The sequence below is a fragment of the Urtica dioica genome, chromosome 7 (genome assembly GCF_054948205.1).
Source record: "Urtica dioica subsp. dioica isolate 48M chromosome 7, U.dioica_male_clone48M_v1_H2, whole genome shotgun sequence".
In the NCBI taxonomy this organism is placed as follows: Eukaryota; Viridiplantae; Streptophyta; class Magnoliopsida; order Rosales; family Urticaceae; genus Urtica; species Urtica dioica.
The window spans coordinates 46413125-46535745 of record NC_142762.1 but is presented as its reverse complement, the minus strand read 5'-3'; the positions used below and the strand labels follow the sequence as shown (position 1 = coordinate 46535745).

The following is a 122621-nucleotide window of genomic DNA, read 5'->3' as shown; positions in this document are numbered from 1 at the left end:
CCAGATTACGGTTTCGTAAAGGTATTATATGATAGAAAAAAAAATCCTCATATTTTTCATACATAATTTTGATAAGTAAAATAAGTAAGTAAAGTAAGACTGTCCGAAAAGTCGGGTCGTCACAGTTGGTATCAGAGCAACGAACCTATGACCCCTCTTCGCTATTCGATCGCACGGTTGTCCCTCTACTCAAGTAAGTTTAGTTACAATTTTTTTATTGAATTGAACTTAGTAGTCAAGTTTACAAAAGAGCTAGAGGTTAGGATGTTTTTGTTATACTATTGACAAGTAAAGACTTGTCTATTTTATGGATAATTGGATCGTGGTCCTTACCGATCAAAACTCTACTCCATTTTCCTTGTTTATAAGATGGTATTACTTTCTTTTCGTTTGTATTTATACACCTTTTTTTTATAATTTTTTTTTCTTCAATGGCTCAAAAGATGCCATCTTACGTTATGATTATGTCTTATTTCATGTTCAAAGGAAATCTTTTACGGCAATATGTAAATAATTTTTTTTTCGTGTGAATAGCAATACCAGCAGTGTGATATGAGTTGAGTTAGTACTCCTTTAGGAGTACTAAGAACACTATTTTAGTTTCATGCTCTGACAACTCGACCAAAGCTAGTGGTTCTAGACACCACTTTACTCAATCGGTTTAAAGCTCAAGAAACTAAGATATAGGAATCGAGGAACAAATACACCAAGGGAAGAAGATGCAAAAGGATGAGGGTGTTTTGAGCTGATTCGGATAAATCCATTGTTAAAGGGAAGTAACCCATCTTCCACCATCTTAGATTTTATCATATGTTACGAGTACCGAATATCACATGATCCAAGTGAAGGAGGAACGAGCCCAATTTTATAAGGCTCGGAAAGAAGATAGATGTCAAAACAAGGGTGCTGACGCTAATAAGAAGCCAAACCAACCAAATAACCACCAACTTAACCGCAACAATCAAGGCTTCAGGGCGCAACCCCAAGGAAATAGGAATGGGAAGAAAAGGACTCATCCCGGTAATAGGGGTAACGCCAACAACAAGGTTAAGATAGAAGGCATAAATTTTCCAATATGCAAGACTTGTGGAAAGATGCATCCTGGAGAGTGTCGGAGAGGAACCATGACTTGCTTCAAGTGTGATCAGCATGGTCACTTTCTCAAAGACTGTCCGAAACCAAATTTCGCTCAGAACAGACAGTATCAACAGCAAAATCAGAACGGATGACTCAACTACATGCCGATTGTACTAGAAGGGCAACAAATCTCCTTGGGTCGTCTAGAACCACCTCCAGCCACCCAAATTCCACAACCACAACAAGCTCGCATCTACGCTCACACCAACGCCGATGCTCTAGCAAGCTCTTCGAATGTGGTAGCAGGTCAGCTTCCTATAGCTCATTTGACGCTTTAGTATTGTTTGACTCTGGTGCCACGTATTGCTTTTTTCGTTAGAACTGACTAGGAAATTAGGCGATAGTGTAGTGAAAACTAATAAGGTTTTCAAGACGACATTACTGTCTGATGATGAGTTATTATCGGAGTACTGTCTGGAAGGAGTACCGATATTTATAGGTGGACAAGAGCTAAATAATTATTTCATTGTCTTAGAAATGAAAAAAAAATTTGATGCTATCTTGGGTATAGACTTCTTAGGCGGGAATAATGCAATGATCGATTGTCGCCACAAAATAGTAATCTTCAAACCGGTAACAGGAAGATGGTTCACCTTTGTAGGAAGGTCACTCAAGAAATCAAAGATGATAGTGTCAGTGTTACAAGTTAGAAGATTGATGAGTAAATGGTGTTATGGAATTCCTAGCGTGTTAGTGGACAAGACGAATGAGGTTGAAGCAAATCCACAAGATGTGCTAGTGTGAGGGAATATGTTGATGTTTTTCCTGAAGATCTCCTTGGTTTAGCGCCCGAACGTGAGACTTCTTTCGCAATCGAGTTGCTACCTGGAATAGGTCCAATTTTCAAAGCACCCTGTCGTATGGCCCCAGCCGAACTCAAAGAGTTTACAATCACAACTCCAAGAGTTGTTAGGTAAGGGATTTATCCACCCTAGTCATTCACCTTGGGGAGCACCCGTTCTATTTTTCAAAAAGAAGGATGGGTCTTTCCCCATGCGTATTGACTACTGAAAGCTAAATAAGGTAACGGTCAAGAACAAGTATCCTCTTCCAAGGATTGATGACTTGTTTGACCAACTCAAGGGGGCAAAGGTATTTTCAAAGATAGATTTGCGATCAGGCTACTATCAATTACGCGTCAAGGAGGATGACATTCCAAAGACAGCTTTTCACACCCGCTATGGTCAGTACAAGTTCACTGTCATGCCTTTTGGACTCACTAACGCTCTAGCGACATACATGGACATGATGAATAGGATCTTTAGTGACGTCTTGGATAAGTTTGTTATTGTCTTCATCGATGACATACTGATTTACTCCAAGAGCGCCGAAGACCACGAGGGTCATTTGCAAATCGCACTCCAGACGCTGATACAACATCAGCTGTATGTCAAATTCTCGACGTGTGAATTTTGGTTAGTGTGAATGGTTGGATAAAGTGCACTTTCTCGGACACGTGGTTTCTAAAGATGGAATCTCTGTCGATCCTTCCAAGATAGAATCCGTGAATGGTTGGAAGCCACCTCTAAGTGCGACTAAGATAAAGAGTTTTCTTGGTTTAGCAGGCTACTATAGAAGATTCGTGGAAGGATTTTCTACATTAGCTGCACCACTCACCGCCCTCACGAAGAAAGATAAGAAGTATGAGTGGACCAAGAAGTGTGAAGAGAGCTTTCGCGAGTTGAAGATAAGTCTCACCACCGCTCCAATCCTTATAGTCCCTGAAAGTAGAGAACATTTGGCTATCTACAGCGATGCATCAAAGATAGGTCATGCAAAATGGAAAAGTAGTGGCTTACGCGTCGCGTCAACTCAAGAATCATGAAATGAATTATCGTGCTCATGATATGGAGTTAGCCTTAGTGTATTTTGCCCTCAAGATTTGGAGACATTGTTTGTATGGAGTTTGGTGTGAGATAGTAACTGATCATAAAAGCCTAAAGTCACTCAAAGGAGTTGAACATGAGGCAAATGAGATGGTTGAAATTGGTTAAAGACTATGATTGTGGTATCCATTACCATCCAGGAAAGGCTAATGTGGTACCAGACGCGTTAAGTAGAAAATAGGAGACTAGGCTATCGATGATGCGAGCATTATCTCCTCAATTAGTTGAAAAAGTCAACGATTTGGAAGTTGAAATTGTCTAACGAGGGTTAGCCAATATGACTTTGCAGTCATATCTTTTTCTAAGAATCAAAGAGGTGCAAAGGCGTGATCCTGAGATGTATAGGCTGAAAGATGACACACTAAAAGGTCAGGAGTCAAAATTTTTCATTTTGGAGAACGATGTACTCTTTTTCGATGGCAAGATCCCTGTACCCAACGAAGATGAGTTACAAAGGCAGATTCTGACCGAAGCTCATGAGACACCGTATTCGGTCCACCCATGTTCCACAAAGATGTACCAAGGCCTCTGAGAACACTTATAGTGGAATATAATGAAGGGCTAAGTTGCAAAGTGTCATTAAACGTTTTACATGCTAGAAAGTGCAGGCCGAACATCAACGACTAGCTGGAGAAATACAGCCAATCAAGGTTCCAGAATGGAAGTGGGAACAAATCATAATGAATTTTGTTGTTGGGTTACCTTAGACGGTTGAAGGTTATGATGTTGTGTGAGTAATGGTGAACCGTTTGAGCAAGTCTGCCAAGTTCATCCTGATGAAAGTCACGTACTCCGTGGATAAGTTAGCTGAGTTATACATTAATAACTTGGTGAGACTCCATGATGTTCCTTTGTCCATCATCTCATATCGTGACGGTCGTTTCACGTCTAACTTTTGGAGGTGCGTGCAAAGGTCGATGGGATCGGAATTGAAGTTTAGCACCGTTTTCACCCAAAGACGAATGACCAATCCGGAAGGACTATTTAGACCTCAGAGGATATGCTAAGAGCGTGTGTCATGAATTTTTGTTGGGAGTTGGAATAATAGGCTGCCACTTATTTAATTCTCATACAATAATACCTACTGAGCCTCAATCGATGTTGCACCGCATAAAGCTCTTTATGATATAAAGTAATGATCTCCAATTCATTGGTTCAAATCCGGAGAAACCAATCTCGAGAATATAGTTTTTATACGATATACCACTGAAGCAATCAAGAAAATACGACCAGCATAGAACGTACGATGATAAAAGAAGGCGACCAATGGAATTTCAAGTGGGAGATTTTTTTTAAACTTGAAGGTAGCGCCTCTCAAGGGCGTGATGAGATTCGACAAGAATGGAAAATTGAGCTCGAGGTATATTGGTCATTTCAAAATCACGGAGTAGGTAACGTGTGCCGATTGCTGAAGATGCCTAAGAAGATAGTTTTAGTACAAGTTAGAATACATTTCATAAAGGTATCATGGATTCCTATCATCAACAGTGAAAAAAAAAATCAGATCAGATTATAGATTGTGAAGAAAACACTTAGAAAAATGGTGTTTCCAATAGTAAAAGAACTATAAAGAAGTTCAGAAAACGCGAAAAGGGTATGAAATCACAACTATCCTAAATCTTTCTCTAGACTTTTTTTTTTTTTTTTTTTTTTTTGCAATGTAAGTGTTCTATATGCTTTTCTGTCGGCTTATATAACAATTTTCGGGACGAAAATTCCAATAAGTAGGGGAGATTGTGAAACCCCAAAATATTAGTCATGAAAGAGTTAAAAGTTTTGTGACAAATATTTTTAAAGTTGAATCGTTTGTTATGTGTTACATAATACTTTTCTTCTTTTTGGTGTTTTGAATAATTTTTGTCTCAAGACAAAGATGAAAGAATTAATTCCCAAAATATTGCTCAGGAAAAATAATAATTCTTGAACAAGTTTATGTCATATCTGTATTAAGATGAATTATGGTGTGTGGTATATTGCTCAGGAAAAAAATAATAATTCTTGAACAAGTTTATGTCATATCTGTATTAAGATGAATTATGGTGTGTGGTATATTGCTCAGGAAAAAAATAATAATTCTTGAACAAGTTTATGTCATATCTGTATTAAGATGAATTATGGTGTGTGGTATATATATATATATATATATATATATATATATATATATATATATATATCAAAGCTTTATGTTGTCTAATAATGTGATATATGTATATATTAGTTTTATATATACATATATTGGTTATAGCATACCTTCTTACGTTACAAAATAAGGTCATAAATACGTTTTACTTTCAGTAGTGTAATTTTCCTGATTTATAATTGGTATGTAAAAATATATAGTTTTTGTCTGAGAGTTGACGTTTTGGTTTAATACATTATATTATGGCACAATTAAGATTTCTAAAGAATAAAAAACTATGTATATGCATGCAGTGAGTATATGCATGTATTACGTGTAACTATGTATGTATAGTTTTTATTTGAAGATTAAAGGTATATGTTGAAGTTAAGAAAAGTCAAAGATTTGGTTTCTAATTCTATACTATACGATTATAGAGAATTGGTTTTAAAATTCACTACCTATATATATTCAATACGTGCTATGTAGAAGAGGTATCAATATTACGTCAATAAATATTGATTGAATTCATTCTTAATGGGAGTCATGAAGTGATCCCTAATTTCCCGCAACCGATCAGTCAATCTATTCAAATTTTTTAAACTTTGAATAATATCACAAATGAGAGAATAATCTGAAGTTTTCTCGTCACTTTTTCTCCAACCAAAAACTCTCTCCCTTTCTCTTTGTTTTCATATTTTTCATCTCTGATAAGGAAAACAAGAAAGAAAAAAAATAAAAACCCTACATGCTACTTACCAAATAGCCTTTCTCTTGTTTTTGGTGATCTAACAAAATTAGAGAGCAATCTTTTTACCATTTCGGAGGTTTTGAACCGAGTAGAGCATTTAAGCGGTTCACGATCAAATATCGTAATTTTCAACTTCAGGTGAGAACAATCTCACTACAGCACATATTAGTTTTAAATAAAATTATGATGAGTTTTGCGATTCATGACGTGGTTGTTTGATAGTATTATGTGGTTTTGTTAATAGTTATAAGCCACGTGATACATGTTACGATATGCTTAAGTACGATGATATGATTTATGAGTTGTTATATATATTATGCGATGATTACATGTCGACGTTTATAAATTTTAGCTTATGATATGTTATGATATGATAAATGATGATGATGGAGTAATAATGACATGTTTTTAAACTTATATGGCATTATGTATGTTGATGTTTGCACATGTCTTTATGCTGAGTAAATTTATGTATGATGTATGAGAAGCTAGTTAATGTTTTCTTGTTGACCTATGTTATGTTTCATATGCAATATTGGTAAGCTATGTCATGTTATTTTTTTTTTTAAGTTATGATCATGTCACGTCTGATGTTATGTATGATGGTTATTTATATTACATGTCATATTTGCATATCACCTAAATAACAAAGTGAAAAGATAAGTAAGAGAGTCGTACCGCCTCGAGTTACGGAGGTCTACAAGGAGAATTTCCCGAGCCGACTTACGGGCCCAAATGGGGAAATTTCTCATATGTTATAAGTTTATAAGATGGAGCAAAGTATGGGACCTTGCAACCCCATATCTTTGTTTCCAAAGTGTACACTGAAATTGGTACGACTACTCTAGGGGAGCCCCGAATAAAATATGATAAGATTTACGTTAAGAAAGACCATTTCACCTTTAGAATGAAAATACTAATAACCTGTTCATGCATTGCATCACTCATCTTGTTTTGTGAGTTTTATATTGTTCTCGCTGAGCGATAGCTCATTTCCACGAAAATTTTACGTATGTGCTGTAGGTAAACAATTTACTGCTAAGTGATGAGTATGGACCAGCGGCATCGATAGCAAGAGGATCGGGTTATGGTTGCAACTACGTAAGAAAGACTTCCGCTAAACATAAGATAAATTAGATTTAATATAATTTTCTAAAATAAAGTTTTAATATAGATTAAGTAGTATGTTATAGTATTGTATCATTTTATTCTTAGCTTGATTAACGAATTTATTATAATTTATTTTCTATTAAGTTGGTATTAAAATACCATTTTTCAAGTAAATGTCAAAATATTTTCAAGTCAAATATTTATCATGATCAAAGCTTAAAGTTTAGTTTTTATTCACTTATTTTGTTATACTGTTGACCAAATTATTTTTATAAGGACTAGTATGGTTTTATTGTTTTATGGTATTTTAGAATATATGTATTTGAAGAAAAGAAAAATAGAATCCGCGAATTTCCAGATTACGGTTTCGTAAAGGTATTATATGATAGAAAAAAAAATCCTCATATTTTTCATACATAATTTTGATAAGTAAAATAAGTAAGTAAAGTAAGACTGTCCGAAAAGTCGGGTCGTCACATTAGGGGCCTAAAGCAATTGTCTCACATGCATAATGTTTAGGCCGTCCATGCTCTCGGACCACCGTTTGTGCATGGCTCTGATAGATATCTCGACCTCCGACTCCCTAACGCCGTCAAACATCCCGAGCCTGTGGCTCGAGAGCAACTCTTGCGTGGCGATCTTGCGAAGCTTTCTCCAGTACGGACCGTAAGGGCTGAACCCGAACATGGCGTAGTTGTAGCCCATGTGCTCTACCGCGATGGCCTCTGGACGGTCAGCGAAGACCTTGTCGTTCGCTGTGTAACACTCTTTGGCTATTTCCCAGTCGCTTACGACTAGGGCTTTGTGAACACCCATTTTGATGGTGAAGATCGGTCCGTACTTGTCGGCCAGTTTTCCCAAGGCTATGTGAGGCGGTTGCGAGCCTCCGAGCAGAGGAAGATGGCCGATGATAGGCCACGCGCCGCCGGCTTTTGGTGGTTCTGGATTCCGGGCAGAAGATCTTGGTTTCCATAGGAGTCTGTAGATTATTATCAGTGAAAGACTTAGAGCAAAGAGTGCTGTTGTGGATAGAGAAGGAACCATGTTGGAATAAGGGTTATCGGTGTGAGTGTTCATGGTTTATTGAGTTGTGCAAAGTATTCTTTAAAATATTATCCTCTACTATATACTGATCATCTATAGACAAGTTTCTGTCCCTGTTTTAAAGATATAATTTAATAATGGAGTTTTGTTTGGTCCTTGCGTTGGCTCAAGGACGGTGGAAATAATAGAAAAAATTAAATGTAACGAGATAAAATTATATTATTTAATACTTATCTCGGTATATAAAATAAAATAAAAGAGATAGCTAAAAACAACAACAATAATAATAAAGGTGAACTTAATATTTAGCCCAAATAGACCTCCTTTTAAATTCTAACCAAACTATTAAAAACCTATAATAATTGTGATTCAGCCTTGGGGTTATTTGTCTCATTTCTTTTTTAGAAATGAAACGACAGAACCTTCGTTTTATTTGTTCCACGTACTAGATTAAAATTTAATGATAGTTATTGTTATTTTGTTTGCTGGGATAAAGTGGAATGACCCAATATATGAAGATTTATTGAAGTATAATGGTGGTTTAATGATCTTAGTACAACCGAACATAAGTAAAACATAGTAGTTAGTACTTAATTATCGTTATAGAAAATAAGATTTATTGTTGTTATTGGTGTTGCAAATAAGATTAATTATTGTTATCGTTACCATAAATAATACTTATTGTTACGTTAATAAAATTAATCATTGTTATTGTTACATTAATAAAATTCTAACTGTTATTATTGTTACATTAATAAAATTCTAACTGTTATTATTGTTACGTTAATAAAATTCTAACTGTTATTATTGTTACGGTTAATAAGAGTAACTATTATTTTTGTTACAGTTAATAAGATTAACGATTGTTCTTGTTACTGTTAAAATGATTAACTATTATTGTTCTTATTACGATTAATAAAATTTAAATTTTATTTTTATTACAATTATTAAAACTAATTGTTGTTCTTGTTAAGGTTAATAAGATTAACTGTTGTTCTTTTTACAGTTGATAATATTAAATGATGTTCTTGTTAACGATCAATAATATTAACTATTATTTTTGTTACGATTAATAACAAGATTAAAGATTAACTGTTACTCTTGTTAATAAGATTAACTATTATTATTAATAAGATTAATTGTTGATTTAAAAATTAGTTAGAAAGGTAGTATTGGAACCTATTATAATATTGACTATTCTCTTAAATAAAATGATAATTGGACTATAATTTGCCCCTAAAATATAGCTAATTATTACTTACAAATCTCTAATAATAATAATAATAATAATAATAATAATAATAGTCTACAACAACAATAACTTTAAAAAACGGAAAAAGCCTTGCAAAAAAAATAAAACAACATAAAACAACGTGTGATACACAATAATGTAAATAGCTTTAAAAAAAAAAGTACAATGGAATAGGAATACAATTACAAAACGTCCAAAAGTTTCACATCGAACAAACACTAATATGGAGAAAGATATTTACTATAAATTTCAATAAAAAAAAGATGTATCATAAATAATGTAAAATATATAATTTATTATGTATAAGATACATTTTACGATTGTCCATACAACTCGGTAGGCAAACGAGGGGTGACAAGAACATTAAGCGGAGTGGCTTTGAGATTGGTGAGCCCAAAGCTCTCCGTCATATCAACGCTGTCATTTTGCGGCGTTGAGATGTCAAACCCTTGAAGAACCCTAGCCAGCGTTAAGTTGAGCAATTGGAAAGCAAGCGAGATTCCCGGACAGACTCTTCTTCCGGTTCCGAAGGGAATCATCTCAAAATGTTGACCCCTGATGTCCACGTCACGGTTTGTTGTGAGAAACCTCTCGGGCTTGAACTCAAGAGGCTCGGGCCACGAAATCGGGTCGGTTTGGATCTTCCAGAGGTTTGTGAGGACCTGGGTTCCTCTTGCCACGTGGTAGCCGCCGACAGTGCAGTCTTTCGTGGCGAGGTGTGGCGCGGAGAGTGGGGCCGGGGGGTACAGCCGGAGAGTCTCTTTGACTATTGCTTGAATGTACGGAAGATCGGCGATATCAGATTCGTCAATGACCCTGGTCTTTTCGGATCGGCGGTCGAGTTCATCTTGGGCCTTTTTCAACACGTCGCGGTTGTTGAGTAGTAGTGATAGCGCCCATGTTAGGGTTACCGTGGTCGTGTCTGTACCTCCAGCGATCAGATTCTGTGAAATATTATTGTCTTCAAATGCACTTAATTACCATGTTTGAGGTTAACATATTTGGTAAATATATTATGGGATAAACAACGAATATATTTTAATCTATAATCTTTTCTTTTAATTTGTGTTCTTGAACTTTTTTCTTTTTCTTTATTTTAACCTCTTTAAAATAATTGTGTTGAGACTTTCAATAAAATTTCATTTTATAAGTTTATATCTATTTTAAATATGTAAATCGTACAAAATATATTTTCAAAACCGATTGATTTGTAAAATAGTTAAGTTTTTAACAAAATAGTTAAAATTATAAATTTTTATGACTATTTAGCTAGAACAAATGTCACTGATATTTAATCGTGTACAACTATATATAACTATCTTAAGGAGCTTTATTTGTATTTTCCATAACATAGTTAATAAGGAGCACCTCTCCTTCAACTTTCATCTTGGAGCCGCCACATGACGCTGCCAGGAGGCGGCACGTGACGTTTTTTTTTTTTTTTTTCGCCCCTTGGCCTTTGAATTTTTTTTCTTCTTCCAACACTTGTCCTGGCGATTTTTTTTTTCCAACCCTTGTCCTTTAATTTTTTTTTTTTTTCGACCCTTGGCATTTGATTTTTTTTTTTTCAACCCTTGGCTTTTGATTTTTTTTTTTTCAACCCTTATCCTTTAAATTTTTTTTCCTCCCTTTCTCATCAACATATTTTGTATAATTTTTTTATGTATATTATAATCATAATTACTAATACTATATTAATAACATACATTATGTATATGTTTATATATATATATATATATATATATATATATATATATTATTTGAAAAACTATACATAGATTTTATATTAATATAAATATAAGAAACTTTTTTTACTTTCTATTTCTTTATATCTTTTTTTCTTTATTTTATCAAAATTTAACTTCAACTTTTATTTAACTAAATTTTTTTCCCATTATAATCATAATTACTAATACTATATTATACTATATCAATAACATACATCATTTGGATTATATGTTTATATATATATATATATATATTATTTGAAAAACTATGTCGTATTAATATTATACGTAGATTTTATATTAATATAAATACAAAAAACTTTTTTAATTTCTATTTCTCTATATCTTTTTTTTTTTTATCAAAATTTAACTTCACCTTTTATTTAACTAAATTTTTTTTTTCCCATAATACTTTTAAGAAATCTGATAGGTAGAAAAACATGCAGTATTTTGAAAGACTTTGAATAATAAAAGAGTTTTTTTCCCTACCTTTTGTTATTTTTAAAAAATCATTGACAACAATTTTGCTAAATTTAATTTAATACAATTAAAAATCTTCACCTTACTTTATTTTCCTTATTTTTATTTTCCACTTTTTGTTTAAAAACAATCATAATTTTTCTAACTCAGTTGTTAGAACTAGTGTTTTCAATAAAATAATTAGTTATATTACTAAAACAAGCATTAAATACTTTAGTGTTTTAAAAGTCTCTACAACTTTTTCTTTTAATTAACTTATATACGAATTTTTTCCTGAGGGCGTAAAAGTCTAAAATTATACTCTAAATGGGTATGAATATGATACATAAAAACAGAAGTTCAAAAGCCAAAAAGCAACTATCCGACGACCACAAAAAAAAAAAAAAAAAAAAAAAAAGTAAAAAAGTGAGACTGTAGATAAGATATCTATGTTGCGTACGTACCAAAACTGTTGATTTGATGATTGTATCATTGTCATACTCAGCAAAGGTAGAGCCCTCAAGCTCAGAAAGCATGACATCCATGAAGTCTAGCTCGTTTCTAGCATCAACACCGCTCATGGCTTCTTTCCTCTGCTTGTGCTCTTCAAGCCATTGACTAAAGATAAGATCCAAATCCTTTGCTATTTTCTTCATGGCCTTCTCGTAGCCTCCCAAATCCAACCACCCGAGCCAAGGAATCGCATCTCCGGGCACAAATAGCCCAACGAGACTAAAGAAGTCGTTCATCGCCTTCCGAACCATTCTCGATTCGCTCGAAGCATGGTCGCTACCGCCATCGGTGAAAGTGTAGCGCTTACCCGCAACCATTCTGAGGATCACGTTGAGAGCCAGGTTCCAAAGCCACTGCTTCATATCCACCGAGACGCGGCTCGATGAATCGCTCTTATTTGCCGTCCAGTGTTGGTGGAGCTCCTTCAAGGACACACCCACCTCGGAGGCTCTGACGTGTTTGAGCGTCTCTAGCCGTTGGTTCGAGAACAATTCGACGGATGAGATCTTGCGTATCTCGCGCCAAATCGGGCCATATGGCAACAACCCGAACATGCCTATGACCTTCGCGGCCATCAAGTCCGGCCGCGAGGCCAAAGCCAAGTCGTTGGTTGTGAAACACTCCTTAGCAATCTCGGAGCTGCTTATCACCAGGCCTTTGTGGGACCCGATTCGGATGGAGAAGATCGGGCCGTACTTATCCGCAAGCGCGCCTAGGGTTTTGTGGGAAGGCGTTGGGCCTTTTAGCAAGAAAATATGGCCAAATATTGGCCAACCTCCAGAGGCCTCTGGGGGTGTAGCTTTTCCCTTTTGAACCACCCACTTTCTATTGATACAATAATAATAGGATATTACTAACAGTGCTATAGTAAATGGCAGAATCATCACTGATGATCTTAGATCATAATGAAGCAGTGAAGAAGCCATAATTATAAGATAACTGTAGAGGGGATATATTCGGATTTATTTCGTTACAGGCTGTATTTATAATAGATATAGATACGTCGCAGCCTGCTATCGAACAACCTAGATGAGCTGTTCAAATTGTCTTCTCTGCCTAGCTATGAGCTATCAAACAAAAACCTAGAAGAGACGTTCAATAATGGAGATACAAACTTAGAATAGTAGTTTAAGTGTACTAATATTATTAAGGGGACATAAACGGTATATTAGATTAATACGATATCGACTCTTGAACTAGTATATAACATAGTAGTAGACTTATTACTTAGTATACGCTTATCAAATCAGAAACGGAATCAGTAATAGATGATTAATAAGCTTATATTTATATTAATTGTCAGATTATTCTTGTACTTAAGATAATTAGTAACTCGATCAACTAAAACGGTTTATAAACTATGTGATGTTTATATGAATCAAGAAGATACAGCTCATTGTCATTTGTGAATAAATATAAAATAGAAACTGAAATGAGTTGGAAAAAGCATGAAAAGTGGGACAAAAAAAGTTGCAAGTTAAATCTGGCCGGTGCGGAACTAGGGTTAAGAAATCGTTGAAGATATATTGACATGTGGCTTTGAGCGCTCAGATTTAGATTTTCTTGCTGTGGTTTATTTGATCCTTTAAAGCATATGTCGTCCGTCGTTTTTATGTGGACTGGACGATAAGTAGGGCCATCTGCATTTGTAGCCACACTTCAAGTTAGTAAAACAGTATGTACACATTTGAGAGTTACTCTCAGACTCGGACACATTATAGCATCCAAATTTTGACTTGTAATTAACTTGTTAGTAGTACACATTTGAAAGTTACTTAGACTTCAATCATTAGCTATAGAAATTATAACTTATTTGAAATTGTCTTCTCAACAGCAGCAATACAGATTTGAAAGTTGCTTAGACTTTAATCATTCGCCATAGAAATATTACTAAGACTTTAGGTTTGGAACCTAACAAATGAAAATTTGAGTGAATTATAATGAAAATTTAAGGAAAGATTTGAGAAAAAAAATCATAAATCTATGTTGGGTTAAGGCCGTTTGGTAAAAGGGACATAGGGTGGATAGATTAACATATATTTGTTGTCTCGTATAGAGAGGAGGGAAAATCAAGAGGAAGAGATTAGGAGGGATTGATTTTCTAAGGCCCATCAAAATTAACCCCATCTTATTTGGATGGGTTAGGAATGATGGAAATCTAAAACTCCCTAATTTTCAAATATAGCAGTTATTAAAATATTACTACTATGTAACAATAATGATGATAAAGTAATTTTAATACAATAGGTATTTATCATTCCTCTCTCTACTTTTTGTTTATCAAACAACATATGATGGAGTATAATCTCTCATATTATACCAATCAATTTTTTAAATTTCTCTTTTATTTCTCTTCCATCATATTTAATTCATCCACTCATTTTTTCCTCACTCCAAACCATGCTAGGGAAATAGAATGAAATGGCGAGAGAAGAACGTAGATTGCACATGTAGAACTTTGAATTAATTTAATTTTATCCATAGAATAGAAAATTTTGAACTAGCCCATATAACTATATATATCATAGCTCAACTATATATATTTTTAATTGACAACGTCACTACCATTAAATTTAAAATTTCAATCCAGCAAATCACACAACATTTGTATAATTTAAGGTATAAAATATTTATCTATTTTTATGCCAAAAAATTTGCATGGCCAAATTTACTAATATATATATATAGTTATATATTTATAGTCTTATAAACATAATAAAATTTTCATGCATTTTGTAAACATAATAAAATTTTATGTACTCAATTTTTAGTTTACTGTAAGTAAATAGTCATGCATTTTTATTAACATTATCAAATTTACGTAATACATAAATGGATTATTTATGAAATTCTGATTAGTCACAAAGGTAAGATGTCGCACACAATGTGTCCGACAACTTGCTTGAACACAGATAATGGATAATCAACAAACAGTGCGACAAATAAACGACACACAATATGATTACCCAGTTCGGTGCAACATCACCTACGTCTGGGGGCACTCTGTCAGTGAAAATGATTTCACTATATAGTTGTCAATAGTACAAGCAAGGTCTTATATGATTACAACACAAAATCTTTCTGGAATAGTATTTGGTGAATGACACCGCTCTTATCAAAACACAAAGCCTCCCAATCCGCCGGTCTTGCACGTCTAGGAGCTCTAAGTATTTTGATAAAGCGTCAAGACTGCTAAGGGGGTAGCAGGGCTTTTATAGCAGCTGTACAATTACCTGGAAGTGTATCTAGGGTTTCCTTACCCATTCTCGCAAGAATATCACGCAGTAAAGTCACCAGCGAGGCAATCTGGCAAAACCGGAAACTTGCCAGAAATATTGTCTGCGCACAGGAGGAATGATGTCTTACCAGGTAAAGCATGAAGACCGACATCTTTCCATACGACTTACACTAAAAAATAAAGCCAACATATAACGTAACAACAATTTAGAACTCGAATTGTTCACACGACACATCATCCGAATGTTTTTTTTTAAGAAAAAATATTCAAAAAACTGGTCAAAGTTACCCAGCTAAAACGTGGCAAAAAACACAGAGGAAGCAGGTATGACCAGTTACTCTGTGTGACACAGCAAAAAAAAACAAAAAGCAAAACTAAGTGGGACCCGCTACTTTGTCTTATTATTTAATCCTTTTTCTTGTTTTGACTGTCTCTGCATCAAGTCGCACACACAAACAAATTACGCAGCATGTTGACATGTGGATTGTGGGTCCCAAGCTCTTCAGCGAGTTTTCAAGTGGATATATAGTATATAGTATATACACACAGTGGAGTGTCCATGTGGTAGGAGCTTCGGTTGAGATGGCTCTACCTTATAGGCTCATAGCAAATTGTGGGAACCGCTTATCCTTGTCACTAAAAAAAAATAATAATAATAAAAAAAACTAACCACATTATCATTTTTATAATTAATATTTAGAATTTATAACTAAAGTTTATAATTCTCTTAGCTCATCTCAAACTCAAGTCAAATTAGCATGAGAAGTGACACATTTAATATGAAGATCATTCCAACCCACATTAAATTACATCAAATTAATGTAAAATTTGATGTAATAAATAATTTCACACCAAATTTAATGTGAAACTATTCATCAACACCAAATTGGTGTAACACAATTCTTATTTGCAAATACATCCTTTTTTATTTTGACCGTAATTTAAATAATTTATAAAAATAAATTACATATCATTAATTAAAAAAGGGTAAATAATATAACATTAAAAAAGTACATAAACATTAATGAAACACAATACACACTAAATACAATACCACACAAATTACACTAATAAACATACAAATATATTCCGAATAAAAATTAAACTTAACACACACGATATTATAGACAAAAAAAAATAAAAGTGCATGCATAATCATATAAAACACAAATTTAAATTACTTGAACAAAAGTATTATTCTTTATTTTTTTGCTTTAATTTATTTTTAGCATTTAAGTTTACTCATGAAAAATAATGTTAATGTAAAACCTATGAATAAGACATGTTTGTTTTTTCAAGGTGATTTTTATTTATTTATTACTTTTGTGATATTAACATAATATTTAATATTATTATAAATTAATTTGATATTGTTGATATAGAAAAAAATAATATAATATTTATAAGATTACTATTTATATATATAAAAAAGTCCAATATTATAAGATATATTAACAATGCAAGCGCATGTGCCACTATTGACCAATATTGCATAATTTATGATAAATTCTAAAGGGCATGTATTTCTGCAGTCTATGAGACTTGAACTCAGGACCATCAAACGAGGTATGCGTGAGATTCTCATATTAAATTGATTTCGACATATATATAAAACATGTAAAATTTATTAAATATATATATATATATATATATATATATATTTATTGCTAACATATTTTATTTTTTAGATATTGTTAACATATTTTTATTCTGTGAGACCAAGTTATTGTTAAGACTTTACAGCTTAATAATAATAGTGATGATCTTTTTTTTTATATATATAAATATAAAAGTTACCCGGGCTTTTAATAGATAATGGGTATGAAATTCAAGAGTAAAAATATTTTACATCTCTTAACAAGATAAAATGATATCTCAAAACAACAATGATTCGATTATAGAATTGGAGTGTTTGCACTGCCAAAAGTTCAACAAAACCTCGAACTAAGAACCCAATAAATGACTAAGTCATCAACAAGGCTTAGAAACTTAAATGCAAAAGATAAACTAAAGTAAAATTATCATCTTCTCTAAAAAAAAAACACACCACAAATCCTCTAATCGCAGTGGAACTTTAATAGTAGTAATGATCTTAATTCTTATTTTAAACAAAAATCATTTTAATTGCTTATAATTAATAAGTGTTAATGAATTTATGGGTTTCTAACTTTTCTTCTTAAACCATGTAGTTAATAACCGTTAATATTTATCAATAAATTATTTAGGGTTATTAATTGCAATTAAAAATTATAAACAAATACGTGGAGAGAGAAAACGAGAAAAATACGACAAATATGAAAAAAATAGAAGAGTAAAATATTTGATAGGGGTAATTTAGTATTTTGATTAAAATCATTTGTCATAAAAATCGAGAAAAAAAAACATAAGATTAGGTAACGGGAAAACAATACAACCTAGTCATACTACTAGAATAATCCCAAAAACTTACGTACTATGCTCGCATCAACAATGTGAGCTTTGGAATGCTCGATGACAAAATTAGCCAACTGATCCCAATCCTTGACATATGTAATGATTGGAGCTGAATGTCGCTTTGGACGAGATCTTGAGACCGGAATGTCGACAAAATTTCGTTGACTTTTGAATTTTGAGAAATCTAAGATTCGTTCATACTTTTTGTTTAAAATACTCTTAATAATTGTTGAACATTTGGTTGATAAATATAACTTATTACGAATCTAGTAACAAAATAGCGAATTGGAAAAAATCTATTAGCAAAATAGTAACTTATTCTCGGTTGAAAACAATGGCCGGCGATTTAGGGTTTCGACAGACACCGCTGTCTAAATCTGGGTTGAAGAAGATCGTTGATAAATAATGGATTGCGTGAATCCGAGGCCATTTGATTACCTGTGAGTTATTTTATTGTTTGAGATGAATATGGTCCGGACTGAAGTATCGAAGCAATTGTCGTCTGTACGAATATGTACTCTCTTTTTTTTTTTCAAAGTTCATGGTACAAGTCGATTCTCCACCATGATTGTGATAAATGTAAGGGGTGTTTTGAGATTATAGGCTTCCTCGATGTACCGCTTTTCCATGGAAACAGAACTTTACGAGGAGGTACTTTGTCATTTGTCATTCCTTCATTGTTGATTAATATGTGATTTGTGTCGGGTCAGCTTGAAGATTTGGGATAGGATTATGCCACTGCTGATGCACTATCTCTCGCTAACTAAAATACACTGTATATTTGTGATAATGGCTTTCTTTGTTGTGACTGTTTTGAGATTGAGGCTGGTTTTACTCAACTCTCGTTTCTGAAACGAAAGTGGCATCTCAATTAGACCATGATGACCTAATAGGTGTTACAACCAAGGAGATACATATAAATTCCTAAAAAAATCGGAGTAGAAGATGATAACGAGAGATGGTGTGGTTTCGATATCCAGATTCTCAAGGAGATTGAGAAGATGACTGCAATTAAGAAGATGATGGAAGCTACTCTGTGCTACAGTGTACTGGTAAGACATGTCGATTTTCTTTTACTCCAATTTCGAAAAACTATCTGATAAAAAATTATTAAGATTAGGAGTATTAAGTTGTTGTCGTTTATCTTGAAACGACTTGTAGTTTTTTATGTCTCTCAGTCTGATTGCCTACGTGGATGTAAAATCAGCTGAGAAGGTTTATATACTGTTTTGTTCGTTCTTTCTTTCAGCTCAATCAAATCATTTTTTCAGTTTTTCAAATCTTCTTCCTGTTGTTCTTCGCTTTCTCTTCCAAGAACTCAGGAATGCGATATGATATCAGAGCGATCTATTTCCGCTGATTGATCACTCTTTTCTCTTGACTCTTCGATCCAGATCGTTTTTCTTTCGATAAGCGACCATGGAATCGAACCAAGAACATTCAGGGATTGTTGCGAAAACAGAGCAAATCGCCGATCCGGTGGAAAATCCTTTTTACCTACATCACGGCGATAATCCAGGTGCTGTTCTCGTTCCACAATTACTCACCGGCGACAACTATCCTGGTTGGATTCGATCGATGCTAATCGCTCTCAGCGTCAAGAACAAGTTGGGATTTGTTGACGGAACGCATCGGAAACCTCCGCCAGAAGATGCAAGATTCAACTCGTGGAATAGGTGTAACAATATCGTCGTCTCATGGATCCTTAACTCTGTGACTAAAGAAATCGTTTCGAGCATCCAATTTGGGGATTCCGCGGCCGCCATTTGGAAGGATCTTCAAGAACGCTTCGAACCTCGCAACGGACCAAGGATCTTCAAGACGCTTCGCGAATTGGTCAACACCGTGCATGATTCGAGATCGGTCACGGCTCACTTCACTCACATCAAAGCACTATGGGAGGAATTTCAAAGTTTCAAGCCTAGCTGCTCTTGCGGAAAATGTACGTGTGGAGCGATCAAGAACCTTGATGCCTTCAATGAAAATGTCTACGTCATGATCTTTCTCATGGGATTGAACGACACTCTCGCCAACACTAGGAGCCAAGTGCTCCTCATGGATCCTATTCCGCCAATTAACAAGGTGTTTTCACTTATCACCCAAGAGGAAAACCATCGAGAGGTTGGCATAAATTCACAGCACACAGATCAATCCAACATGATGGCCATGGCTGTGAAAGATGACTCCAACGCCAAGAAAGCCAACAAGAAAGTTCGGCCCTACTGCACGCACTGTAAGATTCTTGGACACACCGTGGATAAGTGTTTTAGGATTCATGGATATCCGCCAGGATACACACCGAAGTCCAAGAATCAATCAAGCGCGGGAGAAGGCAAATCAGAAAATCGAAGTGGCTCCATCAATGCCCTGACAGATGATCAGTGTCACCAGCTCATTGAGCTGCTCTCAAACAAGCTCACCAGTTCCAACAATTCGTCTCCACATGAAAGATCCGAGTCTGAATTCTCTTCTGGGCAAGATGGCTCTTCGCAATATCTACGCGCCGTCTTGAGGGGGAGTATTAAGATTAGGAGTATTAAGTTGTTGTCGTTTATCTTGAAATGACTTGTAGTTTTTTATGTCTCTCAGTCTGATTGCCTACGTGGATGTAAAATCAGCTGAGAAGGTTTATATACTGTTTTGTTCGTTCTTTCTTTCAGCTCAATCAAATCATTTTTTCAGTTTTTCAAATCTTCTTCCAGTTGTTCTTCGCTTTCTCTTCCAAGAACTCAGGAATGCGATAAAAATGGTTCATTTCTAAAGCATCAGAGGAACTTTACTGTTCTTGCCAAATTGGTGGGCTGATTTCCGCTAATCCAAGTATATACCACCAGGTGATTGCTCAACGGTCAACAGATATAATCCAAAATCTACTATTAGAGTACATCATTCTTCAAGGGAAGGTAGCGCCAATGATCGAGAACACAAATACGTTGAAGAGTCATGTATCAAGTTACGAAATTCTGTAAATGTGGTAGTGTTACTCGGTTCCCTTCTCAAGAATTCTCACAAGGGTCTGCTTCTTCTTTCCCTGGGTTATATACATTTTTGGTCTGATTTAAATTTCATTGATTATTGCTCTCTTATTTTCGATCTATATTTTTGTAGGCTTGAAGCAAACTGCTATTTACTTGCAAAGTTTTTGCTACAAAGAGGTCTATGGAATGCTTTCTATTCCCCGTCAAGGGTCTTGTGTACGCAACATCAAGTGGATGTACCTTTCGGTCGAGTAGGTTGGAATTCACGAAGTAATGATTTTCATAAAAACATATGATCTACATGGCCTCTGCTATGTAGAGGTGTATAGCTCAGTCATTTCTTCCTCATCCAAGGAAATTTTTTAAATCCAATTATACAACTTACAATTGCAGACATCTGATCCCTCGGGGCTCTGCTCTAGATGGTGAAATTGATTTAAAGACGAGGGCTGTCCCCTCTGCTTGCTGGGTATTGATCTTGAACTCTTGCACAAAATCAAGGCAAGGTCTCTCTTGTGGTATATTTGTATTATTTCTCAGTCTTATTAGACCGATGACCATTTCTATTTCTTTTTAACCTATACAGGGTGTGGTGTGATTGAGTGTCCTGTTTCTGAGAAGGACATTAGAATTTTAAATGCAAATTCGCAGCTGCTTCCTTCATATATTGATAATGATGTGTGACAGTTAAGCATTAAAAATGCAATTCTTCAGTCATGTTACTTGCGAAATACATAGTGGCGTGTGGTGTTTCTGGTTATACAGGTATGTTTCTTTATTTGATTTCAACACCAGTGTCAGTTTGAAGCCTAAAGAACTCCCTTATCGCATTCTTTACCGTTCTCGATTCTTTCACCTCGTGATCGTCACACGTAGAGTACGTAGCGCTTACCGCAACCTTTCTGAGGACAACGTTGAGAGTCAGGTCCGAAAGCCACTGCTTCATCTCCACCGCTCGTGGCTTGATTCATTAGTGCATATTGTTTGTGCAGGTCCTTCAAGAAACTCTCCACCTCGGAGACCCTAACGTGTTTGAGCATCTCGAGCCGGTGGTTCAAGAGCAATTCGACGGTGGAGATCTTTCGAATCTCCCGCCAAAAAGGGCCGTAGGGCGCGAAACCGAACATGGCGGTGTCGTAGGCGAAATGCTTCCCGGAGATCAAGTCAGGCCGTGAAGCATTGTTTGGCCATCTCTGAGCTGCTTATCACGAGGCCTCGGAGGGACCCGATTCGGATTGAGAATATCGGGCCGTACTTATCCGCAAGCGCGCCTAGGGTTTTATGGGAAGGTGTTGGGCCTTTGAGCAAGAAAAGATGGCCAGATTTAGGCCATCCTCCAGAGGCCTCAGGGGGTGTAACTTTATCCTCGGAAAAACCAGCCACTTCCTACTAAAACATTAACAATAATAGGATATCACAAAGAATACTGCTCTACAAGGTAGGAATACCATTAAAAAGCTTATAATACTGCACTACAAGGTAGCTTATTGCAGCTAATGTTTGTTTAATTCTTTAGATATGATCTGCTCTGATGTTTCACTTTAGTTGCGTGTTTTAATATGTTTATGTATATGAAAAAGACTCGGATAGTTACGCTAGATTACAAGAAACACAAACAAAGGCAACCGCCTTTAATTTTTATTTCTCAAAAAAAAAATGATACAAGACTTTTTATAGAGTCCTTATCTCAAAGTACAATTGAATTAAATAATAAAGTAATAAAAAGGCTAAGGAAATTTTTAAAAGGATTAACTAGAAATGTAGTGTTATAAATATAATAAAATTATTATAGAGCAAATTTTTGTTATTTATAATTATTAATATTGCTAAATTTACGTAAATACATAAAAGAATATATATAAAATATTCAAATTGTCTATATTATTCAAATATTTATTTATTTGTAATTCATGAAAGATTCACTATTTAACAAGTTAGCTTAATTACTTAAAAAGATATTCAGAGCAAAATCCGAATACACGTAATATATTTAAAAAGAAAAGGAAAAGAAAAGAAAAAAAAAAGCAAAGGCGGTCAGAAAAAGTTTTGTCTGGCTAGTTGGATCAAATCTACTAGAAATTCACAAAGTCACGTCATTTTTCAATACGGTGATCACAAACATCTATAAATTCTACGTCCTTTTATAATGCGATAGAGAATGGTAAAGCTAAGCGGCAACCATTCTGAGGACAACGGTGGTCACAAACATCTACAACCAAAAAGTGTAAGTTTGAAGAGTAAATTGGATATAAATAGAAAAGCTAACCTTAAAGACATTCCAATAATTAAAACATCTCCTTTTTTTTCGTAAGTTCTGTGGTTGAAATTGGCCCAACAGTAAGCGTCTCACCTGCAGCGGATGCAGCAAGATAATTCTTTATGATGAACTAAGAATCAATTAGTTGTTTCTAAACTAGTCGCTTTTTGAACTCAATTATATAATGGTAAAAGTTCTCCAAAACAAGAACAAGAAAACAACACCTACAACGAGTTAACAACACAATTCTTTTCCATAACTATTTATTACAGACAACGATATGTTCCACTCCTACCAACAAGGAAATCAAAACTTACGATACGCTTTTACTAGTGCAAAATCATACAGCCAAATGCATACGATACATTATTATTATTATTATTATTATTATTATTATTATTATTATTATTATTATTATTATTATTATTATTATTATTATGCATAAAGCTCAGCAGGCAAGCGAGGCTTGACGAGAACATCAAGCGGAGTCACTTTGAGATTGGTGAGCCCAAAACCCTCCGTCATATCAACGCTGTAGTTTTGCGGGGTTGAGATGTCAAACCCTTGGAGAAGCCTAGCCAGCGTGAAGCTCACAAACTGGAGTGCAAAGGAAATGCCCGGACAAGATCTTCTTCCGCTGCCGAACGGAATCAGCTCGAAACTGTGACCCCGAACGTCGACGTCTCTGTGGGTGGCTGTGAGAAACCTCTCGGGCTTGAATTCGAGAGGCTGATCGGGCCACTGAGCCGGGTCTGTTTGGATCTTCCAGAGGTTGGTGATGACCCGAGTGCCTTTAGGGGCATGGTAGCCGCCGATGGTGCAGTCTTTTGTGACCATGTGGGGCCCCGAAAGTGGGGCCGCGGGGTATAGTCGTAGAGTCTCTTTGACTATTGCTTGGATGTACGGAAGCTCGGTAACATCTGAGACATCAACGACTCTGTTCTTGCCGACACAGCGATCGAGTTCGTCTTGAGCCTTTTTCAGTGCGTCGCGGTTGTTTAGCAAGAGTGATATGGCCCATGTTAGGGTTACTGTTGTTGTGTCTGTACCCCCAGCTATCAAATTCTGTGAAATACATGGAAAAAACCCTAATTTATTGCCTGGGCTTAATGGTTTTATTTTTTAAACTAGTTAAAATTAACTTCTATCAATTTTTTACTTGACAGATAATTTCGACCAAAACCGTGTTTGACTCTAGATCATAATCATCTGTATTTTATTCCTCCGACATTTCCACCCTAGGTACCAATAGGGTTAAGGTATGAGAAATACAATATATGCTTATACTATTTGACGTATGTGTCATATATCATATTCTTATGAGAAAATATCAAGAGTATTCCTCGTGTTTAATCGAAATACGAGATTTATCCTTTCAATTTATAGAAATATCAGACATATCCCTTCAATTTAATATAAATGACATATACGTCTCCTAAAAAATGCTATATTACAAATATCACCATTTTCGTTTATTTTTTACAAAAAAAAAAAATTTGAACTCCCCAAAATACCCTTAATGAAATAATGTTTTATTTTCTATTCTATATACAAAAAAATTAAATTAAAAAAATTTCTTCATAAAAAGTTAAGGATTTTTTTTTATAAAGAGGGATTTTGATTTTTTTAATAACATGGTAAATAAATATTTAATCTATTAAGGGTATTTTGGAGACTTCAAATTATTTGTTACATGTTCAAATAAATATGATCTTGCGTTACATTTGTTACATGTTGTGATATATTTATAAGGGAAAAAAAAGACTCTGGGAGTCTCACGTTTCTTGGTTAGCAAGCAAACAAAAACACTTGAGTACCGAGTTAAGTATCCATATACAATTGATTATTTATTACGTATGAATGAAATTAAAAAAAAATGTTCAAAATATTGACTTATACGAGGCGTATAAGACAAAACTAGCTACCTAATCGATAAACATATATATGCACCGCTAGTATTTCAAAGTTGGTCAAACACATTATAAAACATCAATACATCTAGCACTTCCACCGCTGAAATATGTTGTTTTTCATCAATTATTTACTCATGCACTGTCAAATCAGGAGTAAAATCTGCTGTAAGCTTAGGCATACAAACTTATCCTTATTTTTTTATCGAGCAGGTAAGTCCATCTCCATGACGTACCTAGTCCATGGTCATATAAGTCGATCTTCATGACGTCTCCTAATTACGTCTTCTAACTTGTAAGGATAAGGAAAACAAAAAAGGAGAAGAAAACCTCGTTATCTATAACGCTATTTAAGAATTATTCATTTTAAAATATGCAAAAATCATCTGCACATAATTCAAAAGGATTCTAGAATATACCAACAGTCAATTAGGACTGCATAATAATTTAATTGTAACCAATAAAATGAACTTCGACTATTGACTGTAAAAACTTTCATTTCTTGGAGCAGACGCTTGACGCTCGCAAAAACTTGTGCGATATCGACTGTAAAATTATCAACGGAGCTTGCATGCATCAATTTCTTGACACACAAGACGAAAAAATTTCATAATATGGTAGAACGACACGTTCATAATATGGGACTGTACAACTTCAATTACCCCTCCATAGTAATTTGGTTATAAATTCATATTGAGCTTTTCGAATTCCTTTAAATTAAAAAATATAAAATGAGCGGCTAAGTGTAGATCGTGAAAGAGAAGAGAGAGAGAGAGAGAAGAAGACGAGAGAATAATATCTTCAGAGAATGTTATTATTATTCTCTTGATTTGACCATAACAGAGTATTATGGTTTTATAGTCCATACACGTCAGCAGCAGAATTACACGTAAGCAATACTAATTCATTACAAACACACCTCCTCAAGCTTGGCCTCACATCAGATGGAGGTAAGCTTGTCACACAGTTCTTGGAAACGTGGAACTGGAAGCGCTTTCGTGAATATGTCTGCTGTTTGTTGAGCTGATGGAACATATCTGATTTCAACTTCTTTGGCCATGACTTTCTCTCGAACAAAATGCACGTCTACTTCAACATGCTTAGTCCTAGCATGATGAACAGGATTTGTTGCTAGTTGAGCAGCTCCCACATTGTCACACCAGAGAATGGCCTGGCCATTAACTCCAATCCTCAATTCTTTGAGCAGATGTTTCAGCCAAGTTAACTCAGACACTGCTTCTGCCACAGCTCTGTACTCAGCTTCACAGCTAGACCTGGACACCACCTTTTGCTTCTTTGAACACCAATTGATCAGGCACCCTGCTAAGAACACGCAGTACCCAGTTGTTGAGCGTCTGTCATCCACAGAGCCAGCATAGTCTGCATCTGAAAAACAGACCAAGTCCATTGCACTCTCACGACTGAACTGAATACCACGATCAAGAGTTCCTTTCAAGTATCTCAGCAGTCTCTTGCAGGCACACCAGTGTTCATTCGTCGGAGCTTGCATAAATTGACTCAATTTATTTACTGAGAAGGCTATGTCTGGCCTGGTCAGTGTGAGATACTGCAGAGCTCCCACAGTGGACCTGTACAGCTGAGGATTTTCAAAAACCACTCCACTCTCCTTTGTCAAGTTCTTGTTCTGACACATTGGAGAAGAACTTGGGTTTGCATTCAGCATGTTTGTCTTGGTGAGGAGATCCACTGTGTATTTGCGTTGTGTCAGATGATAGCCATCCTTTCTTTTGGTTGCTTCAAACCCAAGAAAGAAGTTCACCGGGCCTAGATCCTTAAGAGCAAATTGGCTGTTCAACGAGTTGACAAGCATTCTGATCGCTGCACTATCACCCCCCGTGATCAGGATGTCATCAACATAGACAAGAATCAAGATGATGTCACAACCAGTGCCCTTGAAGAAAAGTGACTTGTCAGAGGCAGATGAGGCAAAACCAAACCCAGTGAGAGCTGAACTGAGTTGGTCAAACCAGGCTCTTGGAGCCTGTTTCAAGCCATAAAGAGCCTTCTTGAGACGACAAACATGGTTGGGAAAGGCCGCGTTGACAAATCCCTGTGGCTGCTCAGTGAACACTTTTTCATGAAGAACACCATTTAGGAAAGCATTGTTAATGTCCACTTGTTGAATGCTCCAGCCAAAAACCGTGGCAAGAGTGAAGATAACTCTAATTGTAGAGTGCTTAGCCACTGGATTGAAAGTATCAAAATAGTCAATGCCAGCTGTTTGTTGGAAGCCGCGAGCAACCAGGCGTGCCTTATGTTTGTCAAGAGCTCCATCTGCTTTAAACTTGTTTCTGAACACCCACTTTGTGGTTATGACATTCATATCTGGTTCTAGAGGCACCAGTTCCCAAGTGTCATTCTTGAGAAGGGCCTCAAACTCATATTGCATTGCCTTTTTCCACTCAGGGATGGTTAGGGCTTCAGTGGTTGTTTGTGGTTCAAGTGGTGTATCTGGTGTGAAATAGTCAGCAAGGAACAGTTTTGGCTTGAAAATTCCATGTTTTGATCTGGTAAGCATTTGGTGAGCTGACTGAATGGGTTGATTTGGTGGAATGACAGGTGTAGGAAGAATGGGCTGTTGGTGTTGACTCTGAGAGGATTGACAGTCAGGTGTATGAGGACTAGGCTGAGCTGGATAGTTGTAGATAGGAGTAGGTGTACGAGACAGGCTTAGTGATGTGCTTTGAGATGTACTAGAGGACTGATTTGGAGCATTTAGTTGAGACTTAATGGACAGAGGTGTTGGAATGATCCAATTTGACTGAGGCACTGTGAAAGAAACAGGAGTACTTGACTTAGAGAACAAGGTATCATATGGGAATTCAGATTCATCAAACACAATATCACGAACAACATAAAGACGACCAGTTGGATGTAGACACCTATAACCCTTATGAAGAGGACTTGGACCTAGGTACACACATTTAGAAGAGTGATAATCAAATTTGTGAGGATTGTATGGTCTGAGAAAAGGATAACAGGCACAACCGAAGGTTTTGACACTTGACAGATCTGGCTGTTTGTTATAGAGCATTTGAAAGGGTGACTTGTTGTGAAGAACATGAGTAGGCAGGATGTTGATCAAGGAGACAGCCGTGCTAAACGAATCCCACCAAAAATGAAGAGGAAGTTTTGACTGATCAAGTAATGACAGGCCTGTTTCAACTACATGCTGGTGTTTTCGTTCAGAAATTCCATTTTGTTGATGGATGTATGGACAGGATATAATGTGTTTTATGCCAAGGCTGTCTAAGATAGGCTTTAGAGGACGATATTCGCCACCCCAATCTGTGTGAAGAACCTTGATTTTGTGTGTAAATTGTCTTTCTATGAAGGTATTGAAGTGTTGAAAAGTCTGTGTGGTTTCAGATTTTAATTTCAAGGGAAAAAGCCAAGTAAACCTGGTAAAGTCATCTAAAAACACAACATAGTATCTATAGCCATCACGAGATATTTTTGGTGAAGGTCCCCAAAGATCAGAGTGCACAATCTCAAAAGGAGCAGATGACTTAGACATGGATTTTGGAAACGGTTTTTGATGTAATTTTCCTCTAACACAGGCTGAACATAGAGGTAACTTTGCAATTTCATTATGACTGAAAGACATTACAAGTTTTAGAACAGAACTAGAAGGATGGCCAAGCCTTCTATGCCAAAGAATTACATCAGATGACTTTAAACCAGTCTTATTACACACAGAAACAGAGTTTGTGGATAGGTTTGAAACTGACTGAGTACATAGGTTTTTACATTGAGCAGAACTTCTAAAATTTTGTTGACTACTAAGATTGCAGACTTTCTGAGCTTTGAGACTTGTTTTGACTTGCACAACTTTACTAGGAGACAGACACAACTGATAGAGACCATTCCTCAGATATCCTCTTGCTAAGACACGTCCATTGCGTTCATCCTTGATTAGACACGATTCACTATTGAATTCAATAACGACACGGTTATCACGAGTGAACTTGGATATGCTAAGCAGATTTTTGGAAATGTCAGGGACATGAAGGATGTTTTTTAGTTTGAGTTTGGATTGTGTGGCAGGAAAATGCAATAATGAGTCACCAATATGAGAAATGTCAAGTAGAGAACCATTACCTACAGCTAGCTTTCCATTTCCTCTGCAGTCTGACTGAACTGAGAGGTTGTCAAGCTGAGCAGTGACATGATTGGTAGCTCCACTGTCTAAGTACCATGCTGGTTCAGGTTTGCCAGGAAGATAGCATGAAGAGCTAGCTGTGTGTGCCTATGGCTGAACTGAATTGTTCGAGTGTGGATCATGTGTGCAAGGACTGTACCATGCTTCATCATTGCTTGATTGTGACTGATCAAAGCTTGACTGATTGTCTGACTGCAGTTGACTCTGATGAGCTTGAGTCTGGTGTTCATCACTTGCACCATGGAAGTTTTGATCAAATCTGTGCCAGCATTTTACTGCTGTGTGTCCAACACGACCACATAGTTGACAGTAAGGACGTCCTCTGCCACCAGATCCAGATCCACGACCTCCTCTACCGCCTCTTCCACGATTAGCTCCTCCACCACGATATAAGCCTCGATTTGCACCTCCACGACCTCGATTACTTCCAGCATAAGCATAGTTTGCAGTCATGTTGCTCGTTAGGCCTTGAGCGACATTGTTGGCTTCAATTCGCATCTCATGAGACTGAAGCATGTACTGAACTTCTTGAAGATTCAGATCTCCTTGCCTGGACGTTAGATTCACAACCACTGACTCATACTCTTGGCCAACACCTCCGAGGATGTAGAGTATGAGCTCATCATCAGAAATTATTGATCCTGATGTGTTATGAACATCTACAACATTTTTCATCTTCAAAATGTATTCCTCAATTGTAGCAGATCCTTTCTTCATTGTCTGTAGCTGAAGGCGCAATTAAAGAAGACGAGCTTTGGACTGAGTTGAGTTGATTCTTCCAATCACACTCCAGATCTCTGCAGATGTCTGACAATGACTCACATGTCCAAGCTGAGTCTCAGAAATTGAAGCGAGAAGCCAGCTCATCAGAAATTGGTCGTATCGACGCCAGTTCTGGAATTCTGGATTTGGCTGTGGAGCTGAGCGAGTTGAATCTGTGCTGGTTTCAACGAATTGAGAAGGAATCACAGCAGTTCCGAGTAGGATTTCTTCAAATCCATGAGCACGAACTGCAGGCAGAACTTGAGACCTCCATAGCACGAAGTTGTTGCGATCCAAGCGCAGAGATAGTGGATTCAGGTGAGGCGAGAAGATTGGTGTGGATTGAAACATTGAGGAAGAGACGCCATTTGTGTTGACGTTGATTGATGAATTTGAGTTCGCCATTGAGATAGGTATGAACCCTAGAATGGCTCTGATACCATGAAAGAGAAGAGAGAGAGAGAGAAGACGAGAGAATAATATCTTTAGAGAATGTTATTATTATTCTCTTGATTTGACCATAACAGAGTATTATGGTTTTATAGTCCATACATGTCAGCAGCAGAATTACACGTAAGCAATACTAATTCATTACAAACAGATCGGCGTCTTGATACCCAAAAGACTAAGCCCTTATTTAGTAAGAAGGATTGACTGAGAATGGATGGATTTTTTTATAAGAGGAAAAAAAAAAGAGTAAGGATCAATTTTTTATTTTTATTTTTTTATTTTGGGTATGCTGGTAGAAAGAAAAGAACGATGGAAACATAGATTGTTTAAAAGATATATTTATAAAAAATAAAAAAAATATTCTAAAATTGGAAGGATTAAAAATGGTGAATCCGGTGCATTCACAATCCTCTAAATCTTTCTTATTTTCCTCTTTATCAAACAATTACAAGTGTCTATCAATAGAAAAATTCCCGCCTCTCCTTTCTTCTCTACCAAACAAGACCTAACGCGTTGAAAATTCAATAACTCCAAAGTTTCCTGTTTTTTTTTTTTTTTTTTTTGGGAAAGAGCAGCAGTGCTCGTAAGTTTCTCTTATCATATATATATATATATATATATATATATATATATATATATATATATTATATAACAAATTTCTAAATAACTAAACTATTAAAAGTTTGGGATTTTTTAAATAATCAATCTTTCGTTAATTATAGATAAATAGTGATGTGTAATTATGTAGATAATTTGCGTATTTCATATATATACTCCTTTGTGTATTACTCCAAATTTACGTAAATTTGATCATTATAATAAAAAAAATGACTATTTATTTAAAAATTAATTATATAATAATTTTATTATGTTTATAAGACTATTTATCTAACAATCAATAATATAATTCAAGGTTTATAATACAGTCGGTTGCTCTTAGGTATTAGCTCAATGATCAACAATAATATAATTTATTTGATTTTTTTCAATAGAATTATACCAAAACTATAATCAGTGAGAAAGGTTTTTTCTACCCCCCGCTCAATTTTAATTAAAAAATAAAATAAAACCCATCGATCATAAATAATAATAATAAAAAAAACATACACACATAGGAGAGGTGAAACGCAGTCATAATTTTGACACCAACACCCATGGGCAACACACCATAGCGGCGATCACCTCAAACAGTTCAACACCTCAGTGTGCGACATATCATATGAGGAATAGTATAAGAGAAATTGCCTCATCTACTACCAAAACAATAACTTTTTCCAATTTCCCACCAAAACCATAATTTGGCCAAAAATGCCACTAACTCATTTGTACAACTACCATTTTACCATCAACTACATTTTTCCTTACAATCTCAAACCAACCCACACTAACTCGTTTTAATGAGCAAATATTTAAGTCTGAAACATTTTCTCTTCCTCTCTCTCTCTCTCTCTCTCTCTCTCTCTCTCTCTCTCCTGTAAATCTCGTCCAAGGTCGGTCACCCATGAAACCCCCACTTAAGCATTGAAACCCTCTGCTTCTAAAAACCCACACCTAAGCATTGAAACCCTTGGGTGTGGGTTTTTAGAAGCAGAGGATTTCAATGCTTGAGTGGGGCTTTCATGGGTGACCGACCTTGGACGAGATTTACAGGAGAGAGAGAGAGAGAGAGAGAGAGAGAGAGAGAGAAAATGTTTCAGACTTAAATATTTGCTCATTAAAACGAGTTGGTGTGAGTTGGTTAGTGATTGTAAGAGAAAATGTAGTTGATGGTAAAATGGTAATTGTACAAATGAGTTAGTGGCATTTTTGGCCAAATTATGGTTTTGATGAGAAATTGAAAAAAATTATTGTTTTGGTAGTAGATGAGGCAATTTCTCATAGTATAATTCTTGTTGTTGCGGTTTTCTTTTTTTCTTCTTTTGAAGGAAGAGTAGTACAAGTTATTGAGCTTAAGTTTACGTTTATATATAAGTCAATGCTCTGCTAATTAATCACTGTCGATTTATTATTGTACGAAAGATAAGTAACTAAGCAAAGGGTTGGCTTATACCATGTAATGTTGATATGAATCTGGATCCACCGTCTATTGTTTGGAAAGTTGAACATGAATAATATCCTCTTGGGTGATTTCACCAAAATAAAAAAAATTGTTTATTTGACGTATGTATTATTTGAGATTTGTTACGAAATTATTCCAAAAAAAAAGGGAAAAAAAAAACTTATCCAAGTTTTTTTTTTATGTTTTTCATAATTAGTTATGGATGATAATTTATACAAATGATTTAGGCCTAGTTTTGAAGTTTTGATAAATTAGAGTTTTATAAAATATGGGTTACTTGACGATTTTGTGACAAGTTTCTTAGACTTGTTGATGATTTTATGACAAATTCTATGTTTATACTTGTCACAAAAATAATATTATGTGATAAAATTGTCATAAAATACAATACTTTAGAAAAACTTGTCATAAAATATAGTATTTATTGCTATCAGAATCTAAATAAAAATATAGATAAGATTAGTTTAGATTTTTTTATTTTACTATGAGCGGATTAATTTGATTATGTAGAGTAAATCTTATGTAAAAAAAAAACTAATACTAACAATTAAAAGTGATATGAATTGTAAAAGAAAATTGAATTTTATACCCAAAACAAAAATTGAATACGAAAACTATAGACCACAGATTTAACCTGGAAAACCTAAGGCAAAAAATAACAGAGAAAGTGACAAAACTCTTGGTGAAATTTCAAAAATTGGAAAGGTTTATACCGCAAAGTCGAAGCCTCCTCATCCTCTTTTTTATTTAGTCCGGAAAAATCAGATTGTCGAACCATAAATTTCTATGCATACCAAATTACAGCCTCTAGTCGGTAAATTTGCACACAACATGTAAAAATAGATTAGTGTAGGATATTACTAAGAGTGCTATACTAAATGGTAGAATCATCACTAATGATCTTAAATCACAATGAAGTAGTGAAGAAGCCATTATTATTATAATTATAGTGATCGTATGATCAGACATATTTCGTCACAGGCTGTATTTATAGTAGATTAGTGTCAGATTTCTAGCCGTAGCTATCGAACAAACCGCCTAGAAGAGTTGTTCAAATTGTTTTCTTAACCTAAAGTATCGACAAAAACCTGGCTATAAGAGTCGTTGATTGTTTACGTGGTCAACAACAATATGATCACCGCACAGATATGACCATCGTTGTTGAAGTTTTAAGTTAAAACACGCCATCATATTGCGGTGGAATAATTATGTTTTTTCAACATCATTACGGTGGCATTTTTCTAAAGCTAAACCCGTAAGGGACATCGCTTCTTACATTTTGTCTATTTCAATATATTTGCTGCAAGGAAACAATGGTTTAGTGTGGACGTCGCAAAAATCAGGAATGGAATAAGTTAGTAAGTAAAACGTTTTATAGATGTCACATTCAACAACAACTCATCTCCTATCCAACTTTATTTTAACTTTTAATAGATTTTTTTTATCTTCTGTTTATGCTAAAATCCTCATATTTATTTTCTATTTAAATTACATCACTCATAGTTATTTTATTAGTGGTCAATCAGATTCTTACCTATTTTGTGACATCATTAGTTATGGTCCATATTTATTAATTACTGCTTATTCTGATTTTTTTTTTTTGAAGGATAAGAGTAAATTTGAAATTACACATTCACATTAAATGTTCGGTGGGTATTATTTAAAATCTTAACTAATATATTTTTCTATTTACCAGACACAGACAGTATGGCTATTCTTTTATTCTTATGTTATTAGAATCTCAATATTCAATCCGGAGTTTCTCTACAGGTGCTATGTTGCCTCGGTTGATGTAGAAAATATATAGTGTGTGGGTGAAGTAAAGGAAAAGATAGGTAAGAGTAATATTTTCTGTTTATTTCATAATAGATTGATATGAACATTATATAGAGATTTAAACAAATTATACTACTGCAGTGTACAAAAACTAATAATAATACTAACAATAGAATAAACCTTATGTTAATATATTAACAATAATTTGAAAAAATATTAAAAAGTGTTAAGGCATAGTCTACGTGGCACTCTATTTCTTTCTACTTTCCTATTGGTCTATTACTAGTCTAATCATGTCCCACGTGGACTATCTCTTTCCCTTTATTACTGGGTTATATACATTTTTGGTCTGATTTAAATTTCATTGATTATTGCTCTCTCTCTTATTTTCGATCTATATTTTTGTAGGCTTGAAGCAAACTGCTATTTACTTGCAAAGTTTTTGCTACAAAGAGGTCTATGGAATGCTTTCTATTCCCCGTCAAGGGTCTTGTGTACGCAACATCAAGTGGATGTACCTTTCGGTCGAGTAGGTTGGAATTCACGAAGTAATGATTTTCATAAAAACATATGATCTACATGGCCTCTGCTATGTAGAGGTGTATAGCTCAGTCATTTCTTCCTCATCCAAGGAAATTTTTTAAATCCAATTATATAACTTATAATTGCAGACATCTGATCCCTCGGGGCTCTGCTCTAGATTGTGAAATTGATTTAAAGACGAGGGCTGTCCCCTCTGCTTGCTGGGTATTGATCTTGAACTCTTGCACAAAATCAAGGCAAGGTCTCTCCTGTGGTATATTTGTATTATTTCGCAGTCTTATTAGACCGATGACCATTTCTATTTCTTTTTAACCTATACAGGGTGTGGTGTGATTGAGTGTCCTGTTTCTGAGAAGGACATTAGAATTTTAAATGCAAATTCGCAGCTGCTTCCTTCATATATTGATAATGATGTGTGACAGTTAAGCATTAAAAATGCAATTCTTCAGTCATGTTACTTGCGAAATACATAGTGGCGTGTGGTGTTTCTGGTTATACAGGTATGTTTCTTTATTTGATTTCAACACCAGTGTCAGTTTGAAGCCTAAAGAACTCCCTTATCGCATTCTTTACCGTTCTCGATTCTTTCACCTCGTGATCGTCACACGTAGAGTAGCGCTTACCGGCAACCTTTCTGAGGACAACGCTGAGAGTCAGGTCCGAAAGCCACTGCTTCATCTCCACCGCGCGTGGCTTGATTCATTAGTGCATATTGTTTGTGCAGGTCCTTCAAGAAACTCTCCACCTCGGAGACCCTAACGTGTTTGAGCATCTCAAGCCGGTGGTTCAAGAGCAATTCGACGGTGGAGATCTTTCGAATCTCCCGCCAAAAAGGGCCGTAGGGCGCGAAACCGAACATGGCGGTGTCGTAGGCGAAATGCTTCCCGGAGATCAAGTCAGGCCGTGAAGCATTGTTTGGCCATCTCGGAGCTGCTTATCACGAGGCCTCGGAGGGACCCGATTCGGATTGAGAATATCGGGCCGTACTTATCCGCAAGCGCGCCTAGGGTTTTATGGGAAGGTGTTGGGCCTTTGAGCAAGTAAAGATGGCCAGATTTAGGCCATCCTCCAGAGGCCTCAGGGGGTGTAACTTTATCTTCGGAAAAACCAGCCACTTCCTACTAAAACATTAACAATAATAGGATATCACGAAGAATACTGCTCTACAAGGTAGGAATACCATTAAAAAGCTTATAATACTGCACTACAAGGTAGCTTATTGCAGCTAATGTTTGTTTAATTCTTTAGATATGATCTGCTTTGATGTTTCACTTTAGTTGCGTGTTTTAATATGTTTATGTATATGAAAAAGACTCGGATAGTTACGCTAGATTACAAGAAACACAAACAAAGGCAACCGCCTTTAAATTTTATTTCTAAAAATAAAAAAAATGATTCAAGACTTTTATAGAGTCCTTATCTCAAAGTACAATTGAATTAAATAATAAAGTAATAAAAAGGCTAAGGAAATTTTTAAAAGGATTAGCTAGAAATGTAGTGTTATAAATATAATAAAATTATTATAGAGCAAATTTTTGTTATTTATAATTATTAATATTGCTAAATTTACGTAAATACATAAAAGAATATATATAAAATATTCAAATTGTCTATATTATTCAAATATTTATTTATTTGTAATTCATGAAAGATTCACTATTTAACAAGTTAGCTTAATTACTTAAAAAGATATTCAGAGCAAAATCCGAATACACGTAATATATTTAAAAAATAAAGGAAAAAAAAGCAAAGGCGGTCAGAAAAAGTTTTGTCTGGCTAGTTGGATCAAATCTACTAGAAATTCACAAAGTCATGTCATTTTTTATTACGGTACGATAGAGAATGGTAAAGCTAAGCGGCAACCATTCTAGGACAACGGTGGTCACAAACATCTACAACCAAAAGGTGTAAGTTTGAAGAGTAAATTGGATATAAATAGAAAAGCTAACCTTAAAGACATTCCAATAATTAAAACATCTCCTTTTTTTTCGTAAGTTCTGTGGTTGAAATTGGCCCAACAGTAAGCGTCTCACCTGCAGCGGATGCAGCAAGATAATTCTTTATGATGAACTAAGAATCAATTAGTTGTTTCTAAACTAGTCGCTTTTAGAACTCAATTATATAATGGTAAAAGTTCTCCAAAACAAGAACAAGAAAACAACACCTACAACGAGTTAACAACACAATTCTTTTCCATAACTATTTATTACAGACAACGATATGTTCCACTCCTACCAACAAGGAAATCAAAACTTACGATACGCTTTTACTAGTGCAAAATCATACAGCCAAATGCATACGATACATTATTATTATTATTATTATTATTATTATTATTATATATTATGCATAAAGCTCAGCAGGCAAGCGAGGCTTGACGAGAACATCAAGCGGAGTCACTTTGAGATTGGTGAGCCCAAAACCCTCCGTCATATCAACGCTGTAGTTTTGCGGGGTTGAGATGTCAAACCCTTGGAGAAGCCTAGCCAGCGTGAAGCTCACAAACTGGAGTGCAAAGGAAATGCCCGGACAAGATCTTCTTCCGCTGCCGAACGGAATCAGCTCGAAACTGTGACCCCGAACGTCGACGTCTCTGTGGGTGGCTGTGAGAAACCTGTCGGGCTTGAATTCGAGAGGCTGATCGGGCCACTGAGCCGGGTCTGTTTGGATCTTCCAGAGGTTGGTGATGACCCGAGTGCCTTTGGGGGCATGGTAGCCGCCGATGGTGCAGTCTTTTGTGACCATGTGGGGCCCCGAAAGTGGGGCCGCGGGGTATAGTCGTAGAGTCTCTTTGACTATTGCTTGGATGTACGGAAGCTCGGTAACATCTGAGACATCAACGACTCTGTTCTTGCCGACACAGCGATCGAGTTCGTCTTGAGCCTTTTTCAGTGCGTCGCGGTTGTTTAGCAAGAGTGATATGGCCCATGTTAGGGTTACTGTTGTTGTGTCTGTACCCCCAGCTATCAAATTCTGTGAAATACATGGAAAAAACCCTAATTTATTGCCTGGGCTTAATGGTTTTATTTTTTAAACTAGTTAAAATTAACTTCTATCAATTTTTTACTTGACAGATAATTTCGACCAAAACCGTGTTTGACTCTAGATCATAATCATCTCTTTAAGTATTTTATTCCTCCCACATTTTCACCCTAGGTACCAATAGGGTTAAGGTATGAGAAATACAATATATGCTTATACTATTTGACGTATGTGTCATATATCATATTCTTATGAGAAAATATCAAGAGTATTCCACGTGTTTAATCGAAATGCGAGATTTATCCCTTCAATTTCTAGAAATATCAGACATATCCATTCAATTTAATATAAATGACATATACGTCTCCTAACAAATATTATATTACAAATATCACCCTTTTCGTTTATTTTTTACAAAAAAAAAATTTGAACTCCCCAAAATACCCTTAATGAAATAATTTTTTTATTTTCTATTCTATATACAAAAAAATTAAATTAAGAAAATTTCTTCATAAAAAGTTAAGGATTTCTTTTTATAAAGAGGGATTTTGATTTTTTTAATAACATGGTAAATAAATATTTAATCTGTTAAGGGTATTTTGGAGAGTTCAAATTATTTTTTGTAAAAAAATAAACGAAAAAGTGATATTTGTAATATAACATTTTTTAGGGGAGATATATGTCATTTATATTAAAGTACTGAAGGGATATGTCTGATATTTCTAGAAATCGAAGGGATAAATCTCGCATTTCGATTAAACACGAAGAATACTCATGATATTTTCCATATTCTTATTTCCTTTTAGTCCTTCTCTTTTTTTATTTATCTAATAAATTTTCCTCCGTCCCTTGTTATTTCATTAATTAAGGGTTCCTAAATTTCTCTATATTTGTAAATTTTAGCTTAGCGTATAAAAAAAAATATATTAACACTTCTTAGATTGAAATTTAACCATTTGATATTATTTTATTATAATTTAACCTTTATAATATTTTTTTGACATTTTCCCTTTCCCCCTAAATATATATGTTAGAAAACTGATAAAAAAAAAAAAAAAAAAAATCCATATTTCCTCAAAAAAATACCCTGAATTTAAACACAATAACTAACTTTATTTTGATTTATATATAACTTTCTCTATCACAATTTTGTTTTAATTTTCTGTCAAATTTTCAATTACCTTAATGATCTAATGATCTTTAAGTTGCAAAAGCATGTTAGGTAAGATATAATAAACATGCACGTACCATGATTGTGGCTTTGATGATTGTATCATTCTCATGGCCCGCAAAGGTAGAGCCGTCAAGCTCAGAAAGCATCACATCCATGAAGTCTCGCTCGTTTCTATCCCCAACTCCGCTCTTGAGCTTGTGCTCGTTCAGCCACTTGCTGAGAATTCCATCCAAATCCCTTGACGCTTTCTTCATGGCCTTCTCGTAGCCTCCTAAATCCAACCACCCAAGCCAAGGAACCGCATCTCCGGGCACAAATAGCCCTACAAGCCTAAAGAACTCCGTTATCGCACTCTTAACCAAATTCAACTCTTTCTCGTCGTGATTGTTAATGGTGGCCGAAGAAGAGTAGCGCTTACTGGCAACCATTCTGAGGACAACGTTGAGAGTCAGGTCCCAAAGCCACTGCTTCATCTCCACCGTGACGTGGCTTGATTCACCAGTGCACTGTTTGTGCAGGTCCTTCAAGAAACTCGCCACCTCGGAGACCCTAACGTGTTTGAGCTTGTCGAGCCGGTGGTTCGAGAGCAATTCGACGGTTGAGATTTTTCTAATCTCCCGCCAAAATGGGCCGTAGGGCGTGAAGCCGAACATGGCATTATTGTAGCCCAAATGCTTGGCGGCAATCAAGTCCGGCCGCGATGCCATGGCTAAGTCGTTGGTTGTGAAGCATTGTTTGGCCATCTCGGAACTGCTTATGACCAGGCCTCTGTGGGACCCGAGTCGGATGGAGAATATCGGGCCATACTTATCCGCTAGCTTGCCTAGTGTTTTATGGGAAGGTGTTGGGCCTTTTAGCAGGGAAAGATGGCCAAATATAGGCCATCCTCCAGAGACCTCAGGGGCTGTGACTTTGTCCTTGGAAACCAGCCACTTTCCAGATAAACAATAATAATAGTAGAGTATAACAAGGAGTACTATACTACATGGTAGAAATATCATTGAAAAGCTTATAGTATCGTATAGATGAAGTGAAAAGGTCATTATTCCTTTTTTTTTAGATATGATCTTGTGTTACATTTGTGATATATTTATAAGAAAAAAAAAGACTCTGGGAGTCTCACGTTTCTTGGTTAGCAAGCAAACAAAAACACTTGACTACCTAATTAAGTATCCAATACAATTGATTATTTATTACGTATGAATGAAATTAAAAAAAAAAAGAATTGATCAAAATATTGACTTATACGTGGCGTATAAGACAAAACTTGCTAGCTAATCGATAAACATATATGCACCGCTAGTATTTCAAAGTTGGTCAAACACATTATCAAATATCAATACATCTAGCACTTCCACCGCTGAAATATGTTGTTTTTCATCAATTATTTACTCATGCACTATATTGCTCACTGTCAAATCAGGAGTAAAATCTGCTGTAAGCTTAGGCATACAAACTTATCCTTATTTTTTTATCGAGCAGGTAAGTCCATCTCCATGACGTACCTAGTCCATGGTCATATAAGTCGATCTTCATGACGTCTCCTAATTACGTCTTCTAACTTGTAAGGATAAGGAAAACAAAAAAGGAGAAGAAAACCTCGTTATGTATAACGCTATTTAAGAATTATTCATTTTAAAATATGCAAAAATCATCTGCACATAATTCAAAAGGATTCTAGAATATCTACCAACAGTCAATTAGGACTGCATATTTAATTGTAACCAATAAAATGAACTTCGACTATTGACAGTAAAAACTTTCATTTCTTGTAGCAGACGCTTGACGCTCAATTATCAACGGAGCTTGCATCAATTTCTTGACATACAGGACAAAAAATATTACATAATATGGTAGAACGACACGTTCAAAATATGGGACTGTTCAACTTCAATTACCCCTCCATAGTAATTTGGTTATAAATTCATATTGTGCTTTTAGAATTCCTTTGAATTAAAAAATATAAAATCTAAGATCGGCTAAGTGTAGATCCGCGTCTTGATACCCAAAAGACTAAGCCCTTATTTGGTAAGAAGGATTGACTGAGAATGGATGGATTTTTTTTTATAAGAGAAAAAAATAGAAACAAGAGTAAGGATCAATTTTTTTTTATTTTTTTATTTTGGGTATGCTAATAGAAAGAAAAGAACAATGGAAACATAGATTGTTTAAAAGATATTTATAAAAAATAAAAAAAATTCTAAAATTGAAAGGATTAAAAATGATGAATCGTTGCGTTCACAATCCCTCAAAATCTTTCTTATTTTCCTTTTAACCAAACAATTACAAGTGTCTATCAACAGAAAAATTCTCACCTCTCCGTTGAAAATTCAATAACTCCAAAGTTTCCTTTTTTGTTTTTGTTTTTTTTTTTTTTTTTTTTGGAAAGAGCAGCCATGTTCGTAAGTTTCTCTTAACATATATATATATATATATATATATATATATATATATTATATCAAATTTCTAAATAACTAAACTATTAAAAGTTTGTGATTTTTTAAATAATCAATATTTCGTTAATTATAGATCAATAGTGATGTGTAATTATGTAGATAATTTGAGTATTTCATATATATACTCTTTTGTGTATTACGTAAATTTGGATATTTACGTAAATTTGATCATTCTAATAAAAAATGACTATTTACTTAAAAATTAATTATATAATAATTTTATTATGTTTATAAGACTATTTATCTAACAATCAATAATATAATTCAAGGTTTAGAATACAGTCCCCAATTTTAATTGAAAATAAAATAAAACCCATCGATCATAAATATAAAAAAAAAAAAAATAAACATACACACATGGGAGCAGTGAAACGCAGTCATAATTTTGACACCAACACCCACATCAGGCAACACACCATAGCGGCGATCACCTCAAACAGTTCAACACCTCAGTGTGCGACATATCATATGAGGAATAGTATAATTCTTGCTGTTGCGTTTTTCTTTTTTTCTTTTTTTCTTCTTTTAAAGGAAGAGTAGTACAAGTTATTGAGCTTAAGTTTACGTTATATAAAGTCAATATGCTAATTAATAACTGTCAATTTATTACTGTACGAAAGATAAGCAACTAAGCAAAAGGTGGGCTTATATCATGTAATGTTGATATGAATCTGGATCCACCGTCTATTGTTTGGAAAGTTGAACATGAATAATATCCTCTTGGATGATTTTACCAAAATAAAAAAATTGTTTATTTGACATATGTATTATTTGAGATTTGTAACGAAAGTATTCCCAAAAAAACTTATCCAAGTTTTTTTTTTTTTTTTTTAATGTTTTTTATAAGTAGTTATGGATGATATATAATCTATACAAATGATTTAGGCCTATTAGAATTTTATAAAAAAAATGGGTTACTTGACGATTTTGTGACAAGTTTCTTAGACTTGTTGATGATTTTATGACAAATTCTATGTTTATACTTGTCACAAAAATAATATTATGTGATAAAATTGTCATAAAATACAATACTTTAGAAAAACTTGTCATAAAATATAGTATTTATTGCTATCAGAATCTAAATATGCAATCCAAATTATCTACTTATTTGTGTTCTATTTATCGATCATGTATCAATTGATATAAATATTAGAGCGTCGTAAAAATATAGATAAGATTAGTTTAGATTTTTTTTATTTTACTATGAACGGATTAATTTGATTATGTAGAGTAAATCTTATGTAAAAAAAAAAAACTAATACTAACAATTAAAAGTGATATGAATTGTAAAAGAAAATTGAATTTTATGCCCAAAACAAAAATTGAAGACGAAAACTATAGGACACAGATTTAACCTGGAAAACCTAAGGCAAAAATAACAGAGAAAGTGACAAAACTCTTGGTGAAATTTCAAAAATTGGAAAGGTTTATACCGTAAAGTCCAAGCCTCCTCATCCTCTTTTTTATTTAGTCCGGAAAAATCAGATTGTCGAACCATAAATTTCTATGCATACCAAATTACAGCCTCTAGTCGGTAAATTTGCACACAACATGTAAAAATAGACTAAGAGAATACATTCACAATTTTGAAGCTATATGAAAGTGCAATCGATGAATTTACTAATGCAATTACATAGATTTATGCATGCGTCTTTTGGCTAGAGGGACATCTAGCAGAGACAGAGACTGATTATTCAGACCATTATTATGGTACAATATTATATTCTTTATTATCAATTATCAATAAACTGGAAATAGATCGACAATAAAGTCCACTCATTCACTTAAAGACAAATCTTTTCTCATACCCAAATCGTAATGTATAATACATTCTCATACGTATTGTAAGTACGACACACTTAAGAGTTATCAATAGAGCTCCGAAGGCAAGCGAGGCTTGACGAGAACATCAAGCGGAGTGGCTTTGAGATTGGTGAGCCCAAAGCTCTCTGTCATATCAATGTCGTCGTTTAGCGGGGTAGAGATGTCAAACCCTTGAAGAAACCTAGCCAGCGTCAAGTTCAGCAATTGGAGGGCAAAGGAAATGCCCGGACAAGCTCTTCTTCCGCTTCCGAACGGAATCATCTCAAAATGTTGACCCCTAACGTCAACATAACTGTTTGTCGTGAGAAACCTCTCGGGCCTAAACTCAAGAGGCTCGGGCCACAAAACCGGGTCGGTTTGGATCTTCCAGAGGTTAGTAAGGACTTGGGTTCCTCTTGCCACGTGGTAGCCGCCGACAGTGCAATCTTTGGTGGCAAGGTGCGGTGCAGATAGTGGGGCCGCAGGATATAGCCGAAGAGTCTCTTTGATGATTGCTTGAATATATGGAAGCTCATGGATGTCTGACACGTCAACAACTCTGGTCTTGCCGACACTGCGGTCAAGTTCATCTTGGGCCTTTTTCAGCGCCCCGCGGTTGTTCAGCACTAGTGATATCGCCCATGTCAACGTTACTGTGGTCGTGTCTGTACCTCCGGCAATTAGATTCTGTAAAAGTATTGATTTTTTAACCACATTTGAGTTTGACATAAAAACATATTTTAGGAAAAATTAAAACAAAAAATTAGGTAATTAGTTAACTAAAACGTTTGAGATTGCTATATATAGCCAACGTTTCGTAAATCTCGGATAAATAGCCATAAAGATGACGTGATATTCTTGGTTTTCCCTTTAATTAAAATAAAAATGTGAGATATTTACGTCAATTTACACGTGTAAATTCACGTTGAAACATTGACTATATAATAAGTGAAATTATAAATATGACTAATATAGACTCAATTTTAAAATACTACCGACGGTAATCTCTATAAGCTCAATAGTAATATTAGGCTTATAGATATGCAAAACTAATAGTATTGTATTCCTGTAAATAATGTTTTGCTCTTATAAAATTGATGATATGTAATCTACTTATGGGACAGTTTTGTTTCTTCACTTTCTCTTGCCTTCATATTAGTAACAATATACTAATATTAAATATATAAATTCGTAAAAAAGACATTTCATTTAAAAGTCATATATTCTGAGTTTTTAAAGCACCATAATAGAGAATTTGAAAAGCATTAAAATATTAAAACTTTGATTGATTTTTTCGAGTATGATTTGTTAACAGCATAATATATTACTTAATCAACAGTTTTTGGAACAAATACTGGCACTTATTTACCTTGTTATAAAATAAAATTCCACGCGCAAACGCGCGATTCTCAGTTATATATATATATATATATATATATATATATATATATATATATATATAGGGTACGTACCATAATTGTAGATTTGATGATTGTATCATTGTCATAATCCGCAAAGCTAGAGCCGTCAAGCTCAGAGAGCATGACATCCATGAAGTCTCGCTCTTTTCTATTATCAACACCGCTCATCGCTTCTCTCTTAAGCTTGTGCTCTTCGAGCCATTGACTAAAGATAAGATCCAAATCCTTCGATACTTTCTTCATAGCCTTCTCGTAGCCTCCCAAATCCAACCACCCGAGACAAGGAATCGCATCTCCGGGCACGAATAGCCCAATGAGACTAAAGACGTCGTTTATCGTCTTCTGAACCAATCTCGATTCGCTCGAGTCACGGTCGCTACCTCCGGTGAAAGAGTAACGCTTACCAGCAATCATTCTGAGGATCACGTTGAGAGTCAGGTTCGAAAACCACTGCTTCATATCCACCGAGACGCGGCTCGACAAATCGCTCTTATTATCCATCCAGTGTTGGTGAAGCTCCTTCATGGATACGCTCACCTCGGAGGCTCGGACATGTTTGAGCATCTCGAGCCGGTGGTTCGAGAGCAATTCGATGGTCGAGATCTTGCAGATCTCACGCCAAAACGGGCCATGTGGTGACAAGCCGAACATGGCGTAGTTGTATCCCATGACCCTCGCAGCTAGCAAACTCGGCCGCGAGGCCAAAGCCAAGTCGTTGGTTGTGAAACACTCCTTGGCAATCTCGGAGCTGCTTATCACCAGGCCTTTGTGGGTATTGGAGATCATGTGTGACGTGGCAGGTTTCATGTGTATAGTTGTGGTTTTGGTTTAGCTGATTGTAATCTCGTTTATTGTAGTTCATCAACACAAGGTATAAATACCTTTGTGCTTCCGTGTATTCAATCAGATCAGATAATAAACTCTTTCTCATCATTCTCTTTTCTCCCTCATTCTCTAAACTCAATATGGTATCAGAGCCATCTCCGGTATCGGAATTTTCTGTGTAGATCTGATCGATTTTTTTTTTCCGATCATTCTTTCCTCTGATCTATGGCAAGCTCAACGACAGAGTTCGGTGACGTCTCCGATCATGGAGTCTCTTCTCAGCGATCTAATCCAGTTATCTTCAACAACAACATTTCAATCAAGCTTGATCTGAACAACTTTCTTGTGTGGAGGAAGCAGATTCTCTCCACTGTTTGCGGTCATGACCTGGAGGAATTTCTTCTAGGAAGCTCTACGATTCCAGAGAAGTATCTTCACCAAGGCGATGAAGATCCAGAACAAGTGAATCCAGAGTACAGACTTTGGATAAGGCAAGATCAGTTACTTGTCTCATGGCTCCTTGCGTCGATGACGGCGAATGTGCTTGTTCGAGTTGTGAGCTGTGAGTCTTCATCTCAAGTATGGAAAACTCTTGAGACCTACTTTGCTGCTCAGATCAAGGCAAAAATTGCGCAATTCAAGCTTCAGTTGCAACGAACAAAGAAGAATGATTCCACGATGAACGAATATTTGCTTCGAGTTCGGAAATTAGTAGATCTACTTGTTCTGGTTGGCTTGAAGTTTTCTGTTCAGGAGCATGTGGATGCTATTTGCGAAGGATTACCTGATGAATATGAGACTTTTGTGCTCACGACGATCGCTCGAAATGATATTCACTCTGTTGATGAGATAGAAGCACTTCTTCTGTCACAAGAAGCCAGAATTGAACGCAAGAATGATAACCTCGATGTTCACAACTCCAAATTGCCTGGAATGAGTGTCAATTACTCGTCTGTGCCTTATTCCTCTGACTGGCGTCGTGGCGGTGGAGGATATCGTGGATCTGGAGGCTATTTTGGAGGAGGTTATCATTCTGGTCCACAATCCTTCTCTAGAGGTGGTTATTCTCAGTTTCAACCTCATTTTCGAGGAGGCTCTCAGAATCGAGGTACTTATTCTAGAGGAGGAGGTTCTAGAGGTCGCGGAGGATCTGGCAGAGGTTTCACCAATAATTCTCGACCGCAGTGTCAAGTTTGTGGCAAGCTCGGTCATCTTGCGCTTCAGTGCTTCTATAGGTTCTATGAGACCTTCAAAGGACCAGCTCAGCTTCAGCTTGCTGCTTCATCCAACCAAGGCCAGTCTAGTGGAGCTCTACAAGGCCATGTTGCAGCTCTCACTATCTCTGCTGAAGATGCACAGGATTCGAGCTGGTACAGCGCAGGTCCTTACGAAGGACAGTGGTACAATCCTGATGGTGAGTGGTATCCTGATTCTGGAGCCACGAATCATGTGACAACTGATGCACAGAACTTGGAGAACAAGATGGAGTACTTTGGACCGGAGCAAGTTCACATTGGAGATGGTAAGGGTTTGCATATTACACATGTTGGACAAAGTTCATTTCAGTCTCCTTTTACATCCCAAACTCTCAGTCTAAAGTCTCTTCTTCATGTTCCTGAAATCACAAAGAACCTTCTTAGTGTGTCTAAGTTTTGTGTTGATAATGGTGTTTTCTTTGAGTTTCACTCCTTCAATTGTTTTGTCAAACATCAGATTTCCAAGAAGGTTCTATTGGAAGGCAGGCTTAAGGACGGACTTTATGTGTTTGACAAGACGCAAATTAGGCTAGGAGAGCTACCAAATTCGTCTAGAGTCACTGAGTCTTCCACAGTACAGCAGTCAACTTTGTCTGGTACAACAAAACAGTCATTAATAAATTCTGTTCAGTCTTGTAATGCTTTGATTTCTGCTAAGTTGCCAAATTCTGCCTCTTACAAGTTATGGCATTATCGTCTAGGACATCCTTCCTGTAAAGTAGTTCAAAAGGTCTTAAATCAGTGTCATATTCCATGTTCAATAAATAAAGAAGATGTTGATATCTGTCGTGCTTGCTGTTATGGTAAAATACACAAATTTCCTTTCTTATCCTCTGAAACCAAATACACTGAACCACTGCAACTCATACACACAGATCTTTGGGGTCCATCACCAACACTGTCTACGAATGGCTATAAATATTACATCTCCTTTGTTGATGCATTCTCTAGATACACCTGGATATACCTTCTCAAGGCCAAGTCTGAGGCTCTAGAAACCTTCAAAATGTTTAAGTCACAAGTTGAACTTCAAACTCCCTATAAGATCAAGTGTGTGCAATCTGATTGGGGAGGTGAGTTCAGACCTTTCACTCAGTTTCTAGAGTCATCTGGTGTGCAACATAGGTGTCATTGTCCTCACACACATGAGCAAAATGGTCTAGTTGAACGTAAACATAGGCATATTGTGGAGAATGGTCTCACTCTTCTCGCTCATTCTGGCTTACCCTTTAGATATTGGGATGAGGCATTCCGAACAGCTGTATATCTTCACAATAGACTTCATACCCCTGTTCTTTCTAACAGCACTCCCTTGGAGACTTTATTTCATCAAAAACCAAACTATAGTCTGCTCCGAGTCTTTGGTTGTGCTTGTTATCCAAACACTAGACCTTATAATCACCATAAACTATCTTTCAGGTCCACTAAATGTGTCTTTCTTGGTTTTAGCTTGAATCATAAAGGCTATAAGTGTCTAGATGGGAAGGGTAGGATCTATGTCTCTCGTGATGTTATTTTTAATGAAAATATTTTCCCTTATACAAAGTTGTTTCCCTCTGTCAATGTTGTTCCTGATTCAGTCCTACATAATGGTCCTCCAATATCCATTCCTTGTGTCTCTCAGCCAAAAGAATCTTCTATCCTTTCTCAGTGTCAGCCAAATGAGTCTTCTGCTCCTCATCTTCTTCCTTCTAAGTCCAGTCCACATGTGCATGTGCAAAACCATTCCACTCCATCTGTAGTTTCTAACTCTGCAGGTCCATCTCCTGTTGGTGCTGTCTCTGATATGGTCGCTCAGCAGGATCTACAATTGCATTCTGCACCGGTTGTGCCTATCAATGATCACCCCATGATCACTAGAGCCAAGTCTGGGATTAGTGTACCTAAAGTCTACTCTGCTACTACTATCCCTGGCTCTGTGGGTGAGGCTATCAACAACAGTCACTGGCTCTCTGCTATGAACTCTGAGTATCTAGCATTGATGAGAAACGAGACTTGGTACTTGACAGACTTACCTGCTGATCGAAAGGCTATTGGTAGTAAATGGGTATTTACTATCAAGCAGAATCCTGATGGTTCTCTAAATAAGTACAAGGCTCGTCTAGTGGCTAAGAGCTATACTCAAGTGCCTGGCTTTGACTATAATGAGACGTTTAATCCTGTGGCCAAGCCGACTACGATCAGAGTTATCCTCTCTGTTGCTTTGACAAAGGGTTGGACTGTGCGGCAGATCGATGTGAATAATGCATTTTTGAATGCTGAACTCATTGAGGAAGTTTACATGACTCAGCCACAAGGGTTTGAGGATCCTAATTACCCTCAACGAGTCTGCAAATTGTTGAAGTCGATCTATGGCCTTAAACAGGCTCCGAGGGCGTGGTTTGGAAGATTACAGGGTGCCTTGACTCAGCTAAATTTCAAGGCCTCTCGGACTGATCCTTCACTGTTTATGAGAGGAACTTCTCAGTCACAAGTCCTGGTGGTTGTTTATGTTGATGATATCCTTGTTACGGGATGTTCTAGTGCTGAGGTTGAGATGGTGATTAAGCAATTGAGTGCTACTTTCTCCCTTAAAGATCTTGGTGTCTTGAACTTCTTTCTTGGGATTGAAGTCATTTCATCGCCTGATGGTTTGCTTCTGTGTCAAACCAAATACATCAAGGATCTTCTTTGCAAGGCCAAGATGCAAAATGCTCGCTTTTGTTCCACTCCAATGACCAGTGGTTTGAAGTTGACTGGCTATGGTAGTGATGTGGTTCACGATGCACAATTGTATATGAGCATTGTTGGTGGTTTGCAATACGTGACTATTACCCGTCCTGAGCTCGCTTATTCTGTCAATCGTGTGTGCCAGTTTATGCACTCACCTCTTCAAGCTCATTGGGTTGCAGTTAAGCGCATACTTCGATACCTCTCTGGCACGCTGGATTATGGGTTACAGATCTCTCGTTCAGATCACTTCAATGTCACAGGCTTTAGTGATGCTGATTGGGGAAATGATCAAGATGATCGTCGTTCCACGTCTGGTCATTGTGTTTTTCTGGGCTGTAATCTAGTCTCGTGGAGTTCTAAGAAGCAACATACTCTTTCTTGCTCAACTGCTGAGGCTGAGTTTCGCAGTCTTGCTGGTGTTGTTTCTGAGATCACTTGGCTTCAGTCCTTGGTTCATGAGCTTGGTCTTCCGCAGTCTCGTGTCCCGGATGTTTGGTGTGACAATGTGAGTGCTGTGATGTTAGCTGCAAATCCAGTACTTCATGCTCGTACAAAGCATGTTGAAATGGATCTATACTTTGTTCGTGAAAAGGTGTCTCAAGGCCTTGTTCAAGTCAAGCATGTTCCAGCAGTTGACCAGCTCGCTGATGTGTTGACCAAACCTATCTCCAGTAAGGCTTTCTCTTCCTTGCGTTCCAAGCTCAAAGTTGCCTCTAAGGCCACTGTGAGCTTGAGGGGGGCTATTGGAGATCATGTGTAACGTGGCAGGTTTCATGTGTATAGTTGTGGTTTTGGTTTAGCTGATTATAATCTCGTTTATTGTAGTTCATCAACACAAGGTATAAATACCTTTGTGTTTCCGTGTATTCAATCAGATCAGAGAATAAACTCTTTCTCATCATTCTCTTTTCTCCCTCATTCTCTAAACTCAATAGTGGGACCCGATTCGGATGGAGAAGATCGGGCCGTACTTATCTGCAAGCGCGCCTAGGGTTTTGTGGGAAGGCGTTGGGCCTTTTAGCAAGAAAATATGGCCAAATATAGGCCAACCTCCAGAGGCCTCAGGCGGTGCAACTTTGCCTTTTTTAACCACCCACTTTCTATGGATACAATAATTGTAGGATATTACTAAGAGTGCTATACTAAATGGTAGAATCATCACTAATGATCTTAAATCACAATGAAGTAGTGAAGAAGCCATTATTATTATAATTATAGTGATCGTATGATCAGACATATTTCGTCACAGGCAGTATTTATAGTAGATTAGTGTCAGATTTCTAGCCGTAGCTATCGAACAAACCACCTAGAAGAGTTGTTCAAATTGTTTTCTTAACCTAAAGTATCGACAAAAACCTGGCTATAACAGTCGTTGATTATTTACGTGGTCAACAACGATATGATCACCGCACAGATATGACCATCGTTGTTGAAGTTTTAAGTTAAAACACGCCATCATATTACGGTGGAATAATTATGTTTTTTCAACATCATTACGGTGGCATTTTTCTAAAGCTAAAAACGTAAGGGACATCGCTTCTTACATTTTGTCTATTTCAATATATTTGCTGCAAGGAAACAATGGTTTAGTGTGGACGTCGCAAAAATCAGGAATGGAATAAGTTAGTAAGTAAAACGTTTATAGATGTCAAAGCCGTGTCTAACTAATTGTCACATTATTCTTTCTTTTATTTTTTAAGTAAATTTGTATATAACTTTATTCTTGTATGAAAGATACATTGTTAATGAATAAATAAATAAAAAAACACTGCGAATTGTTTTAATTAAATTGGATAAACATGAAGAAAAAAATATAAGAAGATATATTTTCTCCTCTATTCTTATATATGCACAAAAATATATACATATATATACATATATATATATATATATATATATATAAGAACATGTATGACTTGTTGTAACTTGTAATTTGATCTTTTACCAATGATCACTTTATTCAAATGGTGTAATACTATTGCATGAATTTAAATAGTGTTCTCCAATTGAAAATTCCATTTTTTTTACCTTGTTTTACTATAAATATCACATTCAACAACAACTCATCTCCTATCCAACTTTACTTTTAACTTTTATAAAAAAAATTATCTTCTATTTATGCTAAAATCCTCATATTTATTTTCTTTTTAAATTACATCACTCATAGTTATTTTATTAGTGGTCAATCAGATTCTTACCTATTTTGTGACATCATTAGTTATGGTCCATTTTTTTTAATTACTGCCTGATTAAATAAGAGTAAATTTGAAATTACACATTCACATTAAATGTTGGGCAGTGTAGCAAAATAGCCAAAATGAAACTATGTAATTTGTTTTTAGCCCATGTTTGACAATTTTTAGGAATATAGCCAAATAGCTTATGTGATAATAATTAAGGTCTGATTTGCCATTATTTATTAACAAATTCGTCACTTTATCTCTCCTATTTTTTTCAAATAATTTTTTTTGTATCAAAACTTCAAAAATTCGTATCTTTCTCATACGAACTCGAAATTGAGTGATTCCAAATCCTACGGATTCGTGACGCCGAGATCTTCAAAAATAGATCCATTGTGTTTGATGAAAAATCATGTTTAATGTCATAGATGTAGAAAAATCATGTTGCTATCTTAGATATGGAAATAACTGAAATTTGTCAAAAAAATAAATGGAAACATAAATATGATGCATTAAACATAATTTTTTATCAAACAAAATTGGTCTATTTTTGAAGATCTCGACGCCACGAATTTGTAGGATCTGAAATCACTCAGTTTCGAGTTCGTATGAGAAAGATACGAATTTTTGAAATTTTGATGAAAAAAAATTATTTGAAAAAAAATAGGAAAAAGAGGTGACGAATTTGTTAATAAATAAGGGCAAATCAGATATTAATTATTACCACATAAGTCATTTGGCTATATCCCTAAAATTGTCAAACATAGGCTAGATCCAAAATCACATGTTTAAAGTGGCCTAGTTAGTTACAAATCTCTTAAATGTGTTCGGTGGGTATTATTTAAAATCTTAACTAATATATTTTTCTATTTACCAGACACAGACAGTATGGCTATTATTTTATTCTTATGTTATTAAAATCTCAATATTCAATCCGGAGTTTCTCTACAGGTGCTATGTTGCCTCGGTTGATGTAGAAAATATATAGTGTAGGGGTGAAGTAAAGGAAAAGATAGGTAAGAGTAATATTTTCTTTTTATTTCATAATAGATTGATATGAACATTATGTAGAGATTTAAACAAATTATACTACTGCAGTGTACAAAAACTAATAATAATACTAACAATAGAATAAACCTTATGTTAATATATTAACAATAATTTGAAAAAATATTAAAAAGTGTTAAGGCATAGTCTACGTGGCACTCTATTTCTTTCTACTTTCCTATTGGTCGTCTATTACTAGTCTAGTCATGTCCCACGTGGACTATCTCTTTCCCTTTATTACTGCCTAGTATAAAACGCACACTTAGTACTTTTGTGACTCTCGCAGCTAGCAAACTCGGCCGCGAGGCCAAAGCCAAGTCGTTGGTTGTGAAACACTCCTTGGCAATCTCGGAGCTGCTTATCACCAGACCTTTGTGGGACCCGATTCGGATGGAGAAGATCGGGCCGTACTTATCCGCAAGCGCGCCTAGGGTTTTGTGGGAAGGCATTGGGCCTTTTAGCAAGAAAATATGGCCAAATATAGGCCAACCTCCAGAGGCCTCTGGGGGTGTAGCTTTCCCCTTTTGAACCACCCACTTTCTATTGATACAATAATAATAGGATATTACTAACAGTGCTATAGTAAATGGCAGAATCATCACTAATGATCTTAAATCACAATGAAGTAGTGAAGAAGCCATTATTATTATATTTGTAGTGAATGTATGATCAGACATATTTCGTCACAGGCTGTATTTATAGTAGATTAGCGTCAGTTTTCTAGCCGTAGCTATCGAACAAACCACCTAGAAGAGTTGTTCAAATTTTTTTTCTTAACCTAAAGTAACGACAAAAACCTATAACAGACGTTGATTATTTACGTGGTCAACAACGATATGATAACCGCACAGATATGTCCATCGTTGTTGAAGTTAAAAGTTAAAAGTTAAAAGTTAAAAGTTAAAACACGCCATCAACACTATTACCGTGGAATAGTTTTTTAAACAAGATGCCGTGTCTAATCACATAATTCTTTCTTTTATTTTTTAAGTAAATTTGTATAACTTTATTCTTGTACGAAAGATACATTGTTAATAAATAAATAAAAATAAAAACAAGATGAATTGTTTTAATTAAATTGGATAAACATGAAGAAAAAAAATATAAGATATAAGTTCTCCTCTATTCTTATATACGCACAATATATATATATATATATATATATATATATATATATATATATATATGTATACGAACATATATGACTTGTTGTAACTTGTAATACATTGATCTTTTACCAATGATCACTTTATTCAAATAATGTAATACTATTGCATGAATTTAAATAAAGTGTTCTCCAATTGACAATTCCATTTTTTACTTTATTTTACTATAAATATCACATTCAACAACAACTCATCTCCTATCCAACTTTACTTTTAACTTTTAATAGCTTTTTTTTATTTTTTATTTTATGCGAAAATCCTCATACTTATCTTCTTTTATTGGGCATTGTAGCAAAATAGCCACTTTGAAACTATAGATTTTGTTTTTAGCCTATGTTTCATAACTTTTAGGGAAATAGCCAACGTGCTTAGGTGTCAATAATTAATAGACTAATTTGCCCTTTTACTTAATCAAATGGAAATAATGAATATATTTATATTAAATAATAGGCAATAATAATATAAAATAACAGAAAATTTCAAAATAGTTATACGTGGCACGCTAATCTAGAACGGCTCACCAAGATTAGCGTTACTATTGAGAACCTGTCAACACAGATAATAAACGTAAATTACTGGAAATTATCTCATTCTTGAATGGAAATAAATGGAAATAACTGTAAATAAATCATCTGTAACAACACAGTCTGTACTATTTTTTTAAAAACCAGATCTGAGATCTGGGTTAAAAAAAACCCAGATCTGGTTTCGAAATAAATGGAAATAATTGTAAATAATATACTACAGAAGCTTAATTGTAAGGTGCGCCTCCCCTCGGGGAAGGCCGGGCCCAGGCTGCCCGGGCCTCCATCGCCGCCGCTCGCCTGCCAAACAGTCCCGGCGTCGCCGCCCAGGGCCGACACGACCATCTCAGCACCCGGCTCGACCTGCGCGACTCCACCCAGGCCACGTGCGCCCCCATCCCAGCGCCCGGCCCGACCTGCGCGACTCCACCCAGGCCGCGCGCGCCCCCAGAGCCGCCTGGGTCTCCTCTGGCGATGCTTCCGGCGCAGACAGCGCCGACGAGGGCCGGCACACCTTCGCCCGGGCCCGCCTCGCCGAGCACGCCTCCACGCCGGTCGACTCGGCTCTCCCCGGCGCTCCTAGGCCGACGCCACCCGGTGCCGATCTCGCCGGGCGCAGCCACGCTCGGGTTGAAAAGAGAGAGATAGAGAGAGAGAGAGAGAGAGAGAGAGAGAGAGAGAGAGAGAGAACGCCCAGAGTTTTTTTGTGGAGTGGCTGGAGAGAGAGAGAGTGAGAGAGAGAGAGAGATATTGAACATGGATACTAATTCAAAAGCAAAATAACTGCCTAACAATTAACGCACAAAAAAAGGAAAAAAAAAATATGCTAATTAAAAAACTGAGGACAAAAATGTAAAACATAATTTGCCACCTATTAGGTTTGGCTATTTCCCTAAAAAACTCCAAACATAGGCTAGATCTCAAACCTAACGTTTTAGGTGGCCTAGTTGCTTATAAAACTCTTTAAATTACGTCACTCATAGTTATTTTATTAGTGGTCAATCAGCCTATCCAAATTATGCTACTGTAGTGTACAAAAACTAATGATAATACTAACAATAGAATAAACCTTATGTTATTTATTTAAAAATTTTGTATGTTAATTTGCTAGAGCTTCAACTAAATTAACGACTACATGGAGAAGTTCCCGCGACATCCAAATTAAATTGTTCATGCATGCGTACAATTTTTCTTAAAAATTACATAGTAAGGTACATTTTTCCGTATTAATCCTTTTTGGACTAAAAGTAGCTTTATTTTGGTAATATATATATATATATATATATATATATATATATGTATATATATATATATAATAATAATAATAAGGAAAAGTTGACTACTCGTAGAGAGAAGGAGACAAACGAGGCTTGAGAAGAACTTGAAGCGGAGTGGCTTTCGAGTTCGTGAGCCCGAAAGTGGCGGTCATGTCCACCGCTCCGTCGCTCGAAACCTCAAAGGCTTGTAAAAGAGAAGCCAGAACCAAATGAGTCACTTGAAGCCCGTAAGCAATCCCAGGGCAAGACCTTCTTCCAGCACCAAATGGGATCATATCAAAACTCTTTCCCTTAATATTATGACTCTCCGAGAACCGCTCGGGCTTGAACTCCAATGGGTCGGGCCAAACCCTCGGGTCGGTTTGGATCTTCCAGAGATTGGTGATCAATCCGGTGCCTTTGGGTACATGGTAGCCTCCTATGGTACAGTCCTCTGTGAATTCCCGTGGACCAGAAAGCGGTGCAGCTGGGTACAGCCTTAGGGTTTCTTTGACCGCGGCTTGAAGGTATGTCAAGTTGCTGACGTCAGACTCGTTGACTAGTCTTTCCTTTCCGACGTGGAGGTCCAATTCTTCTTGTACATTCTTCAGCACATTTGGGTTGCGTAGCATTAAACATAGAGTCCAAACTATTGTTACCGTGGTGGTGTCCGTGCCGGATACTATAATATTCTGCAAATGTAGTACTGCATTATATTTCAATTCAATATAATGTGAATGATCTTTTCTAATTGTCGACATGTTAGATGTGAACAACCAATCCATCGAAAGGGCTTTCTTTTCTTTCTTGTTGGTGATGAATTAAATAAAACTCAAGAATCAAAGTACTTTTTTTAGTTTGAAGTTTCTTAATAGACATAATTATAAATTCTAGGCTATGTTGCTTTGAAAAATGCTCCCGAAAATCTCAAGTTGACTTCCCGTGTACACTACATAAATTACTGGCTTCAGCCGGGAAATTTTCCGCGGCTAAGTCGAGACTAATGTCACGGCTATATAGCCGCGACTACGCATTCAAATGCATATTCTAAATTTAATAGTCGATTCATACTTTTCTAGTTTAGGTTATTAATACTTTTATGAGTTCTTAGTTGGAGCTATCTAACGGCCAAGGGCTTCTAATAATCAACAAATTAAAGAGAACTTTGCATACCATGGATATAGCTTTGTTGACGTGATCGGAATCAAATCCAGCAAGGTCAGCGGACTGAAGAACGTTCATCATCACGTCCATGAAGTCCCTTTCACGCCCATGATCTTGTCTCTTATTCCTCCTCCGGCGATGCTCGTCCATACACTCCTCCGCGATATCCTCCAAATCCTTCCGAGTCCTCTTCATGTCCTTCTCGTGACCTCCCAAATCCAGCCACCTCAGCCACGGCACGGCGTCTCCGACCAAATACAACCCAGTCAACCGGAAAAACTCCCTCATCGCCTCTCGCCTCAGCTTACCGGAAAATTCTTGGGTCGCCGGAATCTTCATCTCTTGGGTCGCCGGAATCTTCTTGCTCGCCGAGTGTAAGTTTCTTAAACCCATTTTTCAATAATGTTAAACCCATCTAAAACCATTTTGCAATCCAAGGTTGTTCATCAAAACTTCAAGATTCAAGTTTGTTTTCTGCAAATTGTTCATAAAAACTTCAAAATCCAAGCTTCTTCTTCCTGCAAATCCTAGATCCAAAATTTCTTCAAACATATTTTGGTAAGTTCTTCCTATCCTTAACATACAAGAACATGTTTAATTGTTTTGATTAATGTTGAAATAGGTTCCATTGTGTTTGGGTGTGATTTGTTTGTCAAAAATGGTTTTTTTGTTGAATTCCCGATTTTTCCAGGGTGTCACGAAGTGAATCCAGTTCGTGTCACTAGTGTCACGAACCGGATTCACTTCGTGACACATATGTCACGAACTGGAAATAACAATTTTACCCTGTTGTTGATGATTTTTATTCTATTCTTTCATAATTAAATAACAATTAATGTTAATACAATCACGATGGAGTCGAGTGATTGCAGTTCGTCAACACGTCGGAAGCCGCGCGTTTCTGAAAATATAGGAGGGGGTACCGAGCGTCGACGACCTCCTCCTTCATGTGTGTGGTCTAAATGGAGTTGAACGAACTTTCTGAACTGTTGATAACCCTGGAAGACGATTCTATAGATGCCCCGAGTATAAGGTTTGAATATGTTTCTCGTTATCCTAGAAACCGAATCTTATAAATAAGGAAAATCGTTAGGTATTCAATTATGACGGCCGATCGATCGGGATGCCCCGAGTATAAGGTTCGCATATGTTTCTATTCCTTTTAAGATTTTGTAAATAAATATTCTTTGGTTTATACTTGTGACAGATAAAGAAATTCAATGGATGCGGGTTTTTGGAATGGATTGACCCACCTATGTGCCCAAGATCGATTCAAATCATTCCAGGACTGCTAAGGAAGATAAATTCATTGGAAAACCAGATACCATCTTTTGTCGATGAAGACTTCAAACACAATCCTTGACATATGTAAGGACCTTTTTTTCAATCGCAATCTTGAGGCGTCACTTGTCGATGGCTAACCCATTGGAGCTGAATGTCGCTTTCGACGAGATCTTGAGATTGGAATGTCAACAAAATTTCGTTGACTTTTGAATTTTGAGAAATCTAAGATTCGTTCATATTTTTTGTTTAAAATACTCTTAATAATTGTTGAACATTTGGTTGATAAATATAACTTATTACGAATCTAGTAACAAAATAGCGAATTGGAAAAAATCTATTAGCAAAATAGTCAACTTTTTTGGTTTCCTCTATAATATATAAGCCTGAAATAAAATATTGTTTTATTTATACCAATACTTTATTCTTTTGGACATGAAAGTATCGAGTATATTTTAAAACAACAATTTAATCGCACTAGTTTTTGTGTTTTATAAAATAATTTATAAATTTGCTTTTGTTATTTTTTTTAACTTTCTTTCCCTCAATAGATTTGCTTGTTATACTCCAATTTCAGATTCCGCAACTCCGCATTCTAGTTTAGCTGTAAGGACTTCGTAATGATCACAGTAGAAAAACATAAATGAGAACTCGGATACTCTATGTGGTACCTAGGATAGCCTAGTGATAATTCCACATCATCTCCTGTGTGGAGGTCGTGGGTTCAATCCCCACTGCAGCAAAGCTGCCTTCAAAAAAAAAAAAAACTCGGATACTCTATTCTCTCTTGGTATCTCTTTTAGAGTCCCTCGACTTAAAATAAGAAATGTCTTCATTTTATTTATTCTACTAATTAATAGTCTAGATCTACTGAATAAGCTAACTTGTTAAGTGTTGTTAAGAGGTGTAAAAACAACTGCAAAGAAAACAAAGCAACAAACAACAAGTAAACAATGACAAGTAAAAGACATCAAGAATGATAACTCAGTTCGGTCTCAACTGCCTACTTTAGGGGGGATATGAATCCCGGTGAAAAGAGTAACTTCACTAGACGATAGTTTGAGTACCATAACGGAATACAAATGTATGATAACCTTTATTCCACTATTAATAACTCCAAATTAATTATTCTACGTAATCACCAATCTAGGCTCCCCCTATACTTGAGCTCCTCTCACTTTTCACTCTAACACTCTCTCAATGTATAGTATATTAATCAAAACACTGTAAATGCTAGGTTTGTACTCGCCCGGAAAGACACAAACACTAGATAACAAAAGACACACTTTTTTCTTTAAAAACGTTTTGGCGACGTAAATGTGTAACCCCACCCAAGGATGAGACATTCTTTTATATGAAACAAACAACATGAATGTCATTTGATCCGAAACAGAGACAAATGGGGCACATCCACCATGACCAGTTAAAAAACTGTCAGTGAAGCTACGTCGTATCCTGACATAAAGAAATGAATAATGTTCTGTGTGATGCAAGGAGGAACAAGAGAATTGCATGAACTAAAACGCCAAACTCCATGTAGCAACAATAATTTATATTTATTTAAAAAAATTAAAATAAATAAATTGACTTATTTTGTTTGATTTTACAAACGAGCATTGCGTCTGTGAATATATATCAATAGGCCTCGGAAGGGAGACGTGGAGTGAGAAGAACATTGAGCGGAGATGCTTTGAGGTTAGTCCATCCAGCTGACTCGGTCATGTCCACCGCCTCGTCCCGCAGAGTCGTGATTTCGAAGCCATGAAGCAAGGCAGCGAGGGAGAGCTGAGTCACCTGAAGTGCGAACGAGATGCCTGGACACATCCTTCTTCCGCTGCCAAATGGAATGAGCTCGAAGTTCTGGCCCCGCACGTCGAAGCTCTTCCCTTCTCCAGTGAGGAATCGCTCGGGCCTGAACTCGCCGGGCTCGGCCCACACGTTCGGATCTCGTTGGAACCTTGAGACGTTGACGAGGAGGCGAGTTCGTGCCGGTATGTGGTGACCAGCGACAGTGCAGTCCTCGCTGGACTCGTGCGGGACTAAGAGTGGGGCAGCCGGGTATAAGCGTAGGGTTTCTTTGACCACGGCTTGGAGGTAGACCAGGTTCTTTAAGTCCGACTCTCTCACTTGTCTTTCTCTGCCCACTTGACCGTCCAATTCTTGTTGGACCTTTACTAGGGTTTTGCGGTTGTTGAGGAGTAGAGCCAGCATCCACGTCATTGTAACCGTTGTCGTGTCAGTGGCAGCCAAAATTATTTGCTACAAAGTTTGCATAAAATAATTATTAGACATGGGGTTCTTATTAAATAAGTAAATTAGTTATTACTATACGATCACTATTTAATCGGAAATCCTCTTTGGCACGGGTCACGATCACTCACGATCCACTCACATTTTGACACGTGGCAGCACAGTGCCACGTGTCAAAATGTGAGTGGATCGTGAGATGGTCGTGACCCGTTCCCAATAGCAATGCTCCTATTTAATACATAGAGTCACAAATCAGTACTATATATTTTACACTGTCTCGTCTCGAAAAGGAAAAAAAAAATACTTTTTATTATATTTGGTTGACTCGCTGACTAGATCTAACTGAGCTCGGGTGAAGTTTATGACAAAGGTTGGAGGAGATTGAGTATCTGGGATTTGGACACACACACACACACACACACACACATATATATATATATATATATATATATATTCTCCGAAAAACTGAAAGTTAGACTGATTAGTAACTGTATTTTAAATCCTTAGATGATATGCCTTAATATAATAATTTACAAGTAGTTTTTGCTGGTTGATGATTCTCCAATAGAACCGACTTTTAACTTGTGGATTAATATGCTTCATCTATAATTTTTTTTTTATAATACTCTTTTTTGTTTTTGGCTAAAAGGTCGATGGAAAGAGTATATATCCACAATCCACATAATATATGACGATCTATAAGCGTACCAGGGATGTAGCTTTGATGATTGTATTGGCATCATATCTGGAGTCTCCAAACTCTGCACCATCCAGAATCGAAAGCATGACATCCATGAAATCACGATTAAATATTGTATCCACTTCTTTTTTCTTATTCTTGTGCTTGTCGAGCAATCTTTGAGTCAACCCGTCGAGCGTTTTCATTGTCGCCTTCATGGCCTTTTCGTGACCCCCCAAATCCAGCCACCTCAGCCACGGAACCGCATCGGACAAAATGAAACTCCCCAAGAAGTCGAAGAAGTCCGTCAAAGCCTTCCGGCACCGATCGCCGTCACCATCCTCGGTCGCCGTGGCATCGAGATATCGCTCCCCGACCACCATCCGAAACATTAAGTTCAGAGTTATGTCCCCGAACCACTTCTTCATCTCGGTTTCGATTTTGTTGTGGCTGTACAGCTCTCTCATCGCGGTTTGGACTTCCGACTCCCTGACGTGGCGGAGATTCTCGAGCCGGTGGTTCGAGAGCAGCTCCAGCGTGGCGACCTTGCGGGTCTGACGCCAGTACGAACCGTACGAACTAATCCCGAACAATGCAAAGTTGTACGACAGAGTCTCGGAGGCAACGAATCTTGGCCGGTCCGCGAAGACCTTGTCGTTTGTGGTCAAGCACTCTTTGGCGATCTCCCAGCTGCTCACAACCACGGTTTGGTGGACTCCAATTCTGATGGTGAAGATTGGGCCGTGTTTGTCGGCCATGAGGCCCAACGTCTTGTGGGCCGGTTGTGGGCCCCACAAGTGGTGGAGATGGCCGATGATGGGCAGTGCGCCACTGGCCTCCGGGGGTGGCGGCAGTGTTGACTTTTGGGATTTTAGTTTCCGAAAGAGGTGGTGATAGAGAAACAGCAATAAAGGTAATAAGATAATGATCGCTGTTGTGAGAGGATGAAGTTTAGGGTTAAGAAGTTGCTGAGGATATTCCATGGCTTTAATTATTTGAGCTCCGATACGGCTGAGATTTTCTTTATGTGGTTTATGCTTCAAAGAAAAAAATGTGGATGATCGCCGTGAATCATATCATTACGTTTGATCGTATATATATATATACACTCTGTATGAATCACACTAATTTATAACTAAGCTACGTACTTACATACCCTAGACCCTAAAAGAGCCACAAACTCATGTAACACATGTCCAATGCTTTTTAGTTTTTCTCTTTTTCCCCTTGCTGCGCACATGTTGGATCCACCGTCCACCGTACAAACACACACAAACACACTGATACATGCATATTTCATGTCAATAGCAGGCGAAATACGTTTTATTCCCATTGTATTTCTTTGTAAATTGGAACATTTATTTTTATCAACTCCTCTAAATTTTAATATGACTCTATTGTTACATGCAATTAGAATCTAACACAATATATGCTTTTATTTTTCTTCAATTGAAACTTCAAAATGCTGTGTGTACGTATGCATATATTTTGGATATAAATTACATAGAGTTGCAATGTCTAACTTAAAAATACGAAGGTTATTAGTTTTCAGTACTTTTAAGTTAAAGTAGTCGTTACAAATAAATTGAAAGATTAATGTTAAATGGTTTGAAATAAGTTAAATAAATTAATTGAAAATAAAATAATAAATTCGAAAACACACATAAAATAATTTTAATGTGTAAATACTTTCACTATGCATAGGTATACCAAAAATAGAAAGTATCAAAGAAATGGAGAATATTTTAGATACGTTAATACTAATAGTTAACTGTTTGGCTAGTTTTCATATTAAGGCATAGTTATGACGTGGCCTTTTCGATTGTTTTCATTGGTAGTTAGCTTTAGTTATCGTGCTCTGCGTAGCACTTGATTTCCTTTCTCTGTTCAGGTTAAGTATATAAACCTGATAATGCTGTTTGGCTCATTCAACATTCATTCAATACAATTGATCTCCAGAGCTTTGCTTCTCTCAAATCCTGATATGGTATCAGAGCCCTAAATCCGGCTTCGGAAAGGGAGTTCGATCATGGCGACAGCAACGTCTACAACAATGGAGGACACGGCAGGATCTACACCTGGAAGAGCGAATCCAATTGTTTTCAACAATTCGATTGGAATGAAGCTTGATCTTAACAATTTCCTCGTTTGGAGAAAACAGGTTCTCTCGACCGTCAGAGGTCACGATTTACAGGATTTTCTTCTTGGCACCGGCGAAGTTCCGGCGAAGTTTGCAGAGCTTGGAGATGAGGAATTGATGAAAATCAATCCAGAATTTCGCTTTTGGGAGAGGCAAGACCAATTGCTGGTGTCGTGGCTTCTATCGTCCATGACTGAAGGAGTTTTATCTCGAATGGTGAATTGTGACTCATCAGCGCAGATCTGGAAGACGCTTGAGGTATATTTCGCACAACAAATTAGAGCCAAGGTCTCTCAGTTCAAAACTCAACTGAGAAAAACGAAAAAGATTGATATGACGATGAATGAGTACCTCCTGAAGATTAGGAACCTAGTGGATCTTCTTCTTCTGGTTGGAGAAAATTTCTCAGCAAAAGAGCATGTTGATGTGATTTGTGAGGGATTACCAGATGAATACGAGACATTCATAGTCTCTACTCTGATAAGGACTGAAGATTTTTCTGTTGATCAAATTGAGGCTCTTCTTCTCTCTCAAGAGGCACGAATTGAGAGGAAGAATGCTGAACTAGATCTGCCTCAACAAAAAAATTCGCCGATGTCTGTGAACTACACAGCGATGAACTCCTTCAACGATCGAAGAGGAGGAGGTTCAGGAAGCTATCAAGGTCAGAGACAGCACTTTAATGGAGGAGGTCAATTCCATGGAAATCAACAGAACAGTGGAAGAGGATATGGATTCAATCGTGGTGGTTATCGAGGTGGTCGTGGTCGTAATTCTGCACCTCGAGGATTCCAATCCAACAGACCTCAATGTCAAGTGTGTGGAAAGCTAGGTCATCTGGCTCTTAGTTGTTTCTACAGATTTGATGAGTCGTTCAAAGGTCCTCAGCAATTGCACAATTCTGGACATCAGGCTCAGTCATCTGGTACTGCTCAAGGTCATGTAGCTCACTCTGCAGTCATGCCTCAGGACGTTCAGAATCAGAACTGGTACAATCAAGACATGTCATGGTACTCGCCTGATGCTGATTGGTATCCAGATTCAGGAGCTACGAATCATGTGACGTCCGAGCTGCAGAATTTGGATCTCAAGACTGAATATCATGGCTCAGAACAGCTCCACATTGGTGATGGTAAGGGTTTACTGATTAAGCACATTGGTCAATCATCGTTTCAGTCTCCTTTTTCCAGTCACAAATTAGATCTTAAGACCTTACTTCACGTTCCTGAAATTACAAAAAATCTGATGAGTGTTTCCAAATTCTGTTCTGATAATGACGTCTTCTTTGAATTCCATTCTGCTTGTTGTTTTGTCAAGGATCAGAATACCAGGACTACTCTTTTGGAGGGGGTGCTTAGGAATGGATTGTACGTCTTTGACAAAGATCAAGTGTGTCTAAGTTCAAGGTCTAAGCCTAGTGAGTCTGAGTCTAAATCTTCTTCATGTACAAAGTCAATGTCAAACTGTAAGGCTTTCATTTCTGCGTGTGTTCCAAATTCTGAATTGTTTCAACTGTGGCATAATAGATTAGGTCATCCATCGTGTAAGATCGTTCAAAATGTTATGTCTCAGTGTAAAATTCCTTTCACATTTAATAAAACTGATATGGATACATGTGCAGCTTGTTGTTATGGAAAAATTCACAAGTTTCCTTTTCCAGCTTCTGAAACAGTCTATACAAATCCTTTTGATCTTGTTGTCACGGATCTATGGGGTCCTTCTCCTATTCAGTCACGCAATGGTTTCAGATATTACATCACCTTTGTAGATGCTTGCACTAGATATACCTGGATATATATGCTGAAAAATAAATCAGAGGCCTTCCCTATCTTTAAAAATTTTCAGGCCCTGATTGAACTGCAATTCTCTCACAAAATTAAATGTGTCCAATCTGACTGGGGAGGGGAATTCAGACCTTTCACAAAATTCTTAGAGAGCTTAGGTATTGTTCATCGGAAACCTTGTCCTCATTCTCATCAACAAAATGGTTTAGTTGAACGCAAACATAGGCAAATTGTAGAAAATGGCCTCACACTCCTTGCTCAAGCTCAGTTGCCATTTAAATACTGGGATGAAGCTTTCCGTTCTGCTGTTTTTCTTTATAATTGTCTCCCTACTCCAGTTCTTCAAAACTCCACTCCTTTCACAAAACTTTTTCATAAATCACCAAAATATGATCACATTCGTGTCTTTGGCTGTGCATGTTATCCTAATATCAGACCCTACAATGCTCATAAGTTGGCTTTCAGATCCACTCTTTGTGTTTTTCTTGGTCTTAGTCCAGATCATAAAGGATATAAATGTCTAGATGGGACTGGTAGAGTGTATATTTCTCGTGATGTTATATTCAATGAAAAACTCTTTCCTTATCCATCCTTGTTTCAAACAAAGTCCTCTAGTTGTGTGTCCTGTCCTCAGAAAGAGCCTTTTCCATGTCTAGCCATTCCTCTTGTTCAGACTCAGCCAGTGTCTAATGTTCTTAATGACCAATGTGTGCAATCTGGTTCCCTTTCGTTATCATCAACTAATGTGGCAGGTCAGGAATTAGCTGATCAAAGCATGGATTCTCACAGTGCTCAGACTTTACCTGTTCAGTCTGTTCAGTTTAACTCAGGCACTGTATTCATTGGACTTCCAGTTGAACATAGACCTGGTTCTCATACTGCTGGCCAAACTGAGAATGCTCATTCCATGATCACTCGTGCTAAAGATGGGATTTTCAAGCCAAAAGTTTTCAGTGCTGCAGTTGAGCCGGCCTCAGTTGCTCAGGCTCTTCAGTCTAGTGAGTGGACATCTGCCATGGAAGATGAATACCTTGCCTTGATGAGAAATGAAACTTGGTACCTGACTGAACTACCAAGTAACAGAAAAGCCATTGGCAGTAAGTGGATTTACAAGCTAAAACAGAATGCTGATGGCTCCCTGAATAGACACAAAGCAAGGTTGGTGGCTCAAGGATATAGTCAAACAGCTGGGTTTGACTATAATGAGACTTTTTCTCCAGTGGCTAAACCTGTTACAATTCGCATTCTTCTCTCCTTAGCCTTGTCTCATTCCTGGTCCATTCGTCAATTGGATGTCAATAATGCCTTTTTGAATGGTGAGCTCAAAGAGGAGGTTTATATGGTGCAACCGAAGGGGTTTATTGATCCAAACTACCCTTCTCATGTGTGTCGTTTGAAAAAGGCTTTGTATGGCCTAAAACAGGCACCTAGGGCCTGGTTTGGAAAACTGTCTACTGCCTTGGCCTCGCTGGGATTTGTTGCTTCGAAGAATGATACCTCCTTGTTTATCAAAGCCTCTGCGGGTTCCATGATGATTGTCCTGGTTTATGTGGACGAAATTTTGGTCACTGGTAGTGACAGTACAGCAGTTGAGGCTATGATTGACAAATTCAGTGCCATGTTCTCAATGAAGGATCTGGGTACTCTGGATTTTTTTCTGGGAATCCAGGTGCTCAAAACTGATGATGGTCTACTTCTTTGTCAATCAAAGTATATTAAAGAGCTACTTGGAAAGGCTAAAATGCAATTTGCTCGGGCGTGCAACACTCCAATGACCAGTGGACTTCGTCTAATTGCTGATGGCAGTGATAGAGTTGAGGATGCTCAGCTTTATAGGAGCATTGTGGGTGGTCTTCAGTACGTCACAGTAACAAGACCTGAGCTTGCTTTTTCAGTGAATCGGGTGTGCCAATTTATGCATAATCCTTTGCAGTCTCACTGGGCTGCAGTGAAAAGGATTCTTCGATATTTGGCTGGGACTGTGGATCATGGTCTTCATCTCACCAAATCTCCCAACTTCAATATCTCTGCGTTCTGTGATGCAGATTGGGGTGGTGACACTGACAATCGCCGGTCTACTTCTGGATTTTGTGTGTTTATGGGAGGGAACCTGATTGCGTGGCGATCGAAGAAACAGCATACTATATCATGTTCTACTGCTGAGGCAGAGTTTCGAAGCATTGCTGGAGTTGTCTCAGAGGTTTCATGGATATGCTCGTTACTCTCTGAACTTGGTATGTCCCAGACTCGCGTTCCAAATGTCTGGTGTGACAACATTGGTGCTGTCCTGTTATCAGCTAATCCAGTTCTCCATGCTCGTACCAAGCATGTTGAGATGGACCTATACTTTGTTCGTGAAAAAGTGGCGCAAGGCTTAATTCAAGTCAAGCATGTTCCGGCGTGTGATCAGCTGGCTGATGTCTTAACTAAAGCTATTTCGAGTTCTTCTTTTCCAAGTCTCCGGTCCAAACTCAAAGTCGTCTCTCTTTCCGACTTGAGTTTGAGGGGGGCTATTAAGGCATAGTTATGACGTGGCCTTTTCGATTGTTTTCATTGGTAGTTAGCTTTAGTTATCGTGCTCTGCGTAGCACTTGATTTCCTTTCTCTGTTCAGGTTAAGTATATAAACCTGATAATGCTGTTTGGCTCATTCAACATTCATTCAATACAATTGATCTCCAGAGCTTTGCTTCTCTCAAATCCTGATATTTCAAGTATGCGTCAAATATCAACTTCAACTTACGATCGTCTTCTTGATGTGTACCAAAATTAGAAAGAAAAAAAAAGAAGTAAATTGAGAACATTATAGATACATTAATAGTTGTTTGGCCGGTTTTCAAGTATATGTCAAAGTTATCTACTTCAAAATATGATTGTCTTGCTGATGCATAGTATGACGTATATATACATATACATATACATATACATCTACATATACACACACATATATATAGATATGTATGTGTCTATGTATACAATATTTCCTTCCTAATTCTTCTACAGCATTATGTAAATGGTAGTTAATATGGCTCTTTAGCATCGAAAAATATAACAACGAGAGGATATATACTTCAAACGTGTGTATTTCATTTTAACCAAATTTTTGATAACTTAAACTAAATAGTCACATATCGACGAGGTGGCAAGGGAATCAACGTGAATGAATACTTATTGTGTCTTATTTCTGCAACGTTTAATCAAACAAATTCAAATAATATATTTAATTAGTTTTCATTAATAAACTAATATAATTGATTTCTTTCTGGCTAAACAGAAGTTAGTCATTGCTTAAAGCTCTCTCTCTCTCTCTCTCTCTCACGTTTTTTGGTTTTGTAAGTAAAATTCATTTTTGCAGAGACAAAGAACAAAACACCGACGAACACTCTCTTCACTCCATGGCTTGGTCATATGTTTTTTTTTTTATTTGTTTCTTTGCAATTCATATTTGTTTCTTCGCTAGGAGAGGTAATCGAATTTATTTTCTTTTTCTTAAAAAATAGATTTTCTGATTTTTATTACTAAATTATTGTTAGGTAATAATTGGTGTTAATATGTTGAGTTTGTATGATTCTGGTTTTTTCTCTTTCAAAATGCGTAATTAATAATTAGTAATAGCTGTAAATAATTTATTGGGTTTCCATGATCTAGTTTTCTGCACAACACAATAATCATGTTTAATATGGGCCGTCTTTCTCTTTGCATTCACGATTTTTTTCATGATTTTTGTAGTTAATAATCGTTAATTATTGTTATAAGTAGCCGTCTTCATCTTTTGTTTAGGATTTTTTTTCTGGGATTTTTTCTCATTTTGATGGAAGTTTTTATTTAAACTGCAAGATTCTAATTATTACGCTCTTTTTTTAATTTATGAAAATAAATAAAATAATTTAGGCGACAACAATGGAAGGGTATTTGGGTAAAAAATTAGTGGTTAATAATATACCAGGACTATTTAGCTAAAACTTTCAAATTGTTGGTCAAATTGTTAATAAAACATTTCAATATGACTACATTGTTGATTAATGATGAAGGGTATTTTGGTACTAAAAAATTTCTCTCTTACACTCTTGTGTTATGCTCATAATTTTGGAATAAAAGAATTAATGATTTTGATAAAAAAAAAAAAAAAAAAGTTCTAAATAGGTGACGGGGAGAAAGGTGAGGTGTGACTAAAATGCCAGCCGAACAAGTGATGGGGTTGGATAGTCCAACACTGTGTACGGCTCTGAATGGAGTAAGCTCATGTTAGAAATCTCACATGGAAAAGAGAATGAGAACTAATAAGGTTTATAAGGGTCATGAGTTACTCTTCTCAATGTCAATTGATTTTGAGATGAAACCACGTGATATTTTCACATGGAGGTATCAGAGTCCACTAAGCCCAAACGGATAACGACGGCACAAGATGATGAGAAAATTGGTAAAAAGCCATCAGGGGACTGTTAAAAATCTCACATAAAAAAAAGAATGAGAACTAATAAGGTTTATAATGGTCATGAGTTATTCATCTCATTGTCAATAATTGGTTTGAGATGAGACGCCATGATACTTTCACAGTTCAAAACTTCGACCTTTCACGTCAATGCTCTCGTAAATCGCAAGAAACCTCTCGGTCCTGAACTCCTCCTGGTGATTGACCAAGTCGTTGGGGTCTTGGTCGAGCTATGAGGCATTGACGAAGAGACGCATTCCTGCATAAATGTGGAAGCCATCGAGAATACAATCATCGAAGGACTCGCGGGGACCAAAATTTGTGCGGTTGGGTATAGTCGTAGCGTCTATTTCATTGTGGCTTGGAGCTGGTAGTGGGGAGGTTCGTTATGTCATTTTCGTTCACTTGCCTTTTTCAGCCCATGTGTTCGTCTAGTTCTTGTTGGACACTTCTCGTACTGTCTCTATTTTTAAGTAGCAAAGCGATTCCCCTATTTATCATCAATGATTAAAAAAAACTTAAACAAGATTCTAATAGAAATATTGAAAATTTATAATACAAAAAAAATTAGACTGGAAATTACGTATGATTTGTTGCATAAGTTGAAATAAAAAAACTGCTATATACAGCTTAGATTCTTTTTATTTTATTTTACTGATAAGTGAATTTCAGCTGGCACCAAGAGATATATGGACAATATATATTCTAAATCTTTTTAGCAGATTAAAAATGAGTAGTGTGTATTAACTAGAAAAATGCGTACAAAGTTATATATTTAAAGGTTCCATGGATAATTAGCCTAATTAAACATATAATATAGTCAATACGTAGTTAATATTTAACAAATTCCCACAAACCTCTAAAGGCAGTAATTTTTTTTTACCTATTAAATACAGAGTATTGAAACACAATAATCCCTTTATTAATTCAACGGTTACCAAAAAAAGAAGGAATAAATATAAAACTCCTAAAAAAAACCCCATAAGCTATTACCAATTCTACCGTCTGACCATTTAGGCCACACAAGACAAAGCACTTAACCGAGATTTAAAATTATTTTAAAAAAAAAACACTGTTTAACCGTTCTACTATGCGTTACGTAAAAGATTCCATTGCAAACTTTTTTTTTAGACCACTGATGTGGGACCCTCTTACGTAGCGCGTTGTTGCGCTGACTCATAGAGTGGCCTCAGTAATAAAGTTTAGCAGCGAGGCGTGGTGTGACGAGGACTTCGAGCGGAGACGCTTTCAAGTTCAACAGCCCAGTGGTCTCGCCCATATCCACCGCTTCATCAGAAACCGTCGTGATTTCAAACCCATGAAGCAAAGAAGCGAGAACTAGCTGCGTGACTTGGATAGCAAACGATATCCCCGGGCAGATTCTCCGGCCAGCCCCGAACGGAATAAACTCGAAGCTCTGTCCCACGAAGTCGACGTCGCGGCCGCTCTCGAGGAATCGCTCCGGCGCAAACTCGTTGGGGTCCGACCAGACTTTCGGGTCTCGTTGGAGCTTCGAAGCGTTGACCAGGAGACGAGTCCCGCTGGGGACGTGGTAGCCGGCGATCGTGGTGTCTTGGGAAGAAAGACGAGGGACTAAGAGCGGTCCCGAAGGGTATAAACGTAATGTCTCTTTTACGATGGCTTGGAGATAGGCAAGGCTTTTCAAGTCGGATTCCTTGACTCGCCTCTCTCGACCCACTTGCTGGTCCAGTTCTTGCTGGACTTTTCTTAGGGCGTTTCGATTGTTTAGAAGCAAAGCCAAACCCCATATCAAGGTCACCGTAATCGTGTCGGTCCCTCCTAAAATCAGACCCTTTGTCACGTAGTTCAGGAAAAAAAAATTAGCTAATATATATATGTAGAATCATTTGCACGGTGGAAATTAATGATACTCTAGAGGATAAACGATAAATTATTAACACGTATTATATTTATTTAATATATAATATTTTTAATACATAGCATATATTCGTCCATATTGATTCCCTGACAATGGAAAGTAACGTGCCTGTACTTTTCATTGGCTTTATCCTATAATTGCTCTAGATTCATTGAAGATAGGAATATATAATGGATCCATCAAGTGGTACTGTGGTAGGGCCATGGGGTGGAAGAAAATTACAAATTAAATGTGAGAGAAATAGGACCTTAAAAAGTCTGGCGGAAAAATTAAAAAAAAAATAAATATCAAATAATTAGCAAATTAATCAACTAAAACTAAAATAATTTTTAATTAGTAAATTTTAGATAAATAATCAATATTTTGTAATTTTAAATTTTAGGTAAATAACAAACATTCTGATTGAACATTTCAATCAATTTACGCGTGTAAATATTTAGTGACTATTTACCAAAAATTTATCAAATGTTGGTTAAATAGAAAATCAAAACCGTAAATAAAACTATATATCTAATAGACCTTTTAAATATTTTGGTTCTGTAAAGAAAAATAAAAATAAAATTATGGTGCTATTTTTTTTTTCTCTTGGACTATAGGAATAGAACAAATTAAAATTTCTTTAGTTTCAACACTATTGACAGAATAATAATAAAAAAAAATTCTATTATGGTTATTCATGAAGTGAAAATTCTAGTATCTTTCCAACATTGTTCATCTAATTTTTTTTTTCTTTTAGGATAATAACATATATTTTAAATTTAAATTTCCTTAATTTCGTGAATAATGTCGTAAGAACCAAAAGAAAAGTTTCACTTCCATTAAACTTCTTATAAATGACCGGAAGTCTTCCTTCCGTTAGAAAACGGAACTTCTACTTAATAAAAGTGGAATTCCTTTCTTTGAATTCAACTTTTAGTAGCGATGCTAATTTGGAACTAGGACTAGAACCTGTTCCAAATCAGCATCAATGTTAGAAGTTGAATTCAACAAAGAATGAGGATTATTTAGGATCAAGAGTACATACCAAGCATGTTGACTTGTTAACTATATCATTATCAAAATTGGAAATCTCTTGGGAGCCATCGTCATCGTCGTCAAGAAACGAAAGCATGACTCCCATGAAGTCGTTCTCAATTCTACTTCTCTTATGCTCGTCCAACCATCCCTGAGCCAGTTCGTCCAACTCTTTCCCCGTCCTTTTCATGTCTCTCTCGAACCCCCCAAAATCCAACCATCTTAGCCACGGAATCGCATCTCCGAGGACGTACGTTCCTGCCAGCCTAAAAAAATCCCTGATTGCCTCCCTGAACCGCTCATCTCCATCGTCTCTCTTCCCCACGACCATCCTCATCGAAATGTTTAGAGCCAATTCACTTAACCAGTCCTTCATGTCCACCAAAACCCCAGGGATCTCGGACATGTCCAGCCTAATGTTTTTTGTGACCTAAGGAAATTTTTTGGAATAAGACATAGTAGAATCAGTTCTTTAGCTAAATAGTCAATTAAAATTAATGAATTTATAGAATAGTCAATATTTGTTCAACATCGGTTAAATAACTATAAGAAAAAAAAGTGCAAGTGAAAAGTGTTGTTAATTTTTTTTTAACTCTGTCGATACATTTTTTTTTAAAGTGAGTAAATTATTAAAAGTTTTAGACTAACGTACAATAATCAGTAATGAAAAAATGAAGAAAAGAACATAGTTAAAAAACATTCTGCTTGTATTTTTTTTTTATGTTCATTTAGAGAATATCAATTTCTAAAATTTCTATAATTATACATATATTTAAATTGAAACTATAAACAAAACCCTTATATTCCAAATGTAACTGTAAACAAATAAATAAAAAACTAAATAAAATGTTAAATAGAAAAATATAAATAGTATTGAAAAATAACTGTTTTAACAGTCCGATTTACGAGATTAAAATTCAGAAAATTAGAAAAATAGCTAATTTAAACGTTTGACATTGCTAAATAGCCAACATTTGGTATTAATTAGGTAAATAACCGTAAATAATGACTGACCTAATATATAGAAGTGACTATTGATCTAAGATCTACGTCTGTAAATACATAAAAATGGTTATTTATCTAAGATTTACCAAACGTTAGCTATTTAGTAATATCAAACGTTTAAGTTGCTATTTTCCTAATCGACCCTTAAATTTTTTTTATCAGTATTTGTGAAATAAAGTTTCAATATGAACTTTTTTTCTTTTTTAGTTTTTTTATATATAAAAAGTAACATAAAAAAGAAAAGAGCCTCCCAAATTAGGGGCCTAAAGCAATTGTCTCACATGCATAATGTTTAGGCCGTCCTTGCTCTCGGACCACCGTTTGTGCATGGCTCTGATAGATATCTCGACCTCCGACTCCCTAACGCCGTCAAACATCCCGAGCCTGTGGCTCGAGAGCAACTCTTGCGTGGCGATCTTGCGAAGCTTTCTCCAGTACGGACCGTAAGCGCTGAACCCGAACATGGCGTAGTTGTAGCCCATGTGCTCTACCGCGATCGCCTCTGGACGGTCAGCGAAGACCTTGTCGTTGGCTGTGTAACACTCTTTGGCTATTTCCCAGTCGCTCACGACTAGGGCTTTGTGAACACCCATTTTGATGGTGAAGATCGGTCCGTACTTGTCGGCCAGTTTTCCCAAGGCTATGTGAGGCGGTTGCGAGCCTCCGAGCAGAGGAAGATGGCCGATGATAGGCCACGCGCCGCCGGCTTTTGGTGGTTCTGGATTCCGGGCAGAAGATCTTGGTTTCCATAGGAGTCTGTAGATTATTATCAGTGAAAGACTTAGAGCAAAGAGTGCTGTTGTGGATAGAGAAGGAACCATGTTAGAATAAGGGTTATCGGTGCGAGTGTTCATGGTTTATTGAGTTGTGCAAAGTATACTTTAAAATATTATCCTCTACTATATACTGATCATCTATAGACAAGTTTCTGTCCCTGTTTTAAAGATATAATTTAATAATGGAGTTTTGTTTGGTCCTTGCGTTGGCTCAAGGACGGTGGAAATAATAGAAAAAATTAAATGTAACGAGATAAAATTATATTATTTAATACTTATCTCGGTATATAAAATAAAATAAAAGAGATAGCTAAAAACAACAACAATAAATATAAAGGTGAACTTAATATTTAGCCCAAATAGACCCCCTTTTAAATTCTAACCAAACTATTAAAAATCTATAATAATTGTGATTCAGCCTTGGGGTTATTTGTCTCATTTCTTTTTTAGAAATGAAACGACAGAACCTTCGTTTTATTTGTTCCACGTACTAGATTAAAATTTAATGATAGTTATTGTTATTTTGTTTGCTGGGATAAAGTCGAATGACCCAATATATGAAGATTTATTGAAGTATAATGGTGGTTTAATGATCTTAGTACAACCGAACATAAGTAAAACATAGTTAGTACTTAATTATCGTTATAGAAAATAAGATTTATTGTTGTTATTGGTGTTGCAAATAAGATTAATTATTGTTATCGTTACCATAAATAATACTTATTGTTACGTTAGTAAAATTAATCATTGTTATTGTTACATTAATAAAATTCTAACTGTTATTATTGTTACATTAATAAAATTCTAACTGTTATTATTGTTACGTTAATAAAATTCTAACTGTTATTATTGTTACGGTTAATAAGAGTAACTATTATTTTTGTTACAGTTAATAAGATTAACGATTGTTCTTGTTACTGTTAAAATGATTAACTATTATTGTTCTTATTACGATTAATAAAATTTAAATTTTATTCTTGTTACAATTATTAAAACTAATTGTTGTTCTTGTTAAGGTTAATAAGATTAACTGTTGTTCTTTTTACAGTTGATAATATTAAATGATGTTCTTGTTAACGGTCAATAATATTAACTATTATTTTTGTTACGATTAATAACAAGATTAAAGATTAACTGTTACTCTTGTTAATAAGATTAACTATTATTATTAATAAGATTTATTGTTGATTTAAAAATTAGTTAGAAAGGTAGTATTGGAACCTATTATAATATTGACTATTCTCTATATTAAAATGATAATTGGACTATAATTTGCCCCTAAAATATAGCTAATTATTACTTACAAATCTCTAATAATAATAATAATAATAATAGTCTACAACAACAATAACTTTAAAAAACGGAAAAAGCCTTGCAAAAAAAAAATAAAACAACATAAAACAACGTGTGATACACAATAATGTAAATAGCTTTAAAAAAAAAGAAGTACAATGGAATAGGAATACAATTACAAAACGTCCAAAAGTTTCACATCGAACAAACACTAATATGGAGAAAGATATTTACTATAAATTTCAATAAAAAAAGATGTATTATAAATAATGTAAAATATATAATTTATTATGTATAAGATACATTTTACGATTGTCCATACAGCTCGGTAGGCAAACGAGGGGTGACAAGAACATTAAGCGGAGTGGCTTTGAGATTGGTGAGCCCAAAGCTCTCCGTCATATCAACGCTGTCATTTTGCGGCGTTGAGATGTCAAACCCTTGAAGAACCCTAGCCAGCGTTAAGTTGAGCAATTGGAAAGCAAGCGAGATTCCCGGACAGACTCTTCTTCCGGTTCCGAAGGGAATCATCTCAAAATGTTGACCCCTGATGTCCACGTCACGGTTTGTTGTGAGAAACCTCTCGGGCTTGAACTCAAGAGGCTCGGGCCACGAAATCGGGTCGGTTTGGATCTTCCAGAGGTTTGTGAGGACCTGGGTTCCTCTTGCCACGTGGTAGCCGCCGACAGTGCAGTCTTTCGTGGCGAGGTGTGGCGCGGAGAGTGGGGCCGGGGGGTACAGCCGGAGAGTCTCTTTGACTATTGCTTGAATGTACGGAAGATCGGCGATATCAGATTCGTCAATGACCCTGGTCTTTTCGGATCGGCGGTCGAGTTCATCTTGGGCCTTTTTCAACACGTCGCGGTTGTTGAGTAGTAGTGATAGCGCCCATGTTAGGGTTACCGTGGTCGTGTCTGTACCTCCAGCGATCAGATTCTGTGAAATATTATTGTCTTCAAATGCACTTAATTACCATGTTTGAGGTTAACATATTTGGTAAATATATATATTATGGGATAAACAACGAATATATTTTAATCTATAATCTTTTCTTTTAATTTGTGTTCTTGAATTTTTTTTCTTTTTCTTTATTTTAACCTCTTTAAATAATTGTGTTGAGAGTTTCAATCAAATTTCATTTTATAAGTTTATATCTATTTTAAATATGTAAATCGTACAAAATATATTTTCAAAACCGATTGATTTGTAAAATAGTTAAGTTTTTAACAAAATAGTTAAATTTATAAATTTTTATGACTATGTAGCTAGAACAAATGTCACTGATATTTAATCGTGTACAACTATATATAACTATCTTAAGGAGCTTTATTTGTATTTTCCATAACATAGTTAATAAGGAGCACCTCTCCTTCAACTTTCATCCTGGAGCCGCCACATGGCGCTGCCAAGAGACGACACGTGGCGTTTTTTTTTTTTCACCCCTTGGCCTTTGATTTTTTTTTTCTTCCAACACTTGTCCTGGCGATTTTTTTTTTTTCAAACCCTTGTCCTTTAATTTTTTTTTTTTCGACCCTTGGCATTTGATTTTTTTTTTCAACCCTTGGCTTTTGATTTTTTTTTTCAACCCTTATCCTTTAAATTTTTTTTCCTCCATTTCTCATCAACATATTTTGTATAATTTTTTTATGTATATTATAATCATAATTACTAATACTATATTATACTATATTAATAACATACATTATGTATATGTTTATATATATATTATTTGAAAAACTATACATAGATTTTATATTAATATAAATATAAGAAACTTTTTTTACTTTCTATTTCTCTATATCTTTTTTTCTTTATTTTATCAAAATTTAACTTCAACTTTTATTTAACTAAATTTTTTTCCCATTATAATCATAATTACTAATACTATATTATATTATATCAATAACATACATCATTTGGATTATATGTTTATATATATATATATATATATATATATATATTTGAAAAACTATGTCGTATTAATATTATACGTAGATTTTATATTAATATAAATACAAAAAACTTTTTTAATTTCTATTTCTCTATATCTTTTTTTTTATTTTATCAAAATTTAACTTCACCTTTTATTTAACTAATTTTTTTTTTCCCATAATACTTTTAAGAAATCTGACAGGTAGAAAAACATGCTGTATTTTGAAAAACTTTGAATAATAAAAGAGTTTTTTTCCCTACCTTTTGTTATTTTTAAAAAATCATTGACAACAATTTTGCTAAATTTAATTTAATACAATTAAAAATCTTCACCTTATTTTATTTTCCTTATTTTTATTTTTCACCTTTTGTTTAAAAACAATCATAATTTTTCTAACTCGTTGTTAGAACTAGTGTTTTCAATAAAATAATTAGTTATATTACTAAAACAAGCATTAAATACTTTAGTGTTTTAAAAGTCTCTACCTTTTTCTTTTAATTAACTTATATACGAATTTTTTCCTGAGGGCCTAAAAGTCTAAAATTATACTCTAAATGGGTATGAATATGATACATAAAAACAGAAGTTCAAAAGCCAAAAAGCAACTATCCGACGACCACAAAAAAAAAAAAAAGTGAGACTGTAGATAAGATGTCTATGTTGCGTACGTACCAAAACTGTTGATTTGATGATTGTATCATTGTCATACTCAGCAAAGGTAGAGCCCTCAAGCTCAGAAAGCATGACATCCATGAAGTCTAGCTCGTTTCTAGCATCAACACCGCTCATGGCTTCTTTCCTCTGCTTGTGCTCTTCAAGCCATTGACTAAAGATAAGATCCAAATCCTTTGCTATTTTCTTCATGGCCTTCTCGTAGCCTCCCAAATCCAACCACCCGAGCCAAGGAATCGCATCTCCGGGCACAAATAGCCCAACGAGACTAAAGAAGTCGTTCATCGCCTTCCGAACCATTCTCGATTCGCTCGAAGCATGGTCGCTACCGCCATCGGTGAATGTGTAGCGCTTACCCGCAACCATTCTGAGGATCAAGTTGAGAGCCAGGTTCCAAAGCCACTGCTTCATATCCACCGAGACGCGGCTCGATGAATCGCTCTTATTTGCCGTCCAGTGTTGGTGGAGCTCCTTCAAGGACACACCCACCTCGGAGGCTCTGACGTGTTTGAGCGTCTCTAGCCGTTGGTTCGAGAACAATTCGACGGATGAGATCTTGCGTATCTCGCGCCAAATCGGGCCATATGGCAACAACCCGAACATGCCTATGACCTTCGCGGCCATCAAGTCCGGCCGCGAGGCCAAAGCCAAGTCGTTGGTTGTGAAACACTCCTTAGCAATCTCGGAGCTGCTTATCACCAGGCCTTTGTGGGACCCGATTCGGATGGAGAAGATCGGGCCGTACTTATCCGCAAGCGCGCCTAGGGTTTTGTGGGAAGGCGTTGGGCCTTTTAGCAAGAAAATATGGCCAAATATTGGCCAACCTCCAGAGGCCTCTGGGGGTGTAGCTTTTCCCTTTTGAACCACCCACTTTCTATTGATACAATAATAATAGGATATTACTAACAGTGCTATAGTAAATGGCAGAATCATCACTAATGATCTTAGATCATAATGAAGCAGTGAAGAAGCCATAATTATAAGATAACTGTAGAGGGGATATATTCGGATTTATTTCGTTACAGGCTGTATTTATAATAGATATAAAAATAGATACGTCGCAGCCTTCCATCGAACAACCTAGATGAGCTGTTCAAATTGTCTTCTCTGCCTAGCTATGAGCTATCAAACAAAAACCTAGAAGAGACGTTCAATAATGGAGATACAAACTTAGAATAGTAGTTTAAGTGTACTAATATTATTAAGGGGACATAAACGGTATATTAGATTAATATGATATCGACTCTTGAACTAGTATATAACATAGTAGTAGACTTATTACTTAGTATACGCTTATCAAATCAGAAACGGAATCAGTAATAGATGATTAATAAGCTTATATTTATATTAATTGTCAGATTATTCTTGTACTTAAGATAATTAGTAACTCGATCAACAAAAACGGTTTATAAACTATGTGGTGTTTATATGAATCAAGAAGATACAGCTCATTGTCATTTGTGAATAAATATAAAATAGAAACTGAAATGAGTTGGAAAAAGCATGAAAAGTGGGAGAAAAAAAGTTGCAAGTTAAATCTGGCCGGTGCGGAACTAGGGTTAAGAAATCGTTGAAGATATATTGACATGTGGCTTTGAGCGCTCAGATTTAGATTTTCTTGCTGTGGTTTATTTGATCCTTTAAAGCATATGTCGTCCGTCTTTTTTATGTGGACTGGACGATAAGTAGGGCCATCTGCATTTGTAGCCACACTTCAAGTTAGTAAAACAGTATGTACACATTTGAGAGTTACTCTCAGACTCGGACACATTATAGCATCCAAATTTTGACTTGTAATTAACTTGTTAGTAGTACACATTTGAAAGTTACTTAGACTTCAATCATTAGCTATAGAAATTATAACTTATTTGAAATTGTCTTCTCAACAGCAGCAATACAGATTTGAAAGTTGCTTAGACTTTAATCATTCGCCATAGAAATATTACTAAGACTTTAAGTTTGGAACCTAACAAATGAAAATTTGAGTGAATTATAATGAAAATTTAAGGAAAGATTTGAGAAAAAAAAATCATAAATCTATGTTGGGTTAAGGCCGTTTGGTAAAAGGGACATAGGGTGGATAGATTAACATATATTTGTTGTCTCGTATAGAGAGGAGGGAAAATCAAGAGGAAGAGATTAGGAGGGATTGATTTTCTAAGGCCCATCAAAATTAACCCCATCTTATTTGGATGGGTTAGGAATGATGGAAATCTAAAACTCCGTAATTTTCAAATATAGCAGTTATTAAAATATTACTACTATATGTAACAATAATGATGATAAAGTAATTTTAATACAATAGGTATTTATCATTCCTCTCTCTATTTTTTGTTTATCAAACAACATATGATGGAGAATAATCTCTCATATTATACCAATCAATTTTTTAAATTTCTCTTTTATTTCTCTTCCATCATATTTAATTCATCCGCTCATTTTTTCCTCACTCCAAACCATGCTAAGGAAATAGAATGAAATGGCGGGAGAAGAACGTAGATTGCACATGTAGAACTTTGAATTAATTTAATTTTATCCATAGAATAGAAAATTTTGAACTAGCCCATATAACTATATATATTATAGCTCAACTATATATATTTGTAATTGACAACGTCACTACCATTAAATTTAAAATTTCAATCTAGCAAATCGCACAACATTTGTATAATTTAAGGTATAAAATATTTATCTATTTTTATGCCAAAAAAAATTGCATGGCCAAATTTACTAATATATATAGTTATATATTTATAGTCTTATAAACATAATAAAATCTTCATGCATTTTGTAAACATAATAAAATTTTATGTACTCAATTTTTAGTTTACTGTAAGTAAATAGTCATGCATTTTTATTAACATTATCAAATTTACGTAATACAGAAAGGGATTATTTATGAAATTCTGATTAGTCACAAAGGTAAGATGTCGCACACAATGTGTTGACAATGTGTCCGACAACTTGCTTGAACACAGATAATGGATAATCAACAAACAGTGCGACAAATAATTAAACGACACACAATATGGTTACCCAGTTTGGTGCAACATCACCTACGTCTGGGGGCACTCTGCCAGTGAAAATGATTTCACTATATAGTAGTCAATAGTACAAGCAATGTCTTATATGATTACAACACAAAATCAACGCCCTAGAGACTATTACCACGAGTGAATACCTAGACCAGGAACTCCCCCTGAATTTGAGATCCTCCTCAATTCCACTCTTCGAGCAAACGCCTATGTTCGGATGACTTTAGTCTTCAAACGCACGTGAGTCTTCAATCACGTAAACACAGAACCCAAATCATTCAAACACTCGATCTTTTTGGAATAGTATTTGGTGAATGACACAGCTCTTATCAAAACACAAAGCCTCCCAATCCGCCGGTCTTGCACGTCTAGGAGCTCTAAGTATTTTGATAAAGTGTCAGACTGCTAAGGGGGTAGCGCAAGGCTTTTATAGCAGCTGTACAATTACCTGGAAGTGTATCTAGGGTTTTCTTACCCATTCTAGCAAGAATATCACGCAGTAAAGTCACCAGCGAGGCAATCTGACAAAACCGGAAATTTGTCAGAAATACTGTCTGCGCACAGGAGGAATGATGTCTTACCAGAAGGTAAAGCATGAATATCGACATCTTTCCATACAACTTATACTAAAAAATAAAGCCAACATATAACGTAACAACAATTTAGAACTCGAATTGTTCACACGACACATCATCCGAATGTTTTTTTTAAGAAAAAATATTCAAAAAACTGGTCAAAGTTACCCAGCTAAAATGTGGCAAAAAACACAGAGGAAGCAGGTATGACCAGTTGCTCTGTGTGACACAGCAAAAAAAAAACAAAAAACAAAACTAAGTGGGACCCGCTACTTTGTCTTATTATTTAATCCTTTTTCTTGTTTTGACTGTCTCTGCATCAAGTCGCACACACAAACAAATTACGCAGCATGTTGACATGTGGATTGTGGGTCCCAAGCTCTTCAGCGAGTTTTCAAGTGGACATATAGTATATAGTATATACACACAGTGGAGTGTCCATGTGGTAGGAGCTTCGGTTGAGATGGCTCTACCTTATAGGCTCATAGCAAATTGTGGGAACCGCCTTATCCTTGTCACTAAAAAAAAAAAATAATAAAAAAAACTAACCACATTATCATTTTTATAATTAATATTTAGAATTTATAACTAAAGTTTATAATTCTCTTAGCTCATCTCAAACTCAAGTCAAATTAGCATGAGAAGTGACACATTTAATATGAAGATCATTCCAACCCACATTAAATTACATCAAATTAATGTAAAATTTGATGTAATAAATAATTTCACACCAAATTTAATGTGAAACTATTCATCAACACCAAATTGGTGTAACACAATTCTTATTTGCAAATACATCCTTTTTTTATTTTGACCGTAATTTAAATCATTTATAAAAATAAATTACATATCATTAATTAAAAAAGGGTAAATAATATAACATTAAAAAAGTACATAAACATTAATGAAACACAATACACACTAAATACAATACCACACAAATTACACTAATAAACATACAAATATATTCTGAATAAAAATTAAACTTAACACACACGACATTATAGACAAAACAAAATAAAAGTGCATGCATAATCATATAAAACACAAATTTAAATTACTTGAACAAAAGTATTATTCTTTATTTTTTTGCTTTAATTTATTTTGAGCATTTAAGTTTACTCATGAAAAATAATGTTAATGTAAAACCTATGAATAAGACATGTTTGTTTTTTCAAGGTGATTTTTATTTATTTATCACTTTTGTGATATTAACATAATATTTAATATTATTATAAATTAATTTGATATTGTTGATATAGAAAAAAATAATATAATATTTATAAGATTACTATTTATATATAAAAAAAAAAGTAATCGAGGAGTTGATACGCAATTACTATGAAGTAATGTCGTGGGTTGGAATGAAAATACTGTTTGATGTGATAGTTGCATTAATTTAGTATAAAAGTTGCAGCAATTTGATGTTATTAGTTGGTTATGGTCTTTAAAAAAAAAGTGACAGTATTGGCCAATATTATAAGATATATTAGCAATGCAAGCGCATGTGCCACTATTGACCAATATTGCATAATTTAGGATAAATTCTAAATGGCATGTATTTCTGCAGTCTATGAGACTTGAACTCAGGACCATCAAACGATGTATGTGTGAGATTCTCATATTAAATTGATTTCGACATATATATAAAACATGTAAAATTTATTAAATATATATATATATATATATATATATACATATATATATATTTATTGCTAACATATTTTATTTTTTAGATATTGTTAACATATTTTTATTCTGTGAGACCAAGTTATTGTTAAGACTTTACAACTTAATAATAATAGTGATGATTTTTTTTTTATATATAAATATAAAAGTTACCTGGGCTTTTAATAGATAATGGGTATGAAATTCAAGAGTAAAAATATTTTACATCTCTTAACAAGATAAAATGATATTTCAAAACAACAATGATTCGATTATAGAATTGGAGTGTTTGCACTGCCAAAAGTTCAACAAAACCTCGAACTAAGAACCCAATAAATGACTAAGTCATCAACAAGGCTTAGAAACTTAAATGCAAAAGATAAATTAAAGTAAAATTATCATCTTCTCTAAAAAAAAAACACACCACAAATCCTCTAATCGCAGTGGAACTTTAATAGTAGTAATGATCTTAATTCTTATTTTAAACAAAAATCATTTTAATTGCTTATAATTAATAAGTGTTAATGAATTTATGGGTTTCTAACTTTTCTTCTTAAACCATGTAGTTAATAACCGTTAATATTTATCAATAAATTATTTAGGGTTATTAATTGCAATTAAAAATTATAAACAAATACGTGGAGAGAGAAAACGAGAAAAATACGACAAATATGAAAAAAATAGAAGAGTAAAATATTTGATAGGGGTAATTTAGTATTTTGATTAAAATCATTTGTCATAAAAATCGAGAAAAAAAAAACATAAGATTGGGTAACGGGAAAACAATACAACCTAGTCATACTATTAGAATAATCCCAAAAACTTACGTACTATGCTCGCATCAACAATGTGAGCTTTGGAATGCTCGATGACAAAATTAGCCAACTGATCCCAATCCTTGACATATGTAATGCCTTTTTTTTTTCTTTTTTTTTTTCCAATCGCAATCGTGAGGCGTCACTTGTCGATGGCTAACCCATTGGAGCTGAATGTCGCTTTGGACGAGATCTTGAGACCGGAATGTCGACAAAATTTCGTTGACTTTTGAATTTTGAGAAATCTAAGATTCGTTCATACTTTTTGTTTAAAATACTCTTAATAATTGTTGAACATTTGGTTGATAAATATAACTTATTACGAATCTAGTAACAAAATAGCGAATTGGAAAAAATCTATTAGCAAAATAGTAACTTATTCTCGGTTGAAAACAATGGCCGGCGATTTAGGGTTTCGACAGACACCGCCGTCTAAATCTGGGTTGAAGAAGATCGTTGATAAATAATGGATTGCGTGAATCCGAGGCCATTTGATTACCTGTGAGTTATTTTATTGTTTGAGATGAATATGGTCCGGACTGAAGTATCGAAGCAATTGTCGTCTGTACGAATATGTACTCTCTTTTTTTTTTTTCTTTTTTTTTCAAAGTTCATGGTACAAGTCGATTCTCCACCATGATTGTGATAAATGTAAGGGGTGTTTTGAGATTATGGGCTTCCTCGATGTACCGCTTTTCCATGGAAACAGAACTTTACGAGGGGGTACTTTGTCATTTGTCATTCCTTCATTGTTGATTAATATGTGATTTGTGTCGGGTCAGCTTGAAGATTTGGGATAGGATTATGCCACTGCTGATGCACTATCTCTCGCTAACTAAAACACACTGTATATTTGTGATAATGGCTTTCTTTGTTGTGACTGTTTTGAGATTGAGGCTGGTTTTACTCAACTCTCGTTTCTGAAACGAAAGTGGCATCTCAATTAGGCCATGATGACCTAATAGGTGTTACACCAAGGAGATACATATAAATTCCTAAAAAATCGGAGAAGAAGATGATAACGAGAGATGGTGTGGTTTCGATATCCAGATTCTCAAGGAGATTGAGAAGATGACTGCAATTAAAAAGATGATGGAAGCTACTCTGTGCTACAGTGTACTGGTAAGACATGTCGATTTTCTTTTACTCCAATTTCGAAAAACTATCTGATAAAAAATGGTTCATTTCTAAAGCATCAGAGGAACTTTACTGTTCTTGCCAAATTGGTGGGCTGATTTCCGCTAATCCAAGTATATACCACCAGGTGATTGCTCAACGGTCAACAGATATAATCCAAAATCTACTATTAGAGTACATCATTCTCCAAGGGAAGGTAGCGCCAATGATCGAGAACACAAATACGTTGAAGAGTCATGTATCAAGTTACAAAATTCTGTAAATGTGGTAGTGTTACTCGGTTCCCTTCTCAAGAATTCTCAAAAGGGTCTGCTTCTTCTTTCCCTGGGTTATATACATTTTTGGTCTGATTTAAATTTCATTGATTATTGCTCTCTTATTTTCGATCTATATTTTTGTAGGCTTGAAGCAAACTGCTATTTACTTACAAAGTTTTTGCTACAAAGAGGTCTATGGAATGCTTTCTATTCCCCGTCAAGGGTCTTGTGTACGCAACATCAAGTGGATGTACCTTTTGGTCGAGTAGGTTGGAATTCACGAAGTAATGATTTTCATAAAAACATATGATCTACATGGCCTCTGCTATGTAGAGGTGTATAGCTCAGTCATTTCTTCCTCATCCAAGGAAATTTTTTAAATCCAATTATATAACTTATAATTGCAGACATCTGATCCCTCGGGGCTCTGCTCTAGATGGTGAAATTGATTTAAAGACGAGGGCTGTCCCCTCTGCTTGCTGGGTATTGATCTTGAACTCTTGCACAAAATCAAGGCAAGGTCTCTCCTGTGGTATATTTGTATTATTTCGCAGTCTTATTAGACCAATGACCATTTCTTTTTAACTGATACAGGGTGTGGTGTGATTGAGTGTCCTGTTTCTGAGAAGGACATTAGAATTTTAAATGCAAATTCGCAGCTGCTTCCTTCATATCACTACTACAAATTAACATATTGGGTGCGGAAAGGTATTAGGTGCGACATGTCGCACCTAATAGTCGCACCTAAGCCCATATTAGGTGCGACATGTCGCACCGGATACTCGTCCGGATGACTAAAAATTTCGCTAATATTTAGTCTTATTCGGTGCGACAATGTCGCACCTAATATGAAATTGTCGCACCTAAAGGTATACCTTTAGGTGCGACAAATGTCGCACCCAATGAGTTTTGAAATTAAATTTGTCAGCGAATCCCGCCGAATTTTTTTTTTGGATCTGGGATTTCATATTGGGTGCGACATTGTCGCACCCAATATGATTATTAGGGTTTTAAACCCGACTTTTCTCATTTTTTCACACATTCACTCACTCTCTCTCTCACCGTCTCACAAGGTCTCTCTCTCTCAGCCAGCCCCCGCCGCCGTCCTTCCCCGCTCCGCCGCTGCCGGCCCATCCTGGTACGTCCCCATCTCTCTCTCTATATCTCACCGGCCGTCTCTCACCGTCTCACTCTGTCTCTCTCTCTCAGCCAGTCTCCGCCGCCGTCCCTCTCCGCTCCGCCGCTGCCGGCCCTCCCTGGTACGTCCCCCTCTATTTCTCTCTCTCTCTCTGTCTCACCGGCCATCTCTCACTCTGTCTCTCTCTCCCAGCCTACCCCGCCGTCGCCTGGACCAGCCCCGCCCCGCCGCCTGGACCAGCCCCATTCCCGCCCGCCCCACCGCCGCCTGGACCAGCCCCCCACCCCGCCCCACCGCCGCCTGAACCAGCCCCCTGCCCGCCCGCCCCACCGCCGGTTGGACCAGCCCCCCGCCCCGCCGCCTGGATCGATCAGCATCCCCCCCCCCCTCTATTTCTGATTTTGTAATTTTTTTTAATTTAAAAAACATATTAGGTGGGACATTGTCGCACCTGATATGTCGCACCTAGAGGTATGACTATTAGGTGCGACATGTCGCACCTAATGCCTTTTGCTACGGGTTATCCGGTGCGACGCCGTCGCACCTAATGTCGCACCTAATAAACTTTTAGGTGCGGCATTTGAAGTATTCGGTGCGACATTCGTCGCACCGGATAACATTTTTTGTCCTAGTGTATATTGATAATGATGTGTGCCCGTTAGGCATTAAAAACGCAGTTCTTCAGTCATGTTACTGGCGAAATAGATAGCGGCGTGTGGTGTTTCTGGTTATACAGGTATGTTTCTTTATTTGATTTCAACACCAGTGTCAGTTTGAAGCCTAAAGAACTACCTTATCGCATTCTTTACCGTTCTCGATTCTTTCACGTCGTGATCGTCACACGTAGAGTAGCGCTTACCGGCAACCTTTCTGAGGACAACGTCGAGAGTCAGGTCCGAAAGCCACTGCTTCATCTCCACCGCGCGTGGCTTGATTCGTTAGTGCATATTGTTTGTGCAGGTCCTTCAAGAAACTCTCCACCTCGGAGACCCTAACGTGTTTGAGCATCTCGAGCCGGTGGTTCAAGAGCAATTCGACGGTGGAGATCTTTCGAATCTCACGCCAAAAAGGGCCGTAGGGCACGAAACCGAACATGGCGGTGTCGTAGGCGAAATGCTTCCCGTAGATCAAGTCAGGCCGTGAAGCATTGTTTGGCCATCTCGGAGCTGCTTATCACGAGGCCTCGGAGGGACCCGATTCGGATTGAGAATATCGGGCCGTACTTATCCGCAAGCGCGCCTAGGGTTTTATGGGAAGGTGTTGGGCCTTTGAGCAAGTAAAGATATGGCCAGATTTAGGCCATCCTCCAGAGGCCTCAGGGGGTGTAACTTTATCCTCGGAAAAACCAGCCACTTCCTACTAAAACATTAACAATAATAGGATATCACAAAGAATACTGCACTACAAGGTAGGAATACCATTAAAAAGCTTATAATACTGCACTACAAGGTAGCTTATTGCAGCTAATGTTTGTTTAATTCTTTAGATATGATCTGCTCTGATGTTTCACTTTAGTTGCGTGTTTTAATATGTTTATGTATATGAAAAAGACTCGGATAGTTACGCTAGATTACAAGAAACACAAACAAAGGCAACCGCCTTTAATTTTTATTTCTCAAAAAAAAAATGATACAAGACTTTTTATAGAGTCCTTATCTCTAAGTACAATTGAATTAAATAATAAAGTAATAAAAAGGCTAAGGAAATTTTTAAAAGGATTAGCTAGAAATGTAGTGTTATAAATATAATAAAATTATTATAGAGCAAATTTTTGTTATTTATAATTATTAATATTGCTAAATTTACGTAAATACATAAAAGAATATATATAAAATATTCAAATTGTCTATATTATTCAAATATTTATTTATTTGTAATTCATGAAAGATTCACTATTTAACAAGTTAGCTTAATTACTTAAAAAGATATTCAGAGCAAAATCCGAATACACGTAATATATTTAAAAAGAAAAGGAACTATTTATTACAGACAACGATATGTTCCACTCCTACCAACAAGGAAATCAAAACTTACGATACGCTTTTACTAGTGCAAAATCATACAGCCAAATGCATACGATACATTATTATTATTATTATTATTATTATTATTATTATTATTATTATTATATATTATGCATAAAGCTCAGCAGGCAAGCGAGGCTTGACGAGAACATCAAGCGGAGTCACTTTGAGATTGGTGAGCCCAAAACCCTCCGTCATATCAACGCTGTAGTTTTGCGGGGTTGAGATGTCAAACCCTTGGAGAAGCCTAGCCAGCGTGAAGCTCACAAACTGGAGTGCAAAGGAAATGCCCGGACAAGATCTTCTTCCGCTGCCGAACGGAATCAGCTCGAAACTGTGACCCCGAACATCGACGTCTCTGTGGGTGGCTGTGAGAAACCTGTCGGGCTTGAATTCGAGAGGCTGATCGGGCCACTGAGCCGGGTCTGTTTGGATCTTCCAGAGGTTGGTGATGACCCGAGTGCCTTTGGGGGCATGGTAGCCGCCGATGGTGCAGTCTTTTGTGACCATGTGGGGCCCCGAAAGTGGGGCCGCGGGGTATAGTCGTAGAGTCTCTTTGACTATTGCTTGGATGTACGGAAGCTCGGTAACATCTGAGACATCAACGACTCTGTTCTTGCCGACACAGCGATCGAGTTCGTCTTGAGCCTTTTTCAGTGCGTCGCGGTTGTTTAGCAAGAGTGATATGGCCCATGTTAGGGTTACTGTTGTTGTGTCTGTACCCCCAGCTATCAAATTCTGTGAAATACATGGAAAAAACCCTAATTTATTGCCTGGGCTTAATGGTTTTATTTTTTAAACTAGTTAAAATTAACTTCTATCAATTTTTTACTTGACAGATAATTTCGACCAAAACCGTGTTTGACTCTAGATCATAATCATCTGTATTTTATTCCTCCGACATTTCCACCCTAGGTACCAATAGGGTTAAGGTATGAGAAATACAATATATGCTTATACTATTTGACGTATGTGTCATATATCATATTCTTATGAGAAAATATCAAGAGTATTCCTCGTGTTTAATCGAAATGCGAGATTTATCCTTTCAATTTATAGAAATATCAGACATATCCCTTCAATTTAATATAAATGACATATACGTCTCCTAAAAAATGCTATATTACAAATATCACCATTTTCGTTTATTTTTTACAAAAAAAAAAAAATTTGAACTCCCCAAAATACCCTTAATGAAATAATGTTTTATTTTCTATTCTATATACAAAAAAATTAAATTAAAAAAATTTCTTCATAAAAAGTTAAGGATTTTTTTTTATAAAGAGGGATTTTGATTTTTTTAATAACATGGTAAATAAATATTTAATCTATTAAGGGTATTTTGGAGAATTCAAATTATTTGTTACATGTTCAAATAAATATGATCTTGCGTTACATTTGTTACATGTTGTGATATATTTATAAGGGAAAAAAAAGACTCTGGGAGTCTCACGTTTCTTGGTTAGCAAGCAAACAAAAACACTTGAGTACCGAGTTAAGTATCCATATACAATTGATTATTTATTACGTATGAATGAAATTAAAAAAAAATGTTCAAAATATTGACTTATACGAGGCGTATAAGACAAAACTAGCTACCTAATCGATAAACATATATATGCACCGCTAGTATTTCAAAGTTGGTCAAACACATTATAAAACATCAATACATCTAGCACTTCCACCGCTGAAATATGTTGTTTTTCATCAATTATTTACTCATGCACTGTCAAATCAGGAGTAAAATCTGCTGTAAGCTTAGGCATACAAACTTATCCTTATTTTTTTATCGAGCAGGTAAGTCCATCTCCATGACGTACCTAGTCCATGGTCATATAAGTCGATCTTCATGACGTCTCCTAATTACGTCTTCTAACTTGTAAGGATAAGGAAAACAAAAAAGGAGAAGAAAACCTCGTTATCTATAACGCTATTTAAGAATTATTCATTTTAAAATATGCAAAAATCATCTGCACATAATTCAAAAGGATTCTAGAATATACCAACAGTCAATTAGGACTGCATAATAATTTAATTGTAACCAATAAAATGAACTTCGACTATTGACTGTAAAAACTTTCATTTCTTGGAGCAGACGCTTGACGCTCGCAAAAACTTGTGCGATATCGACTGTAAAATTATCAACGGAGCTTGCATGCATCAATTTCTTGACACACAAGACGAAAAAATTTCATAATATGGTAGAACGACACGTTCATAATATGGGACTGTACAACTTCAATTACCCCTCCATAGTAATTTGGTTATAAATTCATATTGAGCTTTTCGAATTCCTTTAAATTAAAAAATATAAAATGAGCGGCTAAGTGTAGATCGTGAAAGAGAAGAGAGAGAGAGAGAAGAAGACGAGAGAATAATATCTTCAGAGAATGTTATTATTATTCTCTTGATTTGACCATAACAGAGTATTATGGTTTTATAGTCCATACACGTCAGCAGCAGAATTACACGTAAGCAATACTAATTCATTACAAACACACCTCCTCAAGCTTGGCCTCACATCAGATGGAGGTAAGCTTGTCACACAGTTCTTGGAAACGTGGAACTGGAAGCGCTTTCGTGAATATGTCTGCTGTTTGTTGAGCTGATGGAACATATCTGATTTCAACTTCTTTGGCCATGACTTTCTCTCGAACAAAATGCACGTCTACTTCAACATGCTTAGTCCTAGCATGATGAACAGGATTTGTTGCTAGTTGAGCAGCTCCCACATTGTCACACCAGAGAATGGCCTGGCCATTAACTCCAATCCTCAATTCTTTGAGCAGATGTTTCAGCCAAGTTAACTCAGACACTGCTTCTGCCACAGCTCTGTACTCAGCTTCACAGCTAGACCTGGACACCACCTTTTGCTTCTTTGAACACCAATTGATCAGGCACCCTGCTAAGAACACGCAGTACCCAGTTGTTGAGCGTCTGTCATCCACAGAGCCAGCATAGTCTGCATCTGAAAAACAGACCAAGTCCATTGCACTCTCACGACTGAACTGAATACCACGATCAAGAGTTCCTTTCAAGTATCTCAACAGTCTCTTGCAGGCACACCAGTGTTCATTCGTCGGAGCTTGCATAAATTGACTCAATTTATTTACTGAGAAGGCTATGTCTGGCCTGGTCAGTGTGAGATACTGCAGAGCTCCCACAGTGGACCTGTACAGCTGAGGATTTTCAAAAACCACTCCACTCTCCTTTGTCAAGTTCTTGTTCTGACACATTGGAGAAGGACTTGGGTTTGCATTCAGCATGTTTGTCTTGGTGAGGAGATCCACTGTGTATTTGCGTTGTGTCAGATGATAGCCATCCTTTCTTTTGGTTGCTTCAAACCCAAGAAAGAAGTTCACCGGGCCTAGATCCTTAAGAGCAAATTGGCTGTTCAACGAGTTGACAAGCATTCTGATCGCTGCACTATCACCCCCCGTGATCAGGATGTCATCAACATAGACAAGAATCAAGATGATGTCACAACCAGTGCCCTTGAAGAAAAGTGACTTGTCAGAGGCAGATGAGGCAAAACCAAACCCAGTGAGAGCTGAACTGAGTTGGTCAAACCAGGCTCTTGGAGCCTGTTTCAAGCCATAAAGAGCCTTCTTGAGACGACAAACATGGTTGGGAAAGGCCGCGTTGACAAATCCATGTGGCTGCTCAGTGAACACTTTTTCATGAAGAACACCATTTAGGAAAGCATTGTTAATGTCCACTTGTTGAATGCTCCAGCCAAAAACCGTGGCAAGAGTGAAGATAACTCTAATTGTAGAGTGCTTAGCCACTGGATTGAAAGTATCAAAATAGTCAATGCCAGCTGTTTGTTGGAAGCCGCGAGCAACCAGGCGTGCCTTATGTTTGTCAAGAGCTCCATCTGCTTTAAACTTGTTTCTGAACACCCACTTTGTGGTTATGACATTCATATCTGGTTCTAGAGGCACCAGTTCCCAAGTGTCATTCTTGAGAAGGGCCTCAAACTCATATTGCATTGCCTTTTTCCACTCAGGGATGGTTAGGGCTTCAGTGGTTGTTTGTGGTTCAAGTGGTGTATCTGGTGTGAAATAGTCAGCAAGGAACAGTTTTGGCTTGAAAATTCCATGTTTTGATCTGGTAAGCATTTGGTGAGCTGACTGAATGGGTTGATTTGGTGGAATGACAGGTGTAGGAAGAATGGGCTGTTGGTGTTGACTCTGAGAGGATTGACAGTCAGGTGTATGAGGACTAGGCTGAGCTGGATAGTTGTAGATAGGAGTAGGTGTACGAGACAGGCTTAGTGATGTGCTTTGAGATGTACTAGAGGACTGATTTGGAGCATTTAGTTGAGACTTAATGGACAGAGGTGTTGGAATGATCCAATTTGACTGAGGCACTGTGAAAGAAACAGGAGTACTTGACTTAGAGAACAAGGTATCATATGGGAATTCAGATTCATCAAACACAATATCACGAACAACATAAAGACGACCAGTTGGATGTAGACACCTATAACCCTTATGAAGAGGACTTGGACCTAGGTACACACATTTAGAAGAGTGATAATCAAATTTGTGAGGATTGTATGGTCTGAGAAAAGGATAACAGGCACAACCGAAGGTTTTGACACTTGACAGATCTGGCTGTTTGTTATAGAGCATTTGAAAGGGTGACTTGTTGTGAAGAACATGAGTAGGCAGGATGTTGATCAAGGAGACAGCCGTGCTAAACGAATCCCACCAAAAATGAAGAGGAAGTTTTGACTGATCAAGTAATGACAGGCCTGTTTCAACTACATGCTGGTGTTTTCGTTCAGAAATTCCATTTTGTTGATGGATGTATGGACAGGATATAATGTGTTTTATGCCAAGGCTGTCTAAGATAGGCTTTAGAGGACGATATTCGCCACCCCAATCTGTGTGAAGAACCTTGATTTTGTGTGTAAATTGTCTTTCTATGAAGGTATTGAAGTGTTGAAAAGTCTGTGTGGTTTCAGATTTTAATTTCAAGGGAAAAAGCCAAGTAAACCTGGTAAAGTCATCTAAAAACACAACATAGTATCTATAGCCATCACGAGATATTTTTGGTGAAGGTCCCCAAAGATCAGAGTGCACAATCTCAAAAGGAGCAGATGACTTAGACATGGATTTTGGAAACGGTTTTTGATGTAATTTTCCTCTAACACAGGCTGAACATAGAGGTAACTTTGCAATTTCATTATGACTGAAAGACATTACAAGTTTTAGAACAGAACTAGAAGGATGGCCAAGCCTTCTATGCCAAAGAATTACATCAGATGACTTTAAACCAGTCTTATTACACACAGAAACAGAGTTTGTGGATAGGTTTGAAACTGACTGAGTACATAGGTTTTTACATTGAGCAGAACTTCTAAAATTTTGTTGACTACTAAGATTGCAGACTTTCTGAGCTTTGAGACTTGTTTTGACTTGCACAACTTTACTAGGAGACAGACACAACTGATAGAGACCATTCCTCAGATATCCTCTTGCTAAGACACGTCCATTGCGTTCATCCTTGATTAGACACGATTCACTATTGAATTCAATAACGACACGGTTATCACGAGTGAACTTGGATATGCTAAGCAGATTTTTGGAAATGTCAGGGACATGAAGGATGTTTTTTAGTTTGAGTTTGGATTGTGTGGCAGGAAAATGCAATAATGAGTCACCAATATGAGAAATGTCAAGTAGAGAACCATTACCTACAGCTAGCTTTCCATTTCCTCTGCAGTCTGACTGAACTGAGAGGTTGTCAAGCTGAGCAGTGACATGATTGGTAGCTCCACTGTCTAAGTACCATGCTGGTTCAGGTTTGCCAGGAAGATAGCATGAAGAGCTAGCTGTGTGTGCCTATGGCTGAACTGAATTGTTCGAGTGTGGATCATGTGTGCAAGGACTGTACCATGCTTCATCATTGCTTGATTGTGACTGATCAAAGCTTGACTGATTGTCTGACTGCAGTTGACTCTGATGAGCTTGAGTCTGGTGTTCATCACTTGCACCATGGAAGTTTTGATCAAATCTGTGCCAGCATTTTACTGCTGTGTGTCCAACACGACCACATAGTTGACAGTAAGGACGTCCTCTGCCACCAGATCCAGATCCACGACCTCCTCTACCGCCTCTTCCACGATTAGCTCCTCCACCACGATATAAGCCTCGATTTGCACCTCCACGACCTCGATTACTTCCAGCATAAGCATAGTTTGCAGTCATGTTGCTCGTTAGGCCTTGAGCGACATTGTTGGCTTCAATTCGCATCTCATGAGACTGAAGCATGTACTGAACTTCTTGAAGATTCAGATCTCCTTGCCTGGACGTTAGATTCACAACCACTGACTCATACTCTTGGCCAACACCTCCGAGGATGTAGAGTATGAGCTCATCATCAGAAATTATTGATCCTGATGTGTTATGAACATCTACAACATTTTTCATCTTCAAAATGTATTCCTCAATTGTAGCAGATCCTTTCTTCATTGTCTGTAGCTGAAGGCGCAATTAAAGAAGACGAGCTTTGGACTGAGTTGAGTTGATTCTTCCAATCACACTCCAGATCTCTGCAGATGTCTGACAATGACTCACATGTCCAAGCTGAGTCTCAGAAATTGAAGCGAGAAGCCAGCTCATCAGAAATTGGTCGTATCGACGCCAGTTCTGGAATTCTGGATTTGGCTGTGGAGCTGAGCGAGTTGAATCTGTGCTGGTTTCAACGAATTGAGAAGGAATCACAGCAGTTCCGAGTAGGATTTCTTCAAATCCATGAGCACGAACTGCAGGCAGAACTTGAGACCTCCATAGCACGAAGTTGTTGCGATCCAAGCGCAGAGATAGTGGATTCAGGTGAGGCGAGAAGATTGGTGTGGATTGAAACATTGAGGAAGAGACGCCATTTGTGTTGACGTTGATTGATGAATTTGAGTTCGCCATTGAGATAGGTATGAACCCTAGAATGGCTCTGATACCATGAAAGAGAAGAGAGAGAGAGAGAAGACGAGAGAATAATATCTTTAGAGAATGTTATTATTATTCTCTTGATTTGACCATAACAGAGTATTATGGTTTTATAGTCCATACATGTCAGCAGCAGAATTACACGTAAGCAATACTAATTCATTACAAACAGATCGGCGTCTTGATACCCAAAAGACTAAGCCCTTATTTAGTAAGAAGGATTGACTGAGAATGGATGGATTTTTTTATAAGAGGAAAAAAAAAAGAGTAAGGATCAATTTTTTATTTTTATTTTTTTATTTTGGGTATGCTGGTAGAAAGAAAAGAACGATGGAAACATAGATTGTTTAAAAGATATATTTATAAAAAATAAAAAAAATATTCTAAAATTGGAAGGATTAAAAATGGTGAATCCGGTGCATTCACAATCCTCTAAATCTTTCTTATTTTCCTCTTTATCAAACAATTACAAGTGTCTATCAATAGAAAAATTCCCGCCTCTCCTTTCTTCTCTACCAAACAAGACCTAACGCGTTGAAAATTCAATAACTCCAAAGTTTCCTGTTTTTTTTTTTTTTTTTTTTGGGAAAGAGCAGCAGTGCTCGTAAGTTTCTCTTATCATATATATATATATATATATATATATATATATATATATATATATATTATATAACAAATTTCTAAATAACTAAACTATTAAAAGTTTGGGATTTTTTAAATAATCAATCTTTCGTTAATTATAGATAAATAGTGATGTGTAATTATGTAGATAATTTGCGTATTTCATATATATACTCCTTTGTGTATTACTCCAAATTTACGTAAATTTGATCATTATAATAAAAAAAATGACTATTTATTTAAAAATTAATTATATAATAATTTTATTATGTTTATAAGACTATTTATCTAACAATCAATAATATAATTCAAGGTTTATAATACAGTCGGTTGCTCTTAGGTATTAGCTCAATGATCAACAATAATATAATTTATTTGATTTTTTTCAATAGAATTATACCAAAACTATAATCAGTGAGAAAGGTTTTTTCTACCCCCCGCTCAATTTTAATTAAAAAATAAAATAAAACCCATCGATCATAAATAATAATAATAAAAAAAACATACACACATAGGAGAGGTGAAACGCAGTCATAATTTTGACACCAACACCCATGGGCAACACACCATAGCGGCGATCACCTCAAACAGTTCAACACCTCAGTGTGCGACATATCATATGAGGAATAGTATAAGAGAAATTGCCTCATCTACTACCAAAACAATAACTTTTTCCAATTTCCCACCAAAACCATAATTTGGCCAAAAATGCCACTAACTCATTTGTACAACTACCATTTTACCATCAACTACATTTTTCCTTACAATCTCAAACCAACCCACACTAACTCGTTTTAATGAGCAAATATTTAAGTCTGAAACATTTTCTCTTCCTCTCTCTCTCTCTCTCTCTCTCTCTCTCTCTCTCTCCTGTAAATCTCGTCCAAGGTCGGTCACCCATGAAACCCCCACTTAAGCATTGAAACCCTCTGCTTCTAAAAACCCACACCTAAGCATTGAAACCCTTGGGTGTGGGTTTTTAGAAGCAGAGGATTTCAATGCTTGAGTGGGGCTTTCATGGGTGACCGACCTTGGACGAGATTTACAGGAGAGAGAGAGAGAGAGAGAGAGAGAGAGAGAGAAAATGTTTCAGACTTAAATATTTGCTCATTAAAACGAGTTGGTGTGAGTTGGTTAGTGATTGTAAGAGAAAATGTAGTTGATGGTAAAATGGTAATTGTACAAATGAGTTAGTGGCATTTTTGGCCAAATTATGGTTTTGATGAGAAATTGAAAAAAATTATTGTTTTGGTAGTAGATGAGGCAATTTCTCATAGTATAATTCTTGTTGTTGCGGTTTTCTTTTTTTCTTCTTTTGAAGGAAGAGTAGTACAAGTTATTGAGCTTAAGTTTACGTTTATATATAAGTCAATGCTCTGCTAATTAATCACTGTCGATTTATTATTGTACGAAAGATAAGTAACTAAGCAAAGGGTTGGCTTATACCATGTAATGTTGATATGAATCTGGATCCACCGTCTATTGTTTGGAAAGTTGAACATGAATAATATCCTCTTGGGTGATTTCACCAAAATAAAAAAAATTGTTTATTTGACGTATGTATTATTTGAGATTTGTTACGAAATTATTCCAAAAAAAAAGGGAAAAAAAAAACTTATCCAAGTTTTTTTTTTATGTTTTTCATAATTAGTTATGGATGATAATTTATACAAATGATTTAGGCCTAGTTTTGAAGTTTTGATAAATTAGAGTTTTATAAAATATGGGTTACTTGACGATTTTGTGACAAGTTTCTTAGACTTGTTGATGATTTTATGACAAATTCTATGTTTATACTTGTCACAAAAATAATATTATGTGATAAAATTGTCATAAAATACAATACTTTAGAAAAACTTGTCATAAAATATAGTATTTATTGCTATCAGAATCTAAATAAAAATATAGATAAGATTAGTTTAGATTTTTTTATTTTACTATGAGCGGATTAATTTGATTATGTAGAGTAAATCTTATGTAAAAAAAAAACTAATACTAACAATTAAAAGTGATATGAATTGTAAAAGAAAATTGAATTTTATACCCAAAACAAAAATTGAATACGAAAACTATAGACCACAGATTTAACCTGGAAAACCTAAGGCAAAAAATAACAGAGAAAGTGACAAAACTCTTGGTGAAATTTCAAAAATTGGAAAGGTTTATACCGCAAAGTCGAAGCCTCCTCATCCTCTTTTTTATTTAGTCCGGAAAAATCAGATTGTCGAACCATAAATTTCTATGCATACCAAATTACAGCCTCTAGTCGGTAAATTTGCACACAACATGTAAAAATAGATTAGTGTAGGATATTACTAAGAGTGCTATACTAAATGGTAGAATCATCACTAATGATCTTAAATCACAATGAAGTAGTGAAGAAGCCATTATTATTATAATTATAGTGATCGTATGATCAGACATATTTCGTCACAGGCTGTATTTATAGTAGATTAGTGTCAGATTTCTAGCCGTAGCTATCGAACAAACCGCCTAGAAGAGTTGTTCAAATTGTTTTCTTAACCTAAAGTATCGACAAAAACCTGGCTATAAGAGTCGTTGATTGTTTACGTGGTCAACAACAATATGATCACCGCACAGATATGACCATCGTTGTTGAAGTTTTAAGTTAAAACACGCCATCATATTGCGGTGGAATAATTATGTTTTTTCAACATCATTACGGTGGCATTTTTCTAAAGCTAAACCCGTAAGGGACATCGCTTCTTACATTTTGTCTATTTCAATATATTTGCTGCAAGGAAACAATGGTTTAGTGTGGACGTCGCAAAAATCAGGAATGGAATAAGTTAGTAAGTAAAACGTTTTATAGATGTCACATTCAACAACAACTCATCTCCTATCCAACTTTATTTTAACTTTTAATAGATTTTTTTTATCTTCTGTTTATGCTAAAATCCTCATATTTATTTTCTATTTAAATTACATCACTCATAGTTATTTTATTAGTGGTCAATCAGATTCTTACCTATTTTGTGACATCATTAGTTATGGTCCATATTTATTAATTACTGCTTATTCTGATTTTTTTTTTTTGAAGGATAAGAGTAAATTTGAAATTACACATTCACATTAAATGTTCGGTGGGTATTATTTAAAATCTTAACTAATATATTTTTCTATTTACCAGACACAGACAGTATGGCTATTCTTTTATTCTTATGTTATTAGAATCTCAATATTCAATCCGGAGTTTCTCTACAGGTGCTATGTTGCCTCGGTTGATGTAGAAAATATATAGTGTGTGGGTGAAGTAAAGGAAAAGATAGGTAAGAGTAATATTTTCTGTTTATTTCATAATAGATTGATATGAACATTATATAGAGATTTAAACAAATTATACTACTGCAGTGTACAAAAACTAATAATAATACTAACAATAGAATAAACCTTATGTTAATATATTAACAATAATTTGAAAAAATATTAAAAAGTGTTAAGGCATAGTCTACGTGGCACTCTATTTCTTTCTACTTTCCTATTGGTCTATTACTAGTCTAATCATGTCCCACGTGGACTATCTCTTTCCCTTTATTACTGGGTTATATACATTTTTGGTCTGATTTAAATTTCATTGATTATTGCTCTCTCTCTTATTTTCGATCTATATTTTTGTAGGCTTGAAGCAAACTGCTATTTACTTGCAAAGTTTTTGCTACAAAGAGGTCTATGGAATGCTTTCTATTCCCCGTCAAGGGTCTTGTGTACGCAACATCAAGTGGATGTACCTTTCGGTCGAGTAGGTTGGAATTCACGAAGTAATGATTTTCATAAAAACATATGATCTACATGGCCTCTGCTATGTAGAGGTGTATAGCTCAGTCATTTCTTCCTCATCCAAGGAAATTTTTTAAATCCAATTATATAACTTATAATTGCAGACATCTGATCCCTCGGGGCTCTGCTCTAGATTGTGAAATTGATTTAAAGACGAGGGCTGTCCCCTCTGCTTGCTGGGTATTGATCTTGAACTCTTGCACAAAATCAAGGCAAGGTCTCTCCTGTGGTATATTTGTATTATTTCGCAGTCTTATTAGACCGATGACCATTTCTATTTCTTTTTAACCTATACAGGGTGTGGTGTGATTGAGTGTCCTGTTTCTGAGAAGGACATTAGAATTTTAAATGCAAATTCGCAGCTGCTTCCTTCATATATTGATAATGATGTGTGACAGTTAAGCATTAAAAATGCAATTCTTCAGTCATGTTACTTGCGAAATACATAGTGGCGTGTGGTGTTTCTGGTTATACAGGTATGTTTCTTTATTTGATTTCAACACCAGTGTCAGTTTGAAGCCTAAAGAACTCCCTTATCGCATTCTTTACCGTTCTCGATTCTTTCACCTCGTGATCGTCACACGTAGAGTAGCGCTTACCGGCAACCTTTCTGAGGACAACGCTGAGAGTCAGGTCCGAAAGCCACTGCTTCATCTCCACCGCGCGTGGCTTGATTCATTAGTGCATATTGTTTGTGCAGGTCCTTCAAGAAACTCTCCACCTCGGAGACCCTAACGTGTTTGAGCATCTCAAGCCGGTGGTTCAAGAGCAATTCGACGGTGGAGATCTTTCGAATCTCCCGCCAAAAAGGGCCGTAGGGCGCGAAACCGAACATGGCGGTGTCGTAGGCGAAATGCTTCCCGGAGATCAAGTCAGGCCGTGAAGCATTGTTTGGCCATCTCGGAGCTGCTTATCACGAGGCCTCGGAGGGACCCGATTCGGATTGAGAATATCGGGCCGTACTTATCCGCAAGCGCGCCTAGGGTTTTATGGGAAGGTGTTGGGCCTTTGAGCAAGTAAAGATGGCCAGATTTAGGCCATCCTCCAGAGGCCTCAGGGGGTGTAACTTTATCTTCGGAAAAACCAGCCACTTCCTACTAAAACATTAACAATAATAGGATATCACGAAGAATACTGCTCTACAAGGTAGGAATACCATTAAAAAGCTTATAATACTGCACTACAAGGTAGCTTATTGCAGCTAATGTTTGTTTAATTCTTTAGATATGATCTGCTTTGATGTTTCACTTTAGTTGCGTGTTTTAATATGTTTATGTATATGAAAAAGACTCGGATAGTTACGCTAGATTACAAGAAACACAAACAAAGGCAACCGCCTTTAAATTTTATTTCTAAAAATAAAAAAAATGATTCAAGACTTTTATAGAGTCCTTATCTCAAAGTACAATTGAATTAAATAATAAAGTAATAAAAAGGCTAAGGAAATTTTTAAAAGGATTAGCTAGAAATGTAGTGTTATAAATATAATAAAATTATTATAGAGCAAATTTTTGTTATTTATAATTATTAATATTGCTAAATTTACGTAAATACATAAAAGAATATATATAAAATATTCAAATTGTCTATATTATTCAAATATTTATTTATTTGTAATTCATGAAAGATTCACTATTTAACAAGTTAGCTTAATTACTTAAAAAGATATTCAGAGCAAAATCCGAATACACGTAATATATTTAAAAAATAAAGGAAAAAAAAGCAAAGGCGGTCAGAAAAAGTTTTGTCTGGCTAGTTGGATCAAATCTACTAGAAATTCACAAAGTCATGTCATTTTTTATTACGGTACGATAGAGAATGGTAAAGCTAAGCGGCAACCATTCTAGGACAACGGTGGTCACAAACATCTACAACCAAAAGGTGTAAGTTTGAAGAGTAAATTGGATATAAATAGAAAAGCTAACCTTAAAGACATTCCAATAATTAAAACATCTCCTTTTTTTTCGTAAGTTCTGTGGTTGAAATTGGCCCAACAGTAAGCGTCTCACCTGCAGCGGATGCAGCAAGATAATTCTTTATGATGAACTAAGAATCAATTAGTTGTTTCTAAACTAGTCGCTTTTAGAACTCAATTATATAATGGTAAAAGTTCTCCAAAACAAGAACAAGAAAACAACACCTACAACGAGTTAACAACACAATTCTTTTCCATAACTATTTATTACAGACAACGATATGTTCCACTCCTACCAACAAGGAAATCAAAACTTACGATACGCTTTTACTAGTGCAAAATCATACAGCCAAATGCATACGATACATTATTATTATTATTATTATTATTATTATTATATATTATGCATAAAGCTCAGCAGGCAAGCGAGGCTTGACGAGAACATCAAGCGGAGTCACTTTGAGATTGGTGAGCCCAAAACCCTCCGTCATATCAACGCTGTAGTTTTGCGGGGTTGAGATGTCAAACCCTTGGAGAAGCCTAGCCAGCGTGAAGCTCACAAACTGGAGTGCAAAGGAAATGCCCGGACAAGATCTTCTTCCGCTGCCGAACGGAATCAGCTCGAAACTGTGACCCCGAACGTCGACGTCTCTGTGGGTGGCTGTGAGAAACCTGTCGGGCTTGAATTCGAGAGGCTGATCGGGCCACTGAGCCGGGTCTGTTTGGATCTTCCAGAGGTTGGTGATGACCCGAGTGCCTTTGGGGGCATGGTAGCCGCCGATGGTGCAGTCTTTTGTGACCATGTGGGGCCCCGAAAGTGGGGCCGCGGGGTATAGTCGTAGAGTCTCTTTGACTATTGCTTGGATGTACGGAAGCTCGGTAACATCTGAGACATCAACGACTCTGTTCTTGCCGACACAGCGATCGAGTTCGTCTTGAGCCTTTTTCAGTGCGTCGCGGTTGTTTAGCAAGAGTGATATGGCCCATGTTAGGGTTACTGTTGTTGTGTCTGTACCCCCAGCTATCAAATTCTGTGAAATACATGGAAAAAACCCTAATTTATTGCCTGGGCTTAATGGTTTTATTTTTTAAACTAGTTAAAATTAACTTCTATCAATTTTTTACTTGACAGATAATTTCGACCAAAACCGTGTTTGACTCTAGATCATAATCATCTCTTTAAGTATTTTATTCCTCCCACATTTTCACCCTAGGTACCAATAGGGTTAAGGTATGAGAAATACAATATATGCTTATACTATTTGACGTATGTGTCATATATCATATTCTTATGAGAAAATATCAAGAGTATTCCACGTGTTTAATCGAAATGCGAGATTTATCCCTTCAATTTCTAGAAATATCAGACATATCCATTCAATTTAATATAAATGACATATACGTCTCCTAACAAATATTATATTACAAATATCACCCTTTTCGTTTATTTTTTACAAAAAAAAAATTTGAACTCCCCAAAATACCCTTAATGAAATAATTTTTTTATTTTCTATTCTATATACAAAAAAATTAAATTAAGAAAATTTCTTCATAAAAAGTTAAGGATTTCTTTTTATAAAGAGGGATTTTGATTTTTTTAATAACATGGTAAATAAATATTTAATCTGTTAAGGGTATTTTGGAGAGTTCAAATTATTTTTTGTAAAAAAATAAACGAAAAAGTGATATTTGTAATATAACATTTTTTAGGGGAGATATATGTCATTTATATTAAAGTACTGAAGGGATATGTCTGATATTTCTAGAAATCGAAGGGATAAATCTCGCATTTCGATTAAACACGAAGAATACTCATGATATTTTCCATATTCTTATTTCCTTTTAGTCCTTCTCTTTTTTTATTTATCTAATAAATTTTCCTCCGTCCCTTGTTATTTCATTAATTAAGGGTTCCTAAATTTCTCTATATTTGTAAATTTTAGCTTAGCGTATAAAAAAAAATATATTAACACTTCTTAGATTGAAATTTAACCATTTGATATTATTTTATTATAATTTAACCTTTATAATATTTTTTTGACATTTTCCCTTTCCCCCTAAATATATATGTTAGAAAACTGATAAAAAAAAAAAAAAAAAAAATCCATATTTCCTCAAAAAAATACCCTGAATTTAAACACAATAACTAACTTTATTTTGATTTATATATAACTTTCTCTATCACAATTTTGTTTTAATTTTCTGTCAAATTTTCAATTACCTTAATGATCTAATGATCTTTAAGTTGCAAAAGCATGTTAGGTAAGATATAATAAACATGCACGTACCATGATTGTGGCTTTGATGATTGTATCATTCTCATGGCCCGCAAAGGTAGAGCCGTCAAGCTCAGAAAGCATCACATCCATGAAGTCTCGCTCGTTTCTATCCCCAACTCCGCTCTTGAGCTTGTGCTCGTTCAGCCACTTGCTGAGAATTCCATCCAAATCCCTTGACGCTTTCTTCATGGCCTTCTCGTAGCCTCCTAAATCCAACCACCCAAGCCAAGGAACCGCATCTCCGGGCACAAATAGCCCTACAAGCCTAAAGAACTCCGTTATCGCACTCTTAACCAAATTCAACTCTTTCTCGTCGTGATTGTTAATGGTGGCCGAAGAAGAGTAGCGCTTACTGGCAACCATTCTGAGGACAACGTTGAGAGTCAGGTCCCAAAGCCACTGCTTCATCTCCACCGTGACGTGGCTTGATTCACCAGTGCACTGTTTGTGCAGGTCCTTCAAGAAACTCGCCACCTCGGAGACCCTAACGTGTTTGAGCTTGTCGAGCCGGTGGTTCGAGAGCAATTCGACGGTTGAGATTTTTCTAATCTCCCGCCAAAATGGGCCGTAGGGCGTGAAGCCGAACATGGCATTATTGTAGCCCAAATGCTTGGCGGCAATCAAGTCCGGCCGCGATGCCATGGCTAAGTCGTTGGTTGTGAAGCATTGTTTGGCCATCTCGGAACTGCTTATGACCAGGCCTCTGTGGGACCCGAGTCGGATGGAGAATATCGGGCCATACTTATCCGCTAGCTTGCCTAGTGTTTTATGGGAAGGTGTTGGGCCTTTTAGCAGGGAAAGATGGCCAAATATAGGCCATCCTCCAGAGACCTCAGGGGCTGTGACTTTGTCCTTGGAAACCAGCCACTTTCCAGATAAACAATAATAATAGTAGAGTATAACAAGGAGTACTATACTACATGGTAGAAATATCATTGAAAAGCTTATAGTATCGTATAGATGAAGTGAAAAGGTCATTATTCCTTTTTTTTTAGATATGATCTTGTGTTACATTTGTGATATATTTATAAGAAAAAAAAAGACTCTGGGAGTCTCACGTTTCTTGGTTAGCAAGCAAACAAAAACACTTGACTACCTAATTAAGTATCCAATACAATTGATTATTTATTACGTATGAATGAAATTAAAAAAAAAAAGAATTGATCAAAATATTGACTTATACGTGGCGTATAAGACAAAACTTGCTAGCTAATCGATAAACATATATGCACCGCTAGTATTTCAAAGTTGGTCAAACACATTATCAAATATCAATACATCTAGCACTTCCACCGCTGAAATATGTTGTTTTTCATCAATTATTTACTCATGCACTATATTGCTCACTGTCAAATCAGGAGTAAAATCTGCTGTAAGCTTAGGCATACAAACTTATCCTTATTTTTTTATCGAGCAGGTAAGTCCATCTCCATGACGTACCTAGTCCATGGTCATATAAGTCGATCTTCATGACGTCTCCTAATTACGTCTTCTAACTTGTAAGGATAAGGAAAACAAAAAAGGAGAAGAAAACCTCGTTATGTATAACGCTATTTAAGAATTATTCATTTTAAAATATGCAAAAATCATCTGCACATAATTCAAAAGGATTCTAGAATATCTACCAACAGTCAATTAGGACTGCATATTTAATTGTAACCAATAAAATGAACTTCGACTATTGACAGTAAAAACTTTCATTTCTTGTAGCAGACGCTTGACGCTCAATTATCAACGGAGCTTGCATCAATTTCTTGACATACAGGACAAAAAATATTACATAATATGGTAGAACGACACGTTCAAAATATGGGACTGTTCAACTTCAATTACCCCTCCATAGTAATTTGGTTATAAATTCATATTGTGCTTTTAGAATTCCTTTGAATTAAAAAATATAAAATCTAAGATCGGCTAAGTGTAGATCCGCGTCTTGATACCCAAAAGACTAAGCCCTTATTTGGTAAGAAGGATTGACTGAGAATGGATGGATTTTTTTTTATAAGAGAAAAAAATAGAAACAAGAGTAAGGATCAATTTTTTTTTATTTTTTTATTTTGGGTATGCTAATAGAAAGAAAAGAACAATGGAAACATAGATTGTTTAAAAGATATTTATAAAAAATAAAAAAAATTCTAAAATTGAAAGGATTAAAAATGATGAATCGTTGCGTTCACAATCCCTCAAAATCTTTCTTATTTTCCTTTTAACCAAACAATTACAAGTGTCTATCAACAGAAAAATTCTCACCTCTCCGTTGAAAATTCAATAACTCCAAAGTTTCCTTTTTTGTTTTTGTTTTTTTTTTTTTTTTTTTTGGAAAGAGCAGCCATGTTCGTAAGTTTCTCTTAACATATATATATATATATATATATATATATATATATATTATATCAAATTTCTAAATAACTAAACTATTAAAAGTTTGTGATTTTTTAAATAATCAATATTTCGTTAATTATAGATCAATAGTGATGTGTAATTATGTAGATAATTTGAGTATTTCATATATATACTCTTTTGTGTATTACGTAAATTTGGATATTTACGTAAATTTGATCATTCTAATAAAAAATGACTATTTACTTAAAAATTAATTATATAATAATTTTATTATGTTTATAAGACTATTTATCTAACAATCAATAATATAATTCAAGGTTTAGAATACAGTCCCCAATTTTAATTGAAAATAAAATAAAACCCATCGATCATAAATATAAAAAAAAAAAAAATAAACATACACACATGGGAGCAGTGAAACGCAGTCATAATTTTGACACCAACACCCACATCAGGCAACACACCATAGCGGCGATCACCTCAAACAGTTCAACACCTCAGTGTGCGACATATCATATGAGGAATAGTATAATTCTTGCTGTTGCGTTTTTCTTTTTTTCTTTTTTTCTTCTTTTAAAGGAAGAGTAGTACAAGTTATTGAGCTTAAGTTTACGTTATATAAAGTCAATATGCTAATTAATAACTGTCAATTTATTACTGTACGAAAGATAAGCAACTAAGCAAAAGGTGGGCTTATATCATGTAATGTTGATATGAATCTGGATCCACCGTCTATTGTTTGGAAAGTTGAACATGAATAATATCCTCTTGGATGATTTTACCAAAATAAAAAAATTGTTTATTTGACATATGTATTATTTGAGATTTGTAACGAAAGTATTCCCAAAAAAACTTATCCAAGTTTTTTTTTTTTTTTTTTAATGTTTTTTATAAGTAGTTATGGATGATATATAATCTATACAAATGATTTAGGCCTATTAGAATTTTATAAAAAAAATGGGTTACTTGACGATTTTGTGACAAGTTTCTTAGACTTGTTGATGATTTTATGACAAATTCTATGTTTATACTTGTCACAAAAATAATATTATGTGATAAAATTGTCATAAAATACAATACTTTAGAAAAACTTGTCATAAAATATAGTATTTATTGCTATCAGAATCTAAATATGCAATCCAAATTATCTACTTATTTGTGTTCTATTTATCGATCATGTATCAATTGATATAAATATTAGAGCGTCGTAAAAATATAGATAAGATTAGTTTAGATTTTTTTTATTTTACTATGAACGGATTAATTTGATTATGTAGAGTAAATCTTATGTAAAAAAAAAAAACTAATACTAACAATTAAAAGTGATATGAATTGTAAAAGAAAATTGAATTTTATGCCCAAAACAAAAATTGAAGACGAAAACTATAGGACACAGATTTAACCTGGAAAACCTAAGGCAAAAATAACAGAGAAAGTGACAAAACTCTTGGTGAAATTTCAAAAATTGGAAAGGTTTATACCGTAAAGTCCAAGCCTCCTCATCCTCTTTTTTATTTAGTCCGGAAAAATCAGATTGTCGAACCATAAATTTCTATGCATACCAAATTACAGCCTCTAGTCGGTAAATTTGCACACAACATGTAAAAATAGACTAAGAGAATACATTCACAATTTTGAAGCTATATGAAAGTGCAATCGATGAATTTACTAATGCAATTACATAGATTTATGCATGCGTCTTTTGGCTAGAGGGACATCTAGCAGAGACAGAGACTGATTATTCAGACCATTATTATGGTACAATATTATATTCTTTATTATCAATTATCAATAAACTGGAAATAGATCGACAATAAAGTCCACTCATTCACTTAAAGACAAATCTTTTCTCATACCCAAATCGTAATGTATAATACATTCTCATACGTATTGTAAGTACGACACACTTAAGAGTTATCAATAGAGCTCCGAAGGCAAGCGAGGCTTGACGAGAACATCAAGCGGAGTGGCTTTGAGATTGGTGAGCCCAAAGCTCTCTGTCATATCAATGTCGTCGTTTAGCGGGGTAGAGATGTCAAACCCTTGAAGAAACCTAGCCAGCGTCAAGTTCAGCAATTGGAGGGCAAAGGAAATGCCCGGACAAGCTCTTCTTCCGCTTCCGAACGGAATCATCTCAAAATGTTGACCCCTAACGTCAACATAACTGTTTGTCGTGAGAAACCTCTCGGGCCTAAACTCAAGAGGCTCGGGCCACAAAACCGGGTCGGTTTGGATCTTCCAGAGGTTAGTAAGGACTTGGGTTCCTCTTGCCACGTGGTAGCCGCCGACAGTGCAATCTTTGGTGGCAAGGTGCGGTGCAGATAGTGGGGCCGCAGGATATAGCCGAAGAGTCTCTTTGATGATTGCTTGAATATATGGAAGCTCATGGATGTCTGACACGTCAACAACTCTGGTCTTGCCGACACTGCGGTCAAGTTCATCTTGGGCCTTTTTCAGCGCCCCGCGGTTGTTCAGCACTAGTGATATCGCCCATGTCAACGTTACTGTGGTCGTGTCTGTACCTCCGGCAATTAGATTCTGTAAAAGTATTGATTTTTTAACCACATTTGAGTTTGACATAAAAACATATTTTAGGAAAAATTAAAACAAAAAATTAGGTAATTAGTTAACTAAAACGTTTGAGATTGCTATATATAGCCAACGTTTCGTAAATCTCGGATAAATAGCCATAAAGATGACGTGATATTCTTGGTTTTCCCTTTAATTAAAATAAAAATGTGAGATATTTACGTCAATTTACACGTGTAAATTCACGTTGAAACATTGACTATATAATAAGTGAAATTATAAATATGACTAATATAGACTCAATTTTAAAATACTACCGACGGTAATCTCTATAAGCTCAATAGTAATATTAGGCTTATAGATATGCAAAACTAATAGTATTGTATTCCTGTAAATAATGTTTTGCTCTTATAAAATTGATGATATGTAATCTACTTATGGGACAGTTTTGTTTCTTCACTTTCTCTTGCCTTCATATTAGTAACAATATACTAATATTAAATATATAAATTCGTAAAAAAGACATTTCATTTAAAAGTCATATATTCTGAGTTTTTAAAGCACCATAATAGAGAATTTGAAAAGCATTAAAATATTAAAACTTTGATTGATTTTTTCGAGTATGATTTGTTAACAGCATAATATATTACTTAATCAACAGTTTTTGGAACAAATACTGGCACTTATTTACCTTGTTATAAAATAAAATTCCACGCGCAAACGCGCGATTCTCAGTTATATATATATATATATATATATATATATATATATATATATATATATAGGGTACGTACCATAATTGTAGATTTGATGATTGTATCATTGTCATAATCCGCAAAGCTAGAGCCGTCAAGCTCAGAGAGCATGACATCCATGAAGTCTCGCTCTTTTCTATTATCAACACCGCTCATCGCTTCTCTCTTAAGCTTGTGCTCTTCGAGCCATTGACTAAAGATAAGATCCAAATCCTTCGATACTTTCTTCATAGCCTTCTCGTAGCCTCCCAAATCCAACCACCCGAGACAAGGAATCGCATCTCCGGGCACGAATAGCCCAATGAGACTAAAGACGTCGTTTATCGTCTTCTGAACCAATCTCGATTCGCTCGAGTCACGGTCGCTACCTCCGGTGAAAGAGTAACGCTTACCAGCAATCATTCTGAGGATCACGTTGAGAGTCAGGTTCGAAAACCACTGCTTCATATCCACCGAGACGCGGCTCGACAAATCGCTCTTATTATCCATCCAGTGTTGGTGAAGCTCCTTCATGGATACGCTCACCTCGGAGGCTCGGACATGTTTGAGCATCTCGAGCCGGTGGTTCGAGAGCAATTCGATGGTCGAGATCTTGCAGATCTCACGCCAAAACGGGCCATGTGGTGACAAGCCGAACATGGCGTAGTTGTATCCCATGACCCTCGCAGCTAGCAAACTCGGCCGCGAGGCCAAAGCCAAGTCGTTGGTTGTGAAACACTCCTTGGCAATCTCGGAGCTGCTTATCACCAGGCCTTTGTGGGTATTGGAGATCATGTGTGACGTGGCAGGTTTCATGTGTATAGTTGTGGTTTTGGTTTAGCTGATTGTAATCTCGTTTATTGTAGTTCATCAACACAAGGTATAAATACCTTTGTGCTTCCGTGTATTCAATCAGATCAGATAATAAACTCTTTCTCATCATTCTCTTTTCTCCCTCATTCTCTAAACTCAATATGGTATCAGAGCCATCTCCGGTATCGGAATTTTCTGTGTAGATCTGATCGATTTTTTTTTTCCGATCATTCTTTCCTCTGATCTATGGCAAGCTCAACGACAGAGTTCGGTGACGTCTCCGATCATGGAGTCTCTTCTCAGCGATCTAATCCAGTTATCTTCAACAACAACATTTCAATCAAGCTTGATCTGAACAACTTTCTTGTGTGGAGGAAGCAGATTCTCTCCACTGTTTGCGGTCATGACCTGGAGGAATTTCTTCTAGGAAGCTCTACGATTCCAGAGAAGTATCTTCACCAAGGCGATGAAGATCCAGAACAAGTGAATCCAGAGTACAGACTTTGGATAAGGCAAGATCAGTTACTTGTCTCATGGCTCCTTGCGTCGATGACGGCGAATGTGCTTGTTCGAGTTGTGAGCTGTGAGTCTTCATCTCAAGTATGGAAAACTCTTGAGACCTACTTTGCTGCTCAGATCAAGGCAAAAATTGCGCAATTCAAGCTTCAGTTGCAACGAACAAAGAAGAATGATTCCACGATGAACGAATATTTGCTTCGAGTTCGGAAATTAGTAGATCTACTTGTTCTGGTTGGCTTGAAGTTTTCTGTTCAGGAGCATGTGGATGCTATTTGCGAAGGATTACCTGATGAATATGAGACTTTTGTGCTCACGACGATCGCTCGAAATGATATTCACTCTGTTGATGAGATAGAAGCACTTCTTCTGTCACAAGAAGCCAGAATTGAACGCAAGAATGATAACCTCGATGTTCACAACTCCAAATTGCCTGGAATGAGTGTCAATTACTCGTCTGTGCCTTATTCCTCTGACTGGCGTCGTGGCGGTGGAGGATATCGTGGATCTGGAGGCTATTTTGGAGGAGGTTATCATTCTGGTCCACAATCCTTCTCTAGAGGTGGTTATTCTCAGTTTCAACCTCATTTTCGAGGAGGCTCTCAGAATCGAGGTACTTATTCTAGAGGAGGAGGTTCTAGAGGTCGCGGAGGATCTGGCAGAGGTTTCACCAATAATTCTCGACCGCAGTGTCAAGTTTGTGGCAAGCTCGGTCATCTTGCGCTTCAGTGCTTCTATAGGTTCTATGAGACCTTCAAAGGACCAGCTCAGCTTCAGCTTGCTGCTTCATCCAACCAAGGCCAGTCTAGTGGAGCTCTACAAGGCCATGTTGCAGCTCTCACTATCTCTGCTGAAGATGCACAGGATTCGAGCTGGTACAGCGCAGGTCCTTACGAAGGACAGTGGTACAATCCTGATGGTGAGTGGTATCCTGATTCTGGAGCCACGAATCATGTGACAACTGATGCACAGAACTTGGAGAACAAGATGGAGTACTTTGGACCGGAGCAAGTTCACATTGGAGATGGTAAGGGTTTGCATATTACACATGTTGGACAAAGTTCATTTCAGTCTCCTTTTACATCCCAAACTCTCAGTCTAAAGTCTCTTCTTCATGTTCCTGAAATCACAAAGAACCTTCTTAGTGTGTCTAAGTTTTGTGTTGATAATGGTGTTTTCTTTGAGTTTCACTCCTTCAATTGTTTTGTCAAACATCAGATTTCCAAGAAGGTTCTATTGGAAGGCAGGCTTAAGGACGGACTTTATGTGTTTGACAAGACGCAAATTAGGCTAGGAGAGCTACCAAATTCGTCTAGAGTCACTGAGTCTTCCACAGTACAGCAGTCAACTTTGTCTGGTACAACAAAACAGTCATTAATAAATTCTGTTCAGTCTTGTAATGCTTTGATTTCTGCTAAGTTGCCAAATTCTGCCTCTTACAAGTTATGGCATTATCGTCTAGGACATCCTTCCTGTAAAGTAGTTCAAAAGGTCTTAAATCAGTGTCATATTCCATGTTCAATAAATAAAGAAGATGTTGATATCTGTCGTGCTTGCTGTTATGGTAAAATACACAAATTTCCTTTCTTATCCTCTGAAACCAAATACACTGAACCACTGCAACTCATACACACAGATCTTTGGGGTCCATCACCAACACTGTCTACGAATGGCTATAAATATTACATCTCCTTTGTTGATGCATTCTCTAGATACACCTGGATATACCTTCTCAAGGCCAAGTCTGAGGCTCTAGAAACCTTCAAAATGTTTAAGTCACAAGTTGAACTTCAAACTCCCTATAAGATCAAGTGTGTGCAATCTGATTGGGGAGGTGAGTTCAGACCTTTCACTCAGTTTCTAGAGTCATCTGGTGTGCAACATAGGTGTCATTGTCCTCACACACATGAGCAAAATGGTCTAGTTGAACGTAAACATAGGCATATTGTGGAGAATGGTCTCACTCTTCTCGCTCATTCTGGCTTACCCTTTAGATATTGGGATGAGGCATTCCGAACAGCTGTATATCTTCACAATAGACTTCATACCCCTGTTCTTTCTAACAGCACTCCCTTGGAGACTTTATTTCATCAAAAACCAAACTATAGTCTGCTCCGAGTCTTTGGTTGTGCTTGTTATCCAAACACTAGACCTTATAATCACCATAAACTATCTTTCAGGTCCACTAAATGTGTCTTTCTTGGTTTTAGCTTGAATCATAAAGGCTATAAGTGTCTAGATGGGAAGGGTAGGATCTATGTCTCTCGTGATGTTATTTTTAATGAAAATATTTTCCCTTATACAAAGTTGTTTCCCTCTGTCAATGTTGTTCCTGATTCAGTCCTACATAATGGTCCTCCAATATCCATTCCTTGTGTCTCTCAGCCAAAAGAATCTTCTATCCTTTCTCAGTGTCAGCCAAATGAGTCTTCTGCTCCTCATCTTCTTCCTTCTAAGTCCAGTCCACATGTGCATGTGCAAAACCATTCCACTCCATCTGTAGTTTCTAACTCTGCAGGTCCATCTCCTGTTGGTGCTGTCTCTGATATGGTCGCTCAGCAGGATCTACAATTGCATTCTGCACCGGTTGTGCCTATCAATGATCACCCCATGATCACTAGAGCCAAGTCTGGGATTAGTGTACCTAAAGTCTACTCTGCTACTACTATCCCTGGCTCTGTGGGTGAGGCTATCAACAACAGTCACTGGCTCTCTGCTATGAACTCTGAGTATCTAGCATTGATGAGAAACGAGACTTGGTACTTGACAGACTTACCTGCTGATCGAAAGGCTATTGGTAGTAAATGGGTATTTACTATCAAGCAGAATCCTGATGGTTCTCTAAATAAGTACAAGGCTCGTCTAGTGGCTAAGAGCTATACTCAAGTGCCTGGCTTTGACTATAATGAGACGTTTAATCCTGTGGCCAAGCCGACTACGATCAGAGTTATCCTCTCTGTTGCTTTGACAAAGGGTTGGACTGTGCGGCAGATCGATGTGAATAATGCATTTTTGAATGCTGAACTCATTGAGGAAGTTTACATGACTCAGCCACAAGGGTTTGAGGATCCTAATTACCCTCAACGAGTCTGCAAATTGTTGAAGTCGATCTATGGCCTTAAACAGGCTCCGAGGGCGTGGTTTGGAAGATTACAGGGTGCCTTGACTCAGCTAAATTTCAAGGCCTCTCGGACTGATCCTTCACTGTTTATGAGAGGAACTTCTCAGTCACAAGTCCTGGTGGTTGTTTATGTTGATGATATCCTTGTTACGGGATGTTCTAGTGCTGAGGTTGAGATGGTGATTAAGCAATTGAGTGCTACTTTCTCCCTTAAAGATCTTGGTGTCTTGAACTTCTTTCTTGGGATTGAAGTCATTTCATCGCCTGATGGTTTGCTTCTGTGTCAAACCAAATACATCAAGGATCTTCTTTGCAAGGCCAAGATGCAAAATGCTCGCTTTTGTTCCACTCCAATGACCAGTGGTTTGAAGTTGACTGGCTATGGTAGTGATGTGGTTCACGATGCACAATTGTATATGAGCATTGTTGGTGGTTTGCAATACGTGACTATTACCCGTCCTGAGCTCGCTTATTCTGTCAATCGTGTGTGCCAGTTTATGCACTCACCTCTTCAAGCTCATTGGGTTGCAGTTAAGCGCATACTTCGATACCTCTCTGGCACGCTGGATTATGGGTTACAGATCTCTCGTTCAGATCACTTCAATGTCACAGGCTTTAGTGATGCTGATTGGGGAAATGATCAAGATGATCGTCGTTCCACGTCTGGTCATTGTGTTTTTCTGGGCTGTAATCTAGTCTCGTGGAGTTCTAAGAAGCAACATACTCTTTCTTGCTCAACTGCTGAGGCTGAGTTTCGCAGTCTTGCTGGTGTTGTTTCTGAGATCACTTGGCTTCAGTCCTTGGTTCATGAGCTTGGTCTTCCGCAGTCTCGTGTCCCGGATGTTTGGTGTGACAATGTGAGTGCTGTGATGTTAGCTGCAAATCCAGTACTTCATGCTCGTACAAAGCATGTTGAAATGGATCTATACTTTGTTCGTGAAAAGGTGTCTCAAGGCCTTGTTCAAGTCAAGCATGTTCCAGCAGTTGACCAGCTCGCTGATGTGTTGACCAAACCTATCTCCAGTAAGGCTTTCTCTTCCTTGCGTTCCAAGCTCAAAGTTGCCTCTAAGGCCACTGTGAGCTTGAGGGGGGCTATTGGAGATCATGTGTAACGTGGCAGGTTTCATGTGTATAGTTGTGGTTTTGGTTTAGCTGATTATAATCTCGTTTATTGTAGTTCATCAACACAAGGTATAAATACCTTTGTGTTTCCGTGTATTCAATCAGATCAGAGAATAAACTCTTTCTCATCATTCTCTTTTCTCCCTCATTCTCTAAACTCAATAGTGGGACCCGATTCGGATGGAGAAGATCGGGCCGTACTTATCTGCAAGCGCGCCTAGGGTTTTGTGGGAAGGCGTTGGGCCTTTTAGCAAGAAAATATGGCCAAATATAGGCCAACCTCCAGAGGCCTCAGGCGGTGCAACTTTGCCTTTTTTAACCACCCACTTTCTATGGATACAATAATTGTAGGATATTACTAAGAGTGCTATACTAAATGGTAGAATCATCACTAATGATCTTAAATCACAATGAAGTAGTGAAGAAGCCATTATTATTATAATTATAGTGATCGTATGATCAGACATATTTCGTCACAGGCAGTATTTATAGTAGATTAGTGTCAGATTTCTAGCCGTAGCTATCGAACAAACCACCTAGAAGAGTTGTTCAAATTGTTTTCTTAACCTAAAGTATCGACAAAAACCTGGCTATAACAGTCGTTGATTATTTACGTGGTCAACAACGATATGATCACCGCACAGATATGACCATCGTTGTTGAAGTTTTAAGTTAAAACACGCCATCATATTACGGTGGAATAATTATGTTTTTTCAACATCATTACGGTGGCATTTTTCTAAAGCTAAAAACGTAAGGGACATCGCTTCTTACATTTTGTCTATTTCAATATATTTGCTGCAAGGAAACAATGGTTTAGTGTGGACGTCGCAAAAATCAGGAATGGAATAAGTTAGTAAGTAAAACGTTTATAGATGTCAAAGCCGTGTCTAACTAATTGTCACATTATTCTTTCTTTTATTTTTTAAGTAAATTTGTATATAACTTTATTCTTGTATGAAAGATACATTGTTAATGAATAAATAAATAAAAAAACACTGCGAATTGTTTTAATTAAATTGGATAAACATGAAGAAAAAAATATAAGAAGATATATTTTCTCCTCTATTCTTATATATGCACAAAAATATATACATATATATACATATATATATATATATATATATAAGAACATGTATGACTTGTTGTAACTTGTAATTTGATCTTTTACCAATGATCACTTTATTCAAATGGTGTAATACTATTGCATGAATTTAAATAGTGTTCTCCAATTGAAAATTCCATTTTTTTTACCTTGTTTTACTATAAATATCACATTCAACAACAACTCATCTCCTATCCAACTTTACTTTTAACTTTTATAAAAAAAATTATCTTCTATTTATGCTAAAATCCTCATATTTATTTTCTTTTTAAATTACATCACTCATAGTTATTTTATTAGTGGTCAATCAGATTCTTACCTATTTTGTGACATCATTAGTTATGGTCCATTTTTTTTAATTACTGCCTGATTAAATAAGAGTAAATTTGAAATTACACATTCACATTAAATGTTGGGCAGTGTAGCAAAATAGCCAAAATGAAACTATGTAATTTGTTTTTAGCCCATGTTTGACAATTTTTAGGAATATAGCCAAATAGCTTATGTGATAATAATTAAGGTCTGATTTGCCATTATTTATTAACAAATTCGTCACTTTATCTCTCCTATTTTTTTCAAATAATTTTTTTTGTATCAAAACTTCAAAAATTCGTATCTTTCTCATACGAACTCGAAATTGAGTGATTCCAAATCCTACGGATTCGTGACGCCGAGATCTTCAAAAATAGATCCATTGTGTTTGATGAAAAATCATGTTTAATGTCATAGATGTAGAAAAATCATGTTGCTATCTTAGATATGGAAATAACTGAAATTTGTCAAAAAAATAAATGGAAACATAAATATGATGCATTAAACATAATTTTTTATCAAACAAAATTGGTCTATTTTTGAAGATCTCGACGCCACGAATTTGTAGGATCTGAAATCACTCAGTTTCGAGTTCGTATGAGAAAGATACGAATTTTTGAAATTTTGATGAAAAAAAATTATTTGAAAAAAAATAGGAAAAAGAGGTGACGAATTTGTTAATAAATAAGGGCAAATCAGATATTAATTATTACCACATAAGTCATTTGGCTATATCCCTAAAATTGTCAAACATAGGCTAGATCCAAAATCACATGTTTAAAGTGGCCTAGTTAGTTACAAATCTCTTAAATGTGTTCGGTGGGTATTATTTAAAATCTTAACTAATATATTTTTCTATTTACCAGACACAGACAGTATGGCTATTATTTTATTCTTATGTTATTAAAATCTCAATATTCAATCCGGAGTTTCTCTACAGGTGCTATGTTGCCTCGGTTGATGTAGAAAATATATAGTGTAGGGGTGAAGTAAAGGAAAAGATAGGTAAGAGTAATATTTTCTTTTTATTTCATAATAGATTGATATGAACATTATGTAGAGATTTAAACAAATTATACTACTGCAGTGTACAAAAACTAATAATAATACTAACAATAGAATAAACCTTATGTTAATATATTAACAATAATTTGAAAAAATATTAAAAAGTGTTAAGGCATAGTCTACGTGGCACTCTATTTCTTTCTACTTTCCTATTGGTCGTCTATTACTAGTCTAGTCATGTCCCACGTGGACTATCTCTTTCCCTTTATTACTGCCTAGTATAAAACGCACACTTAGTACTTTTGTGACTCTCGCAGCTAGCAAACTCGGCCGCGAGGCCAAAGCCAAGTCGTTGGTTGTGAAACACTCCTTGGCAATCTCGGAGCTGCTTATCACCAGACCTTTGTGGGACCCGATTCGGATGGAGAAGATCGGGCCGTACTTATCCGCAAGCGCGCCTAGGGTTTTGTGGGAAGGCATTGGGCCTTTTAGCAAGAAAATATGGCCAAATATAGGCCAACCTCCAGAGGCCTCTGGGGGTGTAGCTTTCCCCTTTTGAACCACCCACTTTCTATTGATACAATAATAATAGGATATTACTAACAGTGCTATAGTAAATGGCAGAATCATCACTAATGATCTTAAATCACAATGAAGTAGTGAAGAAGCCATTATTATTATATTTGTAGTGAATGTATGATCAGACATATTTCGTCACAGGCTGTATTTATAGTAGATTAGCGTCAGTTTTCTAGCCGTAGCTATCGAACAAACCACCTAGAAGAGTTGTTCAAATTTTTTTTCTTAACCTAAAGTAACGACAAAAACCTATAACAGACGTTGATTATTTACGTGGTCAACAACGATATGATAACCGCACAGATATGTCCATCGTTGTTGAAGTTAAAAGTTAAAAGTTAAAAGTTAAAAGTTAAAACACGCCATCAACACTATTACCGTGGAATAGTTTTTTAAACAAGATGCCGTGTCTAATCACATAATTCTTTCTTTTATTTTTTAAGTAAATTTGTATAACTTTATTCTTGTACGAAAGATACATTGTTAATAAATAAATAAAAATAAAAACAAGATGAATTGTTTTAATTAAATTGGATAAACATGAAGAAAAAAAATATAAGATATAAGTTCTCCTCTATTCTTATATACGCACAATATATATATATATATATATATATATATATATATATATATATATATGTATACGAACATATATGACTTGTTGTAACTTGTAATACATTGATCTTTTACCAATGATCACTTTATTCAAATAATGTAATACTATTGCATGAATTTAAATAAAGTGTTCTCCAATTGACAATTCCATTTTTTACTTTATTTTACTATAAATATCACATTCAACAACAACTCATCTCCTATCCAACTTTACTTTTAACTTTTAATAGCTTTTTTTTATTTTTTATTTTATGCGAAAATCCTCATACTTATCTTCTTTTATTGGGCATTGTAGCAAAATAGCCACTTTGAAACTATAGATTTTGTTTTTAGCCTATGTTTCATAACTTTTAGGGAAATAGCCAACGTGCTTAGGTGTCAATAATTAATAGACTAATTTGCCCTTTTACTTAATCAAATGGAAATAATGAATATATTTATATTAAATAATAGGCAATAATAATATAAAATAACAGAAAATTTCAAAATAGTTATACGTGGCACGCTAATCTAGAACGGCTCACCAAGATTAGCGTTACTATTGAGAACCTGTCAACACAGATAATAAACGTAAATTACTGGAAATTATCTCATTCTTGAATGGAAATAAATGGAAATAACTGTAAATAAATCATCTGTAACAACACAGTCTGTACTATTTTTTTAAAAACCAGATCTGAGATCTGGGTTAAAAAAAACCCAGATCTGGTTTCGAAATAAATGGAAATAATTGTAAATAATATACTACAGAAGCTTAATTGTAAGGTGCGCCTCCCCTCGGGGAAGGCCGGGCCCAGGCTGCCCGGGCCTCCATCGCCGCCGCTCGCCTGCCAAACAGTCCCGGCGTCGCCGCCCAGGGCCGACACGACCATCTCAGCACCCGGCTCGACCTGCGCGACTCCACCCAGGCCACGTGCGCCCCCATCCCAGCGCCCGGCCCGACCTGCGCGACTCCACCCAGGCCGCGCGCGCCCCCAGAGCCGCCTGGGTCTCCTCTGGCGATGCTTCCGGCGCAGACAGCGCCGACGAGGGCCGGCACACCTTCGCCCGGGCCCGCCTCGCCGAGCACGCCTCCACGCCGGTCGACTCGGCTCTCCCCGGCGCTCCTAGGCCGACGCCACCCGGTGCCGATCTCGCCGGGCGCAGCCACGCTCGGGTTGAAAAGAGAGAGATAGAGAGAGAGAGAGAGAGAGAGAGAGAGAGAGAGAGAGAGAGAACGCCCAGAGTTTTTTTGTGGAGTGGCTGGAGAGAGAGAGAGTGAGAGAGAGAGAGAGATATTGAACATGGATACTAATTCAAAAGCAAAATAACTGCCTAACAATTAACGCACAAAAAAAGGAAAAAAAAAATATGCTAATTAAAAAACTGAGGACAAAAATGTAAAACATAATTTGCCACCTATTAGGTTTGGCTATTTCCCTAAAAAACTCCAAACATAGGCTAGATCTCAAACCTAACGTTTTAGGTGGCCTAGTTGCTTATAAAACTCTTTAAATTACGTCACTCATAGTTATTTTATTAGTGGTCAATCAGCCTATCCAAATTATGCTACTGTAGTGTACAAAAACTAATGATAATACTAACAATAGAATAAACCTTATGTTATTTATTTAAAAATTTTGTATGTTAATTTGCTAGAGCTTCAACTAAATTAACGACTACATGGAGAAGTTCCCGCGACATCCAAATTAAATTGTTCATGCATGCGTACAATTTTTCTTAAAAATTACATAGTAAGGTACATTTTTCCGTATTAATCCTTTTTGGACTAAAAGTAGCTTTATTTTGGTATATATATATATATATATATATATATATATATATGTATATATATATATATATAATAATAATAAGGAAAAGTTGACTACTCGTAGAGAGAAGGAGACAAACGAGGCTTGAGAAGAACTTGAAGCGGAGTGGCTTTCGAGTTCGTGAGCCCGAAAGTGGCGGTCATGTCCACCGCTCCGTCGCTCGAAACCTCAAAGGCTTGTAAAAGAGAAGCCAGAACCAAATGAGTCACTTGAAGCCCGTAAGCAATCCCAGGGCAAGACCTTCTTCCAGCACCAAATGGGATCATATCAAAACTCTTTCCCTTAATATTATGACTCTCCGAGAACCGCTCGGGCTTGAACTCCAATGGGTCGGGCCAAACCCTCGGGTCGGTTTGGATCTTCCAGAGATTGGTGATCAATCCGGTGCCTTTGGGTACATGGTAGCCTCCTATGGTACAGTCCTCTGTGAATTCCCGTGGACCAGAAAGCGGTGCAGCTGGGTACAGCCTTAGGGTTTCTTTGACCGCGGCTTGAAGGTATGTCAAGTTGCTGACGTCAGACTCGTTGACTAGTCTTTCCTTTCCGACGTGGAGGTCCAATTCTTCTTGTACATTCTTCAGCACATTTGGGTTGCGTAGCATTAAACATAGAGTCCAAACTATTGTTACCGTGGTGGTGTCCGTGCCGGATACTATAATATTCTGCAAATGTAGTACTGCATTATATTTCAATTCAATATAATGTGAATGATCTTTTCTAATTGTCGACATGTTAGATGTGAACAACCAATCCATCGAAAGGGCTTTCTTTTCTTTCTTGTTGGTGATGAATTAAATAAAACTCAAGAATCAAAGTACTTTTTTTAGTTTGAAGTTTCTTAATAGACATAATTATAAATTCTAGGCTATGTTGCTTTGAAAAATGCTCCCGAAAATCTCAAGTTGACTTCCCGTGTACACTACATAAATTACTGGCTTCAGCCGGGAAATTTTCCGCGGCTAAGTCGAGACTAATGTCACGGCTATATAGCCGCGACTACGCATTCAAATGCATATTCTAAATTTAATAGTCGATTCATACTTTTCTAGTTTAGGTTATTAATACTTTTATGAGTTCTTAGTTGGAGCTATCTAACGGCCAAGGGCTTCTAATAATCAACAAATTAAAGAGAACTTTGCATACCATGGATATAGCTTTGTTGACGTGATCGGAATCAAATCCAGCAAGGTCAGCGGACTGAAGAACGTTCATCATCACGTCCATGAAGTCCCTTTCACGCCCATGATCTTGTCTCTTATTCCTCCTCCGGCGATGCTCGTCCATACACTCCTCCGCGATATCCTCCAAATCCTTCCGAGTCCTCTTCATGTCCTTCTCGTGACCTCCCAAATCCAGCCACCTCAGCCACGGCACGGCGTCTCCGACCAAATACAACCCAGTCAACCGGAAAAACTCCCTCATCGCCTCTCGCCTCAGCTTACCGGAAAATTCTTGGGTCGCCGGAATCTTCATCTCTTGGGTCGCCGGAATCTTCTTGCTCGCCGAGTGTAAGTTTCTTAAACCCATTTTTCAATAATGTTAAACCCATCTAAAACCATTTTGCAATCCAAGGTTGTTCATCAAAACTTCAAGATTCAAGTTTGTTTTCTGCAAATTGTTCATAAAAACTTCAAAATCCAAGCTTCTTCTTCCTGCAAATCCTAGATCCAAAATTTCTTCAAACATATTTTGGTAAGTTCTTCCTATCCTTAACATACAAGAACATGTTTAATTGTTTTGATTAATGTTGAAATAGGTTCCATTGTGTTTGGGTGTGATTTGTTTGTCAAAAATGGTTTTTTTGTTGAATTCCCGATTTTTCCAGGGTGTCACGAAGTGAATCCAGTTCGTGTCACTAGTGTCACGAACCGGATTCACTTCGTGACACATATGTCACGAACTGGAAATAACAATTTTACCCTGTTGTTGATGATTTTTATTCTATTCTTTCATAATTAAATAACAATTAATGTTAATACAATCACGATGGAGTCGAGTGATTGCAGTTCGTCAACACGTCGGAAGCCGCGCGTTTCTGAAAATATAGGAGGGGGTACCGAGCGTCGACGACCTCCTCCTTCATGTGT

General features: G+C 36.2%; 8 protein-coding genes, 1 long non-coding RNA gene and 5 pseudogenes across 10 annotated transcripts; 1 reads left to right on the top strand and 13 right to left on the bottom strand.

Moving 5' to 3' along the window:
- Positions 1-7489: 7489 nt before the first annotated feature.
- LOC149392237 (strychnine-10-hydroxylase pseudogene) lies at positions 7490-8080 on the bottom strand (annotated as a pseudogene).
- Positions 8081-9468: 1388 nt separating this feature from the next.
- Positions 9469-12925, bottom strand: LOC149392236 (cytochrome P450 CYP82D47-like). The gene is made up of 2 exons (XM_089620318.1): positions 11950-12925; positions 9469-10243 (listed from the first exon to the last, which is right to left on the bottom strand). Exons 1-2 carry the CDS (start codon positions 12922-12924, stop codon positions 9614-9616), a joined length of 1605 nt encoding a protein of 534 aa, XP_089476444.1. The 5' UTR covers position 12925; the 3' UTR covers positions 9469-9613.
- Positions 12926-20767: 7842 nt separating this feature from the next.
- Positions 20768-21822, top strand: LOC149392235 (uncharacterized). The gene is made up of 5 exons (XR_016300182.1): positions 20768-20898; positions 21041-21148; positions 21234-21412; positions 21524-21572; positions 21640-21822. It is a non-coding gene; the product is annotated as an uncharacterized LOC149392235 (long non-coding RNA).
- A 72-nt stretch (positions 21823-21894) lies between these two features.
- Positions 21895-24023, bottom strand: LOC149392234 (cytochrome P450 82A3 pseudogene; annotated as a pseudogene). Its single transcript, XR_016300168.1, has 2 exons — positions 22914-24023; positions 21895-22033 (listed from the first exon to the last, which is right to left on the bottom strand). The product of XR_016300168.1 is annotated as a cytochrome P450 82A3 pseudogene (transcript).
- Positions 24024-36729: 12706 nt separating this feature from the next.
- LOC149392233 (cytochrome P450 CYP82D47-like) lies at positions 36730-39814 on the bottom strand. Its single transcript, XM_089620319.1, has 2 exons — positions 38818-39814; positions 36730-37560 (listed from the first exon to the last, which is right to left on the bottom strand). The coding sequence occupies exons 1-2, from the start codon at positions 39784-39786 to the stop codon at positions 36931-36933; spliced, it is 1599 nt and encodes a 532-aa protein (XP_089476445.1). The 5' UTR covers positions 39787-39814; the 3' UTR covers positions 36730-36930.
- A 3149-nt stretch (positions 39815-42963) lies between these two features.
- Positions 42964-45286, bottom strand: LOC149392232 (cytochrome P450 CYP82D47-like). Its single transcript, XM_089620320.1, has 2 exons — positions 44475-45286; positions 42964-43689 (listed from the first exon to the last, which is right to left on the bottom strand). Exons 1-2 carry the CDS (start codon positions 45228-45230, stop codon positions 43069-43071), a joined length of 1377 nt encoding a protein of 458 aa, XP_089476446.1. The 5' UTR covers positions 45231-45286; the 3' UTR covers positions 42964-43068.
- A 10186-nt stretch (positions 45287-55472) lies between these two features.
- Positions 55473-56856, bottom strand: LOC149392231 (strychnine-10-hydroxylase-like). The gene is made up of 2 exons (XM_089620986.1): positions 56563-56856; positions 55473-56081 (listed from the first exon to the last, which is right to left on the bottom strand). Exons 1-2 carry the CDS (start codon positions 56839-56841, stop codon positions 55473-55475), a joined length of 888 nt encoding a protein of 295 aa, XP_089477112.1. The 5' UTR covers positions 56842-56856.
- A 2613-nt stretch (positions 56857-59469) lies between these two features.
- On the bottom strand, positions 59470-61746 carry LOC149392230 (cytochrome P450 CYP82D47 pseudogene; annotated as a pseudogene).
- Positions 61747-70018: 8272 nt separating this feature from the next.
- LOC149392229 (demethylepipodophyllotoxin synthase pseudogene) lies at positions 70019-73891 on the bottom strand (annotated as a pseudogene).
- Positions 73892-75224: 1333 nt separating this feature from the next.
- On the bottom strand, positions 75225-78696 carry LOC149392228 (cytochrome P450 CYP82D47-like). Its single transcript, XM_089620317.1, has 2 exons — positions 77712-78696; positions 75225-76042 (listed from the first exon to the last, which is right to left on the bottom strand). The coding sequence occupies exons 1-2, from the start codon at positions 78684-78686 to the stop codon at positions 75413-75415; spliced, it is 1605 nt and encodes a 534-aa protein (XP_089476443.1). The 5' UTR covers positions 78687-78696; the 3' UTR covers positions 75225-75412.
- A 9576-nt stretch (positions 78697-88272) lies between these two features.
- Positions 88273-89143, bottom strand: LOC149392227 (cytochrome P450 82A4 pseudogene; annotated as a pseudogene).
- A 12710-nt stretch (positions 89144-101853) lies between these two features.
- LOC149392226 (cytochrome P450 CYP82D47-like) lies at positions 101854-104935 on the bottom strand. The gene is made up of 2 exons (XM_089619501.1): positions 103939-104935; positions 101854-102681 (listed from the first exon to the last, which is right to left on the bottom strand). The coding sequence occupies exons 1-2, from the start codon at positions 104905-104907 to the stop codon at positions 102052-102054; spliced, it is 1599 nt and encodes a 532-aa protein (XP_089475627.1). The 5' UTR covers positions 104908-104935; the 3' UTR covers positions 101854-102051.
- Positions 104936-108084: 3149 nt separating this feature from the next.
- On the bottom strand, positions 108085-110407 carry LOC149392225 (cytochrome P450 CYP82D47-like). The gene is made up of 2 exons (XM_089620133.1): positions 109596-110407; positions 108085-108810 (listed from the first exon to the last, which is right to left on the bottom strand). The coding sequence occupies exons 1-2, from the start codon at positions 110349-110351 to the stop codon at positions 108190-108192; spliced, it is 1377 nt and encodes a 458-aa protein (XP_089476259.1). The 5' UTR covers positions 110352-110407; the 3' UTR covers positions 108085-108189.
- Positions 110408-120424: 10017 nt separating this feature from the next.
- Positions 120425-121971, bottom strand: LOC149392224 (strychnine-10-hydroxylase-like). Its single transcript, XM_089620952.1, has 2 exons — positions 121678-121971; positions 120425-121196 (listed from the first exon to the last, which is right to left on the bottom strand). Exons 1-2 carry the CDS (start codon positions 121954-121956, stop codon positions 120588-120590), a joined length of 888 nt encoding a protein of 295 aa, XP_089477078.1. The 5' UTR covers positions 121957-121971; the 3' UTR covers positions 120425-120587.
- Positions 121972-122621: the final 650 nt, after the last annotated feature.

Bases quoted from the DNA above. Each gene is read 5' to 3' on its own strand.
- LOC149392236 (XM_089620318.1), bottom strand. From the start codon at position 12,924: ATGGCTTCTTCACTGCTTCATTATGATCTAAGATCATCAGTGATGATT. The intron at 10,244-11,949 runs GTACGTACGCAA...AATATTTCACAG, and splicing joins TCATCAAATCAACAGTTTTG to AATCTGATCGCTGGAGGTAC.
- LOC149392233 (XM_089620319.1), bottom strand. From the start codon at position 39,786: ATGACCTTTTCACTTCATCTATACGATACTATAAGCTTTTCAATGATA. The intron at 37,561-38,817 runs GTACGTGCATGT...TGTATTTCACAG, and splicing joins TCATCAAAGCCACAATCATG to AATTTGATAGCTGGGGGTAC.
- LOC149392232 (XM_089620320.1), bottom strand. From the start codon at position 45,230: ATGAAACCTGCCACGTCACACATGATCTCCAATACCCACAAAGGCCTG. The intron at 43,690-44,474 runs GTACGTACCCTA...ATACTTTTACAG, and splicing joins TCATCAAATCTACAATTATG to AATCTAATTGCCGGAGGTAC.
- LOC149392231 (XM_089620986.1), bottom strand. From the start codon at position 56,841: ATGAGGGAGTTTTTCCGGTTGACTGGGTTGTATTTGGTCGGAGACGCC. The intron at 56,082-56,562 runs GTATGCAAAGTT...CTACATTTGCAG, and splicing joins TCAACAAAGCTATATCCATG to AATATTATAGTATCCGGCAC.
- LOC149392228 (XM_089620317.1), bottom strand. From the start codon at position 78,686: ATGGCTTCTTCACTGCTTCATTATGATCTAAGATCATTAGTGATGATT. The intron at 76,043-77,711 runs GTACGTACGCAA...AATATTTCACAG, and splicing joins TCATCAAATCAACAGTTTTG to AATCTGATCGCTGGAGGTAC.
- LOC149392226 (XM_089619501.1), bottom strand. From the start codon at position 104,907: ATGACCTTTTCACTTCATCTATACGATACTATAAGCTTTTCAATGATA. The intron at 102,682-103,938 runs GTACGTGCATGT...TGTATTTCACAG, and splicing joins TCATCAAAGCCACAATCATG to AATTTGATAGCTGGGGGTAC.
- LOC149392225 (XM_089620133.1), bottom strand. From the start codon at position 110,351: ATGAAACCTGCCACGTCACACATGATCTCCAATACCCACAAAGGCCTG. The intron at 108,811-109,595 runs GTACGTACCCTA...ATACTTTTACAG, and splicing joins TCATCAAATCTACAATTATG to AATCTAATTGCCGGAGGTAC.
- LOC149392224 (XM_089620952.1), bottom strand. From the start codon at position 121,956: ATGAGGGAGTTTTTCCGGTTGACTGGGTTGTATTTGGTCGGAGACGCC. The intron at 121,197-121,677 runs GTATGCAAAGTT...CTACATTTGCAG, and splicing joins TCAACAAAGCTATATCCATG to AATATTATAGTATCCGGCAC.